Source organism: Hyla sarda, chromosome 1, assembly GCF_029499605.1.
Source record: "Hyla sarda isolate aHylSar1 chromosome 1, aHylSar1.hap1, whole genome shotgun sequence".
NCBI lineage: Eukaryota > Metazoa > Chordata > Amphibia > Anura > Hylidae > Hyla > Hyla sarda.
The window spans coordinates 309,838,184-309,964,520 of NC_079189.1; the positions used below are offsets into that span (position 1 = coordinate 309,838,184).

At 44.8% G+C, this 126,337-nt stretch overlaps 1 protein-coding gene across 1 annotated transcript; it reads left to right on the forward strand.

The window, feature by feature from the left end:
- Positions 1-9,223: 9,223 nt before the first annotated feature.
- On the forward strand, positions 9,224-117,913 carry LOC130306312 (coiled-coil domain-containing protein 17-like). The gene is made up of 13 exons (XM_056552086.1): positions 9,224-9,358; positions 39,983-40,030; positions 41,440-41,548; positions 46,856-47,009; positions 50,088-50,204; positions 50,638-50,777; positions 52,806-52,946; positions 80,538-80,719; positions 80,826-80,911; positions 95,026-95,235; positions 104,287-104,509; positions 104,959-105,069; positions 117,742-117,913. Exons 1-13 carry the CDS (start codon positions 9,224-9,226, stop codon positions 117,880-117,882), a joined length of 1,797 nt encoding a protein of 598 aa, XP_056408061.1. The 3' UTR covers positions 117,883-117,913.
- The last annotated feature ends 8,424 nt before the right edge of the window (positions 117,914-126,337 follow it).

The following is a 126,337-nucleotide window of genomic DNA, read 5'->3' on the forward strand; positions in this document are numbered from 1 at the left end:
ACGTTACATGATATTCGTGTTTGAATCGTTGTGCCTCTGATCTGTTGCACTTGCTCCCACTGATATGATTACCTGCTTGTATTGCTCTTATTGTGATTGTTTTGCCTGTCCTGAATGGGTGGTCCCACAGGTGCTTTAACATATGGTTTTTTGTTAGCTCCACTCAGTCTGTTTAGGATGCAGGGGGGCTGTCGGTTCGGGTAAATCCTCCACACCCTCAACCCCCCCAACCCCCCCGGGGGGCTGTCGGTTCGGGTAAATCCTCCGCACCCTCACCCCCCCCAACCCCCCCCCCCCAACCCGAGGACTCAGAACTCCGCTCCTGGAGTGATGCTCTCTCATCGCTACCTCTCAGCCCCTGCTTTGGGCTATGTTTCAGTGCTACTTCCTCTTCTTTCTACTTGCTGATACCTCTTTGTTCTTTATACTCCCCTTTGTCTCTGACTCATCTTTCTCTTTCTTCTTCTTTCTCAACCGCAGTTCTCCCAACCCCCTACCCACCCTCTCCCTACTTGAGACTTTACCCTTCTCTGGTAACTTCACTCTACCCTCGCTTCCTTTCCTGCCCTTCCATACCTGCACCCTCTCACTGGTCCACCCCCCCCTCCCCTAGTTTCCAATGGCCACTTTGAAATTCCTAACTTACAATGTTAAGGGGTTTAACTCACCAAACAAGAGGCACAACCTGATTTCACTGTTGAAAAGGGAAAATACATCTGTGTTGTTTTTACAAGAAACACACTTTAAGACTGGCAGGATCCCATCCCTCCCCACTAATCATTTTTCCCATTGGTTTCACAGCGGCAGCACAAACTCCTCGTCCAGGGGTGTATCCATCGCGCTACACAGAGATGTCCCCTTCACTTTTCAATCCAGTTACGTGAGTAGTGACGGCAGAGCCTTATTTGTGCGGGGCAGGATTGGGGTTGTGTCATACACTCTGGCGAGTCTCTATGCTCCTAACAAGAGGCAGGTCCCGTGGCTTCTCGATACTCTTGAGAGGCTTCACTCCTTTGCGGAGGGCCCCATTATTCTAGGGGAGGATATGAATCTAGTATTACATCCCACATTAGATTCCTCCACCAACAGGTCCATGACCCCGCCCCTCCTGCTCCGCACCTTACGGAACAAACTACACAAATTGGGTCTAGTAGATGTGTGGAGCACCTTTCACCCGGGTGACAGGTCGTACACTTTCTTCTTAGCCCCACATCGCTCTCATCACAGAATAGACTATCTGTTTTGTCACGACAGCGTTCTGCAGTCGGTCAGCAATACTGATATTGGCCCCAGGACACTCTCGGACCACTCACCTGTACACGCTGACTTGGCACTGACGCACTTACCACGTAGAGACTGGACGTGGCGTCTCAACGAGTCGCTATTGACGGACCCTCTTCACTTGCAGTCTCTCACCACACACCTGACTTCCTATTTTGACGCCAATACAACCCCTGATGTCTCCATGCCGACTATTTGGGAGGCTCACAAGGCATACATTCGGGGTATACTTATTGCCCTTGGCTCCAAATTGAAAAAGGAATGTTCTAAGCAAGTAACCGACCTGCTATCCCGGATAGCCACCCTTGAACAGCAACAGGCAGTCGCGGGCCCCAGTTTTGATGATGGGGAACTCATGTCCCTTAGGGACAAATTGAAAGACCACCTCAATAAAAAATATGCCGAAAACTTAATAAGGTTCCAACAGAAGCTCTTTCTCCATGGGGATAAGGGGGGTAGACTCATGACGGCAATGATCAAAAAGAGGAAGGAGAGGGCATTCATTCATCGGATAGTGGACGGCCAGGGGCGCGTATGTACCTCCACCGCCGACATCACAGAGGCATTCACCGCCTTTTATCGGTCTCTTTATAATCTTGATCCTGCGGACCCGCCCCTAGGCACCCGAGACCAGGCCATCAAAGAATTCCTATCGACCCTGAAGCTGCCCTCAATTACTGAGGAAGAGGGCCTGGCACTGCTCAGACCGTGCACTATAGATGAGCTGGCCTCGGTCATTAAGTCCTTTCCCCTGGGGAAGAGTCCAGGCCCTGATGGCCTCGGCCTCTTTTATTACAAAAAACTGGGTGATGTTCTCCTTTCCCAGCTTACAAAATGGTGTAACTCCCTTATGTCTGGGGAACTTCTCCCGCCTCAAGCCCTGGGTGCACATATAACTATTTTGCCTAAAGAGGGAAAGGATCCTGCACTTTTCCCGAGCTATAGGCCCATTTCTCTCTTGAATTTAGATGTTAACTTCTGGGCTAAACTTCTTTCCCTACGAATAGGTGACCTCTTGCCCTCCATTATACACCCAGATCAGATGGGCTTTGTCAAAGGGAGGGAGGGAAGTCATAATGCCCTGCGGGTCATGCATGCTGTTAACTATGCACGGGCTCACGGGAAACCATTGCTCCTTCTCGGCACCGATGCCGAGAAGGCGTTTGATAGGGTTGCGTGGGACTATATGCAACTTACACTTAGGAAGTTTGGCTTCCCTCAACCCTTCATATCGGCTATCATGTCTCTGTACCGGGGCCCTAGTGCACAGCTGAAGATCAATGGCACCTTATCACCCAATTTTTCCATACACAACGGCACCCGACAGGGCTGCCCCTTGTCACCCTCCCTGTACATAATTGTCATGGAGACACTCCTACAGGCACTGCGACAGAATAGCGACATTAAGGGGCTCACGATTGGGGGCCACACTCACCTCACGGCTGCTCTTACTGGTGTCTAACCCCATTGACTCCCTACCCACCATCTTAGCTTTAATAGAACATTATGGATTGCTGTCTAACTTCAAAGTCAATTACGCCAAGTCGGAGATACTGAACATTTCTATCCCTTCCAGCCAGGTGAGACGCTTGCAGGCAGCATCACAGTTTCGATGGCCCTCTGGGTACATCATCTACCTGGGTATAGCCATCCCTCCCTCCTTGTTGGACTTGTATAGATTGAACTACGTTCCTCTCTTGGCGAAAATTAAGACACGGCTATCTAGCTACAAGCTTCCTTATCTATCATGGCTAGGCAGGCGCAATCTGCTCCATACTTATATTATCCCTTCAATTGTTTATGTTCTACGGATGGTTCCACTGAAACTGCCTGCTTCCTTTCTGTCCCAGTGGAGACGAATGTTTTCTGCCTTCCTGTGGGCTGGTCGGAAACCTAGACTCTCTCATGTGCTTCTGACAAGGAGGAAGGGAGATGGGGGCATAGGCATTCCGAATGTTGACCACCTCTACATGGCCACCCACTTGCAGAGATGGACTGAGATAGCCTCTAAGACGAGTCTGTTGCAGGGACACTCACTTGAGGGTGATCAAATGGGCTCTTCTCGGTCTATGACCATGAGGAACGTTTGGCTTCCCACTCTTGGGAGCTTATCTGTAGTCTCCAACCCCATTCTTAAAGGCACATTGTTAACCAAGATGAAATATGACCAATCTCATGCTGGATGTGGTCTGGATAGGAAGGTGTTACCGATCTCGTTGCCCTCCTCACTAGCCCCGTACGTAGTGTCTCCCACGCTGGAGTGCCATGCTGACCTTTGGGACAGGTTGACAGACACGCCCCTTCTATCCCTCTGCACTGACAGACGACCCCCCACACCTGAACACATCAGGACCCTACTCCCGGATGTCCCGATTAACTTTCTCCAGATACACCTTGTGCATCTGGACACACATGCATGGAGGTTCTCAGAGTGTGGGACATAGCGGGTGATCATACCTGGCTGGAGAGGTTGCTCCTGACAGCCCAATCCTCGAAGCATAGGCTCTCTGTGTTCCGCTCAAGCCTCCTGGATGCAGGCGCTGCACACCCCCCCACGTACCTGGATTCGTGGGAGAGGGAGCTGGGCATTAATCTAACGGACTCGGACAAGAACACTATTCTACGCAACTCACACGGCTTCTCAAGGTGCATTAAACTCCAAGAGAACACTTTTAAAATACTTTCAGGCTTGTATAAGACTCCGGAACTCCTCCACAAGTGGGGCCTGTCTCCCTCCGCCCAGTGTTGGAGATGCAATTCTGAGTGCGGCTCCCTCTCCCACATTTGGTGGTATTGTGTGAACATACAACCTTTTTGGAGTGAGGTAGGGAGACTGACCTCTACCATCCTGGGCCTACATGGCCCCCCTCCGCGTTTGCCCTGGATGCCTGCTGAAGCATTTCAGCAGGCATCCGGTTCCGATCTCTGCCCGGCGCGCGGCAGGGACCGGAAAGCGCCAGGACATACGGGGACGTCCTGGGTCCTTAAAGCCCAGGGTGCGGGGACGTCCCCGTACGTCCTGGGTCCGTAAGAGGTTAAATATCCATTGGAGGCTAATTTTTAGCCATTCCTAGATTATATTCGGCAATTTTAGACTGTTGTCTATACGCTTGGTTGCACTTGGTGTTTTTACCTCCCCACTCTTGTTCCAAACAGTGGATAAGATTCATTTGTTTCCCCACATTAGGTAGTAGCAGATTCCCCACATTAGGTAGAAGCAGGTTCCCCACATTAGGTAGAAGCAGGTTCCCCACATTAGGTAGAAGCAGGTTCCCCACATTTGGTAGTAGCAGGTTCCCCACATTTGGTAGTAGCAGGTTCCCTACATTAGGTAGAAGCAGGTTCCCCAAATTAGGTAGAAGCAGGTTCCCCACATTAGGTAGTAGCAGGTTCCCTACATTAGGTAGAAGCAGGTTCTCCCCCCCCCCCAGACTCTCACACACACACACAGACACACACCCACACATGCACACACACACACATAGACACACTTACCTGTCCTGCGCTTCTCCTCTCTGGCAGCGGCTTAACGAGTGACGTCACTGATGTCCTCCTGTGCGGGTCTGCGGAGGGACATCACATGCGCGACGTCCCTCATCAGACTCGGGAGGAGGAGGGCAGGGTAAGTGAAGCATTCCGGCATTTAGCGCTGCTTGCCTGAAGCAGGGCTAAATGCCTGAAGAACTTACCTGCCCGGCGCCTGGAACTGCATGTCTTGGGCGTCGGCCAATACAAATTACACATACCTGGTGTGGGCCACAAACCTAAACCAGGGGTCTCAAACTCCCGGCCCGCGGGCCGGGAGTTTGAGACCCCAGGTTTAAGCATTCCCCACCATGTTAAGCTGCACCTTTTCCAAAATCACTCGCGTTTGGTAATTTTTTGACATCCTCTTGGCTGTCGGTTTTTCAGCAAACACAATTCACACAATTTACAGAGGGTTTTCTAACTTACTCGGAGTGTCTGTAGCATTTTGTCGGGACCACGCCCCTTTTAACAAAAACCATGCCCATTTTCTCGGTTTTGCTGTGTTCATTTTGGGCGCATGGTCGCTGCAACAGAAATTTAGGTGCACAAACCGATTAAAACAGTCGGAAAGCCTTTAGTAAACGAGGGCCATAGTACGTAGAAAAAGGAAAAGAGAGGGAAGAGGGAGAAGAATAAAACAGTTGAAAAAAAGAATGATGAAAAAAATCCATCTGGACTCTTTCTGCACCAAACTTTTTCTCCAGTTTCTCCTTCTTGGACCAACAAGTACTCTATCAATCCTTCTTACCTTTAGGCGACTGCTGTCACATCCATGGTATTCTCGGAAATGGCGAGGTAGTGTCTTGAGGGTAGACAAGTCTTCCACATCCTTGGCAGCTTCAATGCCCAGCACATGCTCCCGTACCCTCCTCCTCAGCTGTCTAGAAGTTAAACCCACATAAATTAGGTGGCAAGGATAGGTTTGTGTTATGGCCTTAGATGCTTTTCCCTTCATTGGGATCTCAGGCCGTATTCACATGGTGTGTGATCAGTAACCTAAACCTAATGCTGTGTATTCTTTATCACAAAACAGAGAAAACCAGGAAAATGTTTGGTCACACAATTCTGGGGCCCCTTTTTAAAAAAAATTTGCCCAGGTCCACATTTACTCTAAAACCGGCCCTGTCTAAAGGTTTCCAACTATAGGACCCTTACAGATTTAAAATAAAAAAAACTCTTAATAACCTCCTGTACCCTTTTAACTAATGAAAAATTCCTTAAATATAATACAACTAGCAGAGTACCCCGCGTTGCCCGGTTTTTCCTTCCTAATCCTTGTTAGGAAGAAAAATAAACAAAGGAGGAAGCTTTTGACTTCATATCCCATCCTCATATATTGTTGTAATATCCCAACCCCATATCCCGTCCTCATATCCCGTCCTCATATCCCAACCTCATATCCCGACCTCCTATCCAGACTTCCTATCCCGTCCTCCTATCCCGACCTCCTATCCTGTCCTCCTATGCCGTCCTCCTATCTCGACCTCCTATCCCGACCTCCTATCCCTGCCTCATATCCCGTCCTCATATCTCGACCTCCTATCCTGACCTCCTATCTCGACCTTCTATCCTAACTTCATATCCCGACCCGTAATATGTGTACCAGGTATTGAAATATCTCCAGCCATACGGAAGTTATGTGGGAACATACATTTCCCATTGTTTTGCATGGGACTTTAAACAAAAACCCCGACCCTCACAAATGGGGGTAGTTAAAGAGTAGCTCCCAACGTCCTTTTTTTTTCTGTCCCTGCCTATTGCCCATCTATCCCTAACCCCCTCCCTGCCTTTAATTTTTTTTTTACTGTATTAAAAATGCCTTTTTGTCTGCCTGGTAGTTTGCTTACTACCAGGCAGACTTCCCCAGCAGGCGCGACTTCCTGATGCCTGCTGGGGCCGACACTTCCGCCCTTAGTTCACCTATACAGGGTGCCTCCAGCTGTTTCACCACTACAACTCCCAGCTTGCCCTGATATCTATTGGCTGTCAGGGCATACTGAGAGTTGTAGCGGTGAAACAGCTGGAAGCACCCTGTGTTGAAAACAATAAGTTAGGGGCTATCCCGTTCCCTCCCCCCCCTGTTGAAAACCCCGAACCCCGCTCTCCCCCAACCCCCGTGTTAAAAACCCTGAATCCCGCTGTCCCCCAACCCCGTGTTAAAAACCCCAAACCCCGCTGTCCCCCAACCCGCGTGTTAAAAACCCCGAACCCCACTCTCCCCAAGACATACCCTAGAGTCCTGCAGACTCCTGACGCAGCAGAAGTGGTTTGTAAATGCCAGGCGGCAGGGCCGGCGTGTGAGGCCAGGGAGCCAATGCGCTCTCAGTGCTCGCTCCTGTCTGTCTCATTGACAGGCAGGGAGCGAGCGCAGGCTAAGTGAATTTGAACCGATTGCCCAGCCGGCATCGGTCCGAATTCAGGCATGACGTCATGCCAGCCTGCAGCTGGCCACTAGGAGAGAGACCCCTAGTGGCCGGTTTTCAAACGTAAATTACAACATATTAATAAAAAATAATTTTTTTGAAAATATATTAGAGATATGTTGTAGTACATATGTACTACAACATATCAAAAAAAAGTTGATGACAGTGCCCATTTAAGGGTTAAATTAACTATCCAATATTTTAAGTGGGCATATAAGTAACATATGACCAAATATTATCGAAATATCTCCAGCCATTTGGAAGTTATGCAGTAACATATATGTCCCATAGACTTGTATGGGGCTAAATCACCTATCCTATGTTTGTTGTTGACATATAAGTAACATGTGTGCCAAGTTTCATGTTAATATCTTTAGCCGTTTGGACGTGATGCTGGAACATACACACATACACTCAATGGCCCTTATTTACTAAGAGTGGAGTGTAGGTTTCTTTGTGGGTTTTAATTCCCTACAATTTATTTTCAACGGTATTTACTAGGGTTTCCCTACATTTTCCACTTTTCCCTACACTTTGCTTTTTTTTTTACACATGTTCTGATCTGTCTGGTTTTCCTTAGCTCAAATCCACCACATTTTATGTGGAAACCTTAGTAAATATGTTGGGTTTTTGTGAAAATGTCGGTAACACGCCCCTTTTTGGAGACCATGCCCCCTTTTCCTGGTTTTCTTCCATTCTGGCCTAAAATCTGGTGCAGACAGAATTTCTGGTGCAATGCGACACAATCTGGCACACAACCCGACAAAACATGTCGGGTTTGCAATAGTAAATGAGGGCCATTGAGTTATATATATATATATATATATATATATATATATATATATATATATATATATTTTGCTTGTATTTACTACATAGGGGGAATGGCACCCTCTTTAGCTGTGCACCCCTCCCCCTTTCTCCCAGGTGGTGTTTTAAATTGTATATGGATCCAGCATGTCACCCAGTCAGAGGCTATATGCCCAGCAGAGGTGAGTTGGTATCTGAGTGTTAGGCTCAGAATGTGTGTTAGGATCCCATCCTAAATGAGGCCACCTCCCCGTGGTGGGTGGGGGACACGTTTTTGATCAAAAAAGTGCGCTAAGAGCCTCAATTTTTTGACCAATGTGTGCTGCTGCAATCTTCTTTTGTATATATACATATATATATATATATCTATCTCTAGATAAAAAAAGACGATCCAGGTTATTTCTAGAATACTTTGACCCTCTAAGGCTAGGTTCACATGGCCGTTTGCATCCGACCCGTTAATGGTTCGATCTGCTATCTTTTTTTTTCTATCTGAGCCACTCGGACCCCAGATGCAAACGGCTACTACCGGGTCATGACGGACCCCATTCACTTGCATGGGGTCCGTTGGTGACCAAGTAATTTTAAAGAATTTTAGCGGAGAAAAAAATTGTGCTTGCTTGCACTGTTTTTTTCTCCGCTAAACTCCAGACCTTCTGTCCAGATTGCCGACAGAACTCCGAATAGCAGAGTCCGACGGCAATGTGAACGAGGCCTTATTTTTATTGTATTATACTTATATACTATTTATTAAATACTGTTAAAAAATCTTTCAAGTCTAACTAACCTAGGTCTGATGGTTTCTTTTTTTTTGTCAGTTTTCAGTCTTGCCTGTAGATGCTGCTGTGGAGCCTTCCAAATCTGTAGCTGTGGTTTTGTGATAAGTTGTGAGAAGCTATACACAAACACAGGTTGCCATCCAGCTCTCATTGTTACAACAGTGGGGAGGGGTTGTCTAAGCTCAGGAGCAGGAGAGCTACAGCAAGCTAAGGATATGATCTAATTAAGTTCTAAAAACAAATTCTCTAGGACAATCTTTCAAGTGTTGTGTCATGCTACTAGTATTTTTCTGAAACATGCAGTACTCCAACATCTGAGACCACAAGGAGAAAGGAGAAAACAGATGAATGAAATATTTCTATTTTAAAACTTTCAGAACTTTCTCCCACTGAAGTGGCAAGATGACAGACATATTACGGTGCCCAAGCTGCAATATGACCTTCAAGTCTTTATTATTACTGCAAAAGCACAGAGAGAAGTTCTGTATCGGTGGAGACATAGGCAGAGTAAGAAAAACACAGACACCGCAGGACATGGTAAGTTTTCACCTGGTTGTTTTTTCTTTTCTGTAAGTTTTGCTGTTAATGCTATGGTTGTGATTTGTTAACATATCTTTAGAAAGCGTCCTATAACAAATTTCACCTATAAAACCATGACAGCAGCATCCTGTACTTCTTAGTGATGCTTATTTTATTTCTAATTTTTCCTGTAAAGGATCAGAAGATATCATTGTTAATCGTTAATTTCTAACGATAATTTGTTTTCCCTTAGTCCTAACAGTAGCACAGATGGGGTATTCCACCCCCCGCGAACTGGTAGGACAGATGGAAGTTTTATTGAACCTAATTAAACAATCAGTAAGACACACCCACAACCCCCTGTATAAGTAAGAGGGTCATCCTCTGCCTCATTGTGTAGTAACAAGAAGAGCTAAAGGTAAATAATAGAAGAAAATAACTTAACTAGGGAGGGAAAGTTGTGCTACTGTTAGGACTAAGGGAAAACAAATTATCGTTAGAAATTAACGATTCCCTTACGTCCTAACCAGTAGCACAGATGGGGAAATGGCAAGCAGAAACCCTATGAGGGAGGGCTCTCATGCCTGACGGCAGATAATACTGTCCGTCCAAATGAGGAAAAATCGGCCAATCTACTGTCAAGTCTGTAGTGGGTGATAAATGTGGAGAGTGAACTCCAGGAAGCAGCTTTGCATATATGTTCCAAGGGAACAAGACTCCTTTCCGCAAAGGAGGTAGATACAGACCTGGTGGAATGAGCTTTTACAAACTCAGGAGGCTCCTTACCTTGGGATACCATGGCAATACGAATGGCATCTTTTACCCATCTACTGATGGAGGGCTTTGAAGCTTTAAGACCTCTCTTGGGTCCTGAAAAGAGAATTAGCAGATTTTCATCCTTCCGAAACTCCAAAGATCTTCTTATATAGATCTGGAGACATCTCGAGATATCTAGGCAATGAAGAGCACTATCTTCATTGGAGGATGGAGGAGGAGAAAATACTGGCAGGGATATAACTTGATTTATATTTTGGAATGATGGAACCTTAGGTATAAAGGATGGCATGAATCTGAGTAACACTCGATCCGGCAAAAATTTAGTATATGGTTCAAGTGCCGAGAGCGCTTGAAGTTCCCCAATCCTTTTGGCTGAAGTGATTGCCAGTAAAAAAGTTATTTTAATGGTAACAAACTTCATGTCCACCTCCTCCAAGGGCTCAAAGGGGGGAGATGCTAACCCCTTGAGCACCATCGATAAGTCCCATGCTGGGACAGGTTGTATAATTGTAGGTTTTAACCTTGAGGATCCCCTCAAGAATATTTTGACTAGTGGGTCTTGAGACAATGGTTTATTGAGAAAGGCAGAGATGGCTGATACCTGAACTCTGAGTGTGGAAGGAGATAGATTCTTGTCTAATCCCTCCTGGAGAAAGTTGAGGATTGTGGCAACAGCTGGATTCTGTCCAGGTAGTTGTTTCTTGGAGCACCAAGACTGAAAAGTTGTCCAAATTCTTTTATAGGCTCTGTTAGTGGACTCCGCTCTGGAATGCGAGAGGGTATTCAAGACCGCACTAGAAAGCCCTTCTAGATGTGGAAGGGACTGGTCAACCTCCAGGCTGTCAGGTTGAACATTTGAAGATTTGAGCAGCTGTGAGTGTCCCCCGACACTAGTGCTTGCTCTGGGGGAAGCCTCCAGAATTGTCCCCGACTCATTTGCAAGATTTGGGTAACCCAAGCTCTCTTGGGCCAAAATGGAATTATGGCTATGACAGAGGCTTGGTCCTGCCTGATTTTCATCAATACCCTTGGGATCAAGGAAATTGGAGGGAAGATGTAGGCCAGCCTGAACCTCCATGGGATTGAGAGAGCATCGATTGCTACTGGGTTGTCTTCCCTGTACAGGGAACAAAATCTCACCACTTTGGTGTTGAACCTTGTTGCCATAAGATCTATTTCTGGCATACCCCACCTGAGTATTATTTGTTTGAACATCTCTGGATGGAGAGACCATTCTCCAGTTGAAAGTCCTCTGCTCAGGCGGTCGGCGATCACATTGAGAGATCCCCGAATGTGAACTGCCGACAGGTGGGTTAGGTTCCTCTCTGCCCAATCCAAGATCAGACCCACCTCTCTGAGGAGGCTTTGTGATCGAGTGCCTCCCTGCTTGTTGATGTACAATACAGCCGTCATGCTGTCTGATTGGATCTTTACTGCTTTCCCTTGAAGAAGAGAAGCAAAGTGGAGGAGTGCTAATCTGATGGCTCTAATCTCGAGGAGATTGGAGGTTAACCCTCTCTCCTGAGGAGACCAAGATCCCCGCACTAACAGATCCAAGAGATGCGCTCCCCAACCTACAAGGGACGCGTCGGTAGTAAGTATGATCCAAGGGGGTTGGATCATTGACTTGCCGTCCTCGAGGTGAGACCACCATCTGAGAGAGGACCTGACTCGATAAGACAGGGAGTGGCACTTGTTTAGGCCCGAGGGCCTGAGATTCCAAGTGGCGAGCACCTCTGAATGAAGAGGGCGTAGATGCCAAAGAGCCCAAGGAACCGCATCCACGGTAGCGGACATAAGTCCCAACATCCGCATGAGAGTGCGAATGGAAACTCTCCGGGGTACAGAGAGAAAAAAGGGCCAATTCCTGCACCCGAGATTTCCTCTCGGGAGAGAGGTAGAGTGTCATGGAGATTGAGTCGACTATGAAGCCGAGAAACCTCACTGAGGTAGTAGGGAGGAAATTGGATTTGGCCCAATTGACTATCCACCCTAACGGGTGAAGGAAGGATACTGCTAGTTGCAGATGTTGGGACAGGATCGCAGAAGAAGGAGCTCTGAGGAGCCAATCGTCTAGGTAGGGAACGATGCTGAGCCCCTGGAGCCTTAGAGCAGCGACTACCGCTACCACCACTTTGGTAAATGTGTGTGGGGCCGAAGAAATTCCAAACGGGAGGGCTACAAACTGGAGGTGTTTTAGAACTCCCCCTACCTGAACTGCGATCCTTAGATACTTTCTGGATACCGGATGAATAGGAATATGAAGGTAAGCATCCTTTAGATCCAGAGTAGCCAGGTAATCCCCTGGCGAGATGAGGTTGACCACAGATTGAATAGTTTCCATACGAAAGCGTTTGTGCTTCACATACTGATTGAGATATCTCAGATCTATAATCATCCGCCAGTCTCCTGTTACCTTGGGAACTAGGAAGACTGGAGAATAAATTCCTGACCCCCGTTCTGAAAGAGGAACTTCCTCTAAGGCATTCTTCTGGATGTATTCCAGAATGTAGGTTTCTAGCGCCCCCTGTTTGATTGGTGAAAAAACTCTTGTCTCCACATAATTGGATGGGGGAATTGATTCGAGGTCTATCGAATAACCATCCGAGATTAATCTCAGGACCCAAGGATCCTGAATGTGGAGGGACCAGGCGCTTGAAAAGTGGTGAAGACGACCACCAACTGGAATCTGGGGGGCAGGATGGGAAACTGGAAAGGTCACCTCGGCAAGGAACCCAGAGCTTCATAGAAGCCCGCAGTCAGAGCTTTCTGTTGTCTTTGGAGCCACGGGAGCGTTTTCCGCCCCGGCGTTGATTACCCCATTCTCTCTGAGGCTTAGGCTGGGGGGCTGATCCGCCCCCAGAACGCCGGCCTCGACCACGAAAGGAGGAATAAGGAAGGGACTTGCCTTTCTTGTCAGAAAGTCCCTCCATAATGCGGTCCAGCTCAGCTCCGAAAAGAATGCCGGGTTCGTAAGGCATAGCTCATAAGGTGTTCTTGGAAGAGTTGTCAACCTTCCAAGTTTTTAACCATAGAGGACGTCGTCCAGCGGAAGCCAGGGCCATAGACTTGGAGGCCAATTTAAGATGCTGGGTGGAAGCATCGCACAAAAAATCAACGGCCAGATTGGACGTCTTGAAGGATGAAAGAATTTCATCTCTAGGAACCCCCTGGTCCAAATCCGACTGGATGTTAGAAAGACGGGTCTTCAAAAAGTTTGCTACCTCAGAGCAAGCTATCGCCACTGATGCAGACGCAGAAGCAGTGGAGTAGGAGCGCCTCATGGCACAGTCAGCCTTCCGATCCATTGGATCCTGCAAGGAAGACCCATCCTCGGCAGGGACCACTGTCCTCTTGGACAGTTTGGCAACTGCCATGTCAACCTTAGGGACAGGGCCCCAGGAAGAAAGCTGAGATTCCTGTATAGGAAACATGGTCTTAAATCTTTTAGTTAAGACCGGACCCTTTTCTGTTTTTTTCCATTCCGTTCTAAGCACGGAGAGAAGGGTATCATCCGCTTTAAAGACCCTAGGTCCCTTAGAGGCGGAGGTAGAGGCTTCCCCGGGATCAACATCCTGGTCCCCCGACCGGATGGATCTCAGAAGACGCTGGGTCTTTTCCAGTGGAAAAAAATAAGATGCAGTGACCTCCTCATCCGAAGAGGAGGACTTGGAATCTTCTCTCTCCTGATCCACAGACATCTCCATTCTGGGAGGTGAAGAAGGTCTGGCGCGTTTCTGAGAGACAACGTGTTTCAGCTCCTCAATAGAGGCTTGCATAGCCGACATGTTAGAGGAGACCCACACATACATATCCTGGACTGTAGGTTCAGTCTGATGGGAAGGTAGAGACTTAGCCCTACAAGGAGGGCACCTGGAAAATTCATAATTATCCTCCAGGGGAGTATTGCAGTCATGGCAAGAGAGGTGCTTGCGCTTGGCGGATCTTTTTGCCAAGCCTTCACGATCCCCTGAGCCCTCGGTCGACATATCTAGGTAAATATGAGAGGAGTGATTAGATAATGTAGCGGCAAGAAAAAATTGCGGCTAGCTAAAATATAATAAAAATACCCAAAGTTCTCAGCAAGAGACCAGGTAAGAGAGATAGGAAAAACAGTAGTATCCGCAAGGATGCACTACTAAGACTCAAAAAGACAGGACTGTGGAAGTACCAACAGCTCTGCACTCTAGGAGGCTGAATGGCAGCCTAGGGGGAGTTTAAATATCCTCCTGGCTGGCGCCAAAACAAGACTCCGCCCACAAGGCGGAGTTGCAGAAAGAGAAATCCTGTCTTACAAAAAACAGGAGGAAAAGGAACCCTATTAGTTAGAGGGTTATAGAAGAGGCTCCTCGCTCGGTTTCGCCGCATTATTGGCAAAAACGGCGCAAAAAACCGAGCCGGGAGCGAAAGAGAGAAACAGGAAGTGACGTCAGACGCCGCTGACGCACTTCCGGCCGGGGCCGCGATTGGAGTCGCGGCTCCGAGGATAGGAGCAGATGGGCGCAAACTAAGCCCAGAACTGCAAGTAAGAGAAAACTCCCCCCCTCCAACAGGAGTAAGGGGGTCACCATCTGTCCCACTGTCCGGGAGGACAGAAAAAAACACAATGAGGCAGAGGATGACCCTCTTACTTATACAGGGGGTTGTGGGTGTGTCTTACTGATTGTTTAATTAGGTTCAATAAAACTTCCATCTGTCCTACCAGTTCGCGGGGGGTGGAATACCCCATCTGTGCTACTGGTTAGGACGTAAGGGAATAATGAATTCTCAGAGCACTCAAAATAGACTGCTTAGTGCAAGTAAAAAAGATGAAGTGCTAAATCTGTCGCACACAGGCCACCATTGGTGCCCAACAGACCCCATTAACTTATAATGGATTTACCATTAAAGGGGTACTCCGGTGGAAAACTTTTTTTTTTTAATGAACTGGTGCCCGAAAATTAAACAGATTTGTAAATTACTTCTATAAAAAATCTTAATCCTTTCAGTACATTTTAGCAGCTGTTTGCTACAGAGAAAAATCTTTATTTTTTTTATTTATTTTTTTGTGTTGTCTACAGTGCTCTCTGCTGACACCTGGTGCCTGTATCTGGAACCAGTTCATTAAAAAAAAAAAAAGTTTTCCACTGGAGTACCCCTTTAAGAATTAATGTGATACATTGTGAACACAAACCATGAGTGCAGTAATACAGTGTAAAAAAAAACATGTATTAAATATCTATTTAATCTAATTCACTTCTGTTCAAATCTAGTAGATCTAAAACACAAAGCCAATGTAATTCTCTGGAATTATGAACACATCTACCGTATATACTCGAGTATAAGCCGACCCGAGTATAAGCCGAGGCCCCTAATTTCAACCCAAAATCCCAGGAAAAGTTATTGACTCGAGTATAAGCCTAGGGTGGGAAATACATCATCCCCCCCCTGTCATCATCCAGACCCCCGTCATTAACATCCTCATCATCATCACCCTGTTATCATCCCCTTGTCATCATCCCACACCTCCCCTTCATCATCCCCTTTTCATCATCCCACACCCCCCCCTTCATCATCCCCTTGTCATCATCCCCACCCCCTTCATCATCCCCTTGTCATCATCCTACACCCCCCCTTCATCATCCCCTTGTCATCATCCCCACCCCCCTTTATCATCCCCTTGTCATCATCCCCACCCCCCTTCATCATCCCCTTGTCATCATCTCCACCCCCCTTCATCATCCCCTTGTCATCATCCCACCCCCCCCCCTTCATCATCCTCTTGTCATCATCCGTCCTCAGTGGTCTTCAACCTGCGGACCTCCAGAGGTTTCAAAACTACAACTCCCAGCAAGCCCGGGCAGCCATCGGCTGTCCGGGCTTGCTGGGAGTTGTAGTTTTGAAACCTCTGGAGGTCCGCAGGTTGAAGACCACTGCGGCCTTCGACATCATCCAGCCCCCTCTCACCCCCTTTAGTTCTGTACAGTACTCACCTCTGCTCGGCGCTGGTCCGGTGCTGCAGGACTGTCCGGTGAGGAGGTCGTCCGGTGGGATAGTGGTTCCGGGCTGCTATCTTCACCGTGGGCTCCTCTTCTCCACGCTTCGGGCCCAGAATAGAGGCGTTGCCTTGACGATGACGCAGAAGTACGTTGATAATGAACGTACCTCTGCGTCGTCGTCAAGGCAACGTGACTATTCTGGGGCCGGGCCCGAAGCGCTTAGAAGAGGCCTCCCCGGTGAAGGTAGCAGCCCGGTACCACTATCCTACCTGACGACCTCCTCTCCAGACAGTCCTGCAGCACCGGACCAGCGCCGAGCGGAGGCGAGTACTGTACAGAACTAAAGGGGGTGAGAGGGGGCTGGATGATGTCGAAGGCCACAGTGGTCTTCAACCTGCGGACCTCTAGAGGTTTCAAAACTACAACTCCCAGCAAGCCCGGACAGCTTGCTGGGAGTTGTAGTTTTGAAACCTCTGGAGGTCCGCAGGTTGAAGACCACTGCGTGTGGAGAGTTCACTCGAGTATAAGCCGAGGGGGGTGTTTTCAGCACGAAAAATCGTGCTGAAAAACTCTGCTTATACTCGAGTATATACGGTATATTTCTTTCTATATAGCTATATTTCTATATAGCTTTAACAATTGGCTATACATGCTGGATGCAAGCACAGAAAAAAATAATGCTTATATAAGTTACTCACTAGGTCGTGAATATTCTTTACACATCTTTTTAATATGTCTAGCTTTTGTAGTGGCTACAAATTCTTTTATTTTGATGCTCACTGATTCTAAAATCCACTGCTCATGAAGGGACATGCCCGTGGCATACACTGAACCTGCCTTCCCTCAACATGCATTCATTCCTCCCTGAGTTTGCTGTGCTAGGACTCCTTATCCAATCACTGCAGGCTGCTCTGAGCAGAGAGGAGTGCTAGTCCCAACCTCACTTCCTGCACTTTGCCCCAACCTGTGCTTCAGCTGGGACAAAGATGATGCAGCAACCGGAAAGGATTATGTTCTGGATCATATTGGAACTCCTAGTGTTCTTTTATAAGCCATAATTTCTATAACAGAAGATAAAACATTTGTATGAAGTGTATTAGAAAGTAATGTTTTGCCAAGATGTACAACATATAAAAAGATACGGCGCCCAATAAAAAATGCTCAAAAACTTAAACTACGCAGAGAAGATGAGATAGGGCAAACAAGTGTACCCCCAAGTTAGCACATTCCACAAATAATCGGTCAATCATTGCAAAGCTGACTATTCCTGTCCCTACATATGGCAAAAAGTCACAAGTGCAACATGTAAATAGACAATAGGATAGCACAATGTAAAAACAAAAAGCATAAAGCACTTATCTACAATTGCACAATGGCAACAGCTGTAACCTTGTAACTTACTGTACTCAAGCCTATAGAATACACATATAATGACGAAACTCAATAAACAAATACAGGGGGGAAAAGGTTAGAGTGGCTGGAGATTGTGGAGCAATAAATCCCCCAGACATGTGCCCCCTAAGGAAACTTTAGGCAACCTTCTCAGGAGTGCTGTGAAACCTGCTGTTTTCTTTGCTCCACTGACACTACTGTGCCACTGTCCTAAATGAGCTGTACCACATCCCCTATTGAACTGTTCCTCTGCCCCTAACGATCTGTGCCACCATGTCCTAATGAACTGTGCTACCATGCCCTTACTGTGCTACCATGCCCAAATACGCTGTCACCATACCTTAATGATCTGTGACACCATGCCTTAATAAACTGTGCTACAATTTCCTAATGTATTGTGCCACTATGCCCTCACGAACTGTGACACCATTCTAATAATGAAATGAGCCACCATACCCCTAATGTACTGTGCCACCACGGTGCTAATGTACTGTGCCACCATGCCCCAATGAACTGTGCCACCATGCCACTAATAAACTGTAATACCATACTTTAAACTATGACACCATACAAATAATGAACTGTGCCACCATGCCACTAATAAACTGTAATATCACACTTTAAACTGTGACACCATACAAATAATGAACTGTGCCATCATGCTCCTAATTTACTGTACCACCATGGCCTTAATGATATGTGCCTCCATGGCCCTAATGATCTTTGCCACCATGCCACAAATGATCTGTGCCACCAGGCCCAAATTAACTGTGCCACCATGCCCCTCAATGTAATGTGCTAATTTACCCCTAATGTACTGTGCCATCATTCCCTTACTGTGCCACCATACCCTAATGATCTGTGCCATAAGGCCTAAATTCAGGCTCAGCAAAGAACACACACCACAGGGATTGCATTTATCCAAAGTTTTTATCCGTTCCTTTTCAAATGTAAATACACATACTTTTCCAATACGGATATCACATGAATAATCTCCCAGTGACAAGTAGTCAGAGCCTATGGATTAGGCGTCTCTGTAAATCATGTGCCTCAGCCGAAGGTCAGAGAGGCCCAGCCCAGAGGATCAACCAGGATTATGGCCAGGAACAGGAGCCCTCGGCTGAGGCACATGATTTCCAGAGACACCTAATCCATGGACTCTCGTTACTTGTCACTGGGTGATTATTCATGTGATATCCGTATTGAAAAAAGTATAGTGTATTTTGCATATGAAAATAAACCGATAAAAACTTTGGATAAACACAATCCCTGTGGTGTGTGTTCTTTGCCGAGTCTGAATATGGTCCTGTACTAGGGTGTGGAGCACCTAGATTGAGCACACGGGAGCCACTTAATTTGTTTAATTTCCAGTAATCTGAAACCTTGTGGGATAGTGGAATAAGGCCTAAATTAACTGTTTCACCATGCCCCTAATAGTACTGTGCCACTGTGCCCCCTAAACCTAAATCATTGTTTTCCAATCTGTGGCTTTCCAGATTTTGCAAAACTATATCTCCCCTCATGCTGTGACAGCACTGACCCTAAATAACCTGTCTCCCTGGTAATAATCACCTGTCCTGGCTTTTGTGTTGCTCTGGACACCTCTGATAAGGTCTGACTACTGTAGATGAAGGCGGCGCTAAATATTCCAGCACCACTGCTGTGGATGCAGGTGGCGCTAAATGTATCAGCATCTTAAGGACACTAATACAATTGAATAGGACGACGGAACTGAAGATTCAATATGTGGCAAGGGGGGGTCTGTGAACCCAAAATTGCGACCATTACGACTCATATTGCTACAACACTTGGTAAAACCATCTTGCCTGAGTTGGTGTTATAAGCATTCAGCATTATTCTTTACAGCAGCCACATGGACCAAAGAAACCTATAGTCTGGAGTTGACTCAATAGGCCTCATTTATCAAAGCATTGTAAAAGAAAAATTGCACAAAGAAAAAGAATAAGAAAAATGAAGCACAGCTTTTAATTTAAATGAGCAGTTTAAGAAATGAAACGTGCTGTGGTTGGTTGCTATGGTTAGTTTCTCTCTTAGACATGATGAATCAGGTGGTTAACTTAAGGTCATTACGACTATGAAGCGAGTGCAGGAGCCACTAATGGCGGACATCAGAAAACACGTTGATGCCTGCCATTAACCCTTCAGATGCTTTGATTAAAAGGGTATTCCGGACAAAAACATTTTATCCCCTATCCAAAGGATAGGGGATAAGATGTCTGATCGCGGGGGGCCCGCTGCTGAGACCCCCCGCGATCTCCCAGCAGCACCCGCATTCTTAGACATGAATGGAGTGGGCGTGGCATGACGTCACGTCCCCAGTCCCAGAAACATGGAGGTTTCTAAAACTGGAAATTCAGCACCCACATAGAATGCGAGTGCTGCAGGGAGATCACGGGGGTCTCAGCAGCGTGCCCCTCACGATCAGATATCTTATCCCCTATCCTTTGGATAGGGGATAAAATGTTTTTGCCCGGAATACCCCTTTAATACTGATCACGGCATCCAAAGCAGTTGTGGTCCTTGTATTCACTCAACGGACCACCTGCAGCACGATCGCAGGGGTCTTATAAGTGAAAACCTGTCTCTTGCTACTATGGTGATCTCTTTGTAAATAGCTAATATCACTGATCATTCCTTTACCTATTCATAGCACTGAACAGTAATACAAAACCAAAGGATGCTAAAAATAATCCCCCATAATGACTTAAAAAATTAAGTCCCTCCCCCAATAAAAATTTTAAATCTCTCCTTTTCCCCATTTTACATAAAAAAAAGTGTAAAATAAATAAATGTATTTGGTATTGCAACATGCCTAAATGTCTGAACTATTAAAATTATAATGTTAATGATCCCGTATGGGAAACAGTGTAAATGTAAAAACTACAGATCACAGTCCAAAAAATGAGCCCTTATACAGCCTCATGTATAGAAAAAATAATATAGTTACAGAGGTGAAAATAGGGCAATTTAAAACTGTTTGTTAAGAAAAAGTTTTTTTTTGTTTTGTTTTTCCGAAAGCAGTGCAATTATGTGGATGTAAAAATAAGAGTTATGTCTCTTAAAAGGTTAGGAAGAAAACAAAAATCCATTTCCTATAGGGAAATGGGCTTAAATGGCTAATAAAAAAGAGGGAAATGCTAAAAGTGATCTCTACAGAACAGGTAGTAACAGCTTTCTGTCATGTCCCGCGCTCCGGCTGCCTGCACTGGCCTTATGCCTTTGTCCCCGGCTGCCAGCGGGGCTGGGATTCGCATTGCGGGACGTGCAGGCATGTGAATCCCAGCCCATCACTCACCTCTCTCCCCTTCTGCCTGCGCTGTGTCCCAGCTCCGGCACGTGCATCCCCGTCCCTTAGGGTACATGCGTGCCGGAGCTCAGAAATTTAAAGGGCCAGTACACCCATATTTTGTGTACACCTGACACCATCCTATAAGTCTATGCACCTCCCACACTTCCCTGCCGGATCTTCAGAGCCCCTAGCCTGAGATTAAGTATCCCTATAGCCTGTTAGCCTTACCCGTGTATCCAGACCTTCCGATACATTATTAGACTCCGCGTCTTTGCTGCCTGCCTTGACCTTCTGCTACTTTTGACTACGCTTCTGCTTTATCCTTTGGTACCTCGCCTTGCCCAGCTACCTGTGTGGTCAAGTGTCAGTGGTAGCGACATGGGTGTCGCCTGCTGCAGCAAGCCCATCCTGCCTTGCGGTGGGCTCTGGTGAAGACCAGCCGCACCTTAGACTCTGCTCCCCGATACAGTCCGAGTCATCTGCCACACAGGTTAGAGGATCCACATACAGCTCCGTTACACTTTCTATTAGGATAAGTGGACAGATTGAATACTGCAAGATTTCTCACTGTATTTTACAAAGTGAAAAGAACAAAAAACAGAGTGCTCTCTCGTGTAGTATTGCGGGAACGAGTGGACGTGACCCACCACCTCACCTATTGTGTCGTACTAACCTGTTGGAATAGTGCAACGGAGCAGGCACAACACTGTGATACATTTGGGGTGAAGTGGATGTATGCAGTTTGCAGCTCGATCTCCCCTATCCCTTTCCCCGAGGGTATGGAAATAGGGAGGCAGAATGAAAAGACAAAAAATGGGGAATCTCTGGAGTGCTACTGCTAGCAAGGAAGGAACTCTGGACGCCACAGATGCACAGGATGATCTATTGGAATAAAAGATTTCAGACAACGCATTTCGGAGCTTACACGTGCCTTCCTCAGGTCCACAAATAATTACTGGAATTGTAACAAATGTATATAAAAATAAATATAATTTCCCATAAAACAGTAAAAAATTATGATATATATGTAATTGGAACATATGCATTTAATACAAAAAAAGGTCAAAGAGGGGGATAGAACCAATGATAAAAGAATACATAGGGTGAAATAATGTGGACAGATGCATTGACCTGCCCAAAAGTACACATGTATTGGTATTTGTGAAGGGTCTTAAAAATATTGTGAGGGAAAACTGTTTAAAAATAGGCAGAAATGGCGCTGTATGGAGAAATGCTGCCATGTGTCCTTAGGGTATAATTTATTTTAAAATAACTGATACAATGTCGTTAGAATTAGTACATTATAATAATAAATAACCTGAAACTCCAAGGTGATTAGTACACATAAAAATTATATATATATATATATATATATATATATATTATATAAACTAGATGTCCAAGCTGCAATAAACATATGTAGGAACACTAGGTTGAAGGTGGAGGGGTGCTGGGCAATGCCCGACTATGGGGAGGCTAATAGAGGTATATGAAGGTGGCTCATAAAAGTATATGCAGATGGATCTCCAGAAGCATGAGGCCAGGTTATTAGGGGAACCAGAGTACTTACAGAAGATGCATCCTGAAGCATTTCCTGTGCATGAGTGGCATAGCAGTGGGGAGTGCAGCATACTGTGTTAAGTACGGGCGCTGCAGGAAGTTTCCGGACATGCGCACTGCGCGACTTCCAGTCTGGCGCGCGGCAGCTGTAAAGACTGCGCGGTCGGGCTGAACGGGAAGCGCGTGTCGTGCATAGGGATGGCAGATGGTGTTGTGCCGTGCACTTATATGGATGAGGGAGAAAGGATTATGTATGTCAGGATGGTACTATAGGAGAACAGTGTTATCGAGATGGAAAGGGGAGGAGAAAATAGAGAGACATAAAAAGGGGAAAAAGGAATGGAAAAAGATGAAAGGAATAAGAGGTAATGTAGAGGGAAATGGGGGTGGGGGGTGGAGGGAAATGCTTTAGAATATTCAGAGGGAAACAGAGACAAAGGGGCAGAGTGCTATAGGAAAAGAAATGGGATGGTAAAGGGAATAGAGAGGAAGAGAGAATGAATGGAATGGGAGAAGAAATGGACGGGGAATATGGAGTGAGAGATGAGAGGGAAAAGGAGGAGAAGAAAGAATGAAAAAATTAAAAAATAAATAGGCAGGAAGAGAGAATGAAAGGATGGAGAAAAGAAAATGAAAAGGTGAATAGACCAGAAGAGAGAAAGAATGGATAAGTGGGGAATGGGATATAGAATGGACATGGAGATGTGGAAACTGGGGGTGAGGGAGATGTGGAAGGAAACCAGAGAGATGAGTGGAGGGGGGATTAGGAGGGGAGGGGCTGGTTGAAAAGTAAAGGGCTGGAGAGGGGTAGGGGAGAAATAATAAAGGGATAAGCCGCTGGGACGAACCACGGGACTATGGTGTCGATGTGAAAAAAAAGTAGGGCTAACAGATGAGGAAGACCAATTTGCATGCGTAAAGGTTATTAAAGTTCTGTATAGAATTTCTATAGTTCGATGCACTCATTGAGGCCAATCGGGGCCAAACATTTTAATCTGTAGATCCAGTAGGCTTCTCTACGGTTGAGTGCAGTCTGTCTATTTTCCACATCTTCTGAGATCTGCTCAATGGGGGTAACCTTGATGCATGAGAAGTCCTTATTGTGTTTTTCCGTCAGATGCCTGCAAACGCTTTGTTTAAGGTACCCAATGTTACAGTTGTGTCGGTGTCCATCAAACGTTTTCTGAGTGTTTGTGAGGTCCTTTCCACGTAGTAAAGACCACAACAACAGTCGAGTAAATATACCACATAGGAAGAACTGCAGTCAAGATGTGTTTTTATCTCAAAAGAGGTAGAAATGTTTGTGGTGGTGAATGATTTTATGTCTAACAGGAGGCTCACAATATATGCATTAACTTTCTTTGCTTAACTCACAGCAGCGAAGTAGTTAATGTCAGAGTTAACATGCAAGAAAAAACTTTAGGTGCAACCAAACATTAAGTGCATCCTAACATTATAGGTAACAGTAACATCCAATCCTGTTAGAGTACAGGTGATATAAGGTTAGGCATGTGTAACTCCTCCCTCTTTCTTCGCTGCTCACAGCAAGAGATACATATTGTTGTTTATTCCTTTCAGTATTTTGATATCTTTTACTCCCATATAGTAATAGTATATCATTATATTAACTTGCTATAATCCCATATCGCCTAAATACCACACATACATTACCCGTTTTCGTATTCTGTCCCTCTCCCGTTCCCACCCGCCCCAGTCCCCTTCATATACCCACCGTTCTTGTGATATTTCTTATCTTATTTTTATTACATTTCCCCACGGGCACTCCGTTCGCTTCAGCGCAGCCCGTTCTCCTCAGGAAGCGCTGGTCTTGTTTCTCGCGAGACTTCGTTTCCTGTCACAGATACCTCAGGGCTGCAGCGTTCAAAGCTCCTCAGCTGCTCTGTCAGTCTCCCGCTTACATACTCTGCAGGATATATGGTCCTTCTACATTTATCATAACTTACCTTATCCTATCCCAGGAAAGTTGGGTACTTTTTAGTACCGCTTCCTTAACCCCTTCCCGCTATTGGACGTATGCATACGTCCAGGCGAACTACACGTTCGCGCAAATGGACGTATGCATACGTCCAAGTGATCTCCTGCTCTGCCGCGGGCAGCGCAGGAGATCGCGGATGGGACTCAGCTGTCAATCACAGCCGGAGTCCCACCGCAGCTGCCGGGGCTGCGATCGCGCCGGTCCCGGCAGCATTAACCCCATAGATGCCGTGATCAGTTCTGATCACGGCATCTATGGTGTTTGCAGGGGGAGCGCTCTCCCTCTGCCCATCAACGGCGGCGCCGCAATAAAATAAGGGGGATCAAGGGTGTCCAAGACACCCTCGATCCCCCTTGAAGAGACAGGAGTGAGGTGGCAGGGTTGCCACCCCTCCTATCCCTGCTATTGATCGGTGGAGCGACCGACCAATAGCAGACTGGGGGCGGGGGGGGTTAAAGTTCGGTTCCCCCCGCTATGCCCACCCATCGGTGTCCGGGCACAGCGGGGGGAACCGTGCAGCAGCGGCGGCGGCAGCGGCGGTCACTTACCCGGCGGCGGCTGTGATCATGGCGGCGGTGGAGGTGAGTATGGCGCCGCGTGTCCGGGGTCTGTTGCCTAGCAACATCTGCAGGGCGACAGTTTGGAGAGTGGTCTCTAAACTGTGGCCCTCCAGATGTTGCAAAACTACAACTCCCACCATGCCTTGAGAGCTGTTTGCTGTGTTGGCATGCTGGGAGTTGTAGTTTTGCAAGATTTAGAGGGGTTCAGGCTAGAGATCACTGACAGTGGTCTCTAAACTGTAGCCCTCCAGATGTTACAAAACTACAACTCCCAGCATGCCCAGACAGCAGTTTGCTGTCTTAGCATGCTGAGATTTGTAGTTTTGCAACATCTGGAGGGCCACAGTTTAGAGACCACTGTCAGTGATCTCCAGCCTGAACCCCTCTAAATCTTGCAAAACTACAACTCCCAGCATTCAGGAACAGCAAATGGCTGTCTCGGCATGCTGGGAGTTGTACTTGCGTGCCTCCAGCTGTTGCATAACTACATCTCCCAGCATTCCCTTTGGCAATCAGTACATGCTGAGAGTTGTAGTTCTGCAACAGCTGGAGGCACACTGGTTGGGAAATACCGAGTTAGGTAATAGGTTCTATTACCTAACTCAGTATTTTCCAACCAGTGTGCCTCCAGCTGTTGCAAAACTACAACTCCCAGCATGCACGTTCTGTCAGTGCATGCTGGGAGTTGTAGTTTTGCCCCCCCCCCCCCTCCCATGTGAATGTACAGGTTACATTCACACTGGCGGCGGATTACAGTGAGTTCCCTGCTTCAAGTTTGAGCTGCAGCCGCAGCTCAAACTCCTAGCGGGAGACTCAGTGTAATCCGCCGTCAGTGTGAATGTAACCCAAAAACACTACACTACACTAACATAAAATAAAGAGTAAAACACTATATATACACTCGTACACTGTGTACACGTACACTTTTTACATATGCAAAAGTCGTGAAACACCTGTGGGGTATTAAGGTTCACTTTATCCCTTGTTACGTTCCTCAAGGGGTCTAGTTTCCAAAATGGTATGCCATGTGTTTTTTTTTTTGCTGTCCTGGCACCATAGGGGCTTCCTAAATGCGACATGCCCCCCGAGCAAAATTTGCTCTCAAAAAGCCAAATATGACTCTTTCTCTTCTGAGCATTGTAGTTCGCCCATAGTGCACTTCAGGTCAACTTATGGGGTACCTCCATACTCAGAAGAGATGGGGTTACAAATTTTGGGGGGTATTTTCTGCTATTAACCCTTGCAAAAATGGGAAATTTGGGGGGAAACACACATTTTAGTGAAAAAAAAATTATTTTTTTTTACATATGCAAAAGTCATGAAACACCTGTGGGGTATTAAGGCTCACTTAATTCCTTGTTACGTTCCTCAAGGGGTCTAGTTTCCAAAATGGTATGCCATGTGTTTTTTTTTTTTTTTTGCTGTTGTGGCACCATAGGGGCTTCCTAAATGCAACATGCCCCCCAAATACCATTTCAGAAAAACGTACTCTCCAAAATCCCTTGTCGCTCCTTCGCTTCTGAGCCCTCTACTGCGCCCGCCGAACAATTTACATAGACATATGAGGTATGTGCTTACTCGAGAGAAATTAGGCTACAAACTCAAGTATAAATTTTATCCTTTTACCCCTTGTAAAAATTCAAAAATTGGGTCTACAAGAACATGCAAGTGTAAAAAATGAAGATTGTGAATTTTCTCCTTCACTTTGCTGCTTTTCCTGTGAAACACCTAAAGGGTTAAAACACTTACTGAATGTCATTTTGAATACTTTGGGGGTGCAGTTTTTGTAATGGGGTCATTTATGGGGTATTTCTAATATGAAGACCCTTCAAATCCACTTCAAACCTGAACTGGTCCATGAAAAATAGCGAGTTTGAAAATTTTGTGAAAAATTGTAAAATTGCTGCTGAACTTTGAAGCCCTCTGATGTCTTCCAATAGTAAAAACATGTCAATTTTATGATGAAAATATAAAGTAGACATATTGTATATGTGAATCCAAAAAAAAAATATTTGGAATATCCATTTTCCTTACAAGCAGAGAGCTTCAAAGTTAGAAAAATGCAAAATTTTCAATTTTTTCATCAAATTTGGGGATTTTTCAACAAGAAAGGATGCAAGTTACCACAAAAATTTAGCACTATGTTAAAGTAGAATATGTCACGAAAAAACAGTCTCGGAATCAGATTGATAAGTAAAAGCATTCCAGAGTTATTAATGTTTAAAGTGACAGTGGTCAGATGTGCAAAAAAGGGCTGCGTCCTAGAGGGGAAAATGGGCTGTGTCCTTAAGGGGTTAATATTAAATCTTTAATATTTCATACCATTTTCATCCCCTATTGTAAAGTCATCTTCATTATCAAAGATAAGATGACTTCAGAGAATTCTCTCAGTAAAGTCACTACAGAGGAAAATACCTCTACTGTTAATGAGGGAGATATATTTAACTCCGAATTAATAAAAAATATAGTAGACCAATCTGTATCCAAATTGATACATTTAGCAGTTAAGTCTGCAATGTCTACCATACTTGATTCTATATCAGAATCTGTGGCTATGGCCATTTCTAACCCAAAACCAACTACTATTTACCCTTCTACTCCATCTGATAATTTTTGGTCAGCAGAAGAATCTACCACTGACCTAGCCAAGGGACATAGACATCAGGGAAAATGCAAGCAAAAAAGATGTTTATGCACCAAGGACGACCAGAAAAACCCTTCTAAGCGAGTCGCTCGCACTGGGTTAGGTCAAGAAAATCCAGACAGACCAGCTCATGCTAGTAACCAGCATGATGCTAGTTGTTTGCATCACAGACCCTCTGCCCTAGAGGAAGACAAACGTAGTAGGGCCAAGACAGCTCAGAAAAGAGTAAAACCTGATTCCTATGTAGTCCCTTCCTCCTCTTCGTCAGAATCAGATTCTGACATATCAGATTTATCTGATGAGGAGATAAATTCTGAAGAAGGTGAAATTTCTGACAATAATGATTGTCACGATTCGGCTTACAGGTTGTGGATCCACTGTGTCAGCGAGGGATTGGCGTGGACCGTGCTGGTGGACCGGTTCTAAGAGGCTACTGGTGTTCACCAGAGCCCGCCGCAAAGCGGGATGGTCTTGCTGCGGCAGTAGCAACCAGGTTGTATCCACTAGCAATGGCTCAACCTCGCTGACTGCTGAGAAGGCGTGGGACAGAAGGACTAGGCAGAGGCAAGGTCAGACGTAGCAGAAGGTCGGGGCAGGCAGCAAGGTTCGTAGTCAATATGGATAGCAGGAGATCAGGTAACACAGGCATGGACAACACTAAACGCTTTCACTGGCACAAGGCAACAAGATCCGGCAAGGGAGTGCAGGGGAAGTGATGTGATATAGCCAGGGAGCAGGTGCAAGCTAATTAAGCTAATTGGGCCAGGCACCAATCATTGGTGCACTGGCCCTTTAAGTCTCAGAGAGCTGGCGCGCGCGCGCCCTAGAGAGCGGAGCCGCGCGCGCCAGCACATGACAGCCGGGGACCGGGACGGGTAAGAGACTTGGGATGCGATTCGCGAGCGGGCACGTCCCGCTATGCGAATCGCATCCCCGCCGGCAATGTCAGTGCAGCGCTCCCGGTCAGCAGGTCTGACCGGGGCGCTGCAGGGAGAGAGACGCCGTGAGCGCTCCGGGGAGGAGCAGGGACCCGGAGCGCTCGGCGTAACAATGATGCTGACATTGGGGAAATCCCAGATTCGGCTATCTTAGATGGCCAAGGCACACCTTATTTCAATCCGGACCTTATTAAGCACCCGAGATCCTCAGAGTGGCTACCTAACCATCATCTAGCCAAATACTTATCTAACAGAATAAGAAAAGCTCTTGATAGAGCAACACAAAACAAATTAAGATCAGAGTGCTCAAGGCCCACATTACCTGCTAAGGCAAAGTGTACCCCCGAAATTGATCCCATACTGGTAAAATATATTAATAAATCGGGGACGAATCCCAAGAAAGGCCTGGACAGGTCACTTAAAGCTTGCCAGGACAAGATACTAGATATTCTAGGTCCATTGACCAAGATATTAGAAATGTCCGAGATCTCTCTATCATCTGGACAACCTATTGATAATGCTGTTATGCGTGGTTGTGCTCAAAGGGCTCTTTTCCTTCTTGGCAATGCCAACGCAGCCATGTCAGCAGAAAGACGACTCACTATTTTAATGAGGCTTGATCCTCAGTTGGCTAATCTCGCCACAACAGAACTTGACCAATCCTCCGAAGGTCTCTTATTCGGAGATGCTTTTATAAAAGAAATTGGAAAGTTTGTTGGCATATTCACTTCTCTGGACAAAGCACAAACTTCATTGAAAAAAGTGTTCCCACAAAATTTTTTTGGGAAGGCTGGGAAAGGAAGGGGCCGCTTTCCCAGCAGAGCCTCCTCCTCCAGGACAGAAACAGTTTCCAGCCTCCCTCCTACAATCCAGTACCGTTCTTCCCAACCAGAGGACGCCCATGGAGAGCCAGAGGCAATCGCGGTTATCCCAGGACCAGACCCTTCTCAGGTAAGTCCGATTCCTCTATTTTCTTCTCTTCTTCACTTGAGAGGAAGACTCCAACATTTTATCCAAGCTTGGGCTTCCATAACTTCAGATCTGTGGATACTGAACACGGTGTCAGGTTTTCTGATAGAATTCATTTCACTTCCCATACAACATTCTCACCCTCACCCGATTTAATTCTGTCTTACGGATCAAAATCTTATAGACCTAGAGGTCAAAGACCTTATTGCCAAAGGAGCAATTACTCCTGTGTCAAATCACACCCCTGGTTTCCTCAGCAACATTTTTCTTGTAAAGAAAAAGATGGAGGACACAGACCAGTCATCAATTTACATCTCCTAAACAATTTCATTCTCTATCAACATTTCAAGATGGAAGGGATCCACCTTCTCAGAGACATCTTAATACAAAACGACTGGCTAGTAAAGGTAGATCTAAAAGATGCCTACCTAACAGTACCCATTCATCTTTCTCACCAACAATATCTTCAGTTCATTTGGAAAGACCAAAAATGGCAATTTACATGCCTACCGTTTGGCCTATCGTCAGCCCCGTGGTGCTTCACAAAACTAATGAAGCCCATAGTATCTTTACTATGGAGCAGAGGTGTTCGTCTTATAACATACTTAGACGACATCCTCATCATGGCTCAATCCCATACTTTAATAATCCGTCATCTTCAATGGACACTATCTCTCCTCATTTTTCTAGGTTTTTCAATCAATTACAAAAAATCAATATTGACCCATTCAAGGGAAGTAGAATTTTTGAGTTTCATGATAGATACTCAAAAGACTATTCTGAGTTTACCCCTCAAGAAACTCCGTACGATACGGAAAGAAATATGTTCAACCCTAACCAAACAAACAATATCAATAAGGACTATTGCCCGGATAATAGGCCTGTTGTCGGAATCAATTCAGGCCATTTTTCCAGCCTCACTACATTATCGAGCTTTACAACGTCTCAAAATTCAGCATTTGAGACAAGGCATGGACTATTCAGATATGATAGTTATCTCTCACGAAGCCAAAGAAGAACTTCTTTGGTGGTTTCATCAGATCCAAGTTTGAATGGCAAGACCATTTTCCATTATTCTCCAGATCTCATAATGGAATCGGATGCCAGCCTTGTAGGTTGGGGAGCCAGTTGCGGTCCACTTACCACAGGAGGGAAGTGGTCAGAGAAAGAAACCGGTCTCCACATCAATTGCTTGGAACTATTAACAGGTTTCTTTGCTGGGGGTGAGGGACATGTGGAAGGAAACCAGAGAGATGAGTGGAGGGGGGATTAGGAGGGGAGGGGCTGGGTAAATAGGAAAGGGCTGGAGAGGGGTGGGGGAGAAATAATAAAGGGATAAGCTGCTGGGACGAACCACGGGACTCTGAAGAACTTCGCAAAATACAGATCGAATTGCTGTATCTTGCTTCGAATGGACAATATCTCAGCGGTTCAATACATCAACCGCTTAGCAGGAACTACATCCAAAACCTTGTCAGAAATCGCGAAAGATTTTTGGCATTTCTGCCTAGAGAAGAACATCATCTTGAAAGCGAAATATTTACCTGGTCTAGCCAATTCTATCGCAGACTGGAATTCTTGTTTCCTTTCGGACTCCAGCGATTGGAAGCTAGACTCTTCTTTTTTTTTGTCCTTTATATGGATTTATTTGCTTCCCGGTTGAACAGTCAACTTCCTCTATTCTTCAGTTGGCGTCCGGATCCAGACGCCCTAGGATTAGATGCCTTTCTACAAATTTGGCCTCAAGAGATCCTATACGCTTTTCCTCCCTTCGCATTGATCCCAAGAGTTCTTTCCCAAGTAATAACTCAATAATCAACCATGGTACTGATAACTTCATGGTGGCCATCCCAGACTTGGTTTCCCCAAATCCTCAGTTTGGCGATGGACATCCCAAGGATACTACCAGTTTTTCCTCTTCTACTCCAAGACCAATCAGGGAATCCATACCCTCTCATTCTATCGGGTTCCCTATCGTTGATCACATGAATGATCACAGGTCATTCTCAATTGATTGCAAGCCTGGGCTCCGGGCACCTGTAAAGCTTACAGATCAGCCTAGAGACTTTGGGTTCATTGGTGCTCTCAACGATCTTTGGATCCCGTTCGAGCACCTTTCCCTCATATTCTAAATTTCCTTTCAGTATCCTTTGATTCAGGCAAAGCGTATAGAACTATAAACCTCTATTGCTCAGCCATATCTGCTGAACATGAACATGTTAATTTCTTTCCAATTGGCAAACATCCTCTTGTATGCCATTTACTTAAAGGAATTAGATTTAGAAGACCTCCTTGTCCAAAGTATAATTCCACTTGGGACGTTTCCCTTATTCTTAACATGTTCTCTTCCTGGGAAGACAATGAATCCCTTTCATTAAAATTCTTATCTATAAAACTTACCGTTCTTCTATGTTTAATTTCTGTTAAAAGAGTTTCTGACATGAAAGCTCTAGATCTCCCCTCACGGAGTTTTGTTTACGATTTCTCGTCGTACCAAAACCAACATTGACTCAGTTTTTTATCCATCTTTTACACATCATCCTAAATTATGTGTAGTAAGATGTCTTAAATCTTATGAACTCAAGACTAATTCCCTTTGCAATCATTCTTTTCCTCAATTACTCATTTCCTACTGTTAACCCCATCTTGCTGTTTCTTCCGCTACTTTAGCAAGATGGGTCAGACAAGCTATGCACATGGCTGGAATTGATGTTTCCAAATTTGGTGCTCACTCCACTCGAGGAGCAATGTCCACTAAAACTATTCAAGCAAGAGGCTCACTCAATGACCTTCTAAAAGCGGCCACCTTCAGGACCTTTTATTTTAGACCAGATACTCATGTTTCTATGTCTATTCTTTAATGCATGAATTATAGTATCATATTATTGTTATACAGCATTAAACTTGCAACAAAAACATCCCTTACTCTTGCATTTAAAAGAGCCCTGAGTGGAGGTGACTGCCCTAGGTGCTTTCATTTTCCTTAGGCGGCTTGGTGCTAGAATATTCTTAATAGTTCTACCCCTGCGAAATGTTAGTTGCGGTTTTCCCGGAATTACTTTTCTCAAAATGGGATCCATTAATAAGGTCCCCCAGTTCCTCTCCAGAATTTCTCTGATTTTCTTGTGTTCTTGGTTGAAAGTTGTGATAAAATTACAGCTATGAGCATTTGATTGTTCCTGTGTTTTCTTCCTGGGTGCAACTGAAGGTAGAATGTCTTTTTGTTCTGTATTTAAGTTTGCTATGAATGCTTCTTTGAGGATAGAAGAGGGGTAATTTTTCTGCTTCAATCTTTTTCTCAGGATTATGGATTGAGTCTTAAGTCTGATGTGTTCGTGCAATTTCGGCGATTTTTCCTGTAAAGGATGTTAGCCATTTTTTTGTGATGTGCACTATGCAAATCCAGGAAACTGTTAGTGTCTACTTTTTTTTAAATGAGTTTTAGTTATGAATGATCTTGCCTTGATGGCGATCAACCCTAAGGTCTAGGAAGACAACTGAACATGGGTCCAGCGTGGGTGTGAACTCTAGGCCCCAGCTGTTATTGTTGAGATGTTGAATGAAGTGGGTGGCAGTGGTAGTATCGCCGTTCCAAATAATGAACAAGTCATCAATGTACCATTTATAATAAACGATATGGGGTCTGAAATCGGAAGAACCAATGATGTGTTCGGATTTGAACCCCCCCATGAAGAGGTTTGCGTAGCTGGGGGCCACTTGGATCCCCATCGCTGTCCCTTTCTTCTTGTGGTAGAGGAAGTCCCCATAGGAGAAGATATTATGGGTGAGTATAAATTGGAGGCCTTTTAGCAAAAAATTAATCTATTCTTCCTTAAATTTGCCGGTTTCTTGTAGGAATTGTGCTGTCATTGTTAGGCCCAGATCATGGGCAATGTTAGAGTAGAGGGAGGAAACATCCAGGGTAATGAACAGGTAGTTTTGTTCCCATGTAAACTGAGAGAGATCTTCAATAAAGCTGGAAGAGTCTCTTAGGTAGGACGGTAGTGTGGTCACTATCTTCTGAAAATAGGTCTATGTAATGTGATAATTGGCTTGTGAGAGAGCCGATGCCAGAGATTATGGGTCTTCCAGGAGGTTTTTCTGTGCACTTGTGTATTTTTGGCAGGTGATAAAAAATGCTAGCTGGGGGGTTGGTTGGAGCCAAGAATTGTTTTTCTTTTTCGTTTAATACTCCGTCGCTATAAGCTGTAGTTATGAGATCGGTATATTCTTTGTTGTATTCAGGAGAGGGGTCGGAGGTTAGGACGTTGTAGTATGATGTGTTGGAGAGGATGCGTAGGGCTTCATAGTTGTATTCTTTGCGATTCTGAATAAAACCCGGCCCCCTTTATCAGCTCCTCTAATGACAATTTCCAAATTTTCTTTTAGAGTCTTCAGAGCGGTGTTTTCACTTTTTGTGAGGTTCAGATTCCGATGTGCACCTTTCTTTGTGTTGAGTCGAGAGAATTCTTCCATGGCAGAATTTTAGAATGCGTGTCATTGATGACCCTTATAATGATGCGGGAAAAAGGAGCTTTTGGGCTTATCGTCTTGGTGTTATTGGGGAGGCTAGAGGGTATGAAGGTTACTTCTCCATTACAGAACGGATCATGAGGAGAGTCGCATAAATCCATTCGATTTTTGTGTATGTATGAACAAGTGGGAGAATCACCATAGGTTAAGCAACAGATGCTTTCTTGAAGTGCAGATTCAAGTAGCTCTACAGAGCAGAGGACTGGGGTGACAGGCACATTGATTTATTGGTGTCATCCTATGTTGCCTGGACACGTGAAGGTTGGGAATTGGGTTTATTGTGATCTTCTCTTTCCTGTGTTTTGTAGGAGCCTGCTGCTGTTGGGCAAGGTTTGCAACTTTCTTTGTTGGAAATGTTGGAATGTCTAAAGGTTCTGGCGAATTGAGGCGCTCTTCCTAGGCCTCTATTGGGTTGTCTGAGATATGTGTTCCATAGGGTTAACGGGCCTTGTTTGTATCTTGTTTGTATCTTGGTTATAGGTTTGGTAAATCTGAGTTGCTTTCTTAACTAGTGTTCCTGATTGTAGGTATTTTCTTGCGGTCTGCAGAGTGAAGGCAGTTGATAGCATAGTCTGTTCTAGCTCTTTTAAGCTTCTGGGATTTTGTCTCAATTAGTTCTTTTTCAGTTTTTGTTTCAACCTGTTGTTGATAGAAAAGAAGTCTGGATGGAGATTGAATTGCTCGAGTTATTCGGTGAGGTGATCAATCTTATCGCTCAGTTTGGTACACAAATTGGTCCTTTTTAATTAATTAATAGGTTAATCATTTCCAGGGAACAGCGGATGATAAGTTTCTCCCAGGTCTGGGTGTAGTCCACACCATGTGGAAATGTAGACGTGAAGGGGAGAGCCTCAGCCCTCTTGGGGTGATTTGCTCCTTTCGGTAAATTTGTAAGAAGATCACATCAAGATGATGGATATCCTCTGTTTTCATAGTATCTTCAAGATCTTGGAACAGCTTGTTGAGTCGCTCTGTTTCCTCTATTGAGGGTCTGGTATTCCTATCAGGAGTAGTGAATGTGATGTTGCTAGTGTATAGCTGAACCATTTCTTCTCTTTTGGTCCTTCCGGAGCAGGTATATTCCATGTTGAGTGTAAGAGGGTGCTGCCGCCTTGCTTATCGCTGTATCGGGAAAGCTTGGTTCCAGACCAAGTGGATGGTTACTGGATGCGCTAGTACAAAGTGAAAAGAACAAAAAACGGGGCGCTCTCTCATGTAGTATTGCGGGAGCAGGTGGACGTGACCCACCACCTCACATATTGTGGCGTACTAACCTGTTGGAATTGTGCAACAGAGCAGGCACGACACTTTGATTTGGGGTGGAGTGGATATATGCAGTTTGCAGCTCGATCTCCCCGATCCATGTCCCCTTGGGTACGGAAGTATGGGGGCAGGATGAACAGACAAAAATGGGGAATCTGTAGAGCACTACTGCTAGCAGGGAAGGAGCTCTGGACGCCACAGATGCACTGGACGATTTATTGTAATAAAAGTTTGGGGGACCATATTAGTTGATCACATTTTGAGAAAAGTAATTCTAGGAAAACCGCAACTAACATTTCGTAGGGGTAGAACTATTAAGGATATTCTAGCACCAAGCCGCCTTAGGAAAATGAAAGCACCTAGGGCGGTCACCTCCACTCCGGGCTCTTTAAAATGCAAGAGTAAGGAATGTTTCTGTTGCCTCAACATTCAACATGGAAGAAAATCATTCACCACAAACATTTCTACCTCTTTTGAGATAAAAACACATCTTGACTGCAGTTCTTCCTATGTGGTATATTTACTCGGCTGTTGTTGTGGTCTCTACTACGTAAGAAGGACCTCAAAAACATTCACAAAACGTTTGAATGGACACTGACACAACTGTAACATTGGGTACCTTAATCAAAGCGTTTCCAGGCATCTGATGGAAAAATACAATAAGGACTTCTCATGCATCAAGGTTACCCCAATTGAGCAGATCTCAGAAGATGTGGAAAACCGACAGACTGCACTCAACTGTAGAGAAGTCTACTGGATCTACAAATTAAAATGTTTGGCCCCAGATGGCCTCAACTATAGAAATTATATACAGAACTTGCAAATTGGTCTTCCTCGTCTGTTAGCCCCCTTTTTTTTCACATCATCACCATAGTCCCGTGGTTCGTCCCAGAGGTTCGTCCCTTTATTATTTGTCCCCCACACTCCCAGTATCCCACCCCTCTCCAGCCCTTTCACCCAGGCCCTCCCCTCCTAACCCCTCCACTCATCTCTTTCACCCCCAGTTTCCACATCTCCATGTCCATTCTATATCCCATTCTCCACTTATCCATTTTTTCTCTCTTTGGGTCTATTCACCTTTCCATTTTCTTTTCTCCATCCTTTCATTCTCTCTCCTGTCTATTTATTTTATAATTTTCTTTCCTCTCTCACGCCATATTACCCCTCCATTTCTTTTCCCATTCCATTCATTTTCTCTTCCTCTCTATTCCCTTTGCCATCACCTTACTTTTCCTATAGTACTCTGCCCCTTTGTCTCTGTTTCCCTCTGAATATTCTAAAGCATTTCCCTTCTCCTCCCCTTTCCATCTTGATAACACTACTCCTTTTTCCCCCATTTTTTGTCTCTCTGCATTCTTGTTTTCTCCTCCCCCTTCCATCTCCATACCACTGTTCTCCTATACATTGGGGATCAAAAGTTTGGGCACCCCAGGTAAAAATTTGTATTAATGTGTATAAAGAAGAAAGATGGAAAAATCTCCAAAAGGCATCAGATTACAGATTAGACATTATTATAATATGTCAACAAAAGTTAGATTTTATTTCCATCTTTTACACTTTCAAAATAACAGAAAACAAAAAATGGCGTCTGCAAAAGTTTGGGCACCCTGCAGAATTTATAGCATGCATTGCCCCTTTGCAAAGCTGAGACCTGCCAATGTCATGGATTGCTCTCATTCATCATCTGGGAAGATCACGTGATGTCAATCTCAAAGGTTTTAAATGCCCAGACTCATCTGACCTTGCCCCAACAATCAGCACCATGGATTCTTCTAAGCAGTTGTCTAGAAATCTGAAACTGAAAATAGTTGACGCTCACAAAGCTGGAGAAGGCTAAGAAGATAGCAAAACGTTTTCAGATGTCAATATCCTCTTTTCGGAATGTAATTAAGAAATGGCAGTCATCAGGAACAGTGGAAGTTAACGCAAGATCTGGAAGACCAAGAAAAATATCAGACAGTACAAATATCTTCATGGAAGAGTCATCAGAAGAAAATCTCTTCTACCTCCTCACCACAAAAATCTGCGTTTGAACTTTGCAAATGAACAAACTTTTGATTCCCACTGTAGTACCATTCTGACACACATAATCCTTTCCCCCTCATCCATATAAGTGCACAACACAACATCATCTGCCACCGCTATGCACGACACGCGCTTCCCGATCAGCCCGACCATACCGGAAGTCGCGCAGTGCACATGTCCGGGATGTTCCCGCATTGCCCGTACTTAAGACAGAACGCTGCGCTCCACACTGCTATGCCACCAATGCACAGGAAATACTTCGGGACGCATCTACTATAATAATATTCCCCTAATAACCTGGCCTCATGCTTCTGGAGGTCCATCTGTATATACTTTTATGAGCCATCTTCATATACCTCCCTAGTATAGCCTCCCTAGTATAGTCGGGCACTGCCCAACATTCCTCCACCTTCAACCTTGTGTTCCTACATATGTTTATTGCAGCTTAGACATCTAGTTATATATATATATATATATATATATATATATATATATATATGTATATATATATATGATTTTTTTATTATTTTGTTTTTTATGTGTACTAATCACCTTGGACTTTCAGCTTATTTATTATTATTATGTGTACTAATTCTTACGACATTGTATCAGTTTTTTTTAAAATTATACCCTAAGGACACATGGCAGCATTTCTCCATACAGCGCCATTTCTGCCTTTTTACGTTTCAAAAGTTTTATTGAGGTTTTCAAATATTAATAAGAAGCATTGTATTACAGAGTGCAACACATAAAATATAACATACATTGATGTTGTTACAATAATTATACAGAACAAAGAAATTCAAGGAACCAGAAAGCCAAGAAAGCTGCACCCCACCTCTCCCTCCCGCTTCGAAGTCAACATGCTCTCTGCATGACACGTCAGCTTATCCATGGAGGAATTGGCTGCACCTCAAACCACATGGCCAAGTAAACCAATAAAAATAAAGATAACGAAAATAATAACATCAAAAAGGTGGAGTTCGAAAATATCAGACATGTAAATAAAAAGAATATCAATAAACTGGTCTTGCCATAGGTGTTAATATCTGCTTGGAGCCTAAGGCTACAGATTGATACCATTCCAGCATTTTCATACTCTAATCAGTGTATAGAGGTGTAATATTGAATGCTAACATCAAACCCTATACGCACCCTGTTTGAGTCCCATGAGAAACTTGTACACACTTTCTTCCGAGTAATTTCTACCCATATCGCTACGCCCCAGTAAGGGGAGGGGGAAGCAGAAATACAGTAAAGAGACCAACAATCCCATTTCTGCCTTTTTAAACAGTTTTCCCTCACAATATTTTTAAGACCCTTCACAAATACCAATACATGGGTACTTTTGGGCAGGTCAATGCATCTGCTCATGTCCACATTATTTCACCCTATGTATTCTTTTTGAATTGGTTCTATCCCCCTCTTTGACCTTTTTTTGTATTAAATGTATATGTTCCAATTACATATACAGTACAGACCAAAAGTTTGGACACACCTCATTCAGAGTTTTCTTTATTTTCATGACTATGAAAATTTTAGATTCACACTGAAGGCATCAAAACTATGAATTAACACATGTGGAATTATATACATAACAAAAAAGTGTGAAAATATGTAACATTCTAGGTTTTAGCCACCTTTTGCTTTGATTACTGCTTTGCACACTCTTGATGAGCTTCAAGAGGTAGTCACCTGAAATGGTCTTCCAACAGCCTTGAAGGAGTTCCCAGAGATGCTTAGCACTTGTTGGCCCTTTTTGCTTTCACTCTGCAGTCAAGCTCACCCCAAACCATCTCGATTGGGTTCAGGTCCGGTGACTGTGGAGGCCAGGTCATCTGGCGCAGCACCCCATCACTCTCCTTCTTGGTCAAATAGCCCTTACACAGCCTGGAGGTATGTTTGGGGTCATTGTCCTGTTGAAAAATAAATGATGGTCCAACTAAACGCAAACCGGATGGAATAGCATGCCGCTGCAAGATGCTGTGGTAGCCATGCTGGTTCAATATGCCTTCAATTTTGAATAAATCCCCAACAGTGTCACCAGCAAAGCACCCCCACACCAGCACACCTGTGAAGTGAAAACCATTTCAGGTGACTACCTCTTGAATCTCAACAAGAGAATGCCAAGAGTGTACAAAGCAGGTGGATACTTTGAAGAACCTAGAATAGGACATATTTTCAGTTGTTTCACACTTTTTTGTTATGTATATAATTCCACATGTGTTAATTCATAGTTTTAATGCCTTCAGTGTGAATCTACAATTTTCATAGTCATCAAAATAAAGAGAAGGTGTGTCCAAACTTTTGGTCTTTACGGTATATAACTATTTTTTACTGTTTTATGGGAAATGATATTTATTTCTATATATTTGTCACCATTCCAGTAATTATTTGTGGACCTGTGGAAGGCTTGTGCCAGTGCCGAAACGTGTTGTCTGAAATCTTATATTCCAATAATCGTCCTGTGCATCTTTGGCATCCAGTGTTCCTTCCTTGCTAGCAGTAGCTCTCTACAGATTCCCCATTTTTTGTCTGTTCATCCTAACTGTATTTTAATAGGTAGTGATTTAAAAAAAGCACAATTAAAAGATAATAAAATTATGTTTCATATAAGAACATACACAATAGTTCATTTTCTGATGATATACCCCCCTAAAAATTGTATCCAAATATCTTTATATTTCTATTAATTAGGTCAACCGGCTAAAAAACTCTGCACAGAATAAAGATGACCAACTGAAGGTAAGTACAGACTACATGAAAAATAATTAGTAATGAAAAGTAATTAATAATAATAACAACTACCATACCCAAAAATGGTCCAAATAGAATATATTCAGCCAAATGTCACGCTCTTATGTCATATCTTTAATGAGGGTGGGGGGGGCAGAAATGTGCAGCTCTAATCTACACCCGTATCTCTGGCCCTACCTGCTTGGTACCTAATGGCAGTCAGGCTACCTCTGGCAAGCACATGGAGGGCTGTGTGGCTTCCCAAAGAAATGCCACCCAACACCATTACTGACCCACCACCAAACCGGTCATGCTGGAGGATGTTGCAGGCAGCAGAATATTCTCCACGGCATCTCCAGACTCTGTCATGTCTGTCACATGTGCTCAGTGTGAACCTGCTTTCATCTGTGAAGAGCACAGGGCGACAGTGGCGAATTTGCCAATCTTGGTTTTATCTGGCAAATGCCAAAGGTCCTGCACGGTGTTGGGCTGTAAGCACAACCCCCACCTGTGGATGTCGGGCCCTTATACCACCCTCATGGAGTCTGTTTCTGACCGTTTGAGTGGACACATGCATTTTTGGCCTGCTGAAGGTCATTTTGCAGGGCTCTCGCAGTGCTTCTCCTGCTCCTCCTTGCACAAAGGTGGAGTTAGCGGTCCTGCTGTTGGGTTGTTGCCCTCCTACGGCCTCCTCCACACCTCCTGATGTACTGGCCTGTCTCCTGGTAGTGCCTCCGTGCTCTGGACACTATGCTGACAAACACACCAAACCTTCTTGCCACAGCTTGCATTGATGTGCCATCCTGGAGGAGCTGCACTACCTGAGCCAATTGTGTGGATTGTAGACTCCGTCTCATGCTACCACTAGAGTGAAAGCACTACCAGCATTCAAAAGTGACCAAAAAATCAGCCAGGAAGCATAGGAACTGAGACGTGGTCTGTGGTCACTACCTGAAGAACCACTCCTTTATTGGGGTGTCTTGCTAATTGCCTAAAGCTTCCACCTGTTGTCTGTTTCATTTGCACAACAGCATGTGAAATTGATTGTCAATCAGTGTTGCTTCCTGAGTGGACAGTGTGATTTCACAGAAGTGTGATTGACTTGGAGTTACATTGTGTTGTTTAAGTGTTCCCTTTATTTTTTTTGAGCAGAGTAGTCTTGAGCACAGGCATTGCAAAAACAGAGTGACGAGGAAAATTCTACATCATAGTCCATATGTAATACCATAATTTAGTCTATTGCTCATATTTCCAGAAACCACTATGAATAATAATCAGTATTGCACAGAGGGTTCATACATGTGAGTAGCACTGCAGACCAAGCCAATTTTTGGTAAATACGTATCTAAATTAATGTATGTGATAAGTTATTAAGCTGTTCAACAATGGTGTCAAATAAAAAAACTTTCCATTTTTAGACCAATGGAACAGATAATGAAACACATCTACGCTATCTCGCTGAGGCGCACAGCAAGCAAATCAGTGAAATTATGTCACAGAACAGGCTGTTGGAAAAACAAAGAGACGGTATGCCAAGCAATAGGAAGTGCATCTGCTCATTCTTTACACCACATCTTCTTTATATGTTCATTTAACTGTTAACTATTTTTTATCAACATACCTCTTTATTTATTCTGCATTGGTTACAGTTTTCTACAAATATAATTGTACTATATAATATCCATATATTCAACAAGTAGAAAGCTTTTGTCCTTTATTTGTTAGAACATAGATTTTATGGTTAAAGAATACCTGTCACCAAATAAACTTTTCTAAACTAACTACGGCTATGTTCTCTAACTACTTCTAACACACCTCCCTCCCTTAAAAAAAATTCCAGAGCTTTAAAAAAGCTCTTTATCATACTTTTCTTCTTGCTCACAGCCCCAGCAGGAGAAAGTGGATGTTTCCCAGCAGGCATGACATCACTGAAGCCTGCTGGGGGACCACTTCCGCCCTCACATGGTTGCAGTGCTGTAATAAATAGAAGACCTCAGGCTCTGTGCAGCTTTCAGTGAGGCTCTATGCATGTTTCAGTGAGGCTCTGTGCAGCTGTCAATCAAGCTCAGTCTAGAGAAGCACTTTCTGAGTTTGGTCTCCTGCCAGGCTGGGGGGGGGGGGGGGGGGAGGTACCAAACTCACTGTATTAACTGCAGTAGGGACCAGAACAGCTCCACCTAGTGACTGTTTTTTCTATTACATTTTAAGTATATTTATGTTGATAATTTTAAGAGCAAGTGAATGGGAAAATGTCTGCTAATTACAAAGGGAACACTATATTAAAAGTTTTATTTGGTGACAGATACTCTTTAATCATGATGATACAGTTAGTTCAGCACGTGATTGTTTATGCAGAATGTTGTACATGCATTGCATGAACAGCCCATTGATTTCAGTGAGAACAGTGTAATGTTTTATTATTCCTGTGGAAAATTGTTCTCCCATAGATTGCAGCTGATCACTGAGCATCCTGTCTGTTGTGATCATCTTCTTGTTGGGGCATCGTTCTAACAAAAGGTGTTGTCAAAGAGGACTAACCAAACTAAGGGTGGCGATATATCAACATGTTTAGAGCTGCAGACTGACCGGGACAGCATAGTAGAGAAACTCATGTACAGATGTGCTCAAAAGTTTGCATACCCTTGGATAATTGGCATTTTTAAAGCAAACATTAGTGACCTACAAATAAAATGTAGGCTGTAACAGAATAGCACAGTGGTAAAACAAAAACAAACATGGCAACAAATAAAAAAAAAATAAAAAAAGAAATGACCCCTTTTTCATAGTCTGCATACCCTTAGTTCTTAATACTAAGCATTTTTCCCTTTAGCTTTAATGACAGTGTGCAGTCTTTTGTAATAGTTGTCTATGAGACCCTGGATTCTCTGAGGTATTTATCTTACCAAATTGCCTTCAGGTCATGCAAAGTCTCTCGAGAGTGGCTCAATAAGATTAAGGTCAGAAGACTGTGATGACCACTCCAAAACCTTCACCTCTTTCTTCTCTAATTACTGGAGGGTCAACTTGGCCTAGTGCTTAGGGTCCAAGAGCATCTTATACACAGATTTCATGCAGAAAAATGAAAATTGTCTGGCAGTATTTTCTGATAAACTGTTGCATTCATCTTGCCTTCAATTTCCACTAGATTCCTCCCTGCCTTTAGAGCTTGCACCCCCCCACATCAGTGATTCATCACCATGCATCAAAGAGGACAATAACAAATGTACCATAGAGGCAAACCATGCAGCTGCTATGGGGTAATTGGAGAGAGGAAGCCTAGTTGGTCTTATATTTTCTATTGGTAAAAAAAACGTGCATACCTTCGCTCACCAGTTATCTGCATTTTCAAAAAATTAAATGATGGAGGAACTGACCAATCTGTCTTGGAAATCCAATGGAAATAAAAACCAGGCATGACTTTTCTGTCATTGGGAACAAAATCAGTCACCGTAACAGGGGTCCATTTCCACCTTTGCTCTGGGCCCCTTTTTCTTCTATGTAATCCACGGACAGTGGGGTTGTCTTCTTTTCGCTATATACCTTGTTGACCTCTCTCCAAACATGGCACCTATTGTGGCCATAAAGCTCTATTTTGGTCTTATCACTCCAAATTACAGTTTGCCAGAAGCTGTGAGGTGTGAGAAGGTGTTGTCTAGTTTCTTGTAACCAGGCTTTTATATGGCATTGGTGCAGTAAATGCTTTTTTCTGACAACGTAACAATGCAGCTCATTTTTGTTCAAGTATTGTCGTATTTTGCTTTTTGAACCAACTGCTTCATTTTTTTCCAGAGCAGCCTGTATTTCTCATGATGTTACCTGTAGGTTTTCCTTTGTATCTCAAACAATTCTTTTGGCAGTTGTGGATAAAATCTTTCTTGGTCTGGCTTTGGCTTGGTATCAAGAAAACTCTAAAATAGTTTTGACTGGTCAGTAAAAACTGGCCTTTTTAAACGCTTTGGATATCTGTTTATATCTTTTTATATCATTTTCCATCTTTATAAAGTTCCATTACCTTGTTACACAGGTCTTTTGACAGTTATTTTCTGCTACCCATGACCCAGTATCTATCCTGCTCAGTGCAAGTACATCAGAGCTATTAAACCCATTCACTATTTATACACAGACACAAATTGGCATTTAGGCTACAGGTGTGGGAAATTAACCTTTAATTGCCACTAGCAGAGTACCCAGTGTTGCCCGTTCTTTCAATCTATACCCTGTGAGAGAGGAAACACAACAATGAAGCTCTTGTCCTCCTATTCCAATCTCATATCCCACCCTCATATCCCGACATCATATCCCAACCTCATATCCCGACCTTATACCCCATCCTCATATTTTTAGTTGACATAAATAACATGAGTACCAAGTTTCATCAAAATACCTCCACGTGTTAGGAAGTGATGGTCTTGGGGAGCTACAGTTTATTGAGGAAATCATCATTACTAACATGTACTGTGACATACTGCAGAGCATAATCCCCTTCCCATCGTAGACTGGACTGCAGGGTAATATTCCAACATAACAATGACCCCAAACACACCTCCAAGACGACCGCTGCCTTGCTAAAGAAGCTGAGGGTACAGGCAATTGACTGGCAAAGCATGTCTCCAGACCTAAACCCTATTAGGTATCTGTGGTACTTGAAATGGAAGCTGGGTGAGCGCAAGGTCTTTAAAGGGGTACTTCGCTGCTCAGCATTTGGAACAAACTGTTCCAAACTCTGGAGCTGGCACCTGGAGCTCGTGACGTCATAGCTCTGCCCCCCCCATGATGTCACGCCCCGCCCCCTCGATGCAAGTCTATGGGAGGGAGTCCATAGACTTGCATTGAGGGGGCGGGGTGTGACATCATGGGGGCGGGGCTATGACATCATGAGCTCCCCTGGCGCCGGCCCCAGCATTCGGAACAGTTTTTTCCAAATGCTGAGCAGCGGTGTACCCCTTTAACATCCACCAGCTTTGTGATGTTGTAATTGTGGGGTTGAAGAGGACTCCAGTTGCAACCTGTGAAGCTCAGGTGAACTGCATGCCCAAGGGGCTTAAGGAAAATAATGATGGCCACATAAAATATTGACACTTTGGATATCTCTTCTTAGGGGAGTACTCACTTTTGTTACCAAGGTTTAAGCATTAATGGCTATGCGGTGAGTTATGTTATTTTCAGGAGACACGACATTAAACACTTATACAGGCTGATATACAGGCTGTGCACTTACTACACACCTCAATATAGGCACCCTAAAAACACATACATATGTTCATTTTGTTTTTCTTTTTTTCTTTACCCTCCCAAGCCCCCCCCCCCGGCCAGGCCTCGGGAGAAGAAAAAAACAAAAAAAACAAAACAACAATCCATAACATCACCAACACCATCAAATCAATTGGAACTTTTTACCAGCTTTTTTGGAGGTTTTAGCCAAAATTTCCATGTACCCCCCCCCCTTATTTTATTTACTACAGTTTTCCAATAATCTAATGTTGGTGGTTTCTCTCAAAACCAGGTTCTCATTAGTAACACCTTAGTAACCAAAAAAAATTTTAAACTTTGAAAATTCTGATCCCCAAATTCCACTACTTCCCCCAAAATTGTCACCCTGACAGAAAAAATTTCCTCAAACACTTTTTTCCCCCCAAAAATTCAACGATTTCAGACCAGAAATTTCAGACTCTGCGGGCACCCACACACTAAAGAAAGGGAATCAGCGTTTTCCCCATTGCATTTGGGGCAATTACCATTATCCCCACATTTCAATTTCCGCGGCAGCGTTGGGGAGTGATACAACTGAAATATAATTATCAACTGCGGTATTTGATGTACTTTCTTCTCTGGGCAACGTGTCACATTTTCAAAAACCTGCTTCCATAAACCATCATTCAATTCTCCATTTTGTGTAGCCCACTTTCCCTTAATCTTTTCTTCATACTTTTTAGACCCATAAGTGAGAATTAATTTATAAAGTAAACTATCCTCCATCTAACTGGTGAACTTTCTTTTATACCATCCAACACACTGTGATTCTCTACCATAAAGATTTATTTTTTCTCCGTGTTCTTATAAGCCTATAATAACTGCATGTGCCATAAGTATTGTGTCTCTTTAATTCCCAATGCCTGTTAAGGGTTTATAAAGGGCAATATTTTCAGTTGACAAAAAATGTTATGAACCCATTTAGTTCCTTTCTGATCCCAAAAATGTATATCTCACCCTTTAATGAATTCCATTAAAGGGGTACTCCGATGCTTACACATCTTATCCCCTATCCAAAGGATAGGGGATAAGATGCCTGATCGCGGGAGTCCCGCAGCTGGCGGCACGCGGCACCCCGTTTGTAATCAGTGCCCGGAGCGTGTTTTGCTCCGGTTCTGATTACGCTCGACCGCAGAGCCGGTGGCGTGTGACATCATGCCCCTGCCCCCGTGTGACGTCACGCTCTGCCCCTCAATGCAAGCCTACGGGAGGGGGCCTGATAGGTATCACACCGTCACACGCCGCCGGCTCTGCGGTCGAGCGTAATCAGACCCGAAGCGAACACGCTCCGGGCACTGATTAAAACGGGGTGCCGCGTGCATGATCGCGGGCGTCCACTGGAGTCCCGGAGCCAGTGAGTCCCGGAGCCACTGGTGACAAGAGGAGGGGAGCGCCCACGGTCAAAATGAGTGACCGGAACGCTGCCCGTAACACAGATATTCCAATGTTAAGAAACCTGCTAGGAAACATACTTCCTTGGAACATATATTTCTAATATTATTTTTTATTTGCTTTAAAATTGAATGTGATAGTGTAGAACATGTACTGTTAAACCATGCATGTAACTTCATCTAACAATTACAGATATCGTGCAAAGGCTAAATGAAATAACAGCTGGAAACAGGAATACAGGCTACTTAGAAAAAATGATAAGGCATTTGAATGCTCAAGAGCAAAAGAATGAACTACTTTTAACTTCTATGAAGCAACAAATCGACATGCTGCAGGCTGAAGCACTGTAAGACTAAAATATTAAGTATTGTTCATTTTTTATTTTTTACATTCATTAATGGAACAGATCTACTGAATTGAGACAAAAACTGTCTGGCTTTGCCCACAGTAATCTCAGCTCAGCAGGACATACCTACACCGTATATAAGTTTACCATTGCTTTACATGTGTAGAAGATTTAGTTAGATATTGAAAAGGTTCAAATGAATAATTGCATTCATTACAGTAATTTATTTCCAACTACAACTGCATTATCTTCCATCAACAATGATATCAAGATCTTGTATTACCGTATATACTCGAGTATAAGCCGACCCGAATATAAGCCAAGGCCCCTAATTTCACCCCAAAATCCCAGGAAAAGTTATTGACTCGAGTATAAGCCCCCGTCATCATCACCGCCTGTCATCATCCCCCCTTCATCATCACCGCCTGTCATCATCCCACACACCCCCTTCATCATCCCCTTGTCATCATCCCACACCCCCCGTTCATCATCCCCTTGTCATCATCCCACACCCCCCCTTCATCATCCCCTTGTCATCATCCCCACCCCCTTCATCATCCCCTTGTCATCATCCTCTTGTCATCATCCTCTTGTGAACTCTCCGCCCTCAGTGGTCTTCAACCTGCGGACCTCCAGAGGTTTCAAAACTACAACTCCCAGCAAGCCCGGGCAGCCATCGACTGTCCGGGCTTGCTGGGAGTTGTAGTTTTGAAACCTCTGGAGGTACGCAGGTTGAAGACCACTGCGGCCTTCGACATCATCCAGCCCCCTCTCACCCCCTTTAGTTCTGTACTCACCTCCGCTCGGCGCTGGTCCGGTGCTGCAGGACTGTCCGGAGAGGAGGTGGTCCGGTGGGATAGTGGTTCCAGGCTGCTATCTTCACCGGGGGGGCCTCTTCTCCGCGCTTCGGGCCCGGAATAGAGGCGTTGCCGTGACGAAGACGCAGAGGGACGTTGGTAATGAACGTACCTCTGCATCGTCGTCAAGGCAACATGACTATTCCGGGGCCGGGCCCGAAGCGCGGAGAAGAGGCCCCCCCGGTGAAGATGGCAGCCCGGAACCACTATCCCACCGGACGACCTCCCCACCGGACAGTCCTGCAGCACCGGACCAGCGCCGAGCGGAGGTGAGTACAGAACTAAAGGGGGTGAGAGGGGTCTGGATGATGTCGAAGGCCGCAGTGGTCTTCAACCTGCGGACCTCCAGAGGATTCAAAACTACAACTCCCAGCAAGCCCGGACAGCCGATGGCTGCCCGGGCTTGCTGGGAGTTGTAGTTTTGAAACCTCTGGAGGTCCGCAGGTTGAAAACCACTGAGGGCGGAGAGTTCACTCGAGTATAAGCCGAGGGGGGTGTTTTCAGCATGAAAAATCGTGCTGAAAAACTCGGCTTATACTCGAGTATATACGGTAAGTGAAGTTTTACTATGGGGTGTTACCTTCTAGAATAGATAATTTATATCAAAGAAAAAAACAACAATGATAGATGATAAAATTATTGTCTATTGTTAATCTGTATTCATAAAACCATAGTTTTTACAAAAATACTGGTAAATTTAAATGCTACTTGTAGGGATATTCGCAAGGTTTAGCATGCAGCTCTTGAGACAGTAATCACTACCAAGCCTGGCATCATGAGGGCAAACTAAGTAATTGTTCAGGGCCCCATAGCCATGGGAGAGTACGATTTTCAGGAGCTGAATCCAATGTCAGGCAGAAAGACTCCCTTTTATGCCATTCTCTTGGCCATTGGCCACTTTAAACCCATGGCCTTCAAGACAGACAATGATTCTTCCCTCCAGACTGCCTTAAGTCTGCTTTCCTACCCATCTACATCTGTGAGAGCTGCTATCCAAGCATTCTCTCCCTTTAAACTAGTGTGTAATCCTATTCCCTCTCTGCTGTCATCTCTAACATAGAGAGAACCATAAGTCCTTATCTTTCTCTAAGCAGCCTAATGGTAGGATATTTACAAGGTTGCTTAATTTTGCATTCAGGAAACAAATGAACAATAAAAAAATATATATATTGCAAAGGTGTCCATAGCATTTAAAGGTAGTGTGTTATGACAATATTACCTATTGTTTAAATCATATATTTGTATTAAAAATTGTTTTTGAGACTGATTGGAGATGTTTTTACTTTCCCACTTTTTTGTCTCCATGTTAAAAAAAAATCCTGAAATCATGAAGCTTTTATTCTCACCACAAAGCCTAATAAAATACTGACACTTCCTCTTTATCATTATCATCACAGGCAGGATTGCAGTGAAAGGTGACAACAGTAAATAGATAACAGAGAATTAGGCCATTCATATGCTGATAGCTTCCCCTCTCTGCACATTGACCTTTGCACAGGTCACACAGCATGCCTACAATGCTCTCCAATAGAAGGCAATGATTCAGCTTCAGACTATTGTCTCCAACGGTATATGTGGCTGTGAGTGGAAATATTGCTGTATCCAAATTAATGTACAGAAATGAAATGTTAAATAAGATACAATTGACCTTCCCCCACACACACACCACATTGTTATCCATGTGAATTTGTAGGCTGAAAAATCTGAGGTACATCTGCAAGATCTTACCTCCTCCCTAAATTAGTCCATCTTACATATTGCACTTCTTGTAGACTTATTCTCTCATAGCACAGTCTCCTTTGGCAAGTCTGCTCTGGACATTAACATCTGCCTCCTGAGTTTCCCTTCCTTTTTCCATGAAACCGAAAATGTATGCAAATTGTTTGCTATGTCTTTGTTTATTAGGGTGTGGCCCTTGGCGTTTGACTACTTTGGGTTTTAAATAAAGAATTAAGACGAGAAAAAAAATGGTAGTAAAATTAGTTAAATGGCTGTCATGTGATTTTGTAAATATTTTCATATTCCACATTGATGCAGTTTTTAAAGCACAAACTGAAAGTAGATTGAAAAAAGGTTAACACGAAAAAGTAGAATCCTTCCTAAATACTTCCCCTCCCTTTACAATCCACTGCTTACATTGGCCTGAAAAATGCTTATGAAACGAGAAAAAGCATGAACATTTAAATAAGTTTGGATTTTTTATTTGGGTTTTAAATTGTAGAAAACGAGGTATTTCATCAAGGCACAGTGAATCTCCAGCTTCTCGGAAATTAGAAAGAGCTTTTCAAAAGCCATTTGTTCAAATTTATGGAGGCGGAAGCTTGACTTCTGAAATCAGGTAAATAACTTTTATCTATGAATCTACGTAGAGTTAAATAAATAAAAAATGCATCATAATGTTTATTATAAGTTTAAACTATGCATTTTATACGGATGCAGATATGAAGTCTGACCTATGAGTGAAACAGCCAAGCGTTCTCACAAGACTTTTCTTAGTTACATCTTATTAATAGTATTCAAAGTATTGGGCAGACTAGATGGGCAGTATTGTTCTTCTCTGCCGACACAATCCGTAAGCACTAATGTCAGATGTTTCTATGCTTTTTTCTTATATGGGCAGTTCTCTCCAAACAGGAACCACAAACCCTCTCTCACGATAAATAGGGATCCCAACACCTGAACTTCAAGATAACAATAGGAAGGGGTGATATTTGTTTCAGAAATTCCGTTTAAAAGTCTTGACCCATCTCATGCTTTACTGTTTTACACAGTGCCTTACGCATGACTTACCTGCAGAATGGAGGAAATGATCAAATGATCTTGGCAAATTTACAGGATCTTCTTACCGAGGCACAGCTCATAGAACAAAGAGAAAAACGTGCACGCTCCATTCAGAAGAAGAAAAACAAAAGTAGGTTACATACTTAATCATTTATTCATGACAGCTTTTACAATTTCTTTGAAATAAGGTATTATGTATGAACTTAAGACTCATTCTGTGGGTAACAGGCTTTGGTGATTAAGTATTCATGCCTACAGTCAGGTCAGCACCCAGTACTGTCATTTCCAGAAGCTACTAAACAGTTTTGTAAAGAAAAAAAAAACTACTTAATTTGTTCTGCTTTTCTGCTTTGTCTAGTGTATATATCACAACCCAGCCAATTTATAGATATAGGTCTCATTTTTTATATTCCAAATAGACTCTTTTGACAATGTGTGTGGTTCAACGTTATGTCAATAGGAAGTAATCATATTTCATGAAACTGTTGTCTGTCTCCATTTATTTCTTTTCTACCTCTAACAGATTTGTAGACTCATGTACTCCAATACAAACACAAAGTTTTTAAGTACAGAACATTAACCTCTTGAGAACACAGGCAGTTTTCATTTTTGCATTTTTCTGTTTTACCTTGCGGGATAAACAATATTATGTTTGAACAGTTTACATACACAGTGATACTACATATGTTACATTTTTTGTTTTAGATTTTTTTTTGCAAAAGCGGGAAAAGAGAGCTGATTTGAATTTTTCACATAAACATTTTTAAACCTTTTTTTTTATTACACTTTTAGTCACTCTAGGGGACTACATAGTACATTCAAAATAGTTATTGTCCTCCCCTATGAATTTTAAAGACTTAGTATGAAGAGCTTGCCACAATTCGGCGTATGGAGGAGCTTATTGCTCAAACACCAGAGAAGATGGACCAGAATAGGAAAAGAAAATGCACTACAAACAGTAAAATGAGGGGAAAATGTACAAAAAACATGCACTCTCTATAGTCATCTCTAGGGTAAAAAAAAAGACACATTAAAAACACATGTTAAAAATCTGTATTAAAAAATACAGTATTACCAATACTACTTGCAAAAAATGCATAGAAGTGCATGTGAATGAGCCCTAAGGATGGGTTTATTTGTAGCTCTGTGGCCAATTGCCTGCAGTTAAATTTTACAGGGGTAATCCCAGTGGATAACAATTTTTTTTTTTAAATCTACTGGTGCCAAAAAGTTTAACAGATTTTAAATTTAAAAATCGTAATCCTTCCACTACTTATCAGCTGCTGTATGACATGCTGTCCATGTCAGGAACTGTCCAGCGCAGGAACAAATTCCCATAACATACTTCTGCTCCGGACTGTTCCTGACATGGACAGAGGTATCAACAGAGAGCACTGTGGTCAGACAGAAAAGAACTATACAATTTTCTCTGCTTCATACTGCAGCTGATAAGTACTGGAAGGATTAAGATTTTTTAACAGAAGTAATTTACAAATCTGGCACCAGTTGATTAGAAAAAAAAAAAATTCCACTCAGTGTTCCAAAAAGAAAGGAACTTCCTCTGTAGCATTCAGCAGCTAATAAGTACTGGAAGGATTAAGATTTTTTTAATAGAAGTAATTTACAAATATGTTTAACTTTCTGCCACCAGTTGATTTAAAAGAAAAAAGGTTTTCACCGGAGTACCCCTTTAACGGGAAACTTTACTGTTAAACATGCAGTGTTGCCATACAATTAGCTTGATGGCACATGGTACTGCTGTGTGTGAACCCTGCCTTTTGTCCTTTTTTCTTCTTTAGTGTCATTATTAGTAAATTAAAATGTATTTTGTTTGTTATGCTGTCATTTATATTTGTACTTTATAAGGATATAAGTATCATTTTAATCCTTTTATTTCTTATTATTTATGTGTAGTACTATATTTATATTAATAATCACTATAGTAGTAATGGTGTGGGCCACAAACTTTGGCGAATGTGGTATGTTATGAACACTAATACATACCGTAATATGTCTGACATGCCCTCGCACTGAAGCCAAAGTATATAAATGCATAAGATTTCCGTAATCACAACACATACTGCCCTCACTCTTTTGACACAATGCACCTGAAACAAAATCATTCTTTGCTTTTTATGTTTTCTTGTGCTATATTTAGAAGTATACGCAAGTACAAAATTGGACTTGAATGAGAAATTAATAACTCTTGAAATGGAAAATCAGCACTTAGAAGATGAGCTCTTCAAACTTCAGCTTCAAAGGCAAAGAAACAGCAGGATTCCAAGAACAACCAATGGAGGTATAGTATGGAGTCTTCCATAGTTGACTTTATTCACACATGGCATATTTGGTCAGTATTTGGCATCAGTACATTGCACAGTTTAAAAATAAAGGTAATACTTTTCTTCTTTGCAGCCAATCCTGATTTTGGCTTCAAAATACTAAATACTGATCAACGATGTGTGAATAAAGCCTTACAGAGAGGCAAGTTCCTAAATGGAAAACTATAAAGTTTTTAATGCACAACTATTCTAAGCACTACATCGAGAAATACAGCACATTGTGTTGTGAAACACTTGTTAAAGGGGTACTCCGCTGCTCAGCGTTTAGAACAAATTGTTCTGAATGCTGGAGCCACCATCGGGAGCTTGTGATGTCATAGCCCCGCCTCCTCATGATGTCAAACCCCACCCTCTCAATGCAAATCTATGGGAGGGGGCGTGACCGCTCCCAGTGCCGCTCCAGCATTCGTAACCATTTGTTCCAATTGCTGAGCAGCAGAGTACCCCTTTAAGTACTTAGGCTACATTCACACTACCGTAAAGAACTGCCGTCAAATTCTCTTTTTTTTTGGAGCTTGACGGCCGTCATTTTGACGGGACGCAATGGGCAACAGGGGGTCCCGATGGACCCCATTATAGTCAATGGGGTCCATCGGGCACAGCTGTTTTTCAGCTGGAGTAGCGGGAGAAAAAGACAGTATTTTTTCTCCCGCTATTCTCCTCTGTGGCCCCGGCGGCCATCACACTACCGTGTGACAACGGTAGTGTGAAAGGGGCCTTAGTCGAAATGCTCCTTATTATTTTATGAATGACTAGCTGAATACCCGGCGTTGCCTGTTTTTCCTTCCTAATACTTGTTGGGGAGGAAAATAAACAAAGGAGGAAGCTTTTGACTTCATATCCCGTCCTCATATATTGTTGTCATATCCCAACCCCATATCCCGACCTCCTATCCCGTCATCATATCTCACCCTCATATCCCGTCCTCACATCTCGTCCTCATATCCCGTCCTCCTATCCAGTCCTCCTATCTCGACCTCCTATCCCGTCCTCCTATCCCGTCCTCCTATCCCGTCCTTCTATCTCGACCTCCTATCCCAACCTCCTATCCCGTCCTCCTATCCCGTCCTCCTATCCAGTCCATCTAACAAAACCTACTATCCCGTCCTCCTATCACGACCTCCTATCCCGACCTCCTATCCCGACCTCCTATCCCATCCTCATATCCTGTCCTCCTATCTCGACCTCCTATCCCGTCCTCCTATCTCGACCTCCTATCTCGACCTCCTATTCCAACCTCCTATCCCGACCTCCTATCCCGACCTCCTATCCCAACCTCCTATCCCATCTTCCTATCCCGTCGTCCTATCCCGTCCTCCTATCCCGACCTCCTATCCTGACCTCCTATCCCAACCTCCTATGTCGACCAATGGGGGTAGTTAAGCGTTGCCTGGTTTTTCCTTCCTTATACTTGTTGGGGAGGAAAATAAACAAAGGAGGAAGCTTTTGACTTCATATCCCGTCCTCATATATTGTTGTCATATCCCAACCCCATATCCCGACCTCCTATACCATCATCATATCTCAACCTCATATCCCGTCCTCACATCTCGACCTCCTATCCCAACCTCCTAATCCGACCACCTATAATGACCTCCTATCCCGTCCTCCTATCCCGTCCTCCTATCCCGTCCTCCTATCCTGTCCTCCTATCTCGACTTCCTATCCTGCCCTCCTATCTCGATCTCCTATCCAGTCCATCTAACAAAACCTACTATCCCGTCCTCCTATCACGACCTCCTATCACGACCTCCTATCCCGTCCTCATATCCTGTCCTCCTATCTCAACCTCCTATCCCGACCTCCTATCCTGCCCTCCTATCTCGACCTCCTATCTCGACCTCCTATCCCGACCTCCTATCCCAACCTCCTATCCTGTCCTCCTATCCCGTTCTCCTATCCCGACCTCCTATCCCAACCTCCTATCCCGACCTCCTATGTCGACCTCCTATGTCGACCTCCTATCCTGACCCATAATATGTGTACCAGTTATTGAAATATCTCCAGCAGTACAGAAGTTATGTGGGAACATACATTTCCCATTGATTTGCATGGGACTATAAACAAAAACCCTGACCCTCACAAATGGGGGTAGTTAAGGGTTAAATTAACTATCCTATATTTTAAGTGGACATATAAGTAACATGTGACCAAGTATTATCGAAATATCTCCAGCCGTTTGGAAGTTATGCAGTAACATATATTTCCCATAGACCTGTATGGGACTTTAAACATAAATCCCGCCCCTGACAAATGGGGGTGAGTAAGGGTTAAATCACATATCCTATGTTTGTTGTTGACATATAAGTAACGTGTGCCTAGTTTCATGTTAATATCTTTAGCCGTTTGGACGTGATACTGGAACATACACACATACATACATACATACACACACACACGTTGAGTTTTATATATATATATATTATATATATATATATATATATACTAGCTGAGTACCCGGCGTTGCCCGATTTTTCCTTCCTAATCCTTGTTGGGGAGGAAAATAAACAAAGGAGGAAGCTTTTGACTTCATATCCAGTCCTCAAATATTGTTGTCATATCCCAACCTCACATCCCGACCTCCTATCTCGACCTCCTGTCCCGACCTTCTATACCGTCCTCCTGTCCCGGCCTCCTATCCTGATCTCCTATCCCGTCCTCCTATCTCGACCTCCTATCCCGACCTCCTATCCCGTCCTCCAATCTCGAGCTCCTATCCCGACCTCCTATCCTGACCTCCTATCCCGACCTCCTATCCCGTCCTCCTTTCTCGACCTCCTATCTCAACCTCCTATCCCGTCCTCCTTTCCCATCCTCATATCTCGACCTCCTTTCCCGTCCTCATATCTCGACCTCCTATCCCGTCCTCATATCCTGTCCTCCTATCCCAACCTGCTATCCCGACCTCATATCTCGTCCTCATATCCCGTCCTCCTATCCCGTCCTCCTATCCCGACCTCCTATCTCGACCTCCCATCCTGCCCTCATATCCCGTCCTCATATCCCGACCCGTAATATGTGTACCAGGTATTGAAATATCTCCAGCCGTACGGAAGTTATGTGGGAACATACATTTCCCATTGATTTGCATGGGACTTTAAACAAAAACCCTGACCCACACAATTGGGGTAGTTAAGGGTTAAATTAACTGTCCTATATTTTAAGTGGACATATAAGTAACATGTGACTAAGTATTATCGAAATATCTCCAGCCGTTTGGAAGTTATGCGGTAATATATATTTCCCATTGACTTGCATGGGACTTTAAACATAAGCCCCACCCCTAGCAAATTGGGGTGAGTAAGGGTTAAATCACCTATCCTATGTTTGTTGTTGACATATAAGTAACATGTGTGCCAAGTTTCATGTTAATATCTTTAGCCGTTTGAAAGTTTTTGTGGAACATACACACATACATACACACACGTTGAGTTTTATATAAATAGATGTGAAAATATAATTTGAGGTGTGTTTTTTTTTTTGACTGACTATGAGAAATTAATTAAGAAAGACAACTCAAGCATAATTGCTGCAGAATTTGCAGGGGAAGATAGTCTATTATAATTCTTAGACTATGAGTGTACAGCCACATGTTGCAGCTATTACTGTCACGATTCGGCAGGCTGGATGTGGATCCTCTGTGTCAGCGAGGGATTGGCGTGGACCGTGTCGGTGGACCGGTTCTAAGTTGCTACTGGTATTCACCAGAGCCCGCCGCAAAGCGGGATGGTCTTGCTGCGGCGGTAGCAACCAGGTCGTATCCACCGGCAACGGCTCAACCTCGCTGACTGCTGAGAAGGCGTGGGACAGAAGGACTAGACAGAGGCAAGGTCAGACGTAGCAGAAGGTCGGGGCAGACGGCAAGGTTCGTAATCAATGTGGATAGCAGAAGATCTGGAAACACAGGCTTTGGATAACACTAAACGCTTTCACTGGCACAAGGCAACAAGATCCGGCAAGGAAGTGCAGGGGAAGTGAGGTAATATAGCCAGGGAGCAGGTGGAAGCTAATTAGGCTAATTGGGCCAGGCACCAATCATTGGTGCACTGGCCCTTTAAATCTTAGAGAGCTGGCGCGCGCGCGCCCTAAGGAGCGGAGCCGCGCGCCAGGACATGACAGCCGGGGGCCGGGACAGGTAAGTGACTTGGGATGCGATTCGCGAGCGGGCGCGTCCCGCTATGCGAATCGCATCCCCGCCGGCAATGTCAGTGCAGCGCTCCCGGTCAGCGGGTCTGACCGGGGCGCTGCAGAGAGAGGATCGCCGCGAGCGCTCCGGGGAGGAGCAGGGACCCGGAGCGCTCGGCGTAACAACTACATGTGAATAAATCCTGTACCATATGTGGTGGCCAGTGGCCATATGATTTTGCCAGTAAACCTGTAGTATTACTACTGGCAAAGTCGTGTGGCCATTGTAGGATCATACCCTTGGACCTCTGCTACACTGATACTTTCTGTTGTCTTACTGAAATATTTGAATATAGAAGCTCTAGAGCTACAGCAAAGAAATAAATCTGTGTACCCCTTATCCAAAACTTTTCTTTAATAAGAAGACCTTTTTTTTAATCATTTAGGGTTCATTGTACTATGAAATCTTCTTGACACAATATTTTTTCCTCAATATAAAATGCATGAAATGTATGGAAAAATCCCATTCACTAGCATTGTGCAGTATTTTGTAGCATACTTTTAATAAGAATTCACAATTCTGCAATATTTGAGCAAACCCTTAGTATTTCTCCTTACAGAATTTAAGGGATTATGGGATTTTTTAAATTTTATTTGACTGTTCTACAGGGGCTGTAAAAATAGTGTAGTTCATTATATAGCGTCTGTACCTGTGTTTGATGGCTGGTATCACAATCTTATGTGATCTTTGCTCTGGATGTTCATTTTTAGCAGTATACAAAATGAGTGTTGTGAGCTTCTTCAATGTTGCAGTGCGGCCCAAGAAATTACATTACCAGTCAGTTGTTGAAAGGGAGCATGTGGGAAGGGAGATCATTCTCCACTGGGCTGCAGAGAATTGTGTTTTACTCATAGCACCGCATGCAAGGCAACTCAGGTGTGCGGCAATAGGTGGGGTGGCTGATGTGTGAAAGGGACAAAAGGGACCTCACCTTTACAAACAAGAGATCTTGGAACTTGGATTTGGAAGAGAGGAACTCCAACAGGAAATAGCCATTTCTTAAAAAGAAAGCACCAGCATTATGATAGACTCAAAACAGAGCCATTTAGCCCCAGTAACAAGCAGGGATCCTCCCTAAGCATGTCCATAACTGTCTGACAGGTAAGTACTTAAATGGGCACTGTCATGAAATAAAAAAATTTATATGTTGTAGTACTTAAGTACTACAACATATCTCTAATATACTTTAATTAATAAAAGTGATTTTAAACCAGTTTAAAATCACTTTTAAATTCGGCCACTAGGGGTTGCCCTCCTAGTGGCCGAATGCATTCGGCAGTGACATCACTACAAAGTATCGACTCATTTCAGCCTGGCAAATGAGTCAAAATTTTGTCACTGTGGTGCTCGCTCCCGCCTGTCAATCAAACAGGCAAGAGCGAGCACGCTGGTTGCTGGGGCTGCGCGCATTGGCCAGCTCCACTGGCCTCGCGCGTGGCCCCACCCGCCCCCGTTACCCTGTCCGGAGGCAGCGCGTGCACTCATTGCTGCACTGATCCTCCGGAGTCTGAAGTCGGATCTGAGGTCTTATAATACTTTCTTTATACAACTCCCAGCATGACCATACAGTCATCAGCTTTCAGGGCATGCTGGGAGTTGTAGTTTTGCAGCAGCTGGAGGCACCCTGATTACACATGAGTGTTTCTCAAACAGTGTGCCTCCAGCTGCTGAAAAACTACAACTCCCAGCATGCCCTGACAGCTGTATGGGCATACTGGAAGTTGTAGTTTTTCAACGTGCATGGGAGGCCGGCGATGCTCCTCTACTCCTCCTCCCGGGTATCACATGCACAGCTAAACAGGGAGGAGGAGACCCTGGAGCTGCCTGCCGTTCTATTTGGCAGATCATCTATGCACACTCCTGACAGGAGCGCGGCATAGACGATGTGAGGGCGGAAGCAAGCGCCCAGCAAGGCTTCAGTGACGTCGCGCCTGTTGGGAAGCGCTGCTTCCTGCCCTGCTTTATAGAGCAGATTTAGAAGCACTAAATCTGCTCTATTAAAGCGACTTAAAAAATGTTTGAAGCCATTGCGTCCTCGTGGCACATCTCAGTCACCAGTCGGCGGTCGCAGCAGCATGGGACTTGGCTCCACCAAGGGGATTATTACATCTTCCTAAGTGCTGATCTTACAAAATATCTCTATTTAATATCTTCATCAAGTGATTGATCTATATCTACGCCCACAATAGCTGTGCCATTGTTTCAGTATATTATATCATCTCTTATCGTCACATTGTCTAGGAATCTGTGATCTTACATTTTACATCCTGGTGGTCTTGTCTGTCATTTGTTATATCATTTACCTAACTTAGTTTGGTTGCCATTATGCATGAAGTTAAAACATGCAATCATACACTTAACATCCTATGAAGTTATCATCATATACTTAGTGGATGTATATATTATTACTATTTGTGCTTCAATATTTATGACTGTTATCTTATTATATTCACCTATTTCCTATGACAGACCCCTGACTAGGACTGACACAGATATCCTTTCTCTATCTATGATGCCTGCATATCTCACTTTATATCACTGTATCAAATAATATTACTATGTATATTTTATCGGTTACACCCTATGTCTAATACGGTTTTGTTGTTCTCTTATCCCTGAGGAGCCCTCAACATTATTAAGGGCGAAACGCGTAGGCTAAAGAGACCTACCTCAATAATTTTCTGCACTGTACTAATTTGTATCATATTCCCCCTCCCCATTTCCACACCTTGGGTAGGAGTTTTGATTGTTAGGGACTATTAGAATAGGGCTTCACCTGTCACCCTTTCGTATGTCCCCCCCCCCCCCCTTTGTCTATATGTGTGTACCTCTTGTCATTAATTATTACTTTTATATAAACAAGTAAAGGTTATGTTTTAATATAGCCTCATTGGTGTTAATAAGTGATGATTCAGTTTAAATTCTACCACCAAGGGCCTGATATCATTTTAGGGCTTTGGTACCCATGTCCCATACCATAAGTTGGTTTCTCAGGTAAGTACTTAAGTCACTCTATGTTGGATAACTGTTACGGTTTGTGCTCTGGCCGCCAGTGCTGGCCGTGAGCGCATTTCCCTGCTCTCCCCTGCTGCCGGCGGGGCTGGGGTTCGCATCGCGGGATGCGCCTGCATGCGAATCCCAGCCCATCACTCACCTCAGTTGCCTGCTACTTACTCATCTGCCTCTCCGGCGCGCGTGTCCCCATCTCCTAGGAGGTGTGTGCACCGGAGCTTTAAGATTTAAAGGGCCAGTGAGTCTATAGTTATGTGCAACACCTGTGTCTCCTCTATAAGTTCCTGCTCCTCCCCCACATCCCTGCCGAATCTGTGTTGCCTTGTGCATTGAGAAAGCGTTACTGTGTTTGGCCTTGCCTTGTTACTGACCTCCTGCTACCTTCCTGACCTTGCTCCTGTGCCGCCTGCCTACTGACCTCCTGCTTCATTCCTGACTACGCACCTGTGCTGCCAGCCCTGACCTTCTACTATCCAGACTACGAGTTGCTGTTTCCCATCTGTACCTCGAATCTCCTCAGCTGCCTGTGTGGTCGAGTCATGCCAGGGGTAACGACCTGGGTGCCGCCTGCCGCATCAAGTCCATCCCACTTTGTGGCAGGCTCTGGAGAAAACCAGGGGCACCTAAGACTCTGCTCCCTGGTACAGCCCGCGTCATCTGCCACACAGGTCCAGCGGATCGACTACCTCCAGTGTTCCTGTCTACTGAACCGTGAGTGTTACAATAAACCCTTTAAAATGAAGGCCCCAAAGGGCAGATTGGGGATGTGTCTGTTTGAATAGCTAGGAATAGCCACAGTTGCAGACAGAGCTCTATAGTTGCAAAATTTAATGGGCCTTAAGGTGGGAATTTATTAACATAGACGTTTCACACATAGGCCTTGTGTAAAATCCTACTGGTTCCACTTCACATGATTTATTAGAAGGCACTTGCTTCTTAATAAAGCAAAATTTACGCTGGTGATCTAGTGTAGATTTCAGCTACAATTTATGATATCTCTTTAGCATAATTTGTAGTAAATCAGGCATGCACGAGAGGACAATTCCCCTTTCTACCCATTTTATGCTGAGCCCAGTTGTTACGCCGAGCGCTCCGGGTCCCCGCTCCTCCGGGTCCCCGCTCCGGGTCCCCGCTCCTCCGCAGCATCCTCTCATTCGCAGCGCCCCGGTCAGACCTGCTGACCGGGTGCGCTGCAATATCACTCCCAGCCGGGATGCGATTCGCGATGCAGGAGGCGCCCGCTCGCGATGCGCATCCCGGCTCCCGTACCTGACCCGTTCCCCGTCTGTCTTGTCCCGGCGCGCGCGGCCCCGCTCCTTAGGGCGCGCGCGCGCGCCGAGTCTCTGCAATTTAAAGGGCCACTGCGCCACTGATTGGCGCAGCAGGCCTAATCAGTGTTATCACCTGTGCACTCCCTACTTATACCTCACTTCCCTTGCACTCCCTCGCCGGATCTTGTTGCCATTGTGCCAGTGAAAGCGTTCCCTTGTGTGTTCCTAGCCTGTGTTCCAGACCTCCTGCCGTTGCCCCTGACTACGATCCTTGCTGCCTGCCCTGACCTTCTGCTACGTCCGACCTTGCTCTTGCCTACTCCCTTGTACCGCGCTTATCTTCAGCAGTCAGAGAGGTTGAGCCGTTGCTGGTGGATACGACCTGGTTGCTACCGCCGCTGCAAGACCATCCTACTTTGCGGCGGGCTCTGGTGAATACCAGTAGCAACTTAGAACCGGTCCACCAACACGGTCCACGCCAATCCCTCTCTGGCACAGAGGATCCACCTCCAGCCAGCCGAATCGTGTCAATAGATCCGGCCATGGATCCCGCTGAAGTCCCGCTGCCAGTTGTCGCCGACCTCACCACGGTGGTCGCCCAGCAGTCGCAACAGATAGCGCAACAAGGCCACCAGCTGTCTCAACTGACCGTGATGCTACAGCAGCTATTACCACAGCTCCAGCAATCTTCTCCTCTGCCAGCTCCTGCACCTCCTCCGCAGCGAGTGGCCGCTTCCAGCCTTCGATTATCCTTGCCGGATAAATTTGATGGGGACTCTAAGTTTTGCCGTGGCTTTCTTTCGCAATGTTCCCTGCACTTGGAGATGATGTCGGACCAGTTTCCTACTGAAAGGTCTAAGGTGGCTTTCGTAGTCAGCCTTCTGTCTGGGAAAGCTCTGTCATGGGCCACACCACTCTGGGACCGCAATGACCCTGTCACTGCCTCTGTACACTCCTTCTTCACGGGGATTCGAAGTGTCTTTGAGGAACCTGCCCGAGCCTCTTCTGATGAGACTGCCCTGCTGAACCTGGTCCAGGGTAATTCTTCTGTTGGCGAGTACGCCATCCAATTCCGTACTCTTGCCTCCGAATTATCCTGGAAAAACTAGGCCCTCTGCGCGACCTTTAAAAAAGGCCTATCCAGTAACATTAAAGATGTGCTGGCCGCACGAGAAATTCCTGCTAACCTGCATGAACTTATTCATCTTGCCACCCGCATTGACATGCGTTTTTCCGAAAGGCGTCAGGAGCTCCGCCAGGATATGGACTGTCACGATGCCGGCTGGCAGGAGGTGGATCCTCTGTGCCAGAGAGGGATTGGCGTGGACCGTGCTAGTGGACCGGTTCTAAGTCACTACTGGTATTCACCAGAGCCCGCCGCAAAGCGGGATGGTCTTGCTGCGGCGGTAGTGACCAGGTCGTATCCACTAGCAACGGCTCAACCTCTCTGACTGCTGAAGATAGGCGCGGTACAAGGGAGTAGACAGAAGCAAGGTCGGACGTAGCAGAAGGTCGGGGCAGGCAGCAAGGATCGTAGTCAGGGGCAACGGCAGGAGGTCTGGAACACAGGCTAGGAACACACAAGGGAACGCTTTCACTGGCACAATGGCAACAAGATACGGCGAGGGAGTGCAGGGGAAGTGAGGTATACATAGGGAGTGCACAGGTGAACACACTGATTAGAACCACTGCGCCAATCAGCGGCGCAGTGGCCCTTTAAATCGCAGAGACCCGGCGCGCGCGCGCCCTAGGGAGCGGGGCCGCGCACGCCGGGACAGGACCGACGGAGAGCGAGTCAGGTACGGGAGCCGGGGTGCGCATCGCGAGCGGGCGCCACCCGCATCGCGAATCGCATCCCGGCTGGAGGCGGTATCGCAGCGCACCCGGTCAGTGGATCTGACCGGGGCGCTGTGGGAGCGAGAGTGTAGCGAGCGCTCCGGGGAGGAGCGGGGACCCGGAGCGCTCGGCGTAACATGGACTTTGTTCGCACGAGGCGGTTTCTCTTCCCGGCTCCTCTCTCCTCTGGTCCTCTGCAATCCGTTCCTGTGCCTCCCGCCGTGGAGGCTATGCAAGTTGACCGGTCTCGCTTGACACCTCAAGAGAGGACACGACGCCGCATGGAGAATCTTTGCCTGTACTGTGCCGGTACCGAACATTTCTTGAAGGATTGTCCTATCCGTCCTCCCCGCCTGGAAAGACGTACGCTGACTCCGCACAAAGGTGAGACAGCTCTTGATGTGAGCTCTGCTTCTCCTCGTCTTACTGTGCCTGTGCGGATGTCTTCTTCTACCTTCTCCTTCTCTGCTATGGCCTTCTTGGATTCCGGATCTGCAGGAAATTTTATTTTGGCCTCTCTCATCAACAGGTTCAACATCCCGGTGACCAGTCTCGCCAGACCCCTCTACATCAATTCTGTTAACAATGAAAGATTGGACTGTACCGTGCGTTACCGCACGGAACCTCTCTTAATGTGCATCGGACCCCATCACGAAAAAATTGAATTTTTGGTCCTCTCTAACTGCACTTCAGAAATTCTTCTTGGATTACCGTGGCTTCAACGCCATTCCCCAACCCTTGATTGGTCCACAGGAGAAATCAAGAACTGGGGTACTTCTTGTCACAAGGACTGTCTTAAACCGGTTCCCAGTACTCTCAGTCGTGACCCTGTGGTTCCCCCGGTATCTGGTCTTCCTAAGGCCTATCTGTATTATGCTGATGTTTTTTGCAAAAAGCAAGCAGAGACTTTGCCTCCTCACAGGCCTTATGACTGTCCTATTGACCTCCTCCCGGGTACTACTCCACTCCGGGGCAGAATCTATCCTCTGTCTGCTCCAGAAACTCAAGCCATGTCGGAGTACATCCAGGAGAATTTAAAAAAGGGGTTTATCCGCAAGTCCTCCTCTCCTGCCGGAGCTGGATTTTTTTTTGTTTCCAAAAAAGATGGCTCCCTACGCCCTTGCATTGATTACCGCGGACTTAATAAAATCACGGTAAAAAAACGCTACCCCTTACCACTTATCTCGGAACTCTTTGATCGCCTACAAGGCGCCCACATCTTTACCAAACTAGACTTAAGAGGTGCTTATAATCTCATCCGCATCAGGGAGGGGGACGAATGGAAGACTGCATTTAACACCAGAGATGGACACTTTGAGTATCTGGTCATGCCCTTTGGCCTGTGCAACGCCCCTGCCGTCTTCCAAGACTTTGTTAATGAAATTTTTCGTGATCTCCTATATACCTGTGTTGTGGTTTACCTGGACGATATTCTGATTTTTTCTGCCAACTTAGAAGAACACCGCCAGCATGTCCGTATGGTTCTTCAAAGACTTCGGGACAATCAACTTTATGCCAAAATGGAAAAATGTCTCTTTGAATGTCAATCTCTTCCTTTCCTAGGATACTTGGTCTCTGGCCAGGGACTACAAATGGACCCAGATAAACTATCTGCCGTGTTAGATTGGACACGCCCCTCCGGACTCCGTGCTATCCAATGTTTTTTGGGGTTCGCCAATTATTACAGACAATTAATTCCACACTTCTCCACTATTGTGGCCCCTATCGTGGCTTTAACCAAGAAAAATGCCAATCCTAAGTCCTGGTCTCCCCAAGCAGAAGACGCATTTAAACATCTCAAGTCTGCCTTTTCTTCTGCTCCCATGCTCTCCAGACCTGACCCATCTAAACCCTTTCTATTGGAGGTAGATGCCTCCTCAGTGGGAGCTGGAGCAGTTCTTCTACAAAAAAATTATTCCGGGCATGCTGTTACTTGTGTTTTTTTTTCTGGGACCTTCTCTCCGGCGGAGAAAAACTACTCCATTGGTGTTCGAGAACTACTGGCCATTAAATTGGCGCTTGAGGAATGGAGGCACCTGCTGGAGGGATCAAAATATCCAGTTATTATATACACTGATCACAAGAATCTCTCCTATCTCCAGTCTGCCCAACGACTGAACCCTCGCCAGGCAAGGTGGTCGTTGTTCTTTGCCCGTTTTAACTTTGAAATCCATTTTCGCCCTGCTGACAAGAACATTAGGGCCGATGCCCTCTCTCGTTCTTCTGATGCCTCTGAAGTAGAGGCCTCTCCGCAACACATCATTCCTCCGGACTGTCTGATCTCCACTTCTCCAGCTTCCATCAGGCAAACTCCTCCAGGGAAGACCTTCGTTTCTCCACGCCAGCGTCTCGGGATTCTCAAATGGGGACACTCCTCCCACCTCGCAGGCCATGCGGGCATCAAAAAATCCTTTCAACTCATCTCTCGATTTTATTGGTGGCCGACTCTGGAGACTGATGTTGTTGATTTCGTGTGGGCCTGTACTGTCTGTGCCCGGGATAAGACTCCTCGCCAGAAGCCTGCTGGTCTCCTTCATCCTCTGCCTGTTCCTGAACAGCCTTGGTCACAGATTGGTATGGACTTTATTACGGACTTGCCCTCATCCCGTGGCAACACAGTTGTTTGGGTGGTCGTTCATCGATTTTCCAAGATGGCACATTTTATTCCTCTTCCTGGTCTTCCTTCAGCGCCTCAGTTGGCAAAGCAATTTTTTATACACATTTTTCACCTTCACGGTTTGCCCACGCATATCGTCTCGGATAGAGGCGTCCAATTCGTGTCTAAATTCTGGAGGGCCCTCTGTAAACAGCTCAAGATCAAATTAAACTTCTCTTCTTCTTATCATCCCCAATCCAATGGGCAAGTAGAAAGAATTAATCAGGTCCTGGGTGACTATTTACGGCATTTTGTTTCCTCCCGCCAGGATGACTGGGCAGATCTTCTACCATGGGCCGAATTCTCATACAACTTCAGAGTCTCCGAATCTTCTGCTAAATCCCCATTTTTCGTGGTGTACGGCCGTCACCCTCTTCCTCCCCTCCCTACTCCCTTGCCCATCTGGTTTGCCCGCTGTGGATGAAGTGACTCGTGATCTTTCCACCATATGGAAAGAGACTCAAAATTCTCTTTTACAGGCTTCATCCCGGATGAAAAAATTTGCTGATAAAAAAAGAACTCCCCCCATTTTTGCTCCCGGAGACAAGGTATGGCTCTCCGCTAAGTATGTCCGCTTTCGTGTCCCCAGTTACAAACTGGGACCACGCTATCTTGGTCCTTTCAAAATCTTGTGCCAGATTAACCCTGTCTCTTACAAACTACTTCTTCCTCCTTCTCTCCGTATTCCCAATGCCTTCCATGTCTCTCTCCTTAAACCACTCATCCTTAACCGCTTCTCTCCCAAAGTTGTTTCTCCCACTCCTGTTTCCAGTTCGTCTGACGTCTTCTCTGTGAAGGAGATTCTGGCCTCCAAGATTGTCAGAGGTAAAAAAAAAATTTTGGTGGATTGGGAGAACTGTGACCCAGAGGAGAGATCTTGGGAACCTGAGGACAACATCCTAGACAAAAGTCTTATCCTCAGGTTGTCAGGCTCCAAGAAGAGGGGGAGACCCAAGGGGGGGGAGGTACTGTTACGCCGAGCGCTCCGGGTCCCCACTCCTCCCCGGAGCGCTCGCAGCCTCCTCTCATTCGCAGCGCCCCGGTCAGACCTGCTGACCGGGTGCGCTGCAATATCACTCCCAGCCGGGATGCGATTCGCGACGCAGGAGGCGCCCGCTCGCGATGCGCATCCCGGCTCCCGTACCTGACCCGTTCCCCGTCTGTCTTGTCCCGGCGCGCGCGGCCCCGCTCCTTAGGGTCTCTGCAATTTAACGGGCCACTGCGTCACTGATTGGCACAGCAGGCCTAATCAGTGTTATCACCTGTGCACTCCCTACTTATACCTCACTTCCCCTGCACTCCCTCGCCGGATCTTGTTGCCATTGTGCCAGTGAAAGCGTTCCCTTGTGTGTTCCTAGCCTGTGTTCCAGACCTCCTGCCGTTGCCCCTGACTACGATCCTTGCTGCCTGCCCTGACCTTCTGCTACATCCGACCTTGCTCTTGCCTACTCCCTTGTACCGCGCTTATCTTCAGCAGTCAGAGAGGTTTAGCCGTTGCTGGTGGATACGACCTGGTTGCTACCGCCGCTGCAAGACCATCCCGCTTTGCGGCGGGCTCTGGTGAATACCAGTAGCAACTTAGAACCGGTCCACCAACACGGTCCACGCCAATCCCTCTCTGGCACAGAGGATCCACCTCCAGCCAGCCGAATCGTGACACCAATCCTCTTGATAAGGGGTGTAATTTCAAAAATAGACATGAGCCTAAAACCATGAGCCTATGCTGCTCAAACAGCTCTGACCTGTTGAAGTATAGACTCTTTAAGATGTCATGTGGTATCTGGCACTAAGATGTTAGCAGCAGATCTTTTAATTCCTGTAAGTTGCAAGGTGGGGCCTCCAGGGATCAGACTTGTTTTTCTAGCACATCCTACACATTCATGATCAGATAAAGATCTAGGTATTCGCTATTGTTGCCATGGAGGGGTAAAATCCATATGAATGTATGCACACAAGGTGTCCCAGCTGAACTTTGCCCAGAGCATCACACTGTGCTGGAGTATCTCTCCTGTGGGATTAGACAAGATGAGCTGGCCCTATCTCCCGCACACATCAGTGAGCCTTGGATACCCATGGACTTTTTGCAGGTTTTTGAGAACACCCCACAAGACTTGCAGTTTTAAAGATGTTCTGACAAAGTCATCTATTCATGACAATTTAGCTCTTGTCAAGGTAATTCACAGCCTTACAATTGCCCATTTTTCCTGTTTCCAACACATCATCTTTATGGCCATCTAAGGCTTTTTTGTACAGTTTGCAGTTTAATTGCTGTACTATAATGGTTTTGCTGTGTTTTTGCTGAAAATTTTTATAAGATGACATGCTCATTCACTGTAAAACACGGTGGTACTGCATTGAAATTGCAACTAGTGAACACAGCAACAAGAATAGCTGAATACTTCATAAAAGTTTTACACAATTTCTAAGAACAAAATAACATTTAAGGGATATAATAGCATCAGCAAATTGTATTTAGATAAGATTATTACCCCATAATACATCTTACTAATATAGTGTTATCACAAAATGTACAGGCTTCAGCGTGATTTTGCATAATTCACCCCTGACAGGAAGTTGTGATGTCCTTTTATTGTCCAGGTGGTACTGTCTCCAGTTCGCCAGTTCCTTCCTCTTTCCTAAGACAACACATAATCCTCTGCAGTCTCAGGATGCATCTTGTCTCTGAGCCCCCCGAGTGATGTCCCCACCAGCCCCTACAGGCTGCATTCACGCATTGCAGATTTAACTGCATTTATTATCATTATTATTATGTAAAACACATTAAAAGAGTAACATTTTTTGTGCAATTTTGGAAAAATCACAGTAAAAACACTGTAAAACCTCAACGTGTGAACACACGGAATTGTAGTACTGAGCAACTCTTCTAACGGGAAGTACAGGACTAAGAAATGACATTTTCGCGGTTTTAGAACTGGGGAAGACAGGTAAGCAATGGTATATGCTTCTGCAGTATTTTTATGTTTTTTTTTTAACCTGTTAAGGATGCAGGCCGTACAAGTACGCCCTTTCCTCCCGATCCTTAAGTACGCCATGGTCCCGTTATTGGGGTTTAAAGCGTGCTCACAAGCTGAGCACGCTTTAAACCCGGTGGGTTCTGACTGCTATCAGCAGTTAATGCCGGGATTCACCGATTAGACCTATGCCCGGCATTAACCCTTTAGAAGCCATGATCAAAGTTGATCGCAGCGTCTAAAATGAAAGTGAAACATCCCAGCAACTCAGCGGAGCTGATCGGGACCATCGCAATAAAATCTGATGTCTTGATCAGCTGAGAGTACGGCGGGAGGGCACTTACCTGTCTCCTTGCCGTCCAATTGGTCCTCTGCTGCTCCCAGCCAGCCATGTAGGCTGGAGCAGCAGGGCACCGATAACACTGATCAATGCTAAGCTATGGCATAGCATTGATCAGTTTATGCAATCAAAAGATTGCATCGTGTGGCCTAAAATAAAAATAGGCTAAAATAAAATAAGAACCTTAAATAAAAATAGTCTGGTATAGGATAAAAAAAAAAAAAAGTAAAAAGTGTAAAAAAAATAAGATATTTAATGTGAAAAAGCCCCTAACAAAAGTTAGAATCACCTCCCATTTCCCATTTTTAAATAAGATAATGTAATAAAAAATAATCATATGTGATACCACCACGTGCGTAAATGTCCGAACTATTAAAATTTAAGGTTAGCTAAACCACACGGTTGATGGCATACACCTAAAAAAATATATACCAAAGTCCAAAATTGTGCATTTTTGGTCACTTCATATACCATAAAAAATGTATAGAAAGCAATCAAAAAGTCCCATCAAAACAAAAATGGTACCAATAAAAACTACAGACCACGGCACAAAAATGAGCCTTCATAAAGGCCCATATGAGATAAAATTAAAAAGTTATAGGTGTCAGAAGATGACAATTTTAAACATACTAATTTTGATACATGTAGTTATAATTTTTTAAGTAGTAAAATAAAATAAAACCTACATAAATTGGGTATCCTTGTGACCTTATGGACCTACAGAATAAAGGTGTAATTTTTACCGAAAATTGCACTGTGTAGAAATCTTTTTTTTTAATTTCACCCCACAAATGTTGAGTCCTTAAAGGGGTACTCTGCCTCTAGACACCTCATATGCTATCCAAAGGATAGGGGATAAGAAGTCTGATTGCAGGGGTCCCCCTGCTGGGGACCACGCGATCTTCCTGCTGCACTCGGTGTTCATTTAGAGCGTCGGGTGCAGTGTCGGAGGCTCATGACCTCACGGACGCGCCCCGCTCATGACGTCACAGCCATGCTTCTTCAATGCAAGTCTATGGGAGGGGGTTTGACGGCTGTCACGCCCCTTCCATAGACTTGCATTGAGGGGGCATGGCCATGATGTCACAAGTGGGGCATGACCGTGACATCATGAGCCTCCACCCCGCATCACCAGTCATCCGCCATGGAGGAAAGCTCACTCCATGCACTGAATGTCTGTGGTGCCGCAGCCAAGATCGCCGAGGTCCCCTTTGGATAGGTGATAAGATGTCTAGGGGCATAGTACCCCTATAAGGTGAAAATGGGCTGAGTCCTTAAGGGGTTAAACTGACCGCAAAATACACCTATAACCCTTATGTAAATGTATAAAATTCTTTGTTTTGAATGTTGATCCTGTCTGATCACCACTAGAGATGAGCAGCAGGGGTAATATTTGAATTTCCTATAGTTCACGAATATATTGCCGACTATTCATCCTAGGTTCGCGAAATTCGCATATTCGCTATGTTCATTCACTTTCAATTTGCTTGAAAAATTCACATAAAAATTAGCACGTGAAATAAATGAAAATTTGCATAAACATTAGCATGTGAAAAAAAAGAATATTCGTCATTACAAATATATAGCACTATATTCTAAATATTTGCAAAATCGTGAAGTGCCGATATTTGCGATAAAAATTTGCATTACGATTATTCGTTCTTAACACTAATCACCACTGGGGATTAGAGGGATTTTTTTTCCCTTATGTTTATTATTTCTTTTATCATTTTAGTTCCATCTTTTAATTTACAGTTGACAGGATTAAAAGTGTAATTCTTATATTAATATGCAGGAAAAAATTTTACTTGAAAAATATTTCCATTGGAACTGTTTATTGGCTGTTGACCAATATATTTGTAGTGTAAATGAAATAAAGATTATGAAAAGGTCTAGTGTTTCTACAGCAGAATATTTGCACACAGTGAGTAATGCAGGTTAATGCACCTTAATGTTTTGAGTATGAGTGGTGTAATACTGTAAGTGAAAAGGTTGTTATACTGTATGTAAACATGGGTGAAATCTCCTAGTTACAACTGATAATATGCTATGTGTTTAACTTAAGCTGGAAACTGTCCTAAGTGGCTAAAACAAGAACCAACAAAAACCAACAACATGGTTTGCAACATATGTATTTTTAAGGCCAAGTAAAAGAGTAAATAGACTGTATAATTTACAAAAGCAAGATGAACCTAATATGTTATATGCAACTGGTTATCAGCAACCTAAATATAATTTCTACTTATAATGTCCAAATAAATGCCCTGCATGTATCATACAATGACAAAGTTATGTCTAATACTATAGAGAAGGAGCCGTGGCACCTCATCAAACATCTAATGTGTATGGTGGCCTACCTACTCCACTGAGAAGGCGGTTGGATTTAAACATGCCCAAACATTTTGTACTCAGAAGAGGTAGTCAGTCACCAGAGGTGCATGTGGTGGGGTCCAGAAAGACAGCTGCATACCATGTGTTCAGCTATCTAAGTTGCATGGCCAATTTTGAGCCTTTAACAATGCCTGTAAACCCGCTCATGACCCATGATGTACAATATGTTTAGAACCGGGCCTATGCCAAACCCGATGGATGCCATCTGTTATCTGCAGCTGACACCAGTGGGTAATGAATAAATAGGTCATTTAACCCCCTAAGGACACTGCGGATTTTAGCTATGAGGATACAACCAATTTTTATATTTTCGTTTTGCCCTCCTCACCTTTTAAGAGACAATACTTTTTTATTTTTCCATATACAAGACCAATTGTACTTTGCAACCTTTCATTTTGCCATAAAATATATGGTGAAACATTTGTGGCAGGGAATTTTAAAAAAAAGTTATAATTTTGCAACTTTTAAGGGATTTAGTTTTTATACAGTGCACTTTACAGTAAATCTGACATGTCATTTTTTTTCCTTTGGATCAATTCAATTACAATGATACCTATTTTTACAAGCTTGATCTATTATTGTGAAAACTTTTTTTTAACAAAATAAGTATGCTTAAAATTGCTGTATTCTGATCTCTATAACATTTTTACTTCTGTCTATAGGGCATTTTTTATCATGGATGTGATTTTTACTGGGATATGATGGGATCAAAAATCAGCAATTTTTAACTGGTATTGTTTTACACTTATGCTATTCACTGTATAGGACCAATAATATTATATTTCAATAGTTTGCACAATTCTGCTCCTTGCGATACTAAATATTTTTTTTGAGGCAGACTCTATTAGAAGATCACCGGTGACCAGCACGAAGGATTATGTCAATGATTCAATGTAAGTGCAAGCTGCTGATAGCAGCTATCACTTACAGTGTATGAAGTGAGCGCAGCTCTTGGGCTCGCTTCATAGCCTTACTGTACAGTGCACCGTATGTACAGCACTTTGCCTTAAGGCTAATTGGGTTAATTGTTTAAATGGGCACTGTCAAATACAAAAACTTTTTCTATGCTGTACATCTTGGCAAAACATTAACGTTTCTAGTATACTTCATAAGAAAATGCTATTTCCTTTTTATAGAAATCATGGCTTATAAAATCATGGCTTTGTCCAAGCTGAAGCACAGGCAAGGACAAAGTCCAGTAAGTGAGGGTGGGCTAGCACTCCTCTGTGCTGATAGTACTCCTCTCTGCTCTCTCCTGTCTGATAGCACTCCTCTGTGCTCTCTCCTGTCTGATAGCACTCATCTGTGCTCTCTCCTGTCTGATAGTACTCCTCTGTGCTCTCTCCTGTCTGATAGTACTCCTCTGTGATCTCTCCTGTCTGATAGGACTCCTCTGTGCTCTCTCCTGTCTGATAGGACTCCTCTGTGCTCTCTCCTGTCTGATAGGACTCCTCTGTGCTCTCTCCTGTCTGATAGCACTCCTCTTTGCTCTCTCCTGTCTGATAGTACTCCTCTGTGCTCTCTTCTGTCTGATAGGACTCCTCTGTGCTCTCTCCTGTCTGATAGCACTCCTCTGTGCTCTCTCCTGTCTGATAGTACTCATCTGTGCTCTCTGCTGTCTGATAAGACTCCTCTGTGCTCTCTCCTGTATGATAGCACTTCTTTGTGCTCTCTCCTGTCTGATAGCACTCCCCTGTGCTCTCTCCTGTCTGATAGTACTCCTCTGTGCTCTCTCCTGTCTGATAGTACATCTCTGTGCTTTCTCCTGTCTGATAGGGCTCCTCTGTGCTCTCTTCTGTCTAATAGCTCTCCTCTGTGCTCTCTCCTGTCTGATAGTACCTCTCTGTTCTCTCTCCTGTCTGATAGTACTCTTCTGTGCTCTCTCCTGTCTGATAGCACTCCTCTGTGCTCTATCCCGTCTGATAGGACTCCTCTGTGCCCTCTCCTGTCTGATAGTATTCCTCTTTGCTCTCTCCTGTCAGATAGCACTCTTCTGTGCTCTCTCCTGTCTGATAGTATCCCTCTGTGCTCTCTCCTGTCTGATAGTACTCCTCTGTGCTCTCTCCTGTCTGATAGTACTCCTCTGTGCTCTCTCCTGTCTGATAGTACCCCTCTGTGCTCTCTCCTGTCTGATAGGACAGGAGAGAGCACAGAGTAGCATTATCAGACAGGAGAGAGCACAGAGGAGTCCTATCAGACAGGAGAGAGCACAGAGGAGTGCTACCCACCCTCACTTACTGGACTTTGTCCATGCCTGTGCTTCAGCTTGGACAAAGCCATGATTTTATAAGCCAAGATTTTTATTAAAAGGAAATAACATTTTCTTATGAAGTATATTAGAAAAGTTATTGTTTGGCCAAGATATACAACATATAAAAAGTTTTTGAATTTGACAGTGTCCATTTAAAACCTGCAATCCAGGCTGGTGTTTATTGGCACGTTCACCTCCTCCAATCAGTTGTTGGAGGAGGTGGGAGTAGGGCAGACCTAATAAATTTATGTATTGCATATGCTTTATATTGACTTATATAAGCAATTAAATGATTGCTTATAAAGGGCTTGTTCTGCTTTTTTTTCTCCCTTTTTCACAACATTATCCTTTATTCCCCTTTGTTGTGTTGCCATGTTCTGACAGCCATAACTTTTTTTTTGTACACTCACATTTTTTGAGGGCTTATTTTTTTGGTACAATTTTTTCAATACATGCTACCTTTGAAATCATTTCTATACCACTTTATTAAAAGCAAGCTAACCAAAGCCAACAATTCTTGCGCCTTTTTGTTGTTTTCTTATTTATACTGTTCACCGCCAGGGATTAATAAAGTTAAGAATGCGACGATAGTTTTTTTTTTATGATAATATACGGCTTTATTGAGAAAGAGGTACTTTTTACAACAATTTATTTATTTATTGAAAAACATGTTATTGAAAAAGGTTTTACTTTTTTGCTGTTAAACTATGCTGCAGTTCATCTGTACTGCAGCATAGTATTACTGTTAGTATACATTGACAGTTTGCCTGTAAGGCCCAGCCTATGACTGGACCCCACAGGCAGGCCCGTCGCTACAGGACAGGCAAACCAAGCAATTGCTTGGGGCCCGAGCTGGCTGGGGGGCCTCGAGCAGAGCCAGTGCTTGCCCATCCTGTAGCGACGGGGCAATTCCACCCATCACCAGGGCTGGACAAATGCCTGACATTTTTTTTAATAAACTCACTTGCAGCTTTGGAGTTCTTCTCACCTCACCACAATCACGCTCCCCCCACCCCCGCTGCACTTGGTATCTTCCCTGGGCCCCGGACTCTCAGTCATCAGCCGTCTGAGCAGGAGGAGGGGGAGGGGGGAGGAGAGAGCATAGAGCTGTGAGGAGACCGCAGAGGCTGTACAACATGGGGCCTGACTATAGTAGGTGTCCCTGCTGTGTATATATGTGTATAAGCATGTATGTGTGTGTGTGTGTGTGTGGATATATAGATATATATGTGTATAAGCAGGTGTGTGGATATTTAGATATTTGTGTATAAGCATGTGTGTGGAAATATATATGTGTGTACATATGTGTTTGTCTATGTACTGTGCTTGTGTGTGTGTTACTACTGTGGATGACTATATGTAAAGTGCATGTGTGTATCTATACCAGTGTTTCCCAACCAGAGTGCCTCCAGTTGTTGCAAAACTACAACTCCCAGCATGCCCGGACAGCCAAAGGCTGTAGTTTTGCTACTTCTGTAGGCATCCTGGTTGGGAAACACTGATCTATTCTATCTGTGTGTGTATAGTGCATGTATAGTATGTAATGTGTACAGTATGTGTGTGTATGAAGCATGTATAGTATGTAATATGTACAGTATGTGTGTGTGTATGATGCATGCATGTACAGTATGTAATGTGTACAGTGTGTGTGTGTTGTGTGTGTATATGATGCATGCATGTACAGTATGTAATGTGTACAGTGTGTGTGTGTATGAAGCATGCATGTAGAGTATGTAATGTGTACAGTGTGTGTGTGTGTGTGTGTGTATGATGCATGTAGAGTATGTAATGTGTACAGTATGTGTGTGTGTTTGTGTGTGTTTTGCATGTATAGTATGTAATGTGTACAGTATGTGTGTGTATAATGCATGTACAGTATGTAATGTGTACTGTGTGTGTATGATGCATGCATGTACAGTATGTAATGTGTACAGTGTGTGTGTATGAAGCATGCATGTAGAGTATGTAATGTGTACAGTATGTGTGTGTGTGTGATGCATGTATAGTATGTAATGTGTACAATATGTGTGTGTGTATGAAGCATGTACAGTATGTAATGTGTACAGTGTGTTGTGTGTGTATGATGCATGTACAGTATGTAATGTGTACAGTATGTGTGTGTTTGTATGTGTGTGATGCGTGTATAGTATGTAATGTGTACAGTATGTGTGTGTATGAAGCATGTACAGTATGTAATGTGTACAGTGTGTTGTGTGTGTATGATGCATGTACAGTATGTAATGTGTACAGTATGTGTTTGTGTGTGTGTGATGCGTGTACAGTATGTGTGTGTGTTTGTGTGTGATGCATGTATAGTATGTAATTTGTACAGTATGTGTGTGTATGATGCATGTACAGTATGTAATGTGTACAGTACGTGTGTGTATATAATGCATGTACAGTATGTAATGTGTACAGTATGTGTGTGTATGATGCAAGTACAGTATGTAATGTGTACAGTGTGTTGTGAGTGTATGATGCGTGTACAGTGTGTTGTGAGTGTATGATGCATGTACAGTATGTAATGTGTACAGTATGTGTGTGTATGATGCATGTACAGTATGTAATGTGTACAGTGTGTTGTGTGTATATGATGCATGTACAGTATGTAATGTGTACAGTATGTGTGTATAATGCATGTACAGTATGTAATGTGTACAGTGTGTGTTTGTGTAGGATGCATGCATGTACAGTATGTAATGTGTACAGTGTGTGTGTGTATATAATGCATGCAGTGGCGGATCGGGGGGGGGGGACGGGGCAATTGCCCCCCCAGATAAATTTCCCCATCACTATTAAGAACATCCCTATTAAGGACATCCCATGCCCCTGTTAACCCTCTCGGCCCTCGCAGGGACCGTCGGGAGGTAGCGCACGCCGGGACGTCATGCGCCCATTGGAAAGCAACGCGGAGGAGCGGAGCAGCGAACAGGACATGCGCTGGCTAGCATGGTAAGTGACCAGCGGCACATCAGCTTCAGTGCTCCGACCACCGCTTCTCCAGTCCCGGGACCTACTGCTATGGTGGCTGAACCAGAGGAGCAGTGGTCGGAGCACTGAAGTAGGGCAGTAAACAGGCATACAGCCTCCAGCCATACACTGTATGGCTGGAGGCTGGAGGTCTGTGGGGAACATACTACACCTAATGTTGGGGAACTATACTGCACCTAATGTTGGGGAACTATACTGCACCTAATGTGGGGTAAACTATACTGCCAACCTAATATGGAGAACTATACTGCACCTAATGTGGAGAACTATACCGCACCTAATGTTGGGGGACTATACTGCACCTAATGTGGAGGTACTATACTGCACCTAATGTGGGGGAACTATACTGCACCTAATGTGGGGGAACTATAGCCTAATGTGGGGAGAACTATACTGCACCTAATGTGGGGGAACTATAGCCTAATGTGGGGGAACTATAGCCTAATGTGGGGAGAACTATACTGCACCTAATGTGGAGAACTATACTGCACCTAATGTGGAGAACTATACTGCACCTAATGTGGGGAACTATACTGCACCTAATGTGGGGAACTATACTGCACCTAATGTGGGGAACTATACTGCACCTAATGTTGGGGGACTATACTGCACCTAATGTGGGGGAACTACAGCCTAATGTGGGGGAAATGTACAGCACCTAATGTGGGGAACTATACTGCCTAATGTGGGGGAACTATACTGCACCTAATGTGGGGGACTATACTGCACCTAATTTGGGGAGCTATACTGCACCTAATGTGGGGAACTATACTGCACATAATGTGGGGGACTATACTGCACCTAATGTGGGGGAACTATACTACATTTAATGTGGGGGAACTATACTGCACCTAATGTGGGGGAACACTGCTTGCCTAATGTGGGGAGAACTCTGCTGCACCTGATGTGGGGGGAACTCTGCTGCACCTAATGTGGGGGGAACTCTGCTGCACCTAATATGGGCGGGAACTGTGCCGCACCAAGCGTGGGGGGAACTGTGCCGCACCTAACGTGGGGGGAACTGTTCAGCACCTAATGTGGGGGGAACTGTGCCGCACCTAACGTGGGGGGAACTGTGCTGCACCTAACGTGGGGGGGGGGACTGTGCTGCACCTAACGTCGCGCTCCGAGAAATTCAAGGGCCGGCGTTACTACGTCCTGACGCTGGCCCGAGAGCGTAACGTGTGTGAACATCAAGGGGGGGGGGGCCTCCATGTCCATTTTGCTTGGGGCCCCCAAATTTCTTCAAACGGCCCTGCCCACAGGCCTCCGTACTTGGCAGATGCAGAAACCATCATCTGGCCTCCAGTTTACATGGCAACCATCGGGATCCAAAGTTGGTGACGGAGACCAGCGTAATCTCAGAAATAGGTAGAACATATTGGTGTATCCTGTTGCAGGAACGTACTCACTGCAAGAACATCCTATAGTGGGAAAGGTTTAAATTTGGTATTAAACTATTAAGTGATCACATTTCTGATCTCCCATAGTCAATGGCGTAAATACAAAAAAATTTCAGGTGCCAGAATTGCTGATTTTTGGTCACTAGTGATCAGCGGTATATGCAATACTCGAATTTGCAATATTTCGCAAATATATGTGTAACACTCACGTTTCAGAAGACAGGAATCCGCTGGACCTGTGTGGCAGATGACTCGGACCGTACCAGGGAGCGGAGTCTAAGGTGCTGCTGGTTTTCACCAGAGCCCGCCGCAAAGTGGGATGGACTTGCTGTTGCAGGCGGCACCCAGGTCGCTACCCCTGGCACGGCTCGACCACACAGGCGTCTGAGGAGATGTGAGGCACAAGAGGGATAAGCAGCTCGTAGTCTGGATAGTAGAAGGTCAGGGCAGGTGGCACAGTAGCATAGTCAAGACGTAGCAGGAGTTCAGTAGGCAGGTGGCAGAGGAACAAGGTCAAGTCACAAAGCAAGGGATCAGCTACACTGCAAGGCAATACAAAGGAACACTTTCTCTAAGGCACAAGGCAACAAAGATCCTTCAGGGGAGTGAGGAGGGTGGAGGAATTTATAAATGAGCCACAGGTGAATTACACTAATGAGTGTACTGACCCTTTAAATCTTAAAGCTCCGGCGCACGCGCACCCTAGGGGACGGGGACATGCGCGCCGGAGCAGAGAGGCAGAGGCGGAGGCAGGAGAAACATCTGGATAGTGACGGACTGAGGCTTGCATGCGGGCGCGTCCCGCAATGCGAGTCCCAGCCCCATCAGCAGCAGCAGGTAACGGGACCATGCACTCGTGGCCAGTGTGTGCGTCCAGAGCGCATAACGTAACAATATGGACGAATATTCGTCCTATTTTCGCAAAATTCACATATTCGATATATTCGTTATTTTCGCTTTGTGTAAATGAAAATGCGCCTATGTGGAAAACTATCTACCTATATATATCATCTATCTATCTAGGTTATCTATCCATCTATCCATCATCTATCTATCTATCTCCTAATATTCTTGGTCTATACAGAAGTGATAATGGGTCTATGATATTGTTCATTTTAAATATTGTCATGTCATATTCGCGAATATCATCACTATCTATCTACCTATCTAATTTTAGTGACAATATTCATATAGGAGCATTCTTTAGACCACAAACTGGAAGCAGGGAGGGATGTGATCACTGTGATGTGTTCTGTGGGAAAACAAAAATTATGAATATTCATAATTGCAAATATATAGTGCTATATTCACCATATTCGTGAATATGCGAAATTCGCAATAAATATTCGAATTGCGAATATTCGTGCTCAACACTATTGTTCACATCACTCCCCAGGAAAAATTTAATAAAATTACCCTTAAAAAAAAAAAAAAAATACAAATCACAGTGCATAGTACAATGTAATGGTACTGTCCTGTAGAATAAATTTAGCATGTCCATTTTACCATACAGTAAACTTTGAAAAAATGATAGCACCTTCATAATATTATATAGAAAATATAGCATCATAATATTATATACTAAATGATAGCATCATAATAATATTATATAGTAAAAAGAATGGTGACTGTAAAAAGTAAAACTTATTTGGCAAAAAGAAGCCCTAATACAGCTCTGTCAGTGAAAAATTAAAAAGTCCTAGTAGGTAGTGATGAAGACCCCTGTCCGATGTTGAAACGCGTGGCCTTTTATGTTCCAATAAATGCATATTCAGCTGACGATGGACCAGCACCGTTATTGAGGGGAACATCTTTTTATATTTCTATTCATGCCTCGTTACCGGTTAAACTGACGTCACTCCGGGAAGTTCCTTGTGGCAGCTGTCCGGCTATCCATTAATTCCAGACGCTACTGTAGGTGTTGTGCTTTAAGCGCAACATCTTAGGGTAAGGACCCATCTTTCTTTTTACCTGCACCATTTACCTAAACGGTCCTCACTAGGTGCGCACCTTTTAGTTGCCTTTTAATCTCCTTTACTAGTAGGTGAGGAGGAAGAAAATGTAAGTCAAATATCAAATTGTAGGGGTTAAATAAGAAACTTCTAAAGTCTGCAATGTCTGCATGAAAAAAATCTGTACAGTAAATTGTGTTCAGTTTTGTTAGGAAATAAAGTTGGAAAACAATTTGTGTTTATATGGGAAACAATTATTTACATTCTAATGTTCTTTTCTTACACAGAAGTTGAGAGGACCCTTCAACTCCCTAGGTTTATGAAAGAACGGACTCAACAAAATGTAAAAACCTTAAATGCAGAATTAGAAGTGTTAAAGCAAGAACTGGAAATTCAGAAGCTAAAGCGTCGTATTAAAACATCAGTTACTCAGCGAGCCAAACCCCAGCAGGATATACTTCATCCAATGGTAACGTTCAATGCTGTATTCAAAATTAGAAGATAAACTTGTTTGATCAGAGATCTGTAAAGAGAGACAAGTAAATAATCAATAGTCTATTATAACTGTTACGCAGGAAATGAACAAACCTGACACCCCAAATCTTGGCAGACATTTTTTAAATCTCAGACATGGACTAGAGCCTGCACCATACGATCCAATGTAAGTATTAAAAGTTTATACCAGCACTTAGCATTGTGGAGCATTTACCCCTTAAAGGGTATTATGGTGGAAAACCTTTTTCTTTTTTAAATCAACTTGTCCCAGAAAGTTAAACCGGTTTCTTAAATTACTTCTATTAAAAAAATCTTAATTCTTTCAATAGTTATCAGCTGCTGTATGTTCCAGAGGAAGTTTAATTCTTTGTTGTTGTTCTTTTCAGTGCTGACCACAATGCTCTATGCTGACACCTCTGTCCATGTCAGGAACTGTCCAGAGCAGGAGAGGTTTCCTATGGGGATTTGCTCCTACTCTGGACAGTTCCTGACATGGACAGAGGTGTCATCAGAGAGCACTGTGGTCAAACAGAAAATAATAACTCAGCTTCCTCTGTAGTATACCGCAGCTAATAAGTACTAGAAGGATTAAGATTTTTTTTTCCATAGAAGTAGTTTACAAATCTGTTTAACTATCTGGCAACAATTGATTTTTAAAAAATTGTTTTCCACTGGGGTACCCCTTTAAGGCTTGTATTGCACTTTTCAGTCAAAATGACATTGACATTATCTTTATTCTGTAAGCCCATTTGATTACAACGATATCCAATTTATATAGGTTTTATTTTATTTTACTATTTTTAAAAACAAATCTTTTTGTAAGAAAATTCGTTTACGGTATTTAAAATTGTCCTCTTCTGACCCTTGTAACACTTTTAGTTTTCTGTTCTCTTTTGTGTAACTTATTTTATTTTAAAAATGGGAAGGGGGGGATGATTTAACCTTCTATTAGGGGAGGGGCTTATTCACATTTCTTACTTTTTTTTTTCCATTTTTTTCTCAATTTTATTAGTACCCATAGGGGACTATTACATGCAATCTCTTGAGTGCAGACACTAAACAATGCTGTGCTATAGCACAACACTGATTAGTGTTATCCGCGCTCCATAAGTGCAGTCTGCTGAGGCTGCCTGCATGACAAGAGCCCCAATTGGACGGAAAGGACGGACCCTATGTCCATCTTGTCAGCTGATCGGGACCCTGCGGTTTTGTCGCTGGTGTCCCAATCAGCTCCACTGAGCTAATGGCACTGGATCATCTGCATTTTGCAGGCCACAATCAACTTTAATTGCAGCATCTAAAAGGTAAATGCTGGACATCGGGTATAAAGCAAGCTCAGCTCCTAAGCTCGCTTCATAGGCCTGCCACATGGCTCCTCTGAGTATATATACAGCAGCAGTCATTAAGGTGTTAAGGGGAATCTGTAAGCTGTAGTTTCTTTTTAATGCGGCAGACCCTGTTGGATACCTGATACCTTTGCTGGAGCTGATGGTAGTTGCCAAACTTATAAAAATCCCCTTTTATTTCTCAATCAAGTTACAAAGAGGTAAGGGTAAACTGCTTAAGTGCAACCGCCTGGCATGCCTCTTCAATCACCTTTACTTTCTAACTTCTTGATTGACAAATAGAGCCCTGTACATCTAAACATGCCGACCTCAGTCCGATTGAGCATCTGTGGGATGTGCTGGAAAAATTAATCTGTTCCAAATCCACATACCACAGAAAACCTTTAGAGGTTTTTGTCTTGTTGCTCAAGCATTCCTGAACCTGCATGTATTATGAGAAGAAGGAAAGCCAGCAGAGATGCTGTGAGGCTCTGGACAATGTTCTGCTGGAAAACCTTGGGTTCTATCATTCAATCGCATATTTAAAAAAAAAAAAAAACTGTCACCTGATTCATGCTGCCTAAACTGCAGGCAGCATGAAACAAGTGCTTTACTTTGCAACTCTCGTTCATAATCTCTGAATCATTTGCCCTACTGCCAATAAAATGACTTTAAAGGTGTTCTGTAGTGAACTATAACTTATCCCCTATCCAAAGGATAGAGGATAAGAAATAGATTGTGGGGGTTCCGACCGCTGGAACCCCCCGGGATCTCCTGAACGGGGCCTCTGCAGTCTGCTGGAAGGGGGTGTGCTGACCCCTGCATGGAGCGGTGGCCGACATGCCCCCTCCATGTATCCCATAGAGTCAGACTGTTAAGGAGATCACAAGGGGGTTCCAGCGGTCGCTTCCCCCTTGATCTATAACTTATCCCTTATCCTTTGGATAAATCAAAGTAGGGCAATCAGCTCTCACCTCCGCCACCTGAATCCTGGAGCACGGAAAAGTCCACAGCATCTTGGGCTTCAGAGTACAATCTAAGGAAAAAGTAGTTCCAGCTTACCTGGATATGGTATAAAATGGGATACTTTATTCAGAACTTCTAGTGCAACATACACACAGGCAGTAAACTCTGACACATTTCGAGCCTCTCAGGGCTCTTAAACTTGGCATAAATACATATGGCACATTAAAATCTTATATACACCCAGTTAGGGGTCAAATGTTGTATTGCTTGTTAGTAACCACTGTCATGTGACCCCTAACCGGGTGTATATAAGATTTTAATGTGTCATGTGTATTTATGCCAAGTTTAAGAGCCCTGAGAGGCTCAAAACGCATCAGCGTTTACTGCCTGTGTGTATGTCGCTCTAGAAGTTCTGAATAAAGTATCCCGTTTTATAGCATATCCTGGTGAGCTGGAACTATTTTCTCCTATCCTTTGAATAGGGGATAAGTTATATTTTATTGCACTACTCCTTTAATGAAACTGACAATTAATTCAGGGCCCATTTAAAGCAGAGTGAAACTGGGTATCCTTCCAATTGTATTGACCCACTGACCCACAGAATAATGCTAACATTTCAGTTTTACTGTAAAGTGCACTGCATAAAAACTAACCCTACCCCCCCCTCAAAAAAAAAATCCCCCCCCCCCAACCCAAATAATAATTTTTTCATTGTGCCGTACATTGTATGGAAAATGAAAGGTGTCATTACAAAGTTCAGCTGGTCACACAAAAAACAAGCCCTCATATGGGTCTATGGATGGAGTTATGTCTCTTAAAACTCGAGGAAGAAAAACAAAAATGCAAAAATCAAAACTGGCTTTGTCCACAAGGCAAAAAAAGCTGTGCCCTTAAAAGGTTAAATTGATATATTTCTACCACACATCCCTGTTTAGACATTATGTGACCAATTATGAAGCTTCAATAAGCTGATAAATGAGTATGTGCTTATTCGTTATCTGATCACTGGCCATTTTACATGAGCAGATTAATCTCTGCACACCAGTAGTGTTGGCCTGTTTTGAATGTTAAGGATGATGGTGCATATTCAGTGCTATGTAGACAGACCTAAGTAAATAAGCTGTCAATGTGAGTTTTGACACCTTACTCAACACGACATGTATGTCATGTGTCAGGTGGGTAAATGTAGAGTGGGGTCAGAAGCTGAGCCGACCCCATTTACAGCGGGTGCTGACTGATATTTGCAGCTATCAATGAGCAACATCAGAGATCAGCCTCCATGTTGCCACTACCAAAGAAATGTGTTAAAAAAACATAAAAGCAATAACATTTTTATTGTAAAGTTAAGGAAATGTAATGCAACATAGGTAGTAAAAAACACAGTAGTATGGGAGCCCAAGAAAGCACACTGTAGTATGGCAAAGAACTGTCAAAATGATATTGTTAAAGGCATAACCCGGTATACAAAGAAGTTTATAAAATACGCATAATAAATGAATAAACCATGCAAAAAGCACTGCTAAATCAACTTAATAGAAACTGGATAGGGGTAATGTCAAGAATGTGAAGAAAAATGAACCTGACCACTATAGTGGTCAAACCAGACAAAAATATCCATATCATAGAAGTATAAGAAAACTGAGCCAAACTGAAATAACAGTAAAAGAGGGGGATCATCCAAACCCGGCATATGTTTTGCTATAAACCAGCTACCCTCGAAGAAGCTGCACAACAGCTAAACATGTCATACTACATTGCGCTTTCTTTGGGCCAACAAATTTTTTTCATCTGCCATGAGCAGAGGTTTGCTACCTACTATGTTCCATGTTGCCCTTGTTTCATTATATACCTTTGCAACTTTTTAACAAACAGTTTTTCATGTTTTTTTTTTCAATAAAATTTGCTTTTATGGTCCATATGCACACTTATTTGTTTCTTTTGCTGTGATTTCTCTACAGTGTTTTTCTTTTTCCTCTACCAGGTCTCTGCATATTGGTGGTATTCTGTGGCTGCCATGTAAGGTAGAACTACTAGTAGAATGCCTACTACTACTCTAACTACTAGTAGAATCAAACAAATAAAAGCATGGCCACTAAAGGGCTAAATAAGTGTAACAAGAAATCCCTTTTTCCCATTTTTCAAAAAAAAAATCTCTGCAAACAGAATTGTCCAAACTAGTTATAACATTATTGATCACACAAGGTGAACTGTGGGTAATTACTCAACCTAGTTTTGCATAAAGGGTTAGAATTTTCTAGTCTCTGGCAAAGCTTGTGGTTGCTGTGGTGATATCCTGTATGGTTTTTCTCGGCCAATGCTGTGTCTTCTTTGAGTCCACACCCTATTTGGCTATTTAAAGGGGAACTCCGGTGGAAAACTTTTTTTTTTTTTTAAATCAACTGGAGCCAGAAAGTTAAACAGATTTGTAAATTATTTCTATTAAAAAATCTTAATCCTTCCAGTACGTATTAGCTGCTGAATACTACAGAGGAAATTATTTTCTTTTTGTAACACGGAGCTCTCTGCTGACATCACAAGCACAGTGCTCTCTGCTGACATCTCTGTCAATTTTAAGAACTGTCAAGAGTAGGAGAAAATCCCCATAGCAAACATATGCTGCTCTGGACAGTTCCTAAAATGGACAGAGACGTCAGCAGAGAGCATTGTGCTTGTGATGTCAGCAGAGAGCACTGTGTTCCAAAAAGAAAATAATCTCTGTAGTATTCAGCAGCTAATAAGTACTGGAAGGATTAAGATTTTTTAATCGAAAGGATTTACAAATCTGTTTACCTTTCTGGCACCAGTTGATTTAAAAAAAAAAAAGTTTTCCACCGGAGTACCCCTTTAACTCCTTAAGGACACAGGGCATACCTGTACAACCTTAGTCCGCTCCCTTTCATTGCGGGTCGGGACCCATGGCTAATAGTGCGCAGCACTGATCGCGGTGCCGCATGCTTTTAACCCTTAGGCGCGGTGTTCAAAGGTGATCGCCGCTTCTAAAATGGAACTAAACTGCTGCCGGTTAGCTCAGGGGGCTGTTTGGGATCGCCGTGGTGAAATCGTGGATTCCCGAACAGCTGTAGGACACAAGGAGGGTCCCCTTACCTGCCTCCTGGTGTCCGATCACCGAATGACTGCTCAGTGCCTGAGATCCAGGCATGAGCAGTCAAGCAATAGAATCATTGATCTATGTTATCCTATGGGATAACAAAGATCAATGTAAAAGATCAGTGTGTGCAGTGTTATAGCCCTCTATGAATCAACCCCCCTTTTCCCATTTAAAAAAAGCCCAGTGTAAATAAAAATAAACATGTGTGGTATCACCGCGTGTGGAAATGTCCGAATTATAAAACTATATCATTAATGAAACCGCCCGGTCAATGGCCAACGCACAAAAAAATTCAAAATTCCCAATTAGCGTATTTTTGATCACTTTCTATATGAAAAAAATCGATCAAAAAGTCTGATCAATACAAAAAGGATACCGCTAAAAACTTCAGATCATGGCGCAAAAAATTAGCCCTCATACTGCCCCGTACACGGAAAAATTATAGGGGTCATGCGATGACAATTTTAAACGTATACATTTTCCTGCATGTAGTTATGATTTTTTCCAGAAGTGCGACAAAATCAAACCTATATAAGTAGGGTATCATTTTAATGGTATGGACCTACAGAATAAAGAGAAGGTGTCATTTGTACCAAAAAATGTACTGCGTACAAACGGAACCCCACAAAAGTTACAAAATTTTGTTTTTTCTTCAATTTTGTCGCACAATGATTTTTTTTTCTCCATTTCGCCGTAGATTTTTGGGTAAAATGACTAATGTCATTACAAAGTAGAATTGGTGGTGCAAAAAAATAAGCCATCATGAATTTTTAGGTGAAAAATTGAAAGGGTGATCATTTTTAAAAGGTAAGGAGGAAAAAACGAAAGTGCAAAAACTGAAAAACGCTCAGTCCTTAAGGGATTAAGCTCTCAGTTGTCTCTTAGACTTTGTCTGTGAAACAATGTTTTTCTCTGAAGGTAGCATTTACATGCATCTGAATCTTATTCTGTCTTCTTGGTTTTGTGACTTTGGCTCCGATATTGGATAACCCTTTGATACTCGATTCTGTACTTTTTCTGTCCTCTTTGATTTCTGATCCAGCTTGCTGACTATCCTTTCTGTTTGTTTGTCTCCCTGTTTGTTTGTATATAGTGTGTGGAAACCCATTGTGTTGTGACTCTTTCACCCTGAGCTTACTGTATTGCTGTAGTTTGTTGATTTGACCTGTGACGTCTCTGCACTTATTCAGAGTAGGGATCATCTTCTAGTTGGCAGGGGGGGGGGGGGGGAGGTTGAGTGAGAACTAGAGAGCACTGTATTCCTGCCCATACGTGACACTGTGTTTTTACGGAAAAATGCCAGAATTACTGATTTTGCTTACAATGCTTACAAGAATAACTAGAAATAGAGTACCACCTATCCCAATATGTTACCAATAAAAATTACAGATCACCGCATGAAAAATGAGCCATCATACAGCTCTGTAGACATTAAAAAAAAAGTTATATGGGTAAGAACACTGCAATATTTTTTTTATAGTTTCTGTTTTTTAAAAGTAGCTAAGTGAAACAAAAATAACATAAATGTAATGCTACTGTAGAATAAAGTTATAATGTCAGTGTAACTATACAGTGAAAAAATTATTGCCTCACAGAATTATGTGATTGTTTTAAAAAAAATTTATTTCACCCCACAAAAAAAAAAAAAAAATCTGGTTTTGTAATACATTATAAGGAAAAATGAAGGATGTCAATAAGTACAAGCCCTGCAAAACTAAGCTCTGTAGGGCTTTGTATAAAATAAATGTGAGGAGGAAAAAACATAAACAAAAAAATAAAAATGTACTATGTCGGAGTTACTAATACTGGCATATTTCAGAATGGTACACCATTGTCACGATGCCGGCTGGCAGGAGGTGGATCCTCTGTGCCAGAGAGGGATTGGCGTGGACCGTGCTAGTGGACCGGTTCTAAGTCACTACTGGTATTCACCAGAGCCCGCCGCAAAGCGGGATGGTCTTGCTGCGGCGGTAGTGACCAGGTCGTATCCACTAGCAACGGCTCAACCTCTCTGACTGCTGAAGATAGACGCGGTACAAGGGAGTAGACAGAAGCAAGGTCGGACTTAGCAGAAGGTCGGGGCAGGCAGCAAGGATCGTAGTCAGGGGCACCGGCAGGAGGTCTGGAACACAGGCTAGGAACACACAAGGGAACACTTTCACTGGCACAATGGCAACAAGATCCGGCGAGGGAGTGCAGGGGAAGTGAGGTATACATAGGGAGTGCACAGGTGAACACACTGATTAGACCCACTGCGCCAATCAGCGGCGCAGTGGCCCTTTAAATCGCAGAGACCCGGCGCGCGCGCACCCTAGGGAGCGAGACCGCGCGCGCCGGGACAGGACCGACGGAGAGCGAGTCAGGTACGGGAGCCGGGGTGCGCACCGCGAGCGGGCGCCACCCGCATCGCGAATCGCATCCCGGCTGGGGGCGGTATCGCAGCGCACCCGGTCAGTAGATCTGACTGGGGCGCTGCAGCAGCGAGGATGCCGCGAGCGCTCCGGGGAGGAGCGGGGACCCGGAGCGCTCGGCGTAACAGTACCCCCCCCTTGGGTCTCCCCCTCTTCTTGGAGCCTGGGAACCTGAGGAGCAGACTTTTGTCTAGGATGTTGTCCTCAGGTTCCCAGGATCTCTCTTCAGGTCCACAGCCCTCCCAATCCACCAAAAAGAACCTTTTTCCTCTGACCGTCTTGGAGGCCAGTATCTCCTTCACTGAGAAGACGTCAGAAGAACCGGAAACAGGAGTGGGAGAAACAAGCTTGGGAGAGAAACGGTTGATGATGAGTGGTTTAAGAAGAGAGACATGAAAGGCATTAGGAATACGAAGAGAAGGAGGAAGAAGAAGTTTGTAAGAGACAGGATTAATTTGGCACAAGACTTTGAAAGGACCAAGATAGCGTGGTCCCAGTTTGTAACTGGGGACACGAAAGCGGACATATTTAGCGGAGAGCCATACCTTGTCTCCGGGAGCAAAAATGGGGGGAGCTCTTCTTTTCTTATCGGCAAACTTTTTCATGCGAGATGAAGCCTGTAAAAGAGAATTTTGGGTCTCTTTCCATATGGTGGAAAGATCACGAGTCACTTCATCTACAGCGGGCAAACCAGAGGACAAGGGAATAGGGAGGGGGGGAAGAGGGTGACGGCCGTACACCACGAAAAATGGGGATTTAGCAGAAGATTCAGAGACTCTGAAGTTATACGAGAATTCGGCCCATGGTAGAAGATCTGCCCAGTCATCCTGGCAGGAGGAAACAAAATGCCGTAAATAATCACCCAGGACCTGGTTAATTCTTTCTACTTGCCCATTGGATTGAGGATGATAAGCAGAAGAAAAGTTTAATTTAATCTTGAGTTGTTTACAGAGAGCCCTCCAGAATTTAGACACGAATTGGACGCCTCTATCCGAGACGATCTGCGTGGGCAACCCGTGAAGACGAAAAATGTGTACAAAAAATTGTTTTGCCAACTGAGGCGCAGAAGGAAGACCAGGAAGAGGGATGAAATGTGCCATCTTGGAGAATCGATCAACGACCACCCAAACAACAGTGTTGCCACGGGATGAGGGTAAGTCTGTAATAAAGTCCATACCAATCAGAGACCAAGGCTGTTCGGGAACAGGCAGAGGATGAAGAAGACCAGCGGGCTTCTGGCGAGGAGTCTTATCCCGGGCACAGACAGTGCAGGCTCGCACAAAATCCACAACATCCGTCTCCAGAGTCGGCCACCAATAGAAACGAGAGATGAGTTGCACGGATTTCTTGATGCCCGCATGACCTGCGAGATGGGAGGAGTGACCCCATTTGAGGATTCCGAAGCGTTGGCGTGGGGAGACGAAGGTCTTCCCTGGAGGAGTTTGCCTGATGGAGGCTGGAGAAGTGGAGATCAGGCAGTCAGGAGGAATGATGTGTTGCGGAGAGAGCTCTACTTCCGAGGCATCCGAGGAACGAGAGAGAGCATCGGCCCTAATGTTCTTATCGGCAGGCCGAAAGTGAATTTCAAAATTAAATCGGGCAAAGAACAGAGACCACCTGGCCTGGCGAGGATTCAGCCGTTGGGCAGACTGGAGATAGGAGAGGTTCTTGTGATCGGTGTAAATAATAACTGGAAATCTTGATCCCTCCAGCAGATGCCTCCATTCCTCAAGTGCTAATTTAATGGCTAGTAGCTCTCGATCCCCGATGGAGTAGTTCCTCTCCGCCGGAGAGAAGGTCTTAGAAAAAAAACCACAAGTAACAGCATGCCCGGAAGAATTTTTTTGTAGAAGGACCGCTCCAGCTCCTACTGAGGAGGCATCAACCTCCAATAGGAAGGGTTTAGATGGGTCAGGTCTGGAGAGCACGGGAGCTGAAGAAAAGGCAGACTTGAGCTGTTTAAAGGCGTCTTCCGCTTGAGGAGGCCATGACTTAGGATTGGCATTCTTTTTGGTTAAAGCCACGATAGGAGCCACAATAGTGGAAAAATGTGGAATAAATTGTCTGTAATAATTGTCGAACCCCAAAAAACGTTGGATAGCACGGAGTCCGGAGGGGCGTGGCCAATCTAAGACGGCAGAGAGTTTGTCTGGATCCATTTGTAGTCCCTGGCCAGAGACCAAGTATCCTAGGAAAGGAAGAGATTGACATTCAAACAGACATTTCTCCATTTTGGCATAAAGTTGATTGTCACGAAGTCTCTGAAGAACCATGCGGACATGCTGGCGGTGTTCTTCTAGGTTGGCAGAAAAAATCAGGATATCGTCCAGATACACAACAACACAGGAATATAAGAGATCACGAAAAATTTCATTAACAAAGTCTTGGAAGACGGCAGGGGCGTTGCACAGGCCAAAGGGCATGACCAGATACTCAAAGTGTCCATCTCTAGTGTTAAATGCCGTTTTCCATTCATCCCCCTCTCTGATGCGGATGAGATTATAAGCACCTCTTAAGTCCAGTTTGGTAAAGATGTGAGCACCTTGGAGGCGATCAAAGAGTTCAGAGATGAGAGGTAGAGGGTAGCGGTTCTTTACCGTGATTTTATTAAGACCGCGGTAGTCAATGCAAGGACGTAGGGAGCCATCTTTTTTGGACACAAAGAAAAATCCGGCTCCGGCAGGAGAGGAGGATTTGCGGATAAAGCCCTTTTTTAAATTTTCCTGGATGTACTCAGACATAGCAAGAGTCTCTGGGGCAGAGAGAGGATAAATTCTGCCCCGGGGTGGAGTAGTGCCCGGGAGGAGGTCAATAGGACAGTCATAAGGCCTGTGAGGAGGTAGAGTCCATATAGGCCTTAGGGAGACCGGTTACAGGGGGAACCACAGGGTCATGGCAAGGAGTACTGGTAACCGGTTTAAGGCAGTCCTTGAAACAAGAGGGACCCCAACTCTTGATCTCCCCTGTGGACCAATCCAGGGTTGGGGAATGGAGTTGAAGCCAGGGTAGTCCAAGGAGAATTTCGGAAGTGCAATTGGAGAGGACCAAAAACTCAATTTTTTCGTGGTGAGGTCCGATGCACATTAGGAGGGGTTCCGTGCGGTAACGCACGGCACAGTCCAATCTTTCATTGTTAACGCAATTGATGTAGAGAGGTCTGGCGAGACTGGTCACTGGGATGTTGAACCTGTTGATGAGAGAGGCCAGAATAAAGTTTCCTGCAGATCCGGAGTCCAAGAAGGCCTTAGTGGAGAAGGAGAAGGTAGAGGCAGATATCCGCACAGGCACAGTAAGACGTGGAGAAGCAGAGTTGACATCAATGACTGTTTCTCCTTTGTGCGGAGTCAGCGTACGTCTTTCCAGGCGGGGAGGACGGATAGGACAATCCTTCAGGAAGTGTTCGGTACCGGCACAGTACAGGCAAAGATTCTCCATGCGGCGTCGTGTCCTCTCTTGAGGTGTGAGGCGAGACCGGTCAACTTGCATAGCCTCCACGGCGGAAGGCACAGGAACGGATTGCAGAGGACCAGAGGAGAGAGGAGCCGGGGAGAAAAAACGCCTCGTGCGAACAAAGTCCATATCCTGGCGGAGCTCCTGACGCCTTTCGGAAAAACGCATGTCAATGCGAGTGGCTAAATGAATGAGTTCATGTAGGTTAGCAGGAATTTCTCGTGCGGCCAGAACATCTTTAATGTTGCTGGATAGGCCTTTTTTAAAGGTCGCGCAGAGGGCCTCATTATTCCAGGAAAGTTCTGAAGCAAGAGTACGGAATTGCACGGCGTACTCGCCAACGGAAGAATTACCCTGGACCAGGTTCAGCAAGGCAGTCTCAGCAGAAGAGGCTCGGGCAGGTTCCTCAAAGACACTTCGAATTTCCGAGAAGAAGGAGTGTACAGAGGCAGTGACGGGGTCATTGCGGTCCCAGAGCGGTGTGGCCCATGACAGAGCTTTTCCAGACAGAAGGCTGACTACGAAAGCCACCTTAGACCTTTCAGTAGGAAACTGGTCCGACATCATCTCCAAGTGCAGGGAACATTGTGAAAGAAAGCCACGGCAAAATTTAGAGTCCCCATCAAATTTATCCGGCAAGGATAGTCGTAGGCCTGAGGCGGCCACTCGCTGCGGAGGAGGTGCAGGAGCTGGCGGAGGAGATGATTGCTGAAGCTGTGGTAGTAGCTGCTGTAGCATCACGGTCAGTTGAGACAGCTCGTGGCCTTGTTGCGCTATCTGTTGTGAGTGCTGGGCGACCACCGTGGTGAGGTCAGCGACATCTGGCAGAGGTACTTCAGCGGGATCCATGGCCGGATCTACTGTCACGATGCCGGCTGGCAGGAGGTGGATCCTCTGTGCCAGAGAGGGATTGGCGTGGACCGTGCTAGTGGACCGGTTCTAAGTCACTACTGGTATTCACCAGAGCCCGCCGCAAAGCGGGATGGTCTTGCTGCGGCGGTAGTGACCAGGTCGTATCCACTAGCAACGGCTCAACCTCTCTGACTGCTGAAGATAGACGCGGTACAAGGGAGTAGACAGAAGCAAGGTCGGACGTAGCAGAAGGTCGGGGCAGGCAGCAAGGATCGTAGTCAGGGGCAACGGCAGGAGGTCTGGAACACAGGCTAGGAACACACAAGGGAACGCTTTCACTGGCACAATGGCAACAAGATCCGGCGAGGGAGTGCAGGGGAAGTGAGGTATACATAGGGAGTGCACAGGTGAACACACTGATTAGACCCACTGCGCCAATCAGCGGCGCAGTGGCCCTTTAAATCGCAGAGACCCGGCGCGCGCGCGCCCTAGGGAGCGGGACCGCGCGCGCCGGGACAGGACCGACGGAGAGCGAGTCAGGTACGGAAGCCGGGGTGCGCACCGCGAGCGGGCGCCACCCGCATCGCGAATCGCATCCCGGCTGGGGGCGGTATCGCAGCGCACCCGGTCAGTAGATCTGACCGGGGCGCTGCAGCAGCGAGGATGCCGCGAGCGCTCCGGGGAGGAGCGGGGACCCGGAGCGCTCGGCGTAACAACCATAATGTAACTTGAATTCAGTGTACCATATTCCCCAACAAGGCATGCACTGTTTAAGGACTGAAAGGGGTGTCCTATCTACAGGATAAGGGATAAGTGCTTGATCCCCCTGCTCTCCCAATTTCAGGGGGCAGTGTGTTGGCATGCGATGGAGGGGATATTTTTGTATTTAACTTTTTTTTTTTTTTTTTTACTGTTCAGTTCCACCAAGAGGACTTTTATGTGCAATTTGATAAATATGTATTGTATTGATTCATTCAATCAGTAATTTACTGTAATGGGAGCCTGTTATTGTGAAATTTTTCATGACAGTTTATTAGGGGCCTAATAAAGGATCAGCTTCCTGCAATTATCTCATAGGGAGCTGATCTATCTCTTATACTACCAATGACGCAGTATGAGGCCAGGTTCACATGTTCGGTAAATTTGAAGAATGTACGCACAGAAAACATGTGCAGACATTCCACACATTTGCCCGATTTGGCAGGCTCTAGGACCACTCGGAAATGTGCCTCTCATAGACAGCAATGCATTTCCTTGTGGACTCAGAAAGCATCTTTCTGCAGATGCCGGAAACAGAATTTCCACGGCAGAAACATCTGGCAGGGAAATTCTGCTCTGTGAACAGTGCAGCAGAATCTCATTGAAATCATTTGAACTCTGCTGTAGCGGAATGTCCATGCGGAATATTCCATGTGGACATTCCGCAAAAGATCTGCCGTGTGAACTTACTGTTTAAATGCTGATGTGGAAGTGGAATTAGAACTGTGAAATAGCTAGTATCAGATATTGCACCATGCTGGCTATTTATGGCAGCTGTCAACTGCTGAAAGCTGCCAGAAACCAATGGGTATAAAGTGAGCGTGGCTCCCCAGTCTGCTTCATACACACTTAAAAGGGTACTCCACTGGAAAAAAAAAAAAAATTTAATCAACTGGTGCCAGAAAGTTAAACAGATTTGTAAATTACTTCTATTGAAAAATCTTAATCCTTCCAGTACTTATCAGATGATGTTTGATCAACAGAAAGTTCTTTTCTTTTTGAATTTTCCTTTTTGTCTGACCACAGTGCTCTCTGCTGACACTTCTGTCCATTTTAGGAACTGTCCAGAGTAGGAGCAATCCCCATTGAAAACCTCTTCTGCTCCAGACAGTTCCTGACCTGGACAGAGGTGTCAGCAGAGAGCACTGTGGTCAGACATAAAAAAAATAAAAAAAATGTGGATCATACATCAGCTGATAAGTACTGGAAGGATTAAGTATTTTACAAATCTTTTGAACTTTCTGGCACCAGTTGATTTAAAAAAATTTTTTCCAGTGGAGTACCCCTTCAATGGCCCCATGAGTAAAAATACCTGTCATAGTCCTTACAGGGGTTAAGCATGTCCTAATGTTTTCAGTTTTTGCCCAATCTGTTCCCTGTAATACATTTTTATTTTCTTACCTTCCAGTTCTGGCTTTGTTGTCTTTTATGACTATCTTCTTGGACTTGATTCATCGTACCGAGTATGCAGACTAGCTGTCAGTTTATGCAGTGCGGGGCAGGAGATTGGAAATCCTTCTTACCTTCCACCAGTGTATTGCGATACTTCCCTATCAAAGTTCTATGACAGCAAAAAACAGAATATAGCAATGCTATCTACAAAACAAGCTGTTCCCAGGTACTTATTAGTTGTTTGAATATGATAACATTTTATTCTGTAATACACAGTTATATATTACATCCATAACTGTGTAAGTTCAACATAATGACGTATATATGGTTTTAAAACTTTTTAGGGAGACCTTATATCAAATTGACCCCTTTAAAAACTGAAAGGGGTTATCCAGGAATATAAAAAAAAAAATGAGCTAATTTATTTTAAAAACAGCACCCTGTGTGTCTTCAGTTTGGGTTTGGTTCTGCAGCTCAGTTCCATTGAAGTGAATGGATCCAAGTTGTAATACCACACACAACCTGGGGACAGACATGGAGCTGTTTTTGAAAAAAGTTAGCTCTGTTTTTCTATTCCTGGATAACCCCTTTAATTCAAACAAAGAGAACTTTTGACGTGTCGCATAAATTTGTTAAAGGTTTTGAGGTTTAGATTTTTCTTAGTCCAAATCATTGCAGGTGACAGACTCCATTATAAGTTTATGGAGCTGTCTCCTACAATGAATCAGACTATGCAGTGAGCCAGGGTTCTCTGGCTATATCTAGAGATCATGGGGGTCTTAGTTTTAAAGGGGTATTCAAGGAAAAAAGTTTTTTTTACATATATTAACTCGCTCCAGAAAGTTAAACAGATTTGTAAATTACTTCTATTAAAAAATCTTAATCCTTCCAGTAGTTATCAGCTGCTGAAGTTGAGGTGTTCTTTTCTGTCTCACAACAGTGTTTTCTGCTGACACCTCTGCTTGTCTCAGGAACTGTCCGAAGCATTAGAGGTTTGCTATGGGGATTTGCTCCTACTCTGGACAGTTCCTGAGACAAGCAGAGGTGTCAGCAGAGAGCACTGTTGTCAGACAGAGAAGAACAACTCAGTTTCAGCAGCTGATAACTGCTGGAAGGATTGATATTTTTTAATAAAAGTCATTTCCAAATCTGTTTAACTTTCTGGAGCCAGTTGAGATATATATAAAAAAGTTATTTCCTGGAATAACCGTTTAAGACCTCGATCATTCAATTTGATTCTTACATAGTAAGGTGTCTTGGTGAATGCTACTGAACCTTTAGAGTGGCATTTTGAACATCTGTTATGGTACTATTTAAAAGTGTGCATCTAATGCTAATGCTGTGATTGTGGCTGCTACTACTTAGAGTTCAGTGTCCATAAGGTGCCTCCCAGTCATTAGGTCGGGAGATGAGAATGTTAGTATACATATACATGCTTACTTTTTACCAGCAAAATTTGCAAACGCAGCAGCCTCTGCTGAAGCAACTTATTATAATAGATGTTCTTTGTTGTTTACTGACAGAATCTCTTTATTATTATACTACTTCACATAAGATACAGCAGTTGATGTTTCTCACTTCGGTTTAATTGTCAGAAAATTATAAACATTGACTACATTGGCCCAGATTTACTTATCTGCCTGAGGATAGAAACATTCTAGTTTACCCAGAGCAACCAATCACAGCTTAAAGCTTACATGTTAGATTCCACTAAAATATATTTAAAAAAAAACTGCTATATGTTACTTAGTACCTAATCCTGATCATGTACATATAATTGTTATGTCTCTATCATCGATATTTCGCAAAAAAAATTGCATATTACAGCTGCTCAATGTATTTTCCATCTTCCCAAAGGGAGGGGGGGTGTCCCTCTCTTGCCTGCACTGTGATGACTCCTCCCCCTCACTCACTGGGTTTATGCCCTGCTCTGTAACCCTTTCCTCTCTGGATTTATGCTGTGCACACACACACGCAATGATTATTGGAGATTGCGTTTGCTCTACCACCAAAGACAATATGGTGAGTGTGGGATAACTTACATATTCCCAAATTAGTGCAGGTTTAGTGCTAAAAGTACAGTGTTTTTTATGCATACATTTTCTATATGTTCCTATGTCATCCTTTGCCAGTCCTGTAATGCTGGGACTTTTTTTTAGAATAGCTGGAGGTACAGTGTTTGGATAACTCTTTTTGCAGCTGTGTTGCTTCAGCTGTGTGCCTATCGCTTTTGCAAAACTACAACTCCCAGCATGCCCAGACATCCTTTGACTGTCCAGGCATGTTTGGAGTTGAAGTTTTGCAACAGCTGGAGGCACATGTTCGGTAAAACTCTGTGTTACTGCAATGTTGCTGCAGGCTGTGTTCCTCCTGCAGCCTTGTCAATTAGTCATCTCGCATCCATGATCCTTGGACACACTCATGCTGCTGTGGGATTTTTCTTTAATAAAATGTGGAAAAAAAGAAGTATATTAGAAAAACTTTTTTTTTTTTTGCCAAGATTTACAACATATAAAAAGTTTTTATATCTGACAGTGCCCTTTAAAGGTGTGTTTACCCAGTTTATTGCTGGCTGCTGGATATACCGTATTTATCGGCGTATAACACGCACTTTTTAGGCTAAAATTTTTAGCCTAAAGTCTATGTGCGTGTTATACGCCGATACACCCCCAGGAAAGGCAGGGGGAGAGAGGCCGTCGCTGCCCGCTTGTCTCCCCTACCTTTCCTGGGGTCTAGAGCGCTGCTGTCGGCCCTTTTCACCCCCTGGTTATCGGCGCCGCTGCCCGTTCTGTCCCCCTGACTATCAGTACCGGCGCCCCATTGCCGGCGCCGATAGCCAGGGAGAGAGAAGCGGCGCCGACAGCCAGGGGGAGAGAAGGGGCAGCGGCACCCATTGCCGGCGCCGCTGCCCCGTTGCCTCCCCCCATCCCCGGTGGCATAATTACCTGAGTCCGGTCCTCGCTGCTCCGCTGCTCCAGGCCTCCGTCGTGCGTCCCCGGCGTCATTGCTATGCACGGCGCGGCGCATGACGTCAGAGCGCCGCGCCGTTCAGCGCATAGCAATGACGCCGGGGATGCACGACGGAGGCCTGGAGCAGCGGAGCAGCGCGGACCGGACTCAGGTAATTATGCCACCGGGGATGGGGGGAGGCAACGGGGCAGCGGCGCCGGCAATGGGTGCCGCTGCCCCTTCTCTCCCCCTGGCTGTCAGCGCCGCTTCTCTCTCCCTGGCTATCGGCGCCGGCAATGGGGCGCCGGTACTGATAGTCAGGGGGACAGAACGGGCAGCGGCGCCGATAACCAGGGGGTGAAAAGGGCCGACAGAAGCGCTCTAGACTCCAGGAAAGGTAGGGGGAGACAAGCGGGCAGCGACGGCCTCTCTCCCCCTGCCTTTCCTGGGGGTATATCGGGGTATACACGCGCACACACGCACCCTCATTTTTTCATGGATATTTGGGTAAAAAACTTTTTTTACCCAAATATCCGTGGTAAAATGAGGGTGCGTGTTATAGGCCGGTGCGTGGTATACCCCGATAAATACGGTAAACATTAAAGAGTTCCTGTCATTAAAGCATATTTTCTAAGCTAACTCAGATTATATTCCCCAATTACTCCTAACACCCCTCCTGCCCTTGAAAAATATTCAGAGGGGGCGTGGCTTGCCAGAGTGAGGACGCGTGCTGCTGGAACTCCGGTCCTGCATCCGTCATCTATGAGGATTTAAACACTATTTATGGACAGAACCTATCGGAAAAGCAAGGAGGGGGCTCACTATCGTACCCCCTCTCCTCAACCGGACCTTTATGCATACTTTACGAGGTCTCAGCCTCGCCGAAGTGCTTCCCTGCCCCCAGGCAATATGGACGCCGGCTCCGCTGCGCTCGCAGGCCCTGCACCTCCAACTGCTACACCCCCGGCTCCTGTTCCCCTGTGTGTCCCGTTACCTGCCTCCTCACCGCCAGCGGGACCCATCACAGCCTCCCAGCAGCTACAGGACCCTGCTTCCTCTGTGCTACGGCCGCAGCGTGCAAAGATCACGGCGGACAGCGCCTCCCAAGATGGCGGCGCCACTTCAGCAGGGTCCTCTCTAGCCAGAAAGGAAGTCCCCCCTCCAGGCCGTGCTCCACACTCCAGGTAGGCTCCGGGCTGGCTCTCAGTGTGTCTCCGCATGAACTGCCCATCAATGCTGGGCTCCCTACAGAGGGGAACCCTGCTCCTGCCTCCTTGCCACCTCCTGCACAGGAGCCTGGGACTGCCATCCTGCATCCCCCTGTCCTGACTGCTGTTCTCCAGCCTCCACCTGCTCTACTGGGGCCGACCTGTGCTGACCAGGCTACCATGGGGTTTTTTCCTGATTTGGCCCCATATCTCCATGCCCAGCTCCTCTCCTGTGATGGCTTTCTGTGCTGTCCCTGGCCTCCTACACAATTCACTCCAGGGGAGTGATTTCCCCCCCCCCCCCCCTGGTTCTCAGGCTCCCCATGGGACTCTCCCTCCCAGTGCTCTCTATGTCTCTCTGTGGTGGGATCCACCTCACCCCTACATGCTGGGCCACCTGGGACAGTGAACCCTGCTGGGGACACCCCACAAGCTCCATCCCGAGGCACCCCCTCCATCTTTGGGTCCCCTTCCGCTGAGTGTGCTCCCGCATCCTGCCCACAAACTGTGTTGGAGGATCCCCCTACAGAAAGCGGTCTCCCTACTCCCTCTAACTGCCCTGTTACACTGGCAGACCTGTGCTACCTGGTTGCCTCACTCCCCAAGAAGAATGACCTCTCTTCCTTGGCTAAACAAATGGTAGCGGAGTGTAAGGAAGAATTTGTTCAACTTCGTAAAGATGTCTCTAATCTGTCTACTCGGGTGGCGGCAGTGGAGGTCACTCAGGAATCTTCATCTTTGTCTGTTCAAGCTCTCCAAGAGGTGGTGAAACAGCACAGTACTCAGCTCTCTACAACAACACCAGGATGAGGTTGAGAACCGTAACAGACGGAACAATATTCGTCTTCGTGGCTTGCCTGAAGCTGTAGGCCCTGAGTAACTGTATCCTGCCTTGTTATCCATCTTCAATGACCTCTTGGAACGAGCCCCTGATGCCCACATTGAGCTGAATAGGGCACACAGGGCTCTCAATCCTGCTAGTCCTGATGACCAGCGCCCCCGTGAAGTGATCTGTTGGGTGCATTTCTAGGCCATTAAAGAGGACATGCCCACGCCCGAAGGTACATTTTCTACAACGATGTGCAAGTTCAACTGTTGCCGGACTTATCCCGCCATACCCTGGCACAGTGGGCTGCCCTTAAACCCATCCTCGAGGTGCTGCGGGAGCATAACCTCCCTTACCGATGGGGCTTCCCCTTTGCCCTTTCTGTTCGATGGAACGGGAAGACTTTCCTGGATTTTTATGGGACTTGGACTTGCCTTCTGTCACCCTGCCTAACTGGCCCCAAATGTCTACTTGTGCCCCTAAGAGACCTCTCCTGTGGTCCCCTCCACCTTATACCAAGCAGTCCAATCCTACTCTACCTCCCAAGGGTCCTCGCAGACAGAGGTTGATCACCCGTTGGGAAACTGTCCCTTCTGAATCACAGAACTGATCCCACAGGCCTCCTGACTGCCTTATAGTCATTGTTTAACTTTAACTTGTTTCCATTGTTCACTTTGTTTTACATTGCTACAGGTTGGCCTTTTCCTGACAGCGGAAGTCTCTACCGAATGTTCTCTGATTTGTTCTCTTTTCCTCTTCATCTCCTTCTTTTACTACTTCCTTTTCCCCTCCTTGCTCTCTTTGACCTCCTTTCCTTTCCCATATCTCCCCTTCCTTCAATGCCTTCTTTTCTTCCATTATTCTTTATTAGCTCTGCACTCTGTGGTTCTCCCCTCCTTCATCTCCCCTTTCTCAGGCCTCTATATTTGACTATTAAGTGTCCTCTTTACTCACCTGTTCTCATTCATGTGTTGAGTGCTCTCCTGGACTCCTTTTCCCCCTTATTGGCACGCTTCAGGACGATTTAGAGTCCTGGAACTGCAAATATTTTTCTTGGTTTGGCTGAGTTAGTATACTTAAAATTACTTTGATGCCTCACCTGCTTTACCTATTGTAGTCGATCCCCCTCTACTTTCCCTCTTTATATTGGCGACAACTGCAGGCGTGCTTTGGTTCCTTTGTGTGGGCCACTGCCCGTCCTCGTCTGAACAGACTTACTCTGACACGTCCCAAATCGCTGGGATTGTTGTATGTACTATCTAGCCTGCGCCCATTTGCATGTCCTCGACATGTTCCATAATCACTCATCTAAACTCTGGGTTCATCTAGCTCAGGATATCTGCCCTAAAGCGCACTCCTCCCTGCTGTGGACCTGGTCCCCACTGTCTCAGGACTGCCTTCCCATGTCTTTTACGACCCGACATGCCTAAGCTGCCTTATACCATACGAGCCCAGGAACTAGCCTCATTGATCAGGGAGTGCCCCCTCCTTCCCATATCTGGTAATCCACAGTTTCCGCCTAGGTCTTCTCTCAATGGTGGTTTTCTTGGGGCAACTTTATCCAATCCCCTCCATTTTCATCATTTCTTAGCTGATGGTATGTTCAAGCCTCTGGATGTTCTGCTGGGAGATTGCACGTTATCTAAACGTGCTCCCTTTGCTTACCTCCAGCTACAACATTTTTATTCTGGCCTCCCTAGGCATTTTACCTTACATCGCTGCTTGACATAATTTGAGTGTTTTTGCTTGGCCTACTCTTACCCTCGTCACTCCATTTCTGTCATATATGGCTTACTGTTATCTCCCAGATCGGAGTCCCTCCCGACCTTTTAGCCGAGCTGGACAAAACATTCCCTCTGGATCAATGGTCGAGGTGTTTCTTTCTCACCCATAAGGCTGTAATTGCTATTAAATCTCAAGAGACGAGTTACAAGATCCTGCCTTGATGGTACCGGGTCCGGACGACACTTCATAGCTGGTATCCCTCTGTACCGAGCTCTTGTTGGCGCTGTGGTTGTGACGAGGTTACTATGACGCATATATGGTGGGGTTGCCCCAAACTTGCATCTTTTTGGAGGTCGGTTCTACAGGTTGTCCATGAAGTGGCAAGGGTCCTGGTGCCCTCCAGTCCAGAGGCTGCTTTGCTTTATATGTTACCTATGGCACAAGCGAAATATAAGAAATCTCTTGCACGACATCTCCTCCAGGCCCCTAAAACTGTTATCCCGAGACACTGGAAATTGCCTGACCCCCCTCCCTTGAAGAGTGGTTTGCTAAAGTTGCACACATCAAACATATAGAAGAACTTCTGGTTGTTCATCCTGCGGATGTCACCAGATTGGGTGCTACTTGGCTTCCATGGTCTACTTTCTGTTCCTCCCCAGCTACCGACTCTTGTGCTAAAGCCTCTCTGTTTTGCTTAGTGGTTGTATCTGGATCTGCTCTGCCTCCCCTGACGCCTCCGCCTACAGGTTGGTGTCTAGCTGGTCTCCACCCTGGCTGGGTTCCCTTGGCGAGTCTCTTTATATCTGGTCCTTCCCTTATGTGTCTTTTTTTCTTTGTGCTCTCCCTTTGTCTCTCCTGCATTTTCTTTGTTATTCTCTTAGGATTTCTGTGTCATGTAGAATATACTGTGTTCTTTATATACAGTTTTGTTGACCATCTCTTGCTTTCCTGCATTCCTGCCTGCACTACCCTTACTCCTTGCCCACCCTAATCCTCATGCCTGTTTTCTCCACAGCCCTGTCCGGGCATTGAAGTGGCCCTTTCACTGCTCTATGGTCCCAAATCTATTGTTATCTCAAGGTACCAATTCTCTTGTTCTGCATTGCATTGCACTACATTCCTAATGACCTGTTATATATTTTGGCCTACCAGGCCGTTGCCTTGTTGTTTTTGTAGACCACTTATGTCATTGTAATTTTTTTAATATTTGGGTTTGTTCAATAAACTTCCTTTGAATTTGATTAAAAAAAAAATATTCAGAGCTTAAAAAAGCTCTGTATCTTACCTTTCCCCTTGCTCACATTGTGTGAGCTCCAGGCTGGAGAAAGTGGGCGTTTCCTAGCTGGCACGACATGCACTTGCCCCGCCAGGCTGGGAGGAGAACAAAGAATTTTAACAGTAAGTAAATAGCAAAGTATCTTATAATTACATAAGGAACACTATATCAAATGGGCACGGTCACCAACTTTTATTTTTGATATGTTGTAGTACTTATGTACTACAACATATCTCTAATATAGTTTAATTATTTAGTTTTTTATTAACACAGTGTATTTTACGTTTGAAAACCGGCCACTAGGGGTCTCCCTCCTAGTGGCGGGCTGCAGGCTGGCGTGACGTCACGCCTGAATTCGAACTGATGCCGGCCGGGCATCGGTCCTAATTCATTCATCCTGCGCTTGCTCCCTGTCTGTCAAACAGACAGGCGGGAGCGAGCGCTGAGAACAGAATAATTGGCTCCCCTGCTCCCTGGCATCGCACTCCGGCCCCGCTTCCCGGCATCCCGTCGCTGCTGTCCTGCACTTACTTTTCACGCACGGTGGGGTTCGGGTGGCGGGGTTTGGGGTGGGGTGCGTGGTTCGGGTTGCGCCACAGCCATGTATTATTTTCTGCACAGGGTGCCTCCAGTTTTTCCGCACTACAACTTCCAGCATGCCCTGACAGCCAATAGATGTAAGGGCAAGCTGGGAGTTGTAGTGGTGAAACAGCTGGTGGCACCCTGTGTAGATGAACTAAGGGCGGAAGTGTCGGCCCCAGCAGGCATCAGTGACTGCTGGAGAAGTCTGCCTGGTAGTGAGCACACTACCAGACAGACAAAACTGCATTTTTTATATAGTAAAAAAAAAATTAAAGGCAGGAAGGGGGTTAGGGATAGATGGGAAATAGGCAGGGACAGAGAGGGAAAAAAGGGATGGTGATAGATGCTAAAAAACTGCTGTTGTGCCATACAGCATATTCTTTTTCCCACTGACTTACGTTATAAAAAAAAAATTGCATGGTAAAATTTGTGTTTTTTTTGTCGTACACAATAGTGTAGTTTACTACATTTTTCCATATAGCACAATTTAGCATACTGTAAGGGAAACAGTGAGAAAATGCAGTAAGTACCCAGCCATAGCTTACATTTTAAAACATGAGCTGTGATCGGTTGCAGGAGGAAAATCAGAGAGTTTCCATTCTCAGCCAAATTGGTAAAGCTGGGTTATTATGTCAGAAAATTATTCAAAACATGCCTGACATGGAGCCAGAATACATGGTAAAAGTAGTTAAATATTTTTTGTCTCTAAAGAGTACGGCCTTCTTCAAACATATCGCTAATAATCGAATTGCAAGCATCCGGTGGATATGATCCTTATGGGCAAGAAGTCAACCGCCTAATTCCTCGAGGATGGGTAAAGGTGGACGTTTTTGACTACCAGAACCGAGTCATAAGTGGATTGTGGAAAGTTCCAGTTCGAATCCTTCCTGTTAAGCCATTACTGACAACAGGGGCTTTAAATGGAGTACCACAGGTACAAATAATAATCTGACATTCATAAGCATGTAATGTTTTTCAATATGTAAAGTCATAATCTAAAATAGGAGCTAGAGAGCATTATTGCAATATCTGTAATATAAGTGATATTTAAGAATGAAATATAGTAAATTAAATGGGTTATACCAAGAAAGCTATCTCTTTAGGGTATAATTAGCTGATTGGTGGGGGTCTGACCATTGGGACCCCCATTCTATTCCAAGATGATGGACCAATCCAATCCCAAAAATGTTCCCCTGACATTCCATTCATCCTGTATGGGGCTTCTGAACATTACCAAGCTCCCCTGTAAATAGAGAATAACTGCATCTTGGCAGCATAGCTCCTTTAACAGTAACCCATCAATACCAATGAGCTCTGCCATTTGTTATAAACATATATTGTATTTACTATTATTTACTGTTATTTAACTTTTTTACTTTTTAGTTAGAAAATGCAGAACTGTTTATTCGACTTGTGAATGCAAGGGATGCAGATACACAGAGCACTTACCCAATTGATATCAGTAGTTCGGTATACTATAAATACCCCCCTCTGGTAAGTCAATTTTTTTTTTACATGTATTATATCTTCTAATCTACACATGAGTGAGGAGATGTCCCTCCATTTTTTATTACTAATTATTACACTTTCAGCCCACTTCATACCACATATTCTGTACAAGATTATATACACTGCTCGCTCAAAAAAAAATAAAGGGAACACTAAGATAACACATCCTAGATCTGAATGAATGAACTAATCGTATGAAATACACTTGTCTTTACATTGCTGACAATGTGCTGACAACCAAATCACACAAATTACGCAATGTGGCGTTGGTGGATGGAGCGAGACATGATGTCCCAGATGTGCTCAATCGGATTCAGGTCTGGGGAACGGGCAGGCCAGTCCATACCATCAATGCTTTCCTCTTGCAGGAACTGCTGACACACTCCTGCCACATGAGGTCTAGCATTGTCTTGCATTAGGAGGAACCCAGGGCCAACCGCACCAGCATATGGTCTCACAAGGGGTCTGAGGATCTTATCTCGGTACCTAATGGCAGTCAGGCTACCACTGTGCGGCACCCCAAAGAAATGCCACCCCACACCATTACTGACCCGCCGCCAAACCGGTCATGCTGGATGCATTGCCATGGCGTCACACGTGCTTAGTGTGAACCTGCTTTCATTTGTGAAGAGCACAGGGCGGCAGTGGTGAATTTGCCAATCTTGGTGTTCTCTGGCAAATGCCAAACGTCCAGCACAACTCACACCTTTGGACGTCGGGCCCTCATACCACCCTAATAGAGTCTGTTTCTGACCGTTTGAGTGAACACATGTACAATTGTGGCCTGCTGGAGGTAATTTTGCAGGGCTCTGGCAGTGCTCCTCCTGCTCCTCCTTGCACAAAGGCGGAGGTAGCGGTCCTGCTGATGGGTTATTGCCCTCCTACACCCTCCTAATGTACTGGCCTGTCTCCTGGTAGCGCCTCCATGCTCTGGACACTTTATGTTTTTGAGCAGTGTATATATATATATATATATATATATATATATAAACAGTCATGGTCGTGAAAGTTGGCACACCTGAAATTTTTCAAGAAAATTAAGTATTTCTCACAGAAAAGGATTTCAGTAAAACATGTTTTGCGATACACATGTTTATTCCCTTTTGTGTGTATTTGAACTAAACCAAAAAAGAGGGGGAAAAAAGCAAATTGGAAATAATGTCACACCAAACTCCAAAAACGGCTGGACAAAATTATTGGCACCCTTAACTTAATATTTGGTTGCACACCCTTTGAAAAAAAATAACTGAAACCAATCGCTTCCTATAACCATCAATAAGCTTCTTACACCTCTCAGCCGGAATGTTGAACCACTCTTCCTTTGCAAACTGCTCCAGGTCTTTCTTATAGGAAGGGCGTCTTTTCCCAAATGCAATTTTAAAGGGGTACTCCGCCCCTAGACATCTTATCCCCTATCCAAAGGATAGGGGATAAGATGTCAGATCGCCGGGGTCCCGTTGCTGGGGACCCCCTGGATCTACCATGCAGCACCTTCCTGTAGCGGCTTCCAGAACCGCTGGAGGTCCTCAGGCTGAGTCCATCTCGACCACCGGGACGGAAAATCGTGACATCACGACTCCGCCCCGTGTGATGTCACACCCCGCCCCTCAATGCAAGTCTATGCCCCTCAATGCAGTTCGGAAGCCGCTACAGGTAGGTGCTGCATGGTAGATCCAGAGGGTCCCCAGCAACGGGACCCCGGCGATCTGACATCTTAACCCCTATCCTTTGGATAGGGGATAAGATGTCTAGGGGCGGCGTACCCCTTTAAGATCTCACCAAAGGTGTTCAATGGGATTTAGATTGCTGACCACTTCAGAACTCTCCAGCGCTTTGTTGCCATCCATTTCTGGGTGCTTTTTGATGTATGTTTGGGGTCATTGTCCTGCTGGAAGACCCAAGATCTCGGATGCAAACCCAGCTTTCTGACACTGGGCTGTACAGTGCGACCCAAATCCGTTGGTAATCCTCAGATTTCATGATGCCTTGCACACATTCAAGGCACCCAAAGCCAGAGGCAGCAAAACAGCCGAAAAACATCATTGAACCTCTACCATATTTCACTGTAGGTACTGTGTTCTTTTCTTTGTAGGCCTCATTACGTCTTCGGTAAACAGTAGAATGATGTGCTTTACCAAAAAACTCTATCTTGGTCTCATCTGTCCACAATACATTTTCTCAGAAGGATTTTGGCTTACTCAAGTTCATTTTGGAAAAATGTAGTCTTGCTTTTTTATCTCTCTGTGTCTGCAGTGGGGTCCTCCTGGGTCTCCTGCCATAGCGTTTCATTTCATTTACATAGTTACATAGTTCATAAGGTTGAAAAAAGACCAGAGTCCATCAAGTTCAACCTATCACCCTAATGAGTCCCTACTGAGTTGCTCCAGAGGAAGGCAAAAAAAAGCTCATACTAGAGGTAAGAATTCCTTTCCAACTCCAATAAATCCCTGAATCAACATTCTGTGTCATTTATATGGATACACCTTAAAGGAGTACTCAAGTGCAGAGTATTCCTGCTCCGTCCTTCCCGGGCTGCAAAATAAATGAAAATGAACCATCACTCACCTCCCTGGATTCCCGCGGAGCGCCACTACAGCTGATCGGTCCTCCGGTCCATCCTCTTCATACTTCCGGGTGTAACAAAGCGTCACATGGCGCTCAGCCTATCACCGGCCGAGGCAGAACATCGCGGCGGCCGGCGATAGGCTGAGCGCCATGTGACACTTCGATACACCCGGAAGTATGAAGAGGATGGACCGGAGGACCGATCAGCTGTAGTGGCGCTCCGTGGGAACCCAGGGAGGTGAGTGATGGTTCATTTTCATTTATTTTGCAGCCCGGGCAGGACGGAGCAGGAATACTCTGCACTAGAGTACTCCTTTAATAAAATGGGAATGGTTGGTGATGTTAACTTCCTGTTTGTGGCACATTAGTATACGTGAGGGGGGAAACTTTTCAAGATGGGTGGTGACCATGGTGGCCATTTTGAAGTCGGCCATTTTGAATCAAACTTTTGTTTTTTCAATAGGAAGAGGGTCATGTGACACATCATACTCATTGGGAATTTCACAAGAAAAACAATGATGTGCTTTGTTTTAATGTAACTTTATTCTTTCATGAGTTATTTACAAGTTTCTGACCACTTATAAAATGTGTTCAATGTGTTGCCCATTGTGTTGGATTGTCAATGCAACCCTCTTCTCCCACTCTTCACACACTGATAGCAACACCGCAGGAGAAATGCTAGCACAGGCTTCCAGTATCCGTAGTTTCAGGTGCTGCACATCTCGTATCTTCACAGCATAGACAATTGCCTTCAGATGACCCCAAAGATAAAAGTCTAAGGGGGTCAGATCGGGAGACCTTGGGGGCCATTCAACTGGCCCACCATGACTAATCCACTTTCCAGGAAACTATTTATCTAGGAATGCTCGGACCTGACACCCATAATGTGGTGGTGCACCATCTTGCTGGAAGAACTCAGGGAACGTGCATAAAGAGGGAAACACATCATCATGTAGCAATTTCGAATATCCAGTGGCCTTGAGGTTTCCATTGAGGAAGAATGGCCCCACTATCTTTGTACCCCATATACCACACCATACCAAATTTTGTGTTCCAACTGTCTTGGAGGGATCTATCCAATGTGGGTTAGTGTGAGACCAATAGCAGTGGTTTTGTTTGTTAACTTCACGATTCACATAAAAGTTTCCTCATCACTGAACAAAATCTTCAACGTGAAGGCAATTGTCTATGCTGTGAAGATACGAGATGTGCAGCATCTGAAACTGCGGATACTGGAAGCCTGTGCTAGCATTTCTCCTGCGGTGTTTCTATCAGTGTGTGAAGAGTGGGAGAGGAGGGTTGCATTAACAATCCAACACAATGGGCAGCACATTGAACACATTTTATAAGTGGTCATAAACTTGTAAATAACTCATGAAAGAATAAAGTTTTTCTTGTGAAATTCCCAATAAGTTTGATGTGTCACATGACCCTCTTCCTATTGAAAAACCAAAAGTTTGATTCAAAATGTCCGACTTCAAAATTGCAGCCATGGTCACCACCCATCTTGAAAAGTTTCCCCCCTCACATATACTAATGTGCCACAAACAGGAAGTTAATATCACCAACCATTCCCATTTTATTAAGGTTTATCCAAATAAATGGCCCAGCCTGTAGTATACATAACCAACTATGTTATTATTCTCCAAAAATGACCTCTTTCACCATGACCACCTCCTCTGGGAGAGAATTCCACAGTTTTCTGCTCTTACAGTAAAGAACTCCCATCTGTGCTGGTGTAGAAACCTTCTTTCCTCTAGACGTAGAGGATGCCCCCTTGTTATAGATACAGTTCTGGGTAAAAATAGATCATAGGAGAGATCCCTGTACGGCCCCCTAATATATTTATACATAGTAATTAGGTCTCCCCTAAGCCTTCTTTTTTCTAAACTAAATAAACCTAATTCTGATAATCTTTCTGTGTACTGTAGTCCTCCCATTCTCCTTATTACTCTGGTTGCCTGTCTTTGAACCCTCTCCAGCTCTACTATATCTTTCTTGAACACTTGTGCTCAGTACTGTACACAGTCTTCCATGTGTGGTCTGACTAGTGATTTGTACAGCAGTAGAATTATTGATGCACCCCCATGATTTTATTTGCCTTGGCAGCGGCTGCCTGACACTGGTCAGTACAGCTAAATTTACTGTTATCTAAGACTCCCAAGTCCTTTTCCATGTCAGTCATCCCAAGTGTTCTCCCATTTAATACATAATCCCAGCCCGGATTTTTATTCCCCATGTGCATTACCTTACATTTATCAGTGTTGTACTTCATCTGCCACTTCCCAGCCCAAACCTTCAACCTATCCAGATCCATTTGTAACAGTGCACTGTCCTCTATAGTGTTTACCGCTTTACAGAGTTTAGTATCATTTGCAAAGATTACAAATTTACTATTCAACCCCACTACAAGGTCATTAATGAATATATTAAATAGAATAGGACCCAAGACTGACCCCTGTGGTACCCCACTAGTAACAGTCATCCAATCAGAATAAGTACCATTAATAATCACCCTCTGTTTCCTATCACTGAGCCAGTTACTTACCCACTTACACACATTCTCACCCAGCCCAATCCTTTTCATTTTATGCACCAACCTTTTGTGTGGCACCGTATCAAATGCTTTGGAAAAATCCAGATATACGACATCCAGCAATTGTCCCAGGTCCAGTCTGGAGCTCATCTGCTCATAAAAGCTGATCAGGTTAGTTTGACAGGACCGATCCCTCATGAAGCCATGCTGATATTGAGTCATACTGTCACGATGCCGGCTGGCAGGAGGTGGATCCTCTGTGCCAGAGAGGGATTGGCGTGGACCGTGCTAGTGGACCGGTTCTAAGTCACTACTGGTTTTCACCAGAGCCCGCCGCAAAGCGGGATGGTCTTGCTGCGGCGGTAGTGACCAGGTCGTATCCACTAGCAACGGCTCAACCTCTCTGACTGCTGAAGATAGGCGCGGTACAAGGGAGTAGACAGAAGCAATGTCGGACGTAGCAGAAGGTCGGGGCAGGCAGCAAGGATCGTAGTCAGGGGCAACGGCAGGAGGTCTGGAACACAGGCTAGGAACACACAAGGAAACGCTTTCACTGGCACAATGGCAACAAGATCCGGCGAGGGAGTGCAGGGGAAGTGAGGTATACATAGGGAGTGCACAGGTGAACACACTAATTAGAACCACTTGCGCCAATCAGCGGCGCAGTGGCCCTTTAAATCGCAGAGACCCGGCGCGCGCGCGCCCTAGGGAGCGGGGCCGCGCGCGCCGGGACAGGACCGACGGAGAGCGAGTCAGGTACGGGAGCCGGGGTGCGCATCGCGAGCGGGCGCCACCCGCATCGCGAATCGCATCCCGGCTGGAGGCGGTATCGCAGCGCACCGGGTCAGTGGATCTGACCGGAGCGCTGCAGTAGCGAGAGTGTAGCGAGCGATCCGGGGAGGAGCGGGGACCCGGAGCGCTCGGCGTAACAGTACCCCCCCCCCCCCTTGGGTCTCCCCCTCTTCTTAGAGCCTGAGAACCTGAGGAGCAGACTTTTGTCTAGGATATTGTCCTCAGGTTCCCAGGATCTCTCTTCAGGACCACAACCCTCCCAATCGACCAAAAAAAAAGTTTTCCCTCTGACCTTCTTGGAGGCCAGTATCTCCTTTACGGAGAAGATGTCCGAGGAGCCGGAAACAGGAGTGGGAGAAACAAGTTTGGGAGAGAAACGGTTGATGATGAGTGGTTTAAGAAGAGAAACGTGAAAGGCATTAGGAATACGAAGAGAAGGAGGAAGAAGAAGTTTGTAAGAGACAGGATTAATCTGGCACAAAATTTTGAAAGGACCAAGATAGCGTGGTCCCAATTTGTAGCTAGGGACACGGAAGCGGACATATTTAGTGGAGAGCCATACCTTGTCTCCAGGAGAAAAAATGGGGGGAGCTCTTCTTTTCTTATCAGCAAACTTCTTCATGCGTGATGAAGCCTGTAAGAGAGAATTTTGGGTCTCTTTCCATATGGTGGAAAGATCACGAGATATTTCATCCACAGCGGGCAAACCAGAGGGCAAGGGAGCAGGGAGGGGGGGAAGAGGGTGACGGCCGTACACCACGAAAAATGGGGATTTGGAGGAAGATTCAGAGACTCTGAAGTTATACGAGAATTCGGCCCATGGTAGAAGATCTGCCCAGTCATCCTGGCGGGAGGAAACAAAATGCCGTAAATAATCACCCAGGACCTGGTTAATTCTTTCTACTTGCCCATTGGATTGAGGATGATAGGCAGAAGAAAAGTTTAATTTAATCTTGAGTTGTTTACAGAGAGCCCTCCAGAATTTTGACACGAATTGGACGCCTCTGTCCGAGACGATCTGCGTGGGCAACCCGTGAAGACGAAAAATGTGTACAAAAAATTGTTTTGCCAACTGAGGCGCTGAAGGGAGACCAGGAAGAGGGATGAAATGTGCCATCTTGGAGAATCGATCAACGACCACCCAAACAACAGTGTTGCCACGGGATGGGGGTAAGTCTGTAATAAAGTCCATACCAATCAGAGACCAAGGCTGTTCGGGGACAGGCAGAGGATGAAGAAGACCAGCGGGCTTCTGGCGAGGAGTCTTATCCCGGGCACAGACAGTGCAGGCTCGCACAAAATCCACAACATCCGTCTCCAGAGTCGGCCACCAATAGAAACGAGAGATGAGTTGCACGGATTTCTTGATGCCCGCATGACCTGCGAGATGGGAGGAGTGACCCCATTTGAGGATTCCGAGGCGTTGGCGTGGAGAGACGAAGGTCTTCCCTGGAGGAGTTTGCCTGATGGAGGCTGGAGAAGTGGAGATCAGGCAGTCAGGAGGAATGATGTGTTGCGGAGAGAGCTCTACTTCCGAGGCATCCGAGGAACGAGAGAGAGCATCGGCCCTAATGTTCTTATCGGCAGGCCGAAAGTGAATTTCAAAATTAAATCGGGCAAAGAACAGAGACCACATGGCCTGGCGAGGATTCAGCCGTTGGGCAGACTGGAGATAGGAGAGGTTCTTGTGATCGGTGTAAATAATAACTGGAAATCTTGATCCCTCCAGCAGATGCCTCCATTCCTCAAGTGCTAATTTAATGGCTAGTAGCTCTCGATCCCCGATGGAGTAGTTCCTCTCCGCCGGAGAGAAGGTCCTAGAAAAAAAACCACAAGTAACAGCATGCCCGGAAGAATTTTTTTGAAGAAGGACCGCTCCAGCTCCTACTGAGGAGGCATCAACCTCCAATAGGAAGGGTTTAGATGGGTCAGGTCTGGAGAGCACGGGAGCCGAAGAAAAGGCAGACTTGAGCTGTTTAAAGGCGTCTTCCGCTTGAGGAGGCCATGACTTAGGATTGGCATTCTTTTTGGTTAAAGCCACGATAGGAGCCACAATGGTAGAAAAATGTGGAATAAATTGTCTGTAATAATTGGCGAACCCCAAAAAACGTTGGATAGCACGGAGTCCGGAGGGGCGTGGCCAATCTAAGACGGCAGAGAGTTTGTCTGGATCCATTTGTAGTCCCTGGCCAGAGACCAAGTATCCTAGGAAAGGAAGAGATTGACATTCAAACAGACATTTCTCCATTTTGGCATAAAGTTGATTGTCACGAAGTCTCTGAAGAACCATGCGGACATGCTGGCGGTGTTCTTCTAGGTTGGCAGAAAAAATCAGGATATCGTCCAGATACACAACAACACAGGAATATAAGAGATCACGAAAAATTTCATTAACAAAGTCTTGGAAGACGGCAGGGGCGTTGCACAGGCCAAAGGGCATGACCAGATACTCAAAGTGTCCATCTCTAGTGTTAAATGCCGTTTTCCATTCATCCCCCTCTCTGATGCGGATTAGATTATAAGCACCTCTTAAGTCCAGTTTGGTAAAGATGTGGGCACCTTGGAGGCGATCAAAGAGTTCAGAGATGAGAGGTAGGGGGTAGCGGTTCTTTACCGTGATTTTATTAAGACCGCGGTAGTCAATGCAAGGACGTAGGGAGCCATCTTTTTTGGACACAAAGAAAAATCCGGCTCCGGCAGGAGAGGAGGATTTGCGGATAAAGCCCTTTTTTAAATTTTCCTGGATGTACTCAGACATAGCAAGAGTCTCTGGGGCAGAGAGAGGATAAATTCTGCCCCGGGGTGGAGTAGTGCCCGGGAGGAGGTCAATAGGACAGTCATAAGGCCTGTGAGGAGGTAGAGTCTCAGCTTGTTTTTTGCAAAAAACATCCGCAAAGTCCATATAGGCCTTAGGGAGACCGGTTACAGGGGGAACCACAGGGTCACGGCAAGGAGAACTGGGAACCGGTTTAAGGCAGTCCTTGAAACAAGAGGAACCCCAACTCTTGATCTCCCCAGTGGACCAATCCAGGGTTGGGGAATGGTGTTGAAGCCAGGGTAGTCCGAGGAGAATTTCGGAAGTGCAATTGGGGAGGACCAAAAACTCAATTTTCTCGTGATGAGGTCCGATGCACATTAGGAGGGGCTCCGTGCGGAAACGTATGGTACAGTCCAATCTTTCATTGTTAACACAATTGATGTAGAGGGGTCTGGCGAGACTGGTCACCGGGATGTTGAACCTGTTGATGAGAGAGGCCAAAATAAAATTTCCTGCAGATCCGGAATCCAAGAAGGCCATAGTAGAGAAGGAGAAGGTAGAGGCAGATATCCGCACAGGCACAGTAAGACGTGGAGAAGCAGAGTTGACATCAAGGACTGTCTCACCCTTGTGCGGAGTCAGCGTACGTCTTTCCAGGCGGGGAGGACGGATAGGACAATCCTTCAGGAAGTGTTCGGTACCGGCACAGTACAGGCAGAGATTCTCCATGCGGCGTCGTGTCCTCTCTTGAGGTGTCAGGCGAGACCGGTCGACCTGCATAGCCTCCACGGCGGGAGGCACAGGAACGGATTGCAGGGGACCAGAGGAGAGAGGAGCCGGGGAGAAAAAACGCCTCGTGCGAACAAAGTCCATATCCTGGCGGAGCTCCTGACGCCTTTCGGAAAAACGCATGTCAATGCGAGTGGCTAGATGAATGAGTTCATGTAGGTTAGCAGGGATTTCTCGTGCGGCCAGAACATCTTTAATGTTGCTGGATAGGCCTTTTTTAAAGGTCGCGCAGAGGGCCTCATTATTCCAGGATAGTTCAGAAGCAAGAGTACGGAATTGTACGGCGTACTCGCCAACGGAAGAATTACCCTGGACCAGGTTCAACAGGGCAGTCTCAGCAGAAGAGGCTCGGGCAGGTTCCTCAAAGACACTTCGACACTTTCAGTAGGAAACTGGTCCGACATCATCTCCAAGTGCAGGGAACATTGAGAAAGAAAGCCACGGCAAAATTTAGAGTCCCCATCAAATTTATCCGGCAAGGATAGTCGTAGGCCTGAAGCGGCCACTCGCTGCGGAGGAGGTGCAGGAGCTGGCGGAGGAGATGATTGCTGAAGCTGTGGTAGTAGCTGCTGTAGCATCACGGTCAGTTGAGACAGCTGGTGGCCTTGTTGCGCTATCTGTTGTGACTGCTGGGCGACCACCGTGGTGAGGTCGGCGACAACTGGCAGAGGGACTTCAGCGGGATCCATGGCCGGATCTACTGTCACAATGCCGGCTGGCAGGAGGTGGATCCTCTGTGCCAGAGAGGGATTGGCGTGGACCGTGCTAGTGGACCGGTTCTAAGTCACTACTGGTTTTCACCAGAGCCCGCCGCAAAGCGGGATGGTCTTGCTGCGGCGGTAGTGACCAGGTCGTATCCACTAGCAACGGCTCAACCTCTCTGACTGCTGAAGATAGGCGTGGTACAAGGGAGTAGACAGAAGCAAGGTCGGACGTAGCAGAAGGACGGGGCAGGCAGCAAGGATCGTAGTCAGGGGCAACGGCAGGAGGTCTGGAACACAGGCTAGGAACACACAAGGAAACGCTTTCACTGGCACAATGGCAACAAGATCCGGCGAGGGAGTGCAGGGGAAGTGAGGTATACATAGGGAGTGCACAGGTGAACACACTAATTAGAACCACTTGCGCCAATCAGCGGCGCAGTGGCCCTTTAAATCGCAGAGACCCGGCGCGCGCGCGCCCTAGGGAGCGGGGCCGCGCGCGCCGGGACAGGACCGACGGAGAGCGAGTCAGGTACGGGAGCCGGGGTGCGCATCGCGAGCGGGCGCCACCCGCATCGCGAATCGCATCCCGGCTGGAGGCGGTATCGCAGCGCACCGGGTCAGTGGATCTGACCGGAGCGCTGCAGTAGCGAGAGTGTAGCGAGCGCTCCGGGGAGGAGCGGGGACCCGGAGCGCTCGGCGTAACACATACATTAATTTTTATCAAGATACTCCAAAATAGCATCCCTTAGAAAACCCTCAAAAAATTTACATGCAATGGAGGTTAAACTAACAGGTCTATAATTACCAGGGTCACCTTTTTTAAATATTGGCACAACATTTGCCATGCGCCAGTCCTGGGTAACAGTCCCTGTTACTATAGAGTCCCTGAATATTTAAAAGTAGGGGTCTGTCTATTATTACATTACTTAATTCATTTAGAGCACAGGGGTGAAAGCCATCTGGACCTGGTGATTTGTCTATTTTGATCTTTTGTATGCGGCACTGTACTTCTCCCTAGGTTAGACAGGAGACCTGTACTGGGGAGTTTACCTTATCTCCCTTTATTCAAATGTTGACGGATAGTTTGCGCTGACACTGATGCTCTCTGAGCCTGCAGGACAGCTTGAATATATTTGGAACTTGTTTGGGGCTGCTTATCCACCATCTGGACTATCCTGCGTTGACACCCTTCATCAATTTTTCTCTTCCGTCCACGCCCAGGGAGATTAGCTACAGTGCCATGGGTTGCAAACTTCTTGATAATCTTGCGCACTGTGGACAAAGGCAAATCTATATCTCTGGAAGTCCTCAGACAGTTCTTTTCTCCTTTATCTGTTGTCACACAGACACTCAATGCAAAGAATAAGTGAACCTCTCTCCTTTTTATCAGCTTTCAGGTGTTGTTTTTATATTGCCCATACCTGTTACTTGCCCCAGGTGAGTTTAAAGGAGCAACAATCTTATTTTTCTACAATTTTGAAAGGGAAGGGTGCCAATAATTTTTTCCAGCCCATTTTTGGAGTCTGGTGTGACATTATGTCCAACTTGCTTCTTTTTCCTCCCTTTTTTGGTTCAGTTCCAATACACAAAGGGAATAAACATGTGTATAGCAAAACATGTGTTACTGCAATCCTTCTCTGTGAGAAATACTACATTTTCTTGAAAAATGTAAAGGGTGCCAGCATTTACAACCATGAATATATATATATATATATATATATATATATATATATATATATATATATATATATATATATATAGCATAGCGGTGATTAATACATGATACATTAGTCATCATGTTTGGTATTGGTTGGCATGGAGACTTCTAAACTGTTCTTTTTTTTTTTTTTTTACTTTGAAGCTTGAAGTAAAGAAAATATTTATGACTCTTTATGTGTCAAAGGATTTATCTGGATATATAGAATTTATAAATTTTTCATTACATCATTACAAAGAAAAAAAAAAAAAAAGAAACCTGATATACTCACCTACCTGGGTCTCCTACAACTCCTGTTGTGACATCAGACTCGTCTCGGCAGTGACAATCCACTGCAAACCAAATCCCTGACTGCAGGGGTGGTAATGTAGAAAAAACAGACAAGACCGCATACTGCGCCTCATGTATTACCCTAGGCAAGCTGGATAAGCCAGAGAATTTTCAGGGACCAGAACCGTCCTTTTAGATGGAGTAAAACAGGCGTATCACCCCAGTTGATGGGGTATAATGATGTGAGGATAGCTGCTATGCCTGGAAGGTCACAGGAACATAGGTAGATGTGCCGTCCTGGGTAGGTATGCGGCGGGATGACATCCCTCCGCATGAATGCAGGGGTGTCTTACCTCAGTCTTTTATTTTATTATGGCCCCAGCAATATATTAAAAAGAAACTTATAAATATCTGTATAACTTAAAAATGCTGTATAATTAGTATGTGCCAAGTAAGTAAGGTAACAAATATAAACTGTGTGTATTGTAAATAATATTTACTTCATAAATTTTGTCTGTCTTTACAGACTGCAGCATATTCCCATCCAGAAGAACTTGTCCTTCCATCTCCCTATTATTCACCCCCTTACGCTTTCCCAAGTGTGCAGCCTATGTATGAAGACAATGTGGATTCTCCCCCTTCAAGAGATAATATGATGACACAATGACGCTAAAATCTGAGTTTATGATCATCACTGACTGCTGAGAATGATTTCATTTACAATAAAATCTATTTTTTTGATATCATGTTAACTAATTCACTTCAAGTGATTGGAAATGGTTACACCCAAATACTTTTTTTTCTGCAACATATTTATTGCAAAGTAGTAGTGTACTGACCATAGCAATGACTGTAAAGCTATGTTCACAAAGAATTTTGCAGCTAATGCAAGAAATATGGGTATTTTATACAGATTAATTAATGTGTTGCAAATTTTAACCCCTTGGGGACGGAGCCCATTATAACCCTAAGGACGGAAGCATTTTTTGCAAATCTGACCTCTATCACTTGATGTATTAATAACTCTGGAATGCTTTTACTTATAAATTTGATTCCAAGATAGTTTTTTCGTGACATATTCTACTTTATGTTAGTGGTAAATTTATGTCGATACATGCATCATTCCTTGGTGAAAAATTCCAAAATTTCCCCCAAAAATTGAAAATTTAGCATTTTTCTAACTTTGAAGCTTTCTTCTTGTAAGGAAAGTAGACATAACAAATAAATTCTATATTGATTCACATATACAATATGTCTACTTTATGTTTGCATCATAAAGTTGACATGTTTTTACTTCTGGAAGGCATCAGAGGGCTTCAAAGTTCAGCAGCAATTTTCCAATATTTCACAACATTTTCAAAATCTAAATTTTTCAGGGACCAGTTAAATTTTGAAGTGGATTTGAAGGGCTTTCTTATTAGTCTTCATATTACCTCATATGTGTATGTCAAGTGCTCTGTGGGTGAAGAGGACTCAGAAGGGAAGGAGTGACATTGTGCTTTTGGAGAGCGAGTTTTGCTGAAATGGTTTTTGGGCATGTTCCATTTAGGAAGCCCCCATGATGCCAGAACAGTAAAAAAAAACACATAGCATACAATTTTGGAAACTGCACCCCTCAAGGAACGTAACAAGGGGTACAGTGAGCCTTAACACCCCACAGGTGATTGACAAACTTTTGTTAAAGTGGGACGTGAAAATGAAATTTTTTATTTTTAACACTAAAATACTGGTGTCACCTCAAACTTTTCTTTTTCACAAGGAGTAATAGGAGAAAATGCCCCCTAAAGTCCAAATAAAAACCGCCTGCAAAAATGAAAAATTTCAAACCCCATGGCATTTTTCTTGCCGTTTTTGCTTTCCAATAGACTTCTATGGGAGGAAAATGCCAAACAAGGTTTTGTCTGGCATTTTGGAAATCCAGCCTCTGCGCCCGAAATTGCTGAACAACGCCAAAAGGATTAAAAAAATGCCAAACTCAAAAACACCAAGTAAATCTGGCATTTTGAAGTTTACTACTGACATGCAGCTAAAATCTGGACGCTGAGTTTTTTCGCTGAAAAAACGCAGTGCGGGAAAATTGGCGTTTTTTACAGCGTTTAAAAAAAAAAAAAAAAAAAAACCTCAGTGGAATTCCAGCCTTACGGACGACTGTTCAAAAAGTCTGTCAGACACCTGTGGGGTGTAAATGCTTACTGTACCCCTTATTACATTCTGTGTGGGGTGTGGTTTCCAAAATGGGGTCACATATGGGGAGGGTCCGCTGTTCTGGCACCATGGGGGCTTTGTAAACGCACATGGCCTTCAATTCCAGCCAAATTCTATCTTCAAAAGTGCTCCTTCTCTTGTGAGCATTGTAGTATGCCCGCAGAGCACTTTACATCCACATATGGGCTATTTCCATACTCAGAAAAAATGGGGTTACAAATTTTGGGAGGCTTTTTTCCTATTACCCCTTGTGAAAATGAAAAATTTGGGGTAACACCAGCATTTCAGGGGAAAAAAAAACAACGCATTTTTTATTTTCATGTCCAACTTTAATGAAAATTTGTCAAAGACCTGTGGGGATTTAAGGCTCACTATACCCCTTCCGTGAGGGGTGTAGTTTCCAAAATGGGGTCACATGTGGGTGTTTTTTTTATTCAGCCACCTCTGTGCAAATCCCCAATTTAGGCCTCAAATGTACATGGTGCTCTCTCACTCCTGAGCGATGTAGTTAGTCCGCAGAGTATTTTATGTCCACATATGGAGTATTTCCGTACTTGGAAAAAATTGTATTACAAATTTTGGGGGTCTTTTTCTTCTTTTACCTCTTGTGAAAATGAAAAGTAAGGGGCAACACCAGCATGTTAGTGTAAGAATGTTTTTTGGTTTTTTTTACATTAACATGCTGGTCTAGCCCCCAACTTTACCTTTTATGTAGTGTAGTGTAGTGTTTTTAGGGTACATTCACATGGGCGGGGGTTCACAGTGAGTTTTCCGCTGTGGGTTTGAGCTGCGGTGGAAAATTTGCTGAAGCTCAAACTTGTAGAAGGAAACTCACTGTAATACCCTGCCGGTGTGAATGTACCCTGTACATTCTCATGGGACGGGGGGGGGTCTCCAAACTGTAGCCCTCCAGATGTTGCAAAACTACAACGTCAAGCATGCCGAGACTGTCCAGGCATGCTGGGAGTTGTAGTTCTGCAACATATGAAGGACCAGATATTGCAGAACTACACGCCCAACATCCCTGACTGTCTGGGCATGCTGGGAATTGTAGTTTTGCAACATCTGGAGGGCTACAGATTGGAGACCACTGTATAGTGGTCTTCAAACTGTGCCACTTCAGATGTTGCAAAACTACAACTCCCAGCATGCCCAGACAGTCAGTGAATGCTGAAAGTTGTAGTTTTGCAACATCTGGAGGACGACAGTTTAGAGATCACTACAGAAGGCAGCAGTAAAGATCACTTTACGGCGATCTTTACTGCTACCTTCACTGCTGCTTCACCGCCGCCACCTGCTTCCGCCGCCTATCCCACCGCTGGTCTCGCCGCTGGTACCCGCCGCCATCTTCCCCTCCCCCCCCACCACCACCCGCTCTGCCCCGACATCCAGGGGCGGGCAGAGCGGGGATTTCACCTTTAACCCCCACCATGACAAGTTCAAAAGAATAATTAATCGTCATTGGCAGGGCCGGATTAACGTAGGGGCGGATGGAGCGGCAGTACATACGGCCCACACAAACCGACCTGCGCCTGCGACAACAATGTTAACACGGCCCGAGGGCCACATGCGGCCCGCCAAGGACATTTATCCGGCCCGCCGGCCGCCGCTGCCTAAGGACATCCCTGTGTCCCGAAAGATGTTTTCAGGACACAGGGATGCCCCTGTTTCCTCTCTGCTGCCCCACGTTTACTTAAAAAATGTAAGGACCGCTGGGAGGTAGCGCACGCAGGGACGTCACTGACATCCCGTGCGTGCGCCCATAGCCATGGAGCGGGGAGGAGCAGAGCAGCGATCAGGACGTGCGCTGGCCAGCATGGTGGGTGTTACCAGCGGCACTTCAGCTTCGGTCCCGGGACCTACTGCTATGGCCGGACCAGAGGAGTTGTGGTCAGAGCACTGAAGTGGGACAGTACACAGGCATACAGCCTCCAGACATTATATATGGCTGGAGGCTGTATTTCTGTGGGGGAACATACTGCACCTAATGTGGGGGAATATACTGCACCAAATGTTGGGAACTGTACTGCACCCAATGTGGAGTAACTATACTGCACCTAATGTGGAGGAACTGTTCTGCACCTAATGTGGGGGGAACTATACTGCACCTAATGTGGGGGAGAACTATACTGCACCTAATGTGGGGGGAACTATACTGCACCTAATGTCGGGAACTGTACTGCACCTAATGTGGGGAACTATACTGCACCTAATATGGGGAACTATACTGCACCTAATGTGGGGAACTATACTGCACCTAATGTGGGGAACTATACTGCCAACCTAATGTGGGGAACTATACTGCCAACCTAATGCGGGGAACTATACTGCCAACCTAATGTGGGGGAACTATACTGCACCAAATGTGGGAGAAACTATAGTGCCAACGTAATGTGTGGGGAACTATACGGCCAACCTAATGTGGGGGGAACTATACTGCCAACCTAATGTGGGGGGAACTATACTGCCAACCTAATGTGGGGGGAACTATACTGCACCTAATGTGGGGGTACTATACTGCACCTAATGTGGGGAACTATACTGCACCTAATGTGGGGGAACTATACTGAACCTAATGTGGGGGAACTATACTGCACCTAATGTGGGGGAACTGTACTGCACCTAATGTGGGGGAACTATACTGAACCTAATGTGGGGGGAACTATACTGCACCTAATGTGGGGGAACTGTACTGCACCTAATGTGGGGGAACTATACTGCACCTAATGTGGGGGAACTATACTGCCAACCTAATGTGGGGAACTATACTGCCTACCTAATGTGCAGGGAACTGTGCTGCGTACTTACGTACTTAAAGGGGTAGTCCACTAATAAGATATATAAGTGTGCATAGGAATTTGTTGATAGTTTTCTTTTTTGTTTTGTAACCTGCTGACCTGTGTGCCCCACATGCCATCAGGGTAGCGTTTTCATTTTATATACTTTGATAAAAAGGCCCATCACAATCTTCAGCACCAGGCCCATGATGCTCTTAATCCGGCCCTGGTCATTGGTTCATGATAGAGCAAGACCCACATCTGAGTGAATATGCCAAGAACAGACCATTAATTATGTATAGAAGAAATCGCTCCTTGGGTAATACATTAAATAATCTTAAAACAAAAAAACTATCCAAAAATGGAGAAAACTGGTTAACTATAGATCCGGTAATTGCTCATACGTAACCTGAATCTATCTAAAAAATTCTTTAGATTAGGAGCACATGAAATCACAGTACATCAGCTCATCACTTGTCAAAGTTAATTTGTGGTTTATGCAGTGCTGTGGCCATGTGGTTTTTACAACATCAGGAAAACCAAAAGAAAATTGAACCTTTGGGTTAAAGAACATCTACGTTCGTTAAAAACCAAAGTGGGAGCATCCTGGTTTACTAATCACATCTAACTCTAAATAATATGTATAGGGGAGTGATGTTAAAACATAACTTTTACTAATTATGCAAATAAAACACACAGAAATAAAGTGAGTGTTATATCGGTAATGTATAACCATCAAAATGACGCAAAATAGACAACTGTTAAAATAGTAGGTTTCTCCTTGCTCATTGATACAAAGTCACTATCCCAGTTAAACGTCTCCATATACTGCCTGACGCGTTTCTGACATAGGTAGAGTGTCTTCCTCAGGGGAATGGAAGGAGACAGTGACCTAAATGAGACATCCACTATTGCATATAGTTGCTTAACAAATACCAGAGTCGCTGATACAGTAGCAGCTCTGGTTAAAAAGTCATGTGCTCAATGTCTGTCACAGCACAACAAAAGATAATAGAGTGAGCAGGAGTCCCCTCAAAGGTTTGGTCTGTAGACCTGTTAAGGCTGCTACGTCCACGCTCGTATATGCACAAACCCGCACTAGCGGGGAGCCGTGCAGTTGTGTCGGCTTCTGTGTGCAGATTTGCAGGTATTGATCAAATAGGTTTTCATCCCAGAGGGGGGTGAGCTTCACAGGCAGCTACTGTGCCGTGAAGCCAGGTGGATAATGATACTTGATGCCACTGGTCCACTTGGCTTGAACAAGCGAGCCAAATAAGTGTTTCCTCTAAGAAGCAGGCTTATGTTTATTTTTTTAACAGTGATATTATTTAATCTGTTTTTTGTATTGCTTTATTTGTTTACATGTTGTTATGGCAACCACATGCACTGTTTAATAAGCACATACCTGCAATGGGATGACATCACTAGGGGCTTGATGAAACACTAATCAGCGTGAAATGGCCGCCATTGCCAGTTGAATGTCCCTGCATGCTCTTCTATGCACCTTCATTGCACTGACACATCCTATGTTTGGCGTCTTGTCAGCACAAGAATAAACAGGACTTGAGCTAGCCTGTTTCCTTGGTGAGTGTACTCCTCTTATATTTCCTTCTATACTGTATTATACTACAGAGGAAGTTGAGTTGTTCTTTTCTGTCTGACCACAGTGCTCTCTGCTGCTACCTCTGCCCATGTCATGGACTGTCCAGAGTAGCAACAAATCCCCATAGGAAACATGTACAGAGGTGTCAGCAGAGAGCACTGTGGTCAGACAGAAAATAACAACTCAACTTATTCTGGAGCATATATAGCAGCTGATAAGTACTGGAAGGATTACGATTTTTTTAATAGACGTAATTTACCAATATGTATAACTTTCTGGCACCTGTTGCTTTGAAAAAAAAAATAGTTTTCCACTATAGTATCCCTTTAAAGCAAACTGCACATTTCCCGGAGCTGATGATGGTCGCCAAACATATAACATCATCTTTATTATGTAGTGACTGAACAACATACACTAGTGCTAGATTACCTGACAGGAGCTCAAGGGGGTATGTGCCAAATTGTAGGACCAGACTGCTGTCAGTACATAGACACTGACGAAAATGTAAAAGCCTGTAGTACACTCCAGGACATTCCAAAACTGAGATAAAGTATGATGAATATAAAAAAGGAACGAGATTCCTGGTGGAGTGAGACATCCTCATCACTAAACCCTGTGAACTGGTTCAAGGGTTTGGGAGGGTGGTTTTAAGGTATTATGCATGCTATATTACAAATATTTTTGATACTGCTATTCATATATTCAGCTTTCAAAATTACAGTATTTAACCTAAGCTGCTCATATATGCAAAGAAGACTAAAATATGACTATGGAATAAATAATGGATTCCCTCATTTCTGAGTCTGAAATAATCAAAAATGAGAAAACAGAAGACATGGGAGATTGGGGAACCTGGCAGAAGACAAGAAGTGATAATTAGGGAAAGTCCCGCAGGGGTGGTTTAGAACCTTTGAAGTACCTGGGATCCATCAGGTCTTCGTGTTTTCTATGTTTTCTAAATTTTGAATGGGGGATTGTGAGGGAAGTCAGCTTGTTATATGTCTTTATATTACTCTTTTTATATTTTGTACGTCATCTTGTATATCATCAGCCATGTTGTCTATAATCTGCCATCTTGTCTATATTCCTTCATTATGAACTAAATATGAACTTTACTAGCAATTATAACCAAGAAACCTGTTCAAGGCCATAACTGCTGGGTTAGCAGGAAGTTTCAAGGCTGTCTAGTGTGAAGACACATCCTGATCTTCCTGCATCTGTTGAAACTACGTATAATCTGGCAGTGTGCCATCCTTTCTTGTATAAGATCCTTTCTTGTATAAGAATCATCTGTTATGTAGTAAATGTTAGAAGATGTATATGGCTTTGGTCATGTGTCATTATTCTTCTCTCAGGCCTGATCAATTATAACTTCCAATTTGGCCTAAACAACATATTCAAAGGAATCCATTGAATTTCCTGACAGACCTCAGAAAGAGTATAGTAAAATTATGTTAGACTTCAAGTGGACCCATCTGATCATTGTTGATTGTTGCCATTTGGGCACTTTGGGTTGCCTTATAGTACTTGTTAAAGGGGTATTCCGCTACTAGACATCTCATCCCCCTATTCGGGTGCTGTACGGAGATCGCAGGTGGTCCCAGAGGCTGGACCACCGCGATCAGACATCTTATTCCCTATACTTTGCATAAGGGATAGGATATCTAGTGGCGGAATACCCCTTTAAATTTGGGATTAGAGATACCCCCTGCCCATTTATAAACATGTATGATGGTTCAGCATATAAAGGCTTTTTCCATTCCAGATAAATTAAAAGATGTTTGAATGCAGAAAGATACATTTTATGAAAGGGAAGGGAATGGATCTAAATAAGCATAAAGATAGTAACCAATTTTATTCAATTCAACTCAACCAAAACAGGCACGGTAAATTTCATTTGTCTAGATTAGGCCAGCACAAGGAACATCCTAGTCTAGTGACTATACTATGACTTTCATTTACATCACAGACATCACTGCAGCGATGTAGCTATGGTGGGAATAGCAGACACACATGCAGCGTCGGCTTTCCCCACCCTCAATGTCAAGGAAAGCAGCATTTGATGTAAGTGTGGGTGCTCCATAGGGCAGCAATGTCTGCCCCCTCCTTAGACACTCGTGCGGTTTCCCTTTTTCTCTTTCTTTAGCATGGAGATGATGAGCCTCTCCCACAGCTCCAGCTTGCACCCTTGTACCTGGCAGCATCCCCACACGTCCTTCCTAAAGTCCTACACAGCTCATGTCGGGAGGCAGGGAGAGGGAAGAGAGACGAGAGATGCATATCCGACACTCCTAGTAGCAGCCTCGCCTCTTCTTGTGTTGTCTAGAGGGGGAGGGCACCCCTTGACATCAGGTCAGGACCTGACGAAGAGGGTACCATCCCCCTGGAAACGCGCTGTCCGTGCACGTATTTGGCAATTATAGCTTTTTTTGTTTATTATTTTACTGTCCGGATTCAGTTACTCTTAATTACTGCATTACTGGGTGAGCGTCAACTCTGCATCTCTTTTTTTCTTTAATGCCAAGAAAAGCCTCTTT

Coding starts and splice junctions, on each gene's coding strand:
- LOC130306312 (XM_056552086.1), top strand. CDS start 9,224: ATGACAGACATATTACGGTGCCCAAGCTGCAATATGACCTTCAAGTCT. Junction 50,778..52,805: donor TCAGAAGAAGAAAAACAAAA/GTAGGTTACATA, acceptor TGCTATATTTAG/AAGTATACGCAAGTACAAAA. Junction 95,236..104,286: donor ACAAAACAAGCTGTTCCCAG/GTACTTATTAGT, acceptor TTGTCTCTAAAG/AGTACGGCCTTCTTCAAACA.